Source organism: Pygocentrus nattereri, chromosome 9 (genome assembly GCF_015220715.1).
Source record: "Pygocentrus nattereri isolate fPygNat1 chromosome 9, fPygNat1.pri, whole genome shotgun sequence".
Lineage (NCBI taxonomy): Eukaryota > Metazoa > Chordata > Actinopteri > Characiformes > Serrasalmidae > Pygocentrus > Pygocentrus nattereri.
In genome coordinates this window covers 28,316,357-28,460,535 of record NC_051219.1, presented here as the reverse complement: position 1 = coordinate 28,460,535, position 144,179 = coordinate 28,316,357, and the positions used below count along the sequence as shown (strand labels likewise).

The window sequence follows — 144,179 nt, the reverse complement described above, 5'->3', positions numbered from 1 at the left end:
CCACGCGCCCCGCTTTACGGCCATCTCTAACCCTGGAGCTGAAGTGGAAGATGGGCGCCGAAGTTTCTGCTCCTGCCCGCACAGCCGAACTGACTGCACCATGCGTTGTTATTTTTCTTTCCCACCCGTTTTCTACACCGGGCACGCCCACCGCGCTAGGATTGGCTGGCCAAGTCCCGCCCTCGTGAGCTAGAAATGCGTAAGGGCTCATCCTCTACGTTTTTACCGATGAATTAGCAGCCAATCTCAGCGCAGGAGGAGGGGAAATACGAGCCAATCCCGGTCAACGGGGGCGTGGTTTTCCTTAAAACAGGTGGGAAAGAGCAAAGAACGCCTGCGGCACCAACACTAACCTTCAGTTTCAGGATTGTGACACTGTGGAGGCTTTGAAGCCTTTGAGGAGGCATTAGAGACACGCGCGAGCGCACGAGCCAAATGTGCAGGAGGTTCCAATGTATCATTTTCTTTTATTATGGTCAATATATTTAACGTTGCAATATGCAATATTAATGCAATAATAACTGCTGATTTATTGACTGAATTACTGTTTTGTGAATTCGGAGCTCTGTTTGCGTTCATTAGCATAAAAAATATGGTCCTTTAAGGGTTCTTTAGTAAAGGCAAAGGTTATTTTTAGAACCATGAATTCTATATATATATATATATATATATATATATATATATATCCATTTGCATACTTAAACGGTTCTTTGCATACTAGCACCAAAAAGGGATCTTCTACTGTTAGGACGTCAAGCTTGCAATAATAGCAGAACCTTTTTTTCAAAAGCTTCGATGCAGAACCATGTACAACCCGATCTGTAGAACCATTTCACCATTTAGGCAAGAAATGTTTAGACCTTCTAAACAGAACGTGTCCTTCAGTGAAGAGCCATATTTAAGAATGTAGACAGAAATAAACAATAAGAACAAATGAGTGCAAATGAATGTGAATAAGTGTTCAATTAAAACAAATATCTGATAAATCAATAAACACATTTTGCTGAGTCATGGAGCCTTAACACTGACCTCTCCAGAGTTTACCCACCCTGACCGCCAAGACTGGAGACTGCACTGTGCTATTCAAGCTGATTACAGTGCATCCCTGCAGACAGCAGAAGAGAGCAACAGGAACAGCAAGGCAGGGGACACTAGAAGTGCTCTCCATCCTTCATCATTATAGACTGTTTAAAAGTCATTTGTCTTAATTCAGTTGTGAATGATCAACTTTTTTTCTCAAGAGAAACCAGAGAAACAGCATATGTCCCCCCTGCTGGTGGCTTTCAAGCATGACAGCTTCAAAATGCCACCTCATTTTTACAGCTGGTGGTCCACACACAACTGGGACACATCGCCAAGATGTCATATATATTTGGTTCCTCATTTCCACTTGTGAGTGTTCATTTTTCCACTTTTCCACTGCCCAAGACAGAGACCACCCTTCGTTTACTCTACTTCCAGGAAAATAGGTCACTGAGTACAAACAGAAAACACAGAAAATTATGCAGAATCCTCAACAATCACCTCTTCCATTCTTTTCAGTGGAAGCTCCAAAGTTCAGTCTTATACGTCGGTTGATTAGTTTCTGAAGTAATCAAACACATTCAGTGGTGTTGAGTCTGGACCCTGGGGTGGTCAGTCCGTTGTTCAGCTTCTTTATTTGATGTGTCCGTCTCCTTTTCTCAGCGAGGTTCTTCTTGACAGCTACACGTCCTTTCAGACCCATAGCACTGCGTTTCACTGAGTCTCACAGTGGAAGGATAGACAGAAACACCTGTGGATGTTTTCAGATCTGAAGCAGCTTGATGTTTCTCCTCTCTCTCAAAGATGAAAGCTGTTTATCTGGTGGGGACAGTTTAGGTGGTTTACCAGGTTTGCCTTTCCCCTTACAAGTGAGTTATATCTCTGTATTTCTTCACATTTCTCATACTTGCTAAAAATGGTAAAGCATACTTGTCAATGTGTTGACTGAGATGTTATCAAAGAAGGGCAAGAAACTCAAAATGTAAAAATGCTATCTTAGCAACATGAGAGCATCTTAAATGTGAACAATATAGCTAATATTTCTCACTGTTTGTTAACAATTTTACTTCTAGACTTCCTTCAGCATCCTCTCTTAAAACAGAGATCATTTAGCTAGAAAATGGGCTCACATGACTAGAAATATTAAGAATTCTTCGTCTCTTAATGAGAAATGTCTCGATATTTTTCATCATTTATAAAGATCTAGGTGTGGGTGTGGCAAAGGGGTGTGAAAAGTGAATCTGATCCACACTTCACATTTCACTTCCCTGTGCCATGTTTTTCCTTTTTTAGTGAAAGCAACTAAAAAATAAATAACTCCAGTAAAGTGGAGTGATTAGCTTCACTGGCCAGTTTTGTAACTACAGGTTCACAGTACCGGGCCTCACAGGCAGACAGATGCCAGAGCTGGCTGTGGTGAAAGACGGGCCTGTGGTCAGGCCTTAATCGCAGCTCTATTCTCTGAAGCTCCACCTGAGACGACCACCGTCCAAGTGTTGCACGGCACTGTGCCAGGTCAGGCCGGCAAAATTTATAGAGCGGAACGATTCCTGAAACGTGGCAGACACTTTCAGTCCAGCTCAACAAAACATTTGCTGAGTGTAGAACATTCGTACCTGCAACTCTGTGACAGAAGAATGGAGAGTGCGTGTTAAAAAAATAAATGAATAAATCATTTATAAAAAAAAAAAAAAAGAAATATCAAACCAGTTGCAAAATTTCACAATAATGCATATTTCAAAATCTCATACTCATGTCTCACGTTAGGAAATGGCCTGACGGACACACACTTATATATGCATCTTCACCTTTCCTTTTGTAGATTTATATTTATGCATTTGGCAGATGCTCCAAGGACTTTATCGGTATCACATGGTGTGCTTGACCAGGTGAGGAATCAGTGCAGTTTATCACGTGGATGATAAATACATTAAAAATAGAAAAGTGAAAAATGGGAATTTCATAGAGCAAGTGATGATGAGTGTTGTAGAGGTCACCAGTGATGAGCTTAATGATGGACTGAATCTAAAGCTTATATATAAACACGCATATCTGTAAATCACAACATTGTTATCAAGAGCAGATAATAATGTTGCTTCAACCAACCTTTTCCAAATGTGCATCGGTAAACAATTTAATATGTAAACTGCTTAAGTAGTAATAATCAATAGTAATATGTACAATTAAAAAAAAACAATGTAATTAATGTAACTACAAGGGACAATGAGGGAACCCCCCCTCCCTTTAAACAATGTCCATTTACAAGAAATTCGTATCTGTATATGTGTGGTTTTTGTAGCACGTGTGACATTTGTCTGTAATTTTACTGCATAATTTGTTTAGCTGTTGAAGTCAACATACTGGATAAAATGAAAGCATCAAATGTAAAAGTGCCATAACTTTTGCACAGGCCAGAATGTGTTCCATTCTTTCCCCAATATGTCAAATTCAGCAAATAAATGGTAATTGTGGATTACAACGTGCAGAAGTGTGTTCTCTGTAGAGGTGTACCCAAACCTTTGCATTTGGCTGTATGTAAATAAAATTAAAAACTACACAAATTAGCAAATATATGGTGAGCTACAAAACTGGAAGAACATCAAAATGCCCTTCTCAGACTGCCTAAATCCAAAATTCACAAAAGCATCACTCCCCGAAATTATGGATGATTCTAGAAACCCAGAACCTCCAGTTCAACAAAGGGATGCGTCTTGAAATAAATCTGAGGAGGAAAGTTCTGTCAGGCTCCACTTCACGCTATGAGAAAATAGCCCTTTTCACATCAGCGTTATTGTGCCATGTTGACTGTGTAAAGCCTATTTTACAATCACTCTTCACTCCATGGCTCAATGAAACCTGTCATTTGCTCCACCTAGACTCCGAGGTCAAGCTGCCACCCAGAAAAATGGGGTCTTAAAGGACGCATTGCCCCCTCACAGCTCATTTTAAATTATATTGAACAAATGGACGCCATGGAAACAACCCAGGGATTCTCTCGAATATTTCATCTTTAACTTTCAGTGAAAAGCCTCAAGGCAATCCAAGTGTAATTTATATCCACTGTCTGGTTTTGCCCCCTTTATCAGCAATACTGAAATTCAATTTTTCAAAGACAACGCCTCTAAAGCAGATTAGAAATCGTCCCCTTGTTTTGAAAGAAGGATATTTCAATTTAAAGTAGCCAACCAAGTATTCAACCAACAGTTAAAAAAAATTCTCTGGCTATGACCTCCTGAAAGCCAGTAAGTAAAAGTTATTCCTTTTTCAGGAGATTTTCCTGAGGATATTAGATAGAACACAATCAACCAGCATGCAAAAGGTCATAGTGAAATAATTTAAAGGAGAGTTTCTAAAACTGGAGTTCAAAAAATGATTAAAAGCTGCAGAGAAAACGTGACTCCTAACAACCACCTGGAAGACCTAGTAGGCGGCAGCACTTAGGGTTTTTTCACAGTCTCATTTCTTCACTATATTGCTGATAGTGTATAGTATGATAATTCTAATTTCTAATAGTACTTTTATGGGAATTTCATTGCTTTGTGAGCACCATGCTAGCAGCAATGTTCACATCCAACCTAGGGAATCTTACTTAAGCTAGGTCTGCTTAAAGAGGGACATGAATTCAAAGTAGACAGACATTCAAGTGGTATTTTAAGGAGTTTTATGGTGTAGAGCAGCCTGTTAGCTGCCTGGTGAGCTGTTCAACCTAATCCTAGTGAAACAAAACCTACTTCCTCTAAACAATTTGTCTCTACAAGCATACATTCATTTGTGAGACCCTGCTGGTGTGGGTTTCCTCTTTCAGTATCTTTCAATAGCTCCCCACTGTGGAGAATCTTTAGCCTGTTAAACAGGCTATATTATTACTCTGTTTAGCATTCAAACTGTTGATAAATCACTAAGCAGATTCATAGAAAATGAATATTTTAATAGATTCATTCTCTTAACTGGTTTCAGTTTTTGATTGGCCAATTCATACAGGATAAAGGTCTTCATAATTTCCTCAAATTACCCTAAATAGCATGAATCAAAACAAAATGGTGCAGATATTACCTCAGCATAATGTGACAGGAGGCACACTTCAGAACAATAACACGTTATATGGCAGCACAAAAAGAAACTAAGACACTGGATGAGGGAGGAGACCTCACATCTCATTACAGTGTGGCGTGTCAACTGTAATTCCAAATGCACAATCACAGCAGGAGGGAATATACACTACACTTTTGTGGATTTCAGTAGTTTTGTCAGGAACTTGAGGATTCAGGAATTGGGTCAAATCAAGCTCAATTTCGTTGAGTTCAGGTCACAAAAAAAAAGAAAAAAAAAAGAGAAAAATCTATTGCCCTGTTTTATTACTACAATACTGTGATGTCTGTTTGAACAGGACTGCTCAGGACTGCTATTACTGAGGAATGTCAAAGTTTTTTGTATTATAGAAAATATTTCACTTTGCAAACACTACTTGGCAGTAGTGAGTTGTTAAAACCACAGACTTGGCATACTGGATTAAAAACTTTAGATCTCATTGGTAATCACCCGGAATGCAGCACCTCACAAGGCAAAAGTAATTCAGTTCGAATGGGGCTTAGGTTAAAGACTCAAATATCAGTAGTGATGTAAAAAGGACGTTTATTTAGCAAAGATTAGCCAAACAAGTATTACAAAAAAAGCGTTCTATAATATATATATAGACGTATAGATTTAAGGGCAGGCAGGCTTGTAATCTGATATATACACTAACTTCAAACTCTTTCAGAAGATGAGAAAGACGATGAGCAAAATTCTTTACAACATAAAACTGACATTTGGAAAAAAATGAGCAATACACAAAAGGAAATGGTTCATTGGGAACAAAAAATTAAAGCAAAATTAAACACAAAAATTGATTCCTCATTTTATACGATGCTGCAGTCTTATGGGCCACAAAGTTACTTCATGGCTCCTGATCCCTGCCCACTGAGGCACGCAGGGGAAAAATCAAATGCAAATGATTCACAATTTACAATGACAACACTTTGTTCGTTCACTTAAATAGTATGAGTTTTACGCCCAGGGAGCTCCTTCAGAACTGCTATTGTAATCTTGTATTCAGTCAGAACCTACAGGAGAAACTGACTGTAAAAAATATTTTAACACAAAATAAAAACTCAAGTTTTCAGCAGTTCGTTTAAGGAATTCACATGTTTCACATCAGTCAAGGTGAGAAGCTGCACGATACTGGTTCAGAAAATGTACCTTAAGGCATTTCTGATCCCCTAAATAAACAGTAGAAACTATATCACAGATCGAACAGACTGGCCGATATAATTCTGCATTAAGAAAAGGTTTTTTTTGGACGGATTCAGTGGTCATACTATTCACAATATGATATGCTACACTGTGTGTATCAGATTAGCAGTGTTTCCACTGGAAGGTTTGTCCTGAGTTTCAAATCATTCACATGTACAGTCCAATATAATAAAAATATAAGTGGCAAAAGTATAAAACGTGAACAGAAAAAAAAAGGTTATAAATAATGTCAATTCATTTTCCACAACAAAACAAAAAGTAAATCAAACTTAACATAAGGAAAAAAAAATGCAACTGGTAATAACTGGTAATACCACACAAGTATACTAAAACACAACACACACCTTTTGCAAGAACATTAACAGTTCAGATTTTCAATGCAGCAACAAATTCTTATTCAACGCAAACTCAAGCTGCAATTCAGAAAGCGATTATGCACACAAGCGAATACCTTAGAATCTTTTCATCAAAGAAGGCACTTCTGAAAGATGGATTATGTCATGTCTCACTTTCACCGCGAGTTGTAGTCTGGCGAAAACAGACGCAACTTCGGGCTACTCTTCATGTTTGAGGCCACTGTGTGGTTGTAGGGGCTCGCAGCCGGCGTGGCTAGATCAGAAAACAGCAATAAGGTTAGGAAGTCACTGCAGGATAGGCTCAAATTTAAAATTGGGCAAATCAAGCAATGCTGTGAACTCTTTTCTTGGCCCACACTGTTATACTAATGGCAAGAAAATCACATGACCCTGATGAATACATATTCAAAGTAAGAAAAGCATTACAGCAGTGGCAGCATTTACAAATGAGAATTTAAAGGACATTTTACATCCTTATCAAGGTATCTGCATGATTTAGCCTAAGAACAGAGGCTGTTATGGCTGCAAAGGGAGGGGTGAAGGAGTGCTCAACTATAGATTATTCAGATGTCCAACATGCCTTTTGAAGTGTGGTGTGTGTCCCCACATACTTTTGGCCATACAGTGTAAGTGAGTCCTCTACATTATAATTCATGAGTGCTGCCACTACTATGATGGCTTCTGCTGCACAGAATATGGTGTGTGAAAATGATCCATTAACATAAAAACACAAATTTTTGCATCACATACCATTATGTAAACAGGCAAATGACATTTAAGGCAAAAGTCAACAAGAACAAGCCTCCTTATTACCTGGTGAAGGCGGTGACCTCTGGATGAAGGCAGGGTGAACGGGTTGGTCTCGTGGGGAGAAAAGTGCATGGCAGACTGCAAGAGAAGACTAGACCATCAGCACTGCCATCTCTAGTTATTAAATGGTTTACTAGGCTACACCTTAAAATAAGTGACAAGAAGGTGTGTATTACAGTGGTTTTACCACAGTTAAAAGAACAGCTTGTGAAAAAATCTAAATTTTCCACGTAGTTGATCAACCAAGACATGTTTGATATCCAAATTTTGCTTCAGTTTTTTAACTGGAGCTAAGAGGCTGATGTTACAAACACAGATCAATAGTCACCTAAATCTTTTCTTGGTAAATAGATCCAAGAAACTTCTTAGTTGGCTCAAACAGCATCCAGGTCTTCATTAAAGTTCCATAAAGTTATGGGGTTTAAGTCAGAGTGAATTTACTATAAACTATAAACTTGCAGCATTCACTTACACACTGGCATATTAGGTCATGATGTTTTCTAAACCACATCACCAAGTACTACCAACCTTAATGAAAACCTGAATGTGGTCTGAGTGGGTTGAGGGAAGTTTTATGGATGTAATTATGGAAGAGACTTGGGTGACTATTGACATCGTGTTTATTAGCACAGTTAGCCTCACTGCTGAAGTGCAAAAAGCATATGTGGACACCAAACGAGTCTTGGTCAAATTCTTCTGAGGTAAGAGGAAAATTGTGCAAATTAGATTTTTTTACCAAACCATTTATTCAAGGGATACCAGAGTGTTGTTAGACACAACACACAGGCCCTTAATCGAGGTAAAATGACGATGAGAAAAAGACTATGGCTGCCAAGTAACATGATAAAATGATTCCATGAACAGTATAATGTTTAGCATAATCTGTAAAATAACTTTTTTTATAACTTGCATTAATACAGAATTCAGCTGATGTATGGATTTCCCTGTGTGTATATTGAGTTTTATAATGGCTGTGAAAGAATCAGATTTTAAACTATTCATCATAAATTATACTGTAAATACTGCTGCATGACAACAATGAGAACATGCATACAGTTGCATCAGTGGCACTTACCAATCACAATTACAGCTGTACCAGCCAGAAGAGCAAAGAGGGTGAAGAACATTACTTGGTATGAGTCCACAAACTGCTGGAGAATCCCAGCTCCTTCGCTTCCAACGGCACTGACTGCAGGAGAGAGTTTTTAAGTACTTACTAGGTCCATTAAATACTGTAATCTTCGTTCTAAATGATAAGTATATATTAAATCTTCATAAAACATTTGACCTTGTAAAAGTATACAAAAACGATGATGCACAATAATTTAATTTTAATAATAAAAAAAAAGACTGGAATCTATGGCCAGCAACTGTACTGTTGATATGAAGTCCAAATGTTTCTTCAATAACTTTGAAGAAACAATCATGGAGAATTTTAGTTTTTCAATAACAGAGTGTAATATGCTTATTAACAGAACAAAATGGTTTGACTACATTGTATGCATCAATAATGTAGCACAACCTCATATTGTTAATAAACAATAGTATCAGTAATCATAGTGTTGTGCTGTTTTTTGGCAAATTGGCTTAATTTACTTTAAAAAATAAAACAAAATGAACTTTTGGTCTGTGTACCAGAAGTTATGCAAGTTGCTATAAAATATTCCACATACTGTAGTTAACATATGTGTAATAATCACTTGTGTTCATGCTTGATCTCATTAGTTAAGTTTCTGTTAGTGTTAGTTGTTAGTGTCTTGAGCACTATATTACCAGATTTGTTTTATTTCTTTAACTACAACCTTAACTCTAAAGGAGTGAGATGTAACAAACCTTTCATTGAGGTGCTCATATCCGCTACGTTTACTACTGTGATGGGAACAACCAGCATCTGGCCGCTGGAGGCACTTGATATAGACACAGTGGCAGATGATGTTCCTGGTGGGCTTACTAGGCTGACTGTGTATTTGATGAAGCTTGGATAACTGTAGGAAACCTCCTTTTCCTGAACCACAATGGAGGACGAGCTCGATTTCACCTAAACATAACATATAAATATATGACAAACAACAGCAAGGCTCATTTGTTCCAGGATAATATAAACTAATGTAAAACTTCAGCACACTTTGCAAACATTTTTCTAAATACACTGAAATTAAAATATAAACAATTTTTTATCCAGAATTTTTTCATGTTAAAACCATTTTACTATTTTATGAGCAGTTTATGTTACATTGTTCTAAAACACCAGGAGGACGCTGTATGTGCACATACTTCTAGAGGATGCTGTATGTGCACATACTTCTAGAGGATGTTGTATGGGCACATACTTCTTAGACAATGTTGTATGTGCACATACGTCTTAGACAACTGTTCTAAACCACACTTAATAAGGATGCAGTGAACACTTTTTTAACTCTCTATGAGGGACGATTTGGAGCTCTGCTCATGTTCAACATCAAGAGGGACTACAGCACCAAATGTCTCTACTTCAGATTTGACACCGCCTGAAAACATGACTTCTGGCTTAGCACACAGTAAAACAACAGAAGCAGAAAACCAAGTCTCTGTGAGCATGCCACAGTATCTGTAGCTTTAGTACTTGATAATAAATTAAAAAAATTAAAAATCACAAACGAGAGAGCCAAACAGCAAAGCGTAAACAATTCAGTGCCTTGACTGACCAACCATTCTCTGTTGCCAAGAACATTAAATTTCACGCCACATACTGTAACAATTTCAAGGTAAACAGTCAGATTTTTGGGGTTTTGTTTTTTGGCTAAGCGTGCTCTCAATTTCGGTTTCAGACGAAGATTTTCTATTTCAGTGCATCATTAACACTTAATGATGCAGAAGATGAACAGGTGGAAAAGTTACCTCCAGGTGCTGAAGAGCTGCTGAGGCTCCGTAAACAGTCAGGTCAGCAGCGCTGTGCTGGCTGCTCAGGATGATGTCTGTCTGGTCAGCGTAGAAGCCTGGGTTTATGGGCAGCTGAGCAGCGACCTGCTCACCGGAGAAATGGCTGCCCTCCACGGCTGCACGCACCACCACATTTGACATGGACATGGACAGCACCTTGATCTGCTGATCTGTCATGGGCCGATAGGTCAGCACACAACTGTAGAAGCCTGGAGTAGGTAGATTAAAGACAAAGCTCAGCAACCGTACGCAAATAATTTACATGATATAGCCACAGAATTATTAGAGGAAATGAAATTCATACAGGGAAAATAACAATCAAGCAACAGAACAACTGAGTGTCCTGATTTAAAATTGAGTGCCTATCACACGGCATACTAATCAGTCTGTATAGTTCTGGCTCAGCAAGAGCGCTTTCCACACAGAGCATTTAGGACTTTAAATAGGCTGCAGTCGAGTGGTTAGGCCCCTGTGTGATTTGCCACTTAGATAAGCAAATGCAGCACAAAAGCGCTCCCTAACACAATTAGCTCACTTGCAATCAGGCGGCTAAGCCACTGAGGGCATTATTTGACTGCAGCACTTCAGATGAGGTCCAATGGCAGTAATTCACGAGCTTTTTTTAAACAAAGACCACTCCTACATAAAACCATATTCTATATACACACACAGTTGCTACTATATTAGGTACTTGTACCTCATATACTATACTGTTGCTGTACAATTTATTAACACTTCCCCCCAGAAAGTGACCACCACAGGACCACTGCTGACCAGACAGCTACAATCAGTCAGCAGTAGTCTTGTGGTCAGGGATGGAACAGTGATGAAGTGGAAGCTGGAAAAGCTAAAAGAACCTAACAAAAGCAAGCTATCACTACCATCTTTCTCTCTCAGCACCTTTAGTGGATGGCACTATGCAGTGACAAGTGAGGCACCAGGAGATGCATCATGTGATGTCTGGACCAATCACAGTCATGGGGAGGTCTCAGAACAAATGGTGATTAGGACCAATTGCTACTGAGGGTGGAGGATTTAGAACAAAAAATGTGGTGAATGGGATTAATCGATACTGGGGGGAGGCCTCAAAACAAATGATGCAGTGAACAGGACCAATAGCAGCTGGGGGAGGTCTAAGAACAAAATCTGTGGGAAGTCAGACTTAAGCGACCACATTGTTTAGGTCAAAATAAGTATAACGCTAGCTTAACAAAAATTATTAAAATAAGCTATAATAACTGAGGGAATGCCTATAAGGAGTATCAACAACCAAGCATGTCTAATCAAGTGGCCCTAAAGTGGTAAACATCTCAGGAGTACCTGATATAGTGGCCAGTAAGTGTACATACAAAGCAGGTGTACCTAATAACCAGCAACTCAGTATACCAAACACATTAACATGCTTATATGGGTATTTTCAAATTAAATTCACAGACCTGTGGTGGTGTCAAAAGAGGTTTTTATTTGGTAGACATCGTGAGCTGAGAAGTGGACTGCATCGCTGGTGAACTGGAGATGGCAGCTGATGGAGGATTCTGGATGCAATGAGCTGATGCTGTCAGTTTGAGCAGAAGAGCAGGTTCCTACACAGAGAAGGAAATGGAAACACTCACAAAAAACACACAGCCATTGTGAGAAGTCGCTGTTAAAATGTGCCAGCTACCCGTCACATTTTGAACATTTCATGATGTGTGGACCAATAGAAATGGTCAAATTCCAGTAAACTTGCTATTTCGGACATGTTTAATTTTATTATGACAGTGCCAATATGTGGTGTTTTTTTTTGGGAAGTTTCATACCAATGAGGTTAGTTCCTTGTTCTCTGGTGGTCATCAGCACCATGGTCTCTTTATCCGTTCTCATTGCACCTGAAGGAACCATGACAGCTGTCCTTGAGACACTTTTCACAACAACCTGCAAGAACATGCGATTAAGATTCAAGTCTTAAAAAGTCATTATGGTCATCAGGTAGCGTTCACCAGGGAAGTATATCAGGTCATTCTGCAGAAATGTTCATTTTTTTAATTTATCCATAGGAGTCACTGATGTTACTGATCATCACTGGTAATACACAGAAGAAAGGTAACACCAGAGACAGGAACACAGGTAACATTTTAATGAAAAATGCACAAAATGGCTATTACAGAGCATCAAACCACACGTCAATCATGGAATATCCACTAAAATATTTTATATATATATATATATATATATATATATATATATATATATATATATATATATATATATATAGTAAGAGTAAGGGAAGTTTCCATAGAATACTTCATGTGCAAAGAACTAACACCTGAGAACTCGAGCTGCTACAGTTTACACCCCTCTTTTCTTATTTGTAGTAAAAAGTGTTTTTCGGCTTTTTAAAGATTCACACATAAAAGAAAAAGAACTGTTGATCACTGGTGATATATTAGATAGATTGGCAACGTGTCCAGGGTGTTTCCTGCTTTCCACCAAATGTGGGCTGGGATAGGCTCCAGCATCCTCTGCGACCCAGGAGGATAATATGGTTTAGATGATGAATGAATGGTGATATAGCAATGTGCAAAAGATCAAAAAGAAAATATGTGCATAAATGTGTAGATGAAGTACAAAAATCTCAAGGATTGCAACTCTTGATGAATAAAAACAGCACTGTGTACTGTAAGCCTGTGAGCTGTTAAAATACTGTTCTTTAATCTGGTAGTAAGGGCCACACTGGAAGTTCTTTGGCAAGCAAGCCAAAAAAAAGCATCAAGTTACATGCACATAAGTACATGTAAGCTGCACAACTGCTCCACAGCATTGATAAAAATCATTGTTCGAGTGCTCCATTTTAAGCTGCAAAGCAAATTAATCCTATCTATATAATGTTCCTCTGGAAAACGGCAAATTCTGGGAAGTGGACAGATTACACAGCAGTGATAAAATCTATCCACATGATGCACTGTAGCGCACTGCTAGAGCTCAACAATTTCAGATTTATTTCTGCACACCATTTCCCAACATTATGCTCTACAGACACATCTACTGCAGCCTACAGATCCTCAGATATTACTGTATTTTGGGTTGCTGCACAATTTTATATTAAAATTCAATGCTTTTAAAACTAAGTTTGTGTAAATAATCGTGATTAATTGCATTTATTGTATCTGCTCAATTTTTTCCCCTAAAGAAATATTTTTCCCTATTACAAAGTAGTGTATTTTCTTCTAAACATGTATATGTGTGGACAAAATAATCAGAATGTAGTCATACGTCCAGCAATTAAAAATGATTATTTCCATCATGTGAACGCAGTGTTTATATGAACCAAACATGCTATTAAATGGAACTGAAGCTTTCCATTTAGCTCATTGGTTTATCCATAGTTCTCCCACTAGCATTGTCCAGTGAGGTCTGCCAAAGGTGTCCTGTGGCACTAAAGTAATGTTACTGATACTGTATCATCAGCAGTGCCTTTTGTGATACGTCTGACTTGATGAACCAATTCACTGTCAGAGTAGCTGAAAATAATCATGGTTATATCAAGAATGCCATCAATGGAACCTGCCGTTTAAAATAAGTATTTTTAACAAGGGCACTACAGTCACTGAGACAGTAATAGCAATAGTGCATGAGCAGCTGGGCTTCAAGCTGGAACTATGGGTGGTTTAAATGGTCAAACTAGAAAAATACATTAATGGCATAAAATATTCACTGCCATTATTACTTTGTCTTAATACATTATTAACACAACTTCGACACCATTAACACCCAGGACTTGTTAAAGAGACTGGAGATGTAAATAGAGTCAGAGTAGTCTGATGTACATCATTATAGAGTAACATCTTGAGTGGTGGTGATAGGAACCAGGAGGTCACACCGTCTACAACACAAATACAGCCATTTTATTTACTATCCAAAACCACCAGTGAACCTACATGTGCCTTCTGAATTTTTCTATGTAGTATAGGTAGTTGTAAAGCAGTATGTCTGGAAAAAAGAAACTTTCACTGGGGACTATTTTGCCTGTGTGTGTGCCTCTTAACCATGAATACACTAAAAACAAAACAACAAGAAAAATAAAAATACCCCAAAAGCATCTCTCAAAACTCTTAAAACAACGTCTCAGGCATCAAGCAGCGTTTTCATAACCAGTTTAGTTTAAAACTTTCAGTAAGGTTACTTTTAGAGGCACTAAACTCTTCTGATGTCTGGCTCCTAATCACCACAACTGTGAACAGTTCTGATTCAGCAAACCACTCTAAATTTGACTTTTTTAGTCAATTTATGACCTTACATTATTTCTATAAGAAATCTTAAGGATCCGTGGGATGCCTATGGAAGTAAGGAGTTGCTCTTTCCTGTAAATTTACCAAATGCAGTGTTAGAGACAGGCCAGGTGTTAAAATAAATGTCCCTACACTGGAAATTTTGTCTTACAATTTTCAGCCAACTCAAAACAATCCCTCATATTGTGAAGAAGATTAAAATGAGGCAATGGTCATGTCAGAGTTGTTCTTAACCCTGTTTAAAAGCAGGCCTTACCTCTCTATAAGTGCGCAGCTGGCCCGGTATCTCATAGTAAATTGTCACTGTGCCCACGTCTCTGGCTATGGCTGCACCAGTTTTGGGATGGATCTCCAAAGTGGCACTGGATGAAGAGCTCCACATGCCAGAGAGTCCTGCAGAGTATGCAGTTATTACTTACAAATGTATAATGCACAGAGGTAGGAGTTTATCTTTAGTAGTGATAGACATGAATAACTGGATATATACACATCCGACAAGTGTTCATTTGACATTTGATTCAGCTCACTTGTCCTTTTTCAGAAATGGGACTGCAAAAAGAACTCGGTGAATCAACCCAGCTGAGGAGTTTAAAGAGAGTCAGTGTGAAGCCCTCACCATCTTGGCTGATGAGCTGGGCTGAAAAGCAGACAACATCTCCGACAATGAGGCTTTGGGCCTCTGCTGGGTGGATGGCGTGCTGCACAGGCAAAGCGATGTAATCAGCTAGACCGGCCTGCTCTGTGTCCATCACACCCAGCAGTGTCAGACCCACATTCACAGTCCGAACCATCAGGGTGCTGTTACTAGGGCCTTTTCCCACCTGCACTAGGTCATCTCTGTAGAGAGAGAAAGGAAAAAGATATATATAAAAAGATAAATATAAACAAGAAACAATGGAAATGAAAATTGTAAAATGAACGTTAGGACCCAGGGCTATACATTCTCCATATGTATTATATAGTGTATACTACTAATTTTCTATTTCTAATTTTCTCACACCATTAAAAAAAAAAAAATCCAAAAAAACAAAAAAAACAACAAAAAAAAAAAACCCCAAAATTTCTCAGCGGAGATGGATGTCCAGACCAATTAGAGTCTGAAAGCTATCCCGTCAACCCCTGGAATCCTCCTGGGGGTCATCAACAGCCCCTCTCTCAACCCATGCTGCTGCCTTCTCATTCCTATTTGTCCATTCTGCTTTTCCGAAAGGCAGCCCAGAGGCTTCAGAGCAAAGTAATAGAATCCATTTAATGCACGGTCGTTTTAGGGACTCCCCAAGCCTCCAGTGTCATAATGCCTCTATCTCCTCATTCCTTACTTTCCCATTAATTTAGCTTGGTCAGGTGGAAACTGCTCCATCTGGAATGGAATGGAGCAGCTCTACAAATTACTCTCATGAATCTCAGCAAGTGTGTTTGTCCTTCATAGCCCTGAACAGCTTTTTTACTGCTATTAAACAAGTACTGAGGAGAGCTGAAATAGGCAGAATTTTCTATTTAAAAAAAAAAAAAAAAGATAAATGGAAAAAATCCTCCTCTGTATTGAACTGCTAGTATACAGTTAGAGACTCTAGTTCATCTGTTGATGCACCATTTGCATTGGCCATCTTCTACCCGTTCAGGAATAGTCAGTTTCTGAACACAGAACTTAACATGGCCCACCCAAATAATATGGTCAACATAAGAGCTTACACTAAAACAGTACTTAGTACATTTTTAACAGAACTATTGTAGACAAGATGAAACTGAAATACTAAATTTAAGATCAGAGGAGTTGTACCTGTTGGTGGAGAAGGTGAGATGGGAGTTATGGCTGTGTAAAGCTTCTCCAGTGCTATCGTGGAAGTGAACAGTGAAAGTCAGGACTGCGCCCAGTGGGATAGCAGACAATGTTTCCCTGTTAGCCGTGTGCAGTACTGGACTGGTGCTCAATCTCAGGTAAGACACTGTGACCACCTACAAAAACAAAGCACTACTTAACATGCCTAAAGATACTTAAAGGTAACACTGTTTTGGTCAGAGAAATATGCAGGTTCACTTATGTCTAAAAAATCCAAAAGACCAGAAGGAGACTCATTCAATTTGAAATGTTTACTTTAAACCAAAAACAAAGCTTGCTAATAGGTAAGTCACAATTACTTGATTAAACGTGATTAATCGTGAAAACAATGTTTTAAATGTAGTACATCACTGATTAAACGTGACAATATAGGTGAACCAACAAGTAGTTAACAAGATTGCATTATGACAGTTATGGACACCCCCCGTTAAAAGCATTTTTGCCATACAGGACCATTTTCCAAAACCCAGATTAAACCTCGTCCCAGCAATTATAAAATGCCTGTGCATATTTATCGTTTAGTCACGCTGCTTTACTTTGCCTTTTTTTTTTTTTAAACTCTTTATGCAGAATTAAATCAACCAAAATGCATTTTTAAAATATAATGCATAGTGGTGTAGGTTACCAAGTACTATTTCAGTAATTATGCTTCCATATTTAAGGCACTATACCACTATAACGGCAATTCTTAACAAGACAACACTGCATCCACTTTTGTCCAGGTGCTTTATGTTAAGGAAGAGGAATCATTACCTTCACAGCAAGAATGATTGTTTGGTTGACTCCGAAAGTCTCCTGAGAGGTGATCTGTAAAGAAGCCGTGCCAGTCAGAGAGCCTGAAGATAAATAGCCTTTGTCATCCACTTGGATGAGTGCACCTTTATCTGGACAGTCGAGGACCCGATATGACACTGTACCCTGGCCATCCCTGTTCGTGAAGCAAAAAATAATAAAAATATATTTAAAAAAAACAAACCATGTAATAATAGTATTAATTCCACTGATGAAACAGTCACACACATGGACATAATGGTGTAGACAATGCAAAAAAATGGACTCATTGTCAATTACTTGTTTTCTAAGGAACTGCTCGGAGATTACTTTAAAAAGACATTAGCACTTCAAAAAGACATTAGGCCTGAAACAACTGGTCGACAGAAATCAAATTAGCTCCATAAAGATGTATATATGTTGCACAGGATCATTCTGGCAGACTGTAATAAGCTATAATAAGAAAATTACAGGGTAATATGGCTTCTAATGTTTCGCTGCCCCATAAACAGAGGAATCAAAATGAGAGGAAACAGCAGAAGGCATAATTGTTCAATTAGCCTTTTAAGCTATTTCAATTATGGATTAATTGGATATCTAACTAATATAAATCTAGGTTATTGAAATCCAGGGCTACAGGGAAAAAATTGTTTCTTAGATGCATCGCAATGCGGATGCAACAGATTCTGAATCTATTCACAAACGTCAAAAACACGATCTTCTAAATTTTACTTTATAACGTAATGTTGACGGAACACAAAGGGTGGAACTTGGAAGTGGGTAAGTGCAGCGTCCGGACACTCTGTGGCGGGACATAACAGAAACAACTGGGTGAGCGAGAAATCCAACTGGCTCCCTCCGCATTAAAGCCAGGTTAGGTCAGGAGTCACAACTCAAATGTTCAGAAGAGCCATTTTGTCCTTTCAACAAAATTCAGACCACATTGGGAGGCACAACATTTAATGCCCAGTATGTCTAGTGTGTGCTGATGTCCTAGTATAGCTCCACCTTAAATTCTGACTGAGGCGCTGAATGTAAATGTGGCACCATTTAAGGTGGAACGGGAAATTCGAAAGAGAAGCAACTTCTGCTTCACACCTTTTTAGTGATTAACAGTCTCTCGTTGCAGATCTGACATTCCAGGAAACCAACTAAGGTGATTATAAATGCAAATAAGTCTCCAAATGTTCGTCTTAGCTAAATCTCTCTCTGCCTTTTCGTAGCTACTAGCCAGGAGAGACTGTGTTGCTAAGTAACCTGCAGTCTTGTTGAGAAACGGGGGTTTCGTGCTGTGTTGCTCACGTTCTCGCAGATATTTTACTGACACAGTGACCCCTGATTCTCTACAATGAGACCAACCCCGTAGTTATAAAATCGCTAAAGAAATTGGGCAGGATGGCTGTAACGTGCTGCGTGGACATCCACCGCCACTGGATCTTATTTCTCCATAACTGCGCATTTTATTGCAGATGAGTGGCAGCAGCATCTAATGTGCTCCAAACAAAAGCAGTGAATGAAAGTCTTCCTGTTCACTTACCACATCACTTCCATTTGATTTATTAATAAAAGATATTGGAAGTAAATTCATTATAGATCATTACAAATACTTTGCATTAAAAGTACCAAGTCGTCAGACAGTGAGGAAAAAAAGAGATCCTGTATAGAGAAAAACGATGCATCAAGATGCAGCGATAATCACATTGCAGCCCTCTGAACCGTAATTGAATCGTGAGGTGCCTAGAGATTCCCACCCCTACTAAAATCATTAGACAAGCTCTTACAACAGCACTGTGATTCATAAAGTTTGGTGGCTATACAGACTAAAATTTACACAGACCATGACAGGAACAAACTAAAAAGCTTTATACTCCACTCAGATAACAAAAGCCTTCCTCTCTTTAGCCTTGGCCTCTGCAGAAGCTCATAGTTACCTGTTGGTTTGAAGTTTTAATAAGGAGTTTGGGGACATCAGAATCTCCTCAGCTTGCACCTCTGGGTTCAACAGTTGCAATTTCTCATAAACCTTATGAAAAATATAAAAGAGAATCAAACATTTACTGCAAGTCAGGAAAAATCTATGTTACTTGTTCATTCACTGGAACCTTGGTACAGAATATCAGTCTGCAATGACTAATACTCAAATATGCTCTGCTATTACAGTTATTTCCCTCTACTTAAGTGACTGAACTCTTTGGTACTGCGTTATCAGTACTGAAGACCAATGGCATTTCATGAGAAGGCCACAGTGTCTTTTATATTTGTACATAGCAGAGAGAGAGTTCTTCTACATCAGTCCATCCTGTCTCTCTATTTTGTGTATATTTAATATTTCAGTTTGCTGTAGAGTGATTACCTGTACGTTACCACAAGCATACAACAATGCATGAATGTCCTGACATTTTGTGTAAATGACAAATAAACTTAGACTTGAACTTGAGCCAATATCCTTCATGAACGAGACTATGGCTGTCCCCAGCTAAGGATTTTCTTGGTAATAACTGAGTATAAGAAAACGCTGGACTATAGACTTCATATACTTTATATACTTCAGTCAGTTTGCACCTTAAATGTTGGCTCTCATTTCTCTATATAAGTTACAAAGAACAACTGACACATTTTGCACGCGAATAAAAATGAAGCACAAGTTTTGCAGCTAATATCCAAATGGTGCATGGGAAGAGCGTATCCAATAAACAACACTTTAAAATATTTTTTTTCCTCAAAGTTATATGGCAACTCACTAGCTACATTCCCCAAACTTACTGTTACAGAAATATCTACAGTTTTAACAATAATTCACTTGAAAAATTAAATAAATACATGAATAAAAATTGCTAATTCATAACTGACTGATCCAAGGCTGGTCATCCCCATTCACTGTTCTACACTGGTCATCCCCATTCACACTGTTCTGGATTGGTCAACCCGTTCACACAGTTTTAGACTGCTTGCATACTATTTACACGGTTCTAGAACGCTATTACCCATTGATACTGTTCTATTCTCAACACGCCCATTTATAATGTTCTAGAATGCTCTCACCCATTTATACTGTTCTATTCTCATCTCCCCCATTTATAATGTTCTAGAAAGCTATCCCCACTTATATTTCATATTCTCATTATCCCTATTCACACTGCTCTAGCATGGTCTTCCCCATTTATACAGGTCTCTACTTGTCACCTCACAATGTTCTATCACCTAAATTCACACTGTTCTACATTGTTCTCCACCATTCAGTGCTCTATACCCGTCGTCTCAAGTCAAACTGTTCTAGAATGCTCTCCTCCATTTAGACCGTATTATACTCACCAGCCCCATTCATAACATTGTAGAATGCTCTCATCTTTTACGCTGTTCTAGAATGTTCTCCCATATTTAGACTATTCTAGAATGTTCACTCACCTCTTATATGCTCTTCCTCATTTATACTGCACTTGAATGCCCTCTCCCCATTTTAACTGTCCTAGATTGCTCTTCTGCATTTACACTGTCCTAGAATGTCCTGCCGCATTTACACTGTTCTAGAATGCTCTTCCCCATTACCACTGCTCTAGTGTGCTCTACCCTACTAAATGCTAACGCCCATTCACACTTGTTCATTTGGCTTGCTAAGTTCTTACTGTGGGGCTGTATTACAGAAACATCCTAACTCTGAAATCTTTTCTACTTAGTCAACTTCAGTTAGGACTGAATTAAAGACAGCAGCTATTACAGAATAGAAGATCCTATGAACATAACCTTATCCTAACTCCAGATAAGAAAGGTCTCCAACGTGCCCTTATTATCTTCTGTGTTAATGTTGAAGGAAACTCATTAAATAACATTTTGCAGCGATAGCAGCGAATAATGAAGAGACAGAGCTGAATGTTTGGCTGTTTATCAGGAGGAATAATGTTACCATGGCTCATGCACCAGCTAAAGCTCTGAAATGGAAACCGAAACTGTGGAGCAGAGACTCCCTGATCAACAGCACTGTCACAACATTCCTAACTTCCAATTTACTACAATTTAGTTTTAATATTTGTCCACAATTTCATATTATACATACACACACACACACACACACACACACACACACACACACACACATACATACATACATACAGATATTTTTTTTTTTACATCAGAAACAGTTGATGATAACTAACATATTTTTAGCATTAGTACCATTCAGCTATGTATACACTGTCGGTTGCTTGGTAATAGACATAACTGATTATCAACCTTGACTGAGCAGTTTAGAATTTTCTAACTTGAGATAAGATGCTGTGAAATATATAATTCCTAAATTAAGATTTGCTTCTGAAAAACAAATTTGTGAAAAACTTCATCATGACCTTGTCTTAACCTCAAATTAGGACCAAAGATAGGACGTTTTCATAATACTGTCAACATCAGAAGTGTGGTGTTTGCTGGGGAACATCTGGTCAGTGTGCAGTGCAATGGAATGGAAAGAGTACCTGTATCTGAATCTCATCAGACAGCTCCACAGCATTGCCCTCCAGATGTCCGTCCTCAGGGGCTATAGCCTTCACCACCACCTTTAGGCCTGTGCGACCTTTGTTTCGGCCAACTACATTCATGGCAAAGTTATGCTCAGCAGAGAGCTGGACAGAGGCCTGGAGGAGAAAAGGAAAGGTTCAACACTATGTCTGCACTCAATCAGGATCAGGCTAAAGTTCATTGGGTTTCTTGATGACAGAAAAGCCTATGGATTATCTAGTGACATAACGAGTTTCGTACTGCTTTGAAAGTCTGTTCAACTGTTGAGCTCAGTAGGGCAAAAATAATCCAAACGTTCCATCATGCACAAATTTGTAGATAGTTTATAGTTTGTACCACCATGGCAAAACAAAGAAGTTCTGTGGGGAAACCTTGGTAGATGCAATTAAGCATGAGAGAAAATTGAAAACAATGATTTTCTCAGAACTGCTCATATTGGAGTCAAGCTATCCAAACATCTTAATCTGAAATACAGCCAAATCAGCCATAATGTCTAGTCAGAAAATCAACAGCTACATATTACACAAACACAGCTAGCCGGAAAAAAAAGAAAAGAGTCTCTGAAGTTAAACTGAAGTTAGACTTTCTCCTAGGATGCGATATGTTAACAAACAGCCTTACAGTATGCAATTTAAACAGAGGAATCCAACATGTACAGAAGTTCACAGATAAGAGTTAGCATGAGATGTGCATGAAGTGTTACTTCTTACCACACTGATCACAGTTTTGTGGACATATTAAAAGTGATATAGTGCAACATCGACAAATCATACATTTTATAGCCCTACATACAGAAGTAATAGTATTTACACTGTACTTGTCTTCAACTGTCCTGAAAGAGCCTATTAATCACCTCAGGTTAACTCACCTCTGAGTGGCGTGTCTGCACCTCCAGAATGTCTCTCTTAGTTACGGACCAGTGGAAGGTAAGCCCTGGCAGAGCATTACCAAAAGAGAAGGGTGTCTGACTGCTGGTTAGACCCATCACATGCACTGGCATCTAAAGCAGGAGAAAGAAAACAGCAGCTCACAGCTTAGGTGCTTTATTTTGTTCTCTATGGGATCAAAGTCTCAAAAGTCTCTATCAATATATTCACAAAGAACTGAATGTGTTTTGTTACCATGGTGCCAGACTTCATTCTTGTGATAGGGGCTCGGATGCGAATGGTTTTCAGCTGGATGACCTCTACCTCCACTTGATCCTGTGAACATCAAAGAGTAGATGCTAAACATTAAAGAATAATACAATTAAGTAGGGACGTACCGATTCATCGATTTAACTCAAATCTCATATCTATTTCACAGGAAATAATACTGCTTTCTTAAAATTTCAGACGTAAAAATTGAATTACTTGTTTACACCTTAACCATTTCATCACTGTTCTAAGAAAACATTTGAAAACCCTTGAAAAAAGCAGCGATTGATTATTTGCATGACTATTTTACAATTCTCTTACTGTTGTCACGTACAGTAACAAAACATTATGATCATTATATATGCATTCTTTGGTACAATGTGTCTTACATGAATTAAATCCATTCATTTATACCAAGCTCTGAAATTGAAGACTAGCACGCTTCCACCAAATCACTGCATCTTTTCAAACTGCCACTGAATGCAAAGTCATGCACGCCTGCAACGTGTTCCAAAGAAGTTGGGACAGGGGCATGTTTACCACTGTATTACATCACCTGTCCTTTAAACAACACTCAATAAGCGTTTGGGAACTGAGGACACTAATTGTTGAAGCTTTGTAGGTGGAATTCTTTCCCATTCTTGCTTGATGTACAACTTCAGTTGCTCAACAGTCCGGGGTCTCCGTTGTCGTATTTTGCGCTTCATAATGCGCCACACATTTTCAATGGGAGACAGGTCTGGATTGCAGGCAGGCCAGTCTAGTACCTGCTCTCTTTTACTACGAAGCCATGCTGTTGTAACACATGCAGAATGTGGCTTGGCACTGTCTTGCCGAAATAAGCAGGGACGTCCCTGAAAAAGACATTGCTTGGATGGTAGCATATGTTGCTCCAATGGGCAGTCATGGGCTGGGGGTTAGGGAACCAGCCTCGTGACCGGAAGGTTGCCAGTTTGATCCCCAGAGCCGACAGCACATAAGCAAGACACCTAACCCCCAACTGCTCCCTAGGAGCTGCGGATTGGGCTGCCCGCCGCTCCGGGCAAGTGTGCTCACTGCCCCCTAGTGTGTGTGCTCACTAGAGTGTATGTGGTGTTCCACGGATGGGTTAAATGCGGAGGTGAAACTTCCCCTTTGTGGGACTAATAAGGGTCAATTAATCTTAATCCAAAACCTGTATGTACCTTGCAGCATTAATGGCACCTTCACAGATGTGCAAGTTACCCCATGCCATGGGTACTAACACACCCCCACACCATCAGAGATGCTGGCTTTTGAACTTTGCGCTGATAACAATCCAGACAGTCCGTTTCCTCTTTGACCCGGAGGACACGACGTCCATGATTTCCAAAAACAACTGAAATGTGGACTCGTCAGACCACAGGACACTTTTCCACTTTGCGTCAGTCCATCTCAGATGAGCTCAGGCCCAGAGAAGCCGGCGGCGTTTCTGGGTGTTGTTGATATACGGCTTTCGCTTTGCATGGCAGAGCTTTAACTTGCACTTGTAGATGGAGCGACGAACTGTGTTCACTGACAATGGTTTTCTGAAGTGTTCCTGAGCCCATGTGGTAATATCCGTTACAGAATGATGTTGGTTTTTAATGCAGTGCTGCCTGAGGGATCGAAGGTCACGGGCATTCAATGTTGGTTTTCTGCCTTGCGGCTTATTTGCAGAGATTTCTCCAGATTCTCTGAACCTTTTGATGATATTATGGACTGTAGGTGATGAAATCCCTAAATTCCTTGCAATTGCAATTGTTGAGAAATGTTGTTCTTAAACTGTTGGACTATTCACTCACGCAGTTATTCACAAAGTGGTGAACCTCGCCCCATCCTTGCTTGTGAACGACTGAGCCTTTCAGGGATGCTCCCTTTATACCCAATCATGACCTGTTTCCAATTAACCTGTTCACCTGTGGAATGTTCCAAATAGGTGTTTTTTGAGCATTCCTAAACTTCCCAGCCTTTTATTACCCCTGTCCCGACTTCTTTGGAACGTTGCAGGCATCAAATTCAAAATGAGTGAATATTTGCAAAAAAAGTTTATCTGTTTGAACATTAAATATCTTGTCTTTGTAGTGTACTCAATTGAATATAGGTTGAAAAGGATTTGCAAATCATCGTATTCTGTTTTTATTCATGTTTTACACAACATCCCAACTTGGATGTTTCCCCCCATTGGAATTGGGGTTGTATAATAAGCAGTCACAGCCCAACAAAAGGCAGGCATATTTGGATGAGGAAACCTGTCTAGTTACCTGGGAAACCACCACAAGTTTGCCAGATTCTGTGTCAACTGCTTGAACAACTCCAGTAACAGTCATGTTACCAACAGCGATGCCACGAACAAGACCCATACTGTTGACAGATGCTATGTCGGCATTGCTTAGAGAGAAGAGAATGTTAGACTGGGGCTGTGGTCCTCCTTCTGAAGTGATCTACAAATATAAAAGCATGTATGATTTATTAGTTTCTGAGACATATGCCTGCAATCAGAATGATACAATAAAAAAGGCAAAAACAAAATTTATCTAAAGGTTTTTGATTAAAGAAACAATTTTGTTACTTCTGCCAGTCCAAACTGTCGATTCACAGATTAGATACATAGTTTAAGGAACTCCTAAAAACACTCATATGTCTGCAGAAAAGTTTTGTTCTGCACATAAAGGAGAAAAGTAATTACCTGCATGACTGCACCTATAATCAGCGTGACTTTTCTTGGAAGAAGCCTGAAAGGTGGGAAAACCTAGATGATAAAGACAAAACACTTATTAACCATTTTACATTCTGGTCATTTAAGCACATATTTTTAACTTTCAAGATATGGAAAATAATATAAATGTTTGTGGACAATGTTCTGTAATAGCAAAAGTGTAATATAAAAGCATATATGGCTTAAAAAGGAATTCTACCCATTTTTCAAAATTCCTGCATAATTTAAATAATTTACATAATATTCATCATTCACCTGCAGAATCAGAATAGTCAATGGTGGTTGTGATAGGAACCAGACATCGGAAGAGTTTAATGCCTTAAAATCTCTCTGGCAGAAAGCCAATAAATAAAAGAAATAAAAGTGTCCTTTGAGATACTGTTTTCCAATAGTTCTGTGATCAGAATTTGCACTAAAATACAATTTTCAAAGTGATTTATGGTTGAACTCTATATGCAGGGTGTTGTAAAGTAGTATAAGATTTTTATCATTATCAACATTCCACAAAATCTCAGAAGACTCGTGCATGTTCACTGTGGTTTTAGACAGTTATAGCCACAAAATGGCTCTCTTTGTGTTGCAGGCATCCTGAACCCTAGTTCCAATCACAACCACTGTGAGGGAAAAAAAATCTCTACAATGTAAAATTTCACATTAAACCATTCTGAATGGCTGTGTTTACGCTCTCAATTGATTGAACTGTACAGAAATTGTCAAATCTAAGGGGAATAACCTTTCAGACAGAGACAGCTCTTTGTTAAAGCAGTGAGAAGAGACTCACTTCGATTTGCTGTGGTGCAGATGTAATTTTCCTTCCATTCTTGTCCATCACCACAGCAGACACACTTGTCTGGCCAATTGCCAGGCCTTTGACCAGGAAAGTAGCAGTGTCCTTCTCAGAGTACTCTGTCAGAGGTCTAACAAAAGAATCACAAATGACCAATAAAAACATTATTTGTTAAGCCCCTTAAAAAGTCTGTAAATCTCTCTGCAAATTTTTTTCACTCACTGCAAAGAAACAATTGATGATGCAGCCTTCAGTTTCAGATTCATGTGTGAGAAATATTTGGCGAGGAAGGGCTTCTTGTTGTCATCCAAAACTCGGACGTATGCTTTGACGGACTTCCCAATCTCCACCTGAAATACAGCAATACATCACAATGTTCTCTCTCAAAGGACACCACTAAGAGACTTTAATGACGATCACTGAATGATTCATGACTTGCTTCCATGACTTGCTTGTTTTAATCAATACTACAAGTATAGCTTCTGAATGGTGGAGACAACAATATATGCACATATGGACAGCTTGCTGCACATACTGCACTTTTTGCACACCTTATTGCACATCTTGCACATCTGGACACTCCAAACTAGATACCTTATTTTGGTACCAATATTTGCACATATTTATTTATCAGTATTGTCATTATATGCCGTTACCCCTGCCTCCTTGTACAGTCATTATTGCACTGTGTCTTTCATCTCAGGTTATAGATATTATTCCAGATTGTTGTATTTTTCTAATTATATATATGCTTGTAGATGAGATCTTTTTATATTTATTCTTCCTGTTATAGTGTTTACACCCTTATTACTATTGCTGTCCTGTGTGTGTCCTATCTATCTGTAAATGTGCACTATTTCCCATTATCAGAGCAAACAGACTGATGTCAGAAGTTTCTGATGGGCATCCTGAGCAAATCTCAGGCACGGTCACTACATGCAAGTCTGCCTGTACTTCAATCCAGGGATTCCCAACCTTTTTAGCAATGTGAAAGGAACTGCAGCCACAGTGTTTTTGATGGACTAGCTGAGAAATTTGGTGCACATGATTGTCCGATGCTTTGCTGTTGTCTGAGGCTGTTTTGTCTCCAAGTGGTAAAGTAATTGGAAAAAGGAAAACTGTGAATGTCTCCAGATGTCTGAGGCCACCTAGCTCAACCCTTTGGCTTGTTCTCTGAAGCTGTTTTGCCTGAGAACAACCGAAAAAACCCACTTGTCTCGCGGAACAACAGCTGGGACATGTTTTATTTGTGTTTTTCCTGAGAACTGTCATTTTGTGCTGTGGTGTGAGAATGTTCTAAAGTGTTTATCCTACCACAGATGCAGCTTTTTGGACATGTGTAATCAATGTTTAATGGACTTCCTGCAGCACCAAGTGCAGCTTAAAAGCACAATGTAATGCAGGTTATGTACAAATGAATGCACCTAACATATTTTAAATCGGATCAATTGTATAAGGGAATATTAGAGTCTTCCTATTGTTTGCACGAAATAAGTCAATTAGCGAACAACAGGTTTTTACTGTCCTTATAACTTCAACATGAAAGGGTGGGGCTATATGGGGTTTGCTGTAGGCTGTATAGGCAGATATATGAAAATGTGTTTTTGTTGACAATTTATTCAAAACAGTTGTTGATCTTCTAAGTGAAAAAAATTAACACATCCTCCAGAGAGAACACACTTTTGTATATTTTAATGCACAATTACTGTTAATTTGATTAATGTAATATATTGGGTACAAAAAAACAACAACATGGCCAGTAGAGGATGGTTTAACTTCTTTTCACTTACAAAATCAAACTTAATCTGGGTTGTTAACATTTTTACATATGGACTGGGGAGTAAACAGTATGTTTTGAAACCATGTTTACATGCGGCATCATTTTTATTAAAAGGGTGCTAATTTTGTTTTCTATGATATAGAATGTTTAATGGTAAAGAGCTTTAATAAAGCCTTAAATAAAAAACTATTATAGCATTCAGTTAATTAAGTAATTAATAAATAATAATAAAATAGCTATTAGGCTACTAATTCTCCTCTCAGTACTAAAACCTACAGCCCAAAAGTGGTCTCAAGCCTGGTGGTTTGGAACGTCTGCTTTAAACCAAGTCATAATGTTGTCTCGAGTTTCGGCAAAGTACAAAAACTTCTAACTGAAGAACTTCTCTTATAAAAACATTAGATCTGAAGAACTGCACACAACCATAAGAGAGTGTATGCAGGAATCTGTAACAAACAGAAGATGCAGCTTCTTTGGCATTGTCTAATCTTCAATTCTGCTCAAGATAAAACAGTCAGCAAGATGACAGCTTAGTCAGGCAGTTTTGAAATGTGAGGTAAAGAAAGGGATCTCTTGAGTGACAGTACAAACTAGGGCTGCCAAACATGGACAAAACAATAGCATTACAATTGCACTGTTACATACTGCGATTGCTATGTGGCTTAAAATATATTAAAAACACACAGATGAATCACATGTGGCATGAGTAAGGACTGGTTGCCATTATTTTGACAAAAGACTATACACTACTGTTGGATTAAATTAATATATTGATCAAAGCACCCATCCTCTGAAACTGTGATTGGTCAGGACGCTCTCCCAGCACACAGAACTGTAAGAGGGCTCATTTGCAAATTCCATGATATAAATTTTGCAGTAGCTGATATTGTGCTGACAATTAAGTATCCATATATTGCCCACCCATCGCACAAACCTTGTCAACCACACGGACGTAAACTTCCAGAATGTCCGAGATGTGAACCGTAGCTGTGGCAGGGGCAGGGAAGGTCAAGCACAGGTCATGAACCATCACCTGCAAAACCCCTGGCCGCATTGGCACCACCTGGAAGTACAAAGGAAGCATTAAAAGAACTGCTGCATTTCACATCATGCAACCATGAAGAAAAGTAAGGCTTTTAAGCAGCTCATATGTGAACGCCTGTTTGAAGCTAAGAGACAGAAACGGTTAAAATAATTAAAAAATCTAAATAATAATAATAAAGAAATATATAATAATTAGCAGTCATTATTATTATTATTATTACTTTTTTACATATGAACCACCGTTTTAACTGACAGTGTTAACATGTATTTCACAGGAAAATAACTAATTGCACCAAAATAAACAGAAGAGAAAATAATAAATAAACAAGAAACAGTTCAGAACCATGGAACAGGTCAGCCACTTAATTTCAAAAGCTGCCAAGTGTTCCTTGAACTGCCTAACCCAAGACATAACTCTTGTTTTGATGTTCTTTGCTTAAACAGAACAGTATTAGCAGCAACATGGCCTTTGGCACCAATAAAACTCACCTCAGCAGTTCCATGCGACTCCTGGAACACAACTTCAGCTATTCCCGCAACACTTGTGTTGACAAAGAAATACCCAGAGCCCTCCTGTAAAGTGAGGTCAGCCTACAAAAAGAAATGAACGAATGAAAGAATGAACAAATGAATGAATGAATGAATGAATGAAGGGCAACACAATACACAAAAAACTAGTACTGTGATTTAACTGCTGAATACTGCAATAACTTTACACCCCACAACATATTAAAATTGCACAGATGTATTTAGTATTGTGACATAGTTAAAGATTGGCCTGTATTATTATTGACAATATAAACCCAAATTTATATCACAGTACTTTCTACTATTTGAACAATAAGAATATAATCACAATTTTTTAATCACTTTTTTTTAATCACTCCTCCTCAATTCAATTTTGTACTTTGTAGGTGGTCTGCAGAATATTTTACTGAATGCTGTAATGGCTTGCTTCCTGTTAACTGTGCCTGTTTAATATTTTCACAAAGTTAAATATCCTTCCTCATTTTGTGCATGGTAAATCTATTTCATCCAACAAGAGTAGAATGTCTTCGTAATGCTGGTGGCAACCAGTAAACAATAAACAAACAACTCCCTTCACCTGCATCCTCACTACCATGCTGCTGCCATGCGGGTGTATAAAAGGCTACATGGATTGATGTTCAAGCATCTGCAACCATCCTCAGTGGTATGGTTAAATGTGCTTTTTGTTGAGATTCTAATATTTAAGTTCAGGTTTAATTTGCCTTAGAGATGCTTTTAAAAGACACCCTTACGAAGATACTGATTTTGGCTGTAGGAGGTATACCTGTATAAAAGGTATACCTATATAAAAGTGAATACTGGTATGACAATATCTCATGATATATATACCAAATATATATAATAATATATACATGATAGATATACCAAAGCTAGCGCCAAATGAGAGTGAATTAACTGCACAGAAACAAATCAATACAGTATTAAAGCAAACACTGCTTCGTGTTCAGTGTAGCAGGCAGACTTCCTCTTACAAGTGGCTGCATATGTTGACTGGGGGGAGATGGCGGAACTTCGCAGAGACAAGAGCTTACCCGCACACCAGGGTGGTTATATATGGTGACAGATTCTGGGCTCACTCGCACGTCCTCCACCAGCAGGAGATCCAGTGTAGCAAACACAGGTGTCAGAAGCTCAAACTGCCAAAGAGTTGGTGTGAATTAGAGTATAAAAATACAGGGTGTTTAATCTAGAGCTGTTATGAGCACTTGAAGTTATTTGATAAAAAATAAAAATAAATAAATAAATAAATTTCCTCTAGTTGGCAATCTCTACCAAAGAGGATATTATGACTTGGCAAGTAAAATGATCTAAGACCTATAAATCTAATACTTCTGATTACACATACATGAATGTTTGTAGCTAAGATTTCATGTTGTTAAACATTACAAGATGTCTTGTCTCATTCCACTTGATTATTTCAAACATTAAACAAGCAAAACTATCTGTAGATGGAATTACCTGACAATGGAAGATCATTTCACCAGACAAGAAATAATATTACAACAATCACATTAATATAAAATTCTATACAGAGTACATTAGATATACTCAATACATTAACATGTAAAATACAGTTGTATGGCAAAGTTTGAACATCCCAGGTCAAATGACATTTTCTTGATTAAGTGAAAATAAGGTACACTTTCTCTACAGAGAAAACATGAACATGGCACTTTTGTGCAATTTTAGTGCATAATTTCTATTTATTAGTTGAGCTGAACAAATAAAAAAAATTAATAAATAAAACATTCACTGGGGTGCCTAAACTTTTGCATGCAACTGTAAATCACCATATAATGTTTATTTTTTTTATCCTCTTAAACTTTTCCTGTTTGCCCAGTTAAATAATCTGTAATCTTTAAAATTCTATGTGCTCCTGAGTGGCGCAACAGTCTAACCGTTGGCCGTGTCATCAACAGTCTAACCGTTGGCCGTGTCATCAACAGTCTAACCGTTGGCCGTGTCATCAACAGTCTAACCGTTGGCCGTGTCATCAACAGTCTAACCGTTGGCCGTGTCATCAGCAGTCTAACCGTTGGCCGTGTCATCAGCAGTCTAACCGTTGGCCAATGCCATCCGTGGCCGGGGGTCCAAGAGAGCACAATTGGCCTCGCTCTCTCTGGGTGGGTAAGATGGCCCCCTTCTTACCCCATCACTCAACGCGATGCTAGTCAGCGCAAGCACGTGTTAGCTGACGTAACAGATCTGGCGGTTGGCGCTTTCCTCCGAGCACGTTCGGCTGTCCCGTGACGTTGCTTCGAGTGGCAGTTCGAAAAGAAGCAGTGATTGGTTTCACAGGTCTCAGAGGAAGCCTGTGCTAGCCTCACCCTCCTAGCATTGTGTGACTGGGGGAGTCCTAACTAGCGGGTGGAATCGGAAACAACTAAATTGGGGAGAAAATTGGGTTTAAAAAAAAAAAAAAATTCTATGCATAGTTAATTTTATTACTGGCCTTTTTTAAAATAACTTGATTAATCATCAAATCATGCTGATTAATTGATTACTAAAATAACAGTTACAATATAGTAGTTACAGCCCTAGTTTCATTATTTTAGTATTAGACCTGGGCCAAATCACTGAAGCACCTGATTAACTAGCTTTGCTCCAGAACTTACGTTCTCACCTTTCTTTGTTATGTGGCTTTTTGATAAACCTGAGTTCTTGATTTTTTGTTTTGTTGTTTTCATCCGTTGGCATTAGCAACCAACGGGATGATGAGGTAAGAACAGCGGCCTGTGGTCACACAGCGCTGCCCTACTGTTTCCTCCTCAGCTATGGCGGAAATGAAACTGAGCTTCTAAGCTAACGTCTTAGCAGCAAATGGTGTCTGAATCTGAAATGGCTGACAGATTATGAGTCACAGGAAAGTACTTGCATACCCCAGGGAGAACTGCTGCTGCCTCCAGGTGAGATAACTGGTAGCCAACTGCAGTAACAGTGATGGCTGCAACTCCAGATTGGTGATGGACAAGAACGGTTTGACGACCTGAAGATAAAGAAAGAGAAAATTCTTCAGTACGAATTCAAGCAACATTCACTGAGCATTTGTGCAAACTTGGAATGGAAATGACATGTACAATGGAAAAGGGCACAGAAAGAAATATGTAAAGGCATTTATCTTAACAGTGATTTATTTCTTCAAAAAACACTAGAATAACAAAAACAAACAAACAAAAAAAATTCAATATGACAATGAATGAGCGTATTAGTATAACCATTTCCAAGCCTCTCCTCAAGGAAGCCCAGTATTTAGTTACCATCCAATACCGCGTTTATTTAAATCAACCCTTCATTAAATTAAACATAAACAAACAAATCCATGCAATGGCTGGAGTGCAGTGATAAGTCAACAACCCATGTTCTTCTAACTGTATTCTGCAAAATAAACAATTCTCAACTGAAAACAACGCACTTATGTTTTACTGTATTTATTTTCATTCGTATTTATTCTAATGCTACAGTGTTTTACTGGGGATAAAAACAGATAAACAGTTTTAAATCAATAAATCTCTAACGTAAAATCTGAAAGAAAAAAAAAATCGAAGATTTAATACATGATGAAACCTCACATTTCTCAACAGTTGGGTTTTATTATTTTTCAAATGATAAAGAACTATTATTACAAATATGCTAAATTCACAAAAATGGCTGGAAAAACTATTTACACCATAATGGAATAACAATATAAGACTAACATAAAACTACACGTATAACAAAATAAATCAGATTAATTTTGAACAAGTGCATAATTTTAACATTCAATCTCCACCATCAGTAAGATGAGAATGATATGATACAGTAAAATCACTGTAAGGCACTTTTGAGTGGCTACAGGTATTTAAAGTGCTTAAAAAATGAAGTTATTATTTTTAGAAGTATTAAATAGTCTTTGATAACAGGTGTATATGGATTAGGGCAAAGGTTCCCAACCTAGTCCTCAAGGACCCAGCTTCATAGCAAGACCAAAAGGTTTATACAATTCCAACATCAACACTGCTGAGTCAGTTAGTAAGCTCTGGTGCATCTGGAGATAAAAAAAATGAATTTGTTTGTGAACCTGTTGTGAATCAGTGTATAATATGAATGAGTGTGAAGTGAGCTCAGGTACCATGAAGCTTCTTCTGCTTGTTGCTATCCTCGAGCAAGTACAGCTCCATGGGCTTTGTGGACTCAATGCTGGCCAGAGCCACTTTGGAGGACTCCCAGAACATGTTCAGAGAGCTGAAGTTGTCATATTTCCTCCCTTGCTGGTCAAATGCTGCCAGGTCCAGTTCCGGATTACGATAATTAGATACAGGCACCTATGAGAGATTATGAAGCACTGTAATCATCGGTTTCTTGCATAAAATGAACACTAACAACAACTTATATACTGCTATTACACTTTGAGGATGAAAACAAAGCTAGCAACAAAGAGCTTTAGTAATATGAAGTCACATTTATCTATATAGCACATTAAAAATCACCAAATGTTGTCCAATTAACTAATAACTGATTAACAATTAGTGCCTACCACTTGTTTGTTCTGCTGAAGTAGGGGGCAGGACAGGTCTAACTGAGGGTTTGTATAGACAGGTACAAGGGTCAGGCGTGAAGGAGGAGCACAGATGAACTTCACCACTGCTGGCTCCACAGCTGGAAATGGGTTGGTCACAGTGGGCAGATTCCCCACAGTCACTGCCAAGACCTGGAAATTCATGGTTTTGCAAACAAGCAGTAAATCAGCCCACAGCTACAGCACGTTCAAGTAAATAACTGCAGAAGACAAGCATAAGCAAGTAATTTGGTGCAGCTAGTCATACCTGCAGAATCTGGTCAAATGTTGTAATATTATTTTTATTACATTATTTAAACAAATCATTATAGATATTTAAAATCACAGCACTACAGCATTATAGCAGAAGTTTGAGGCTGTGCTTATTTTGAGGTCTAGAATTCTCCCACCTGTTCACCCAGGGCTTTACAAGTAGCTTGCACTGTGTGTCTGAAGTAGCTCCTTGATGCTGGGCCAGTGAGGGTCAGTGTCACACTATTCAGGTCCTCTGCTGTGAGGTTTCTGAAGAACTTGGAAGGTTCCAGGACCCAGGGCTTTGGGCCGCCCTCAAAGAGCATGTCTTTAGAGGAGCCGAGAGTAACCAGAGCGACTGATACAGGGTCCACAGCCTGTTACACAGTGAGGGGGAAACCAACTAAGGACTAGCTTTACATAATTAATTCATTTCAAAACAAAATGTTCAGTAAACTTTGTAAACGTTAACAAAAAAGTTCATTCAATTTTAAAATAAAATGTTTGTGATGCATTCCAAAATGACTCACTCTGAGCGGAGGGTAGGCAGCGATGGTGATCTTTGCATTTAGGTGAACGTTGCCATGTGTGTAGCTGACCAGCAGGTTAGTGTAGCCTGGAGCCAAAGCCTGGACTCGCACGCCACTGCAGCGATCCTGTCCAGGAGGTAATCTCCCTAAAACAAAACAAAACAAACAAACAAAAAAAGTAAATAAATAACAGCTTAAAATCAGGATATTACAGCACTTTCTCTCAGATGGTATTTCAGAATCACAATTAATACATTAATGTGCATTAGGAATTTGTCCTAGTGTGACTGGATTGTCAGTAGCGCACTGATTTTCAAAATTTACAAATGTGGTCTTCCCATAACTGTTGAGGACTTGATGAGCAAGTGAGTTAAAGTTTCTGCCAGAATCAAGTCAGCAGAGTCGGAGGAAGACCAGCTGAATTAGAGGCTCCTTGGAACAGAGTGGTGCTTGAGGGGCACAGCTCCTGGAAACTGACTGTGTGATTTATGTCCATCAAAATCAAGAAGCGATGCTTCTTACTGCTCCACAGAATGTGAGCCACATTTGCATGGGCTCTCTTCAGTAACAAACAGCTACAAAGCTTAAGCCGATGGTCGATAGCTGTTTCCATCTATCTCAACTGTCAATCAAGCTGGATGGTTTAAACGTCTGGAAACATGCCGCTTTAAGTTGCACAAAAGCAATTCAATTTGTCTTGCAAACAGTTGTCTTTTAACATATTGTCTTTTAATGATTAATGTTAGCCTACATCCTGTAATCAGCCCTGATATGACATTTGGATTTAAAACATGCTGTAGGCAGACTTTTTCTTCACCACCCATCGTTATGTTTGTTAAACTAATAAAGACATGAAGCAGCTCTTTATACATGGAATGACTTCATTTACAAAACATGACCGGGGGGCTAAAAATATTTTTATGCTATGACTACAACAGTAATTAAAAATAAAAAAGACAATGCAAAGCTACAGTAACAGTAGCCTTTAGGCTACTCCACAGGATTAAGCTTTTCCTGTTTATTATTTTAATAAGACACGATAAACACACAACTTATTAAACCATCAGCAAAACTACTGAGCCATAACAAGAATAAAGTTAGTTTCTGACTAAGAATAAAGGTTCGGAGCAGAAACAGGTTTATTTTCTTTGGTTTAAGCATGCGCAGCAAGTGGTGAGGTGTTACCACATAACCTTCTGTGCTGAAACAAGGTACTGGAGAAATTGATTTAAAGGATCCCAAGTCCGACAGCATAAGAAGCAGTTTGCTGTCCTTATGAGAGCATCAAACAAGAGCATTGTCAATAGATAGGGGGTGCTTTCAGATCATAGTATAATGCACATGATATCACGAGCCTAATTCCTACACTTCATTATTATTCATTAGCAACCTGAATTTCCTAAAAACCTAATAGAACTGAATACATTCAAACATTTTAAATTATTTATGACTCACCCTCCAGCAGCTGAAAGATGCCACTGTTCTCCATCTCGACCTGCAGGTCAAAGTGGGAGCAGTCACTGAGAGTGACTCTCTCTCCATCCTCCCAGCTCAGCTGACCGAAGATACGCAATGGAAGCTCCAGCCCCAGGCCCACACGCGCCTCTACTGCACATGGACTGAACTCCATCCCAACTGGCTCGATCACATAAACCTACATGAGCAGAGAAAAATAGTCTTGCTGAAGAAAAAAAAAAACAGCTTAGACCAGCATGGAATTTATGGGATTGTGCTGGTCTAGTGCTGGTCACCAAGCATATCAACATCCATGTTTTGTTTTTTTAACTTCTTTGAAAGACCACATGCAAAGCTGGCCTTCTGAGAGCCTTAGAGAACATGTAACATATACACTACATATGACTTATTAAATTAATCTTTTCTTTAAATCATATTTTTGAAGCATGTTAGTTATAGAAAACATTTAAAACTGGACCCATCTCCTTTATTTGCATACTGCTTTGTCTTCTCTCTGACCAACCAAACATTGCACTTTGACCCCTCCGAGACCAAAAGATGTGCACCCCTGCTTTATCCATTGAACCTCACCTTCATCTCTCCGTAATGGAGTGGGTTGCGCAGGTCATGTGCATAGATGGTGCTAACACCAACGTCCCTCACAGTAGTCATGACTCCTTTCACTGTGATTGTGGCGACAGCAGTGTTGGATGAAGACCAGCTGAAGTTTCCACTGCCTCCAGTTGCCTGCAATACAAAGGTCAACAGAATAACTAAATTAAGAGCCACATTTTATGTTGCTAGTTCCCTCTAGATTATAAACAATCTATCTGGGGAAACGAATGATTTTTTACAACATTACGGTTAAGATTTTGAATTGATGTTAAGTTTAGATAATATTCAACCTACAGTTCAGCTGCACTTAATAGAAGGCCGTTAAAGACAAGGTCAGCATCTACTGTGGACTCAAAATATTAACAAACTCATTTTATGGTTCAGGGATATATTTATATACATATATGTATCAAGGCAATATAACATAATAAGAGGTGATTATTTAAATGTTCAAATAATAATATAAATAAAATATTCAGCAATATATTTTATAAGGGGTTTGCAGCATCAGTGTTCAGAACTTGATATTAAACCCTACACAGAGGGCAAACATTAATTTGAATTGATTTGCATCTCTACACTTGACTAAACTAAGGACAGGACATGGTTTACATTTGTAACAGGGCCTATTTTTTAACTGCATAACAGAATGGTTAGGATGTAAACTCAATCATTCAGAGTCATTGATGTAAAGTGGTAAAACAAAATTAAACTGCATAATGATTTTTGGGATGAATGCAAATATACCTAAAGGTTCTGATAAGGTTTTAGTCTAAAACTTTAGGAAAAATCCATTTTAGTAGACTCCGTTTCAGTTTTACCATTCTTCCTCACCTGCATCAATATTGCATATAAAACATTCCTATCAACACTACTGCAAAGAAATCAGACAAGTCTTTTCATAGTTATACACAATCTTACACTTCTAAGCTGAACAACAATGATGTTATGGACTAACTAGAAGTAACTAGTGTGTCAATACTTTGTCACAATTTACCTTGATGGTGTACTGGTAGGCTCCTTCTTTAGGTTGCCATGGAAACGTAAGGATAGAAGGGGTGAGGACTATGGGGTTGTAAATTTCAACATCCTGCTCATTCCGCACCGGAACAGAAAGCATATGCACGGTTCCCCTCTGGGAAAAGAAATCTGATTAGAACAGTTAAATCTTAACATGGATGGGCAGAAAACAGCATCACTCAACCTACCCGATCAACGACAGACTTCAGGGTGCCGTCAATGATGGTCTGGCCATGCTTCAAAGCTTTCACACGGTGGTACGAGCCGTTCAGGGACGATTCCAAAACCTCAAAGAACTCCTTGGGGAAGGTGGTTTCTATCCGTATGTTCTGTTAGAAAACCATAACGTATTGCAGCTTAAATTGCTGTAAATGCATACAGCAAGTTTTTGAAGTTAGCTTCATTTGAATAAACTATGCAGCTTTCAAGCTAGTGACAGTACCAGATGTGATGGAGGATTAAACAGGCTTTAAAGGGTTTTGTACTGGCCCTCTTGTTTCTCAGTGTCTCAATCAATGTGCTGCAGCTAATCACAGCTACAAAGAGACCCTTCTCATTCCAGAGTCAATTATCATTTAACACAATGAAAGAATAAGATAAGACAGAATTCAACTCAATTGTCTAGTCAGCAATTGAACAGCATGACAATTCTTCTAAAAGCCAAACAAACAGTTACTGTTTCAACTTACATCAGAGAGATGAATCTTGTTACTTGACTTGTCAAACACTTCAATGAAGATTTCATAGATTCTCTTGGTCTCCAGAATCCAGTGGTCTCCAGGATTAATCTTAAATACTTAATAAACAAAAAAGGCACACATTCAGCAATAGAGATGTATGTGACAATAAATATACAAGGTCAAAAATGATTCTGAAATACCCCCTAAAAGCTTTAATAAACAATTGAGGATCAATAATGGCCCCAGAACACTTGCCATGATTTGAGATATGCCAACTCTTGCGATATAAGAGTGTTACAAGGCACACTATTTCTTTTGACTGCATATTACAAACAACAAAAGAAAACTATTTATTTAAAATAAGGTTCATATTATTCAATCAAAAAGGGGAAAAAAGTACCGCTTGTCTTTTTGTGAACTAACAAAACAAAGAATTTTGGTGTCCTACTAGTCTACCAATGTGTTTAATACATGGTGAAAAAGAGGGATGCATGATGGCAATGGGCCAAGTTGGGAATTGGGCAGATCTTCTGCTTCAAGCACACTTGCCAATTTAGTATTTTTATTTTTGCTGATTTGTGCTGTAGTTTTATGAAGAACATATGCCAGATAAGTGCACTCATGCTGTATTTGAATGCTGCTACACCTGAACCAAAATAGCATAATTATACATGACTGACTGTGTTAAATAGCCTATCATTTCTGACGTTCAATGTAGCACTTTATTTGAATCATTATTTATTGATGTTACCTAAATAAATATTTTGTTTAATTATTGAAAATGCCAGTTGGACCAACCAAAAGTCTGGCTGATTTGGCTGAAATTTGCTATGAAAAGTCATGATCAGTGCATCCCTAATTAAATATATTAATAATGAACCAATTAATAATGAATCAATAGCTGGGCATCTATCAATCAATATTATTTATTATTATCAAAATTATGTTCTCCATTCAAAATATCACAATGCTCTATTTCACTGAATTTTTTTTACATCCACCCCTACTGAATAGATTCTGCTAAAGCAAAGGTGATAATACAAACCTAAATATCCAGGTTCCACCACATATATTGTGCTGTTTGGTAGTCGAGAAGCACCCTTCATACCAAGACCTGAACAGTAACAATTAAGGAAAGTTAAGTTTGTTTCATTAACTTCTAAACAAAGACTTCCCTAAAAGAAATCTAATTCTGCTATTCATTCTGGTCAAACACAAAATATGAAAAAAAGCAGCTGTTGCATCTTTTCCACTGTCTGTTCATCAAAAATCTCTCTCAACTTTTTTACTCTCTTAACTGACTGGATGAAATATTAAAATACTTAAATGTTATATTAGTCCCGAATCCTATGAACTGCTTTTTTCTTTGGCACTTTGGTCTAAGTTATTCAAACGGTGTTTAATGAAGAGAAATCCACTTAAAAGCACTGCCAAACACTTCAGAGTGAATAGCAGGTGAACAGAACCTCAGTGTGTTGAGAAAAAGGTGAAGATCTGAACAGGGCATAGTACAGTTACCCTGGCATTGGCGCGCAACTAATTTATATTGACACTAACAGTTTCAAGAGCTAATATAACAATAAGCAACAAGAGGCTGTACATTATAGTAATTTACCATGGTTAGAGGGAGGTGTTATGCCCTATATCAAGAGCACGCAAAAAAAAACCCCAAAAAACCTTAACCCTTAAAAAAAAAAAAAAAAAAAAAATATATATATATATATATATATATATATATATATATATATATATATTTATCACTATAATACAGCCTCTTGTAGACAGGCTAAGGTTACCACTGATTAAAGGATACTCTTGTGATCCAGCACGATGTTGGTGTGGCCGTGCTGAAGGGCGAGAACGGTGGAGGTGCTCTGGTCCAGCTCTGCTACAGCTGAATAAGGGTCTCCTCCAGGTGCTACCACACTGTTCTTCAGATGAAGTTCGTATTGATCACAGGGCATGGCCAGCTCTGAAAAAGGCAGACATGTTTTCCATCAGTTACAACCAGGACAACTTAACATAAATCATTTTGCATTTTTAGCTTTGCAATCTATTGAAATAGATGAAAGCACATTCAACTATTTTCATAGTACTGTGTCAGAAGCATGTGACTCTATCTGTGACTACTTAACAGCTCAGTTTGAAGTGTGATTGAGGCATGATGTTTGCACGAAATAAAATGGTGGCTATAACCTTCCATAACTTTTTAGCTACATTATATCATATCAAATATCCACTGCAAAACTAAAGAAGCAAATTTCAGACACCAAACGGGATGTGGCCGATTGATTACAAGAAAAACTGTAGTCATTTCAGAACAGCTTTGATTAATCGATCAGTCAGGAAAAGAAAAGGCACAGCTAGCAATCTGTCAATTACTATACATTTCACACCATGTATGTTTCCCTCAATAAATTAAAAATATAAGGATTATTCCTCCTTTTACACAAAAGCTACTCAATCTTCTACACCATATTTACATTTTACTCTTATTAAAATCAACAGATCCATGTGAAATGTGCCACAACAATAAAGGAAAAAAATGTATGAACAAATCTACAGAAACTGCATATAGAGGAAATTACTATTATGGAGTTAACTTTACACTGCAATTAAAATGATTCCTCCTTTAAATAATATTGCAATAACAGCACACAAGCAGCAGTTCAATTTAGAGGAAAATGCAGCTGTTTCCTTCAACTAGCAGTGTTTATTTCACTAAAGCAAATCAAAGCTAGCTGAAAAGCAGACAACACGCCGTTTCTAACTTTTGACTATTTTAATGCCGTTTGCTCACCATTTTCAACTTTCGGTATTTTCTAGATTGAATGTGTTCTCTAGTTGCTCCTAAAGGACAGTCATGCTTGGTTTTATGTCTTTTTAGAATTTGTTAGTAAAGCGTTAGCATATTTTTACTTTTTTGCCTGTACTGCAGTGACCAGCATCTGTATTTTCCCACTTTCAATGAGGTGATGTAAAGGAAGAGCACAAGCATCACCAGGACAACCAATCAATAAGAAGATTCTGTGCCAACAGATTTTATTATTGACTTTACTGATGATGTCGATTAGCTGTTTCAGCCCTAGAAATTGTGCAAATTGAATGTTTGACCAACTAATCATTTTATTTGAAACTTAAATCTAGGGTTAAAACGTACCTGTGATCTTTCCTTGGCGAATTTTCTGAACCTTGTATTTGATGGAGGTGCCAGCGAGCAGGTAAATGTCATAAGCAGGGCTCAGGAGGATGTTCTCGAGAATCAGCAGTCTTACTTCAGCAGCTCCAACATTCTTTAAAAACACAGGAGAATGCAATCAGTTAAAAATTGCACATACTCTTATCTACCAAGCTAAAAAAGTCTTTAGTCTAGACTTCTAGTCTAGACTTCTATCTAAAGTAAACAAATGTTTCACAAGATGTGAAAGGTCTGTTTTTTAAACTTCTACAAATTTCTGATCACAATATACAACTCTGCCATGCTTAATTTAGACTTACAACAGAGACAGATTAGGGAAGGTGCAAAGGTGATAATAATAATAATAATAATAATAAGTTACATTTATATAGCGCCTTTCACAAACTCAAGGTCGCTTCACATAGCATAGGGGAAGAAAAGAGAAAAAAAAAAACTACACAGTGGAGGAGGAAGAAAAATGTGCATTAAACAGAAAAGTCTTTAAGTCCACTTTAAAAGAGGAAAGAGAAGAGCAGTCCCTGAGGGATTGAGGAAGAGAATTCCAGAGTTTGGGGGCCATGGCACTGAAGGACCTCCCTCCCAAAGTGGAAAGTCTGGTGAGTGGAACAGCAAGTAAGTTACTGCAAGAAGACCTGAGGGAGTGTAAGAGGTCAGCAGTTCTCTGAGGTAGGGGGGAGCAAGGTTAGGCAAAGCTCTGAAAGTGAGTAGTAAAATTTTAAACTTTATACGGGACGGGATCGGTAGCCAGTGTAGCTGGAAGAGAATGGGGGTGATATGAGCTGAATGCTTAGTATGGGTGAGAACTCTAGCCGCAGAGTTCTGAATGTACTGTAGCTTTTGGATAGACTTACAGTTACAGTAGTGAATACAGGACATAATGAAGGCATGAACCAGAGTTTTGGCATCTTTATCGGTCAGGAACAGTCGGAGACGAGCAATGTTACGTAAGTGGAAGAATGCAGTCTTAGTGAGGAACTTGATATGCAGATCAAAATTAAGTGATGAGTCGAGCAAGACACCAAGATTTCTAACAACAGGTGCAGGCTTAACGAGCAGGCCATTAATATTAACAGAAAAATTGGACGATTTTGATAGTAAATGTTTAGGGCCAACCAGTAAGACAAGTTCAGTTTTATCAGTGTTTAGCATGAGAAAGTTATTATGCATCCAGAGCTTTAAATCAGAAATACAATCAATTAGTGTACCAGGAGGGGAATCTGAGGGTGTGTGTGTACTGAGATATAACTGAATATCATCAGCATAACAATGGAAGTTTAGGCCATGGCTATGAATGACCTGCCTAAGGGGTGAAATGTAAACTAAGAAAAATAGGGGTCCAAGAACTGAGCCCTGTGGGACACCACATTTGACAGGAGAGGAGGAGGACTGGTGTCTGTCTGTAAGATATGTCCTGAACCACTGTAAGGCTGTGTCAGTGATGCCAATAGAGAAAAGACGAGAAATGAGAACATCATAATTAAAAGTATAAAGATAACTCTTTTGAAATTGTATAATTGTATAAAATTCTTTAAATTAGATTATATAACAGTATAACAATTACAGCATTTCATACCAGGATTAAAGCTTTTTAGATAATAATTTTGATGCTCATTACCTATAATTATCCCAAAAGTAAATGAGTAGTATACATTTTATACCCTGAGTATAGTAAGACTAATAGGGTTAAGGATTTTGCCTATACAGTGCAGCTAGTCTAGCTCTACTCTCTAAAATCACTGAAGCGAGTGAAAAACCAATATTAAGCAAGACTGGCTATTTATAGTAACTCAGTCTATTGGGAGAAGAGCCCAGAGCTGAGATTTTAAAGAAAAAAGAGTCTTATTTTATGTCTCTCTGCCTCACTTTTTTTCAATCGTCAGAAAATTCAAAAAGAAAGGAGCATCAAAAATTCAGGAGGAACTCCAGCAGAACTGGAATCACAACAGCAATGACACACAGCGGAGGAGAGAACGAGACTCACCATATAAAGAGCCTCTTGGATTTTGGCTTTCAGTTTTGCGTGGCCAGTTCTGATGCCCGACACCAAGATGATATCTCCTTGCTTTCCGACTCTCTCCATCTCAGAGATGTAACTTGGCGGAGTATAGGTTGACTCTGAGAATTTGAGGACTCTAAAAAGAAGTACACTTAAATTAGAACATTTTAGCAACCTCTCATATAGTAAACCACACCATGATAGAGCTGCAATAATCTTCACAACACATCCACTGCACACATTTATATTTAACTTCAGAAATGTACAATACAACAATTGTACATCTGTACAGCTGCTGTGATATCTATAACGTAACTCTTACATAACACTTTGCCCATTCTACCTTATTAATATTCTGTATTGTTTACCTTATGGGCATTTTAATATATGCTGAGCACTTTCTCAAACAATTAAGTACACTCCCAGGACTGCATCTGGGCTTGTTTGTGGGAGGGGCTCATTGCTACAGGTTTGTTGTCAAAACAACAACAAATGCACAATTCTCTCACAAGTGAGAGATTTTTTTTTTCCCTTGTAAAATTAAGATCCAGTTTTTCTTGTAAAATTAAGATCAAGAGCTGTTGTTTTGGCCAAGAAGACCAGCATATCCACCTGAGGCCTGAACACTGGATGTACTGCACCAGACTGCCAATTAGTTGTAGTTGTCATGTACAGGTGAGCTAGACCAATTAAAAGCTGTCAAACACCCATGTCAACACCTAGCTCACCTATTCTAGTTCTGTATTATTAGGTTAAAATCTTCTACTTAAAGCTTCTGTTAACAATATAGTCTTTTATTTAAACCATAGCTCTTGTGATTTGAAACTGACTCTTTCAAATTGCAATTTTGATATAAAAACAATCTTTTTTAATCTTTTTATAACAATCTCAGTGCAAGCACTCATAGTACTTTGTCTCCTTCCTTGCCACTACAAAACTTGAAACAGAGAAACATAAGAAAATTAAACTGCGGCTTATTACTAGACAGTGCCACAAGCGGACAGCCCTTGGATGCATCCTGAGATCACTGGTTTCAGGAGAACCAGGGACAGGTTCTCTGGCTCCCTTTTTGCAATTGCACCAATAAACGTTCCTCATACATCTTGTGTTTCATGAATGAAAGATACTGATTAAAATGTAAAGGGTGAAAATCAACTCTTCATCTTTTACCTTAGCGAGTTGTAGGAATCAGGGTAAGTAGCCATTTCTGTCCCCTTCACGAGGCTCCAGTCAAATACGAGTCCAGCTAAAGTACTGAATGTGTTTCCTGTACAAACACAGTGAACATTCAATGAAACACTGCACTGAAGTTAAAACAAATGTTTTAGGGCCTTATAATTAATATATAACAGTGTTCTAATCATATTAAATAAAATGTGCACACATTTATTGGCCAAAAGAGTATTCATATGCTAAGGCTAACAAAATTTATTTTGAAACATAGAAAAATAGCTTGGTATATTGTTTGTTGTGTGTATTTAACTATAGTACAGGGATGCACAAATATGGGAATTCTGGACCAGTGTTGATATCTGGCAGCATAAAGATATTTCATTGTACTCGTGATACACTATAATGCATTTCTGAGCACACTGCTGTCTGAATTTAAAGTGCACTGACCAACTGCATGTTTAATTGTAAAGAACGCAAAATTAGTCCTGTTTAACTTGCTTCAGTGCAGCACAGTATGAACATTTTTCTGTGTCAAAAAATTGTTATGCATATCATTCTATCAAGAATCATGATACACTATTTTTTCCATATGACCTACCCCTTCCATTCATGAATCTGTGGGTGGGCGATATGATTAAATTTATTGTTATCCTTTTAAATTATTTCACAATGCAGTTTGCTGGGTATTTCATGGGTATCATTACTGACCAACTGCATTCCATTTCATAACAAAGAAAGCACAATTAGTTCTGTTAAACTGGATTCAGTTCTGTTTTACTGGGGCATTTTCTCACTTCCAACTTATGACAACTAATATTGCAATACAGATTGTGTATTATGAGAATGTCTTTAGACCAATGCTGGCACTGATGCATAAACATTTTATCAAATGTAGAAATTAACATTAGCATTAGAGAAATGTACACGTATTAGTAGAAGGCTGGAAGCTCACCAAAATAATAATGATATTTTAATATTTTAAAATTCAGACATTTGTCCAACCCCAAATAATTCAAAAAGATCTACCAATATTAATTTGATTCATTGTACATCCATTCTGCTGTGGGATCTTTCGATCACATTGGTGTATGTAGTGTACTTATTGTAGAACTACACTGTTGTAAAATTTGTGATGAAATTTCATGACCATTACCAGTTTCTTTACTGGAATGGCTTTATTACATGCATGAAGCCCTGAATGCACAAATGAAGTGAATCTGCTCTTACTGACTTCATGTGTAATAGCCAGGCAGAGCTGTTCAGAAGTCACTGCACCATTTTTAAAAAATGGTTCCATATTAAACTGATAGAGAATCATGCAAGAGCTTGACTTGAAAAGAACACTTGGCTTGACAAGTCGACATGCCAGTCAGACTAGTTAAGTAAGTGTCTTCACTACAGAATAAGTAAACTCATCAGTTTCCTTGAAAGAAAAACAGAAAGCCATGAGGATTACTTCAAACAATACCACGATATGCTGTCTTAAGCCTGTCGCTGTAGAGTGTTAAAGCTACAGCTCTGAACACTGTAAGGCCACAAAGGCAGAGCAAACACAACTTAATGCCTCAACCGGAGTGCTTTGCCAAATGAAAAAGGTTTGGCTTCAGATCATCCTCTTAAAAACCTAAATAGGGAGTCCTAACTAGTGGATGGAATTGGACACACAGTAAATGTCATCGATCAATACAAACGGGTCAAAAATAAATTTATCACATTAACGTAAATTCAAAAGCAAGCATGTTTTCTTCTATAATATTACAGATAATTAGATACACAATTTTGAATGGACAATGGATGATGTGATGAGAGTCCAAAAGTTGGATATATATATATATCTCAAAAGTATCAACAATCTCTTATCTCAAATGTTTATTCATTCACAAAATGCATCAAGTGCCCAGTGGCTTCTATTAGAAATGTGTTTGGAGTCAGTGGGTTTTCAGTTCTTTTCTAAGCACAGGAAAACACATTAAAACTGTTATCCATAGTAACACACCATACAACACAGAAACAGAAACAGATTAGGTTGAAAATACTGGACTTGTCATTTAACTTTTTTTCGCTGAGCTGTTGCACTCACCTTCCGAATCCAGTGCGTGGATCTTCAGCTCCAGAGGAGAGTCCTCCAAGTGGAGCTCCCGCGTGGTGGACACAATCTGGATCTCACTGATAATGTCCACGATGGCATCACAGCGCAGTACCTGGCCCGTCACTACAACAGTTTACAATACAATAGCTTACAATACAATAGTTTGCCAAAAAATCAAATGTACACCATTGTTCCTTTACCCCAAATGTAGTGCATGAGCCAAGACATGCTTGGCGTCCAAGATTTGCTTCTTTAGTTTTGTACTGGAGCTTTGCAATACATGATGTAATGTAGTCCATAAAACTGGACTAATCTCAGTCTCCAGAGCAGCTGCTACTACTGTTTTTCAGCTAACATATTTTGCCCACTTTTAATGTATGTTTTAGTGTCAGAAACGACATAAGCAAGACTATTTGAGATTAACAGAGTTTCTGAAAAGTATATGATGATTTAGGCCTGCAGTTAGCATGATACTAACTCATATGACATACAGTACTACGTGATAGCTAAATTAGTCTTGTAGCTCCAGTGGCAAAACTAAAGAAAGACTCTAAAGAGTAGGTTTTACTCACCGATGTCCTCAGCTAGGATAATACTGGTCAGTCTAGAGGGCTGCGTGGAGCGGGCCTGAAGCACAGCTCTGTGAGAACACTGACGCTCATCCACATCCACAGCCTCAATACTGGCCACTTCTGGTCTGTTCGATGACCTGTGGACCAACAACCGGAGATTTCTATCAACCTTGATGATGACACGGCAAACTCAAAGACTATTTTTACAATGTTTCTGTTTTGCTGGACCCTGACATAACAGAGTGAATGGACTGCTTCTTAACGCTGATGCTCCTTAGACATTTCATGAATCATCTTTGTAGTAGGATAACTAACGAGGAGTGGGCAATAAGATGGATTTTTTCTGCTAATTTACAGAATGTGTCACAGTGCAATACTGAGGCAAATGTATAAATGGATATGTATATACTGCATGGACTTTCCCTCTTTGTACTTCAATTCGTGCGTGTTTTAGCGAGAACACCAAAGCCGACAATAGTTTTTGAGCTCACTAATGAAAATACTTTCACTTAAACAATCCAGGCCACGGTAGATTTTGAAAATATAAAAATAAAATCTCTACTCTAGCACATGCACATGAGTCCTTAATTATCCTTAAATTATTATAAAGTTTAGAACATTTTATTAGTAATATATTTAACCGTTGTAATGTTTTAATCAGCTCCCTTAGCAGTGCCACATTCCATGTCCCTGATGATATTTATAGTTATTTATACATCACACTATGCTCTTCTGACCATATTGTAGATAATAGCACTGATCAGCTGTATGCTTCTTTACAAAAACAGAATATTCAGTCTTAACAGTATTTACGAGCGCTGTATGCGAAACAATAAAATCAAGTTTTTTAACAGTATTTCTTAAATGTGGCACTGCTCAGGCTTTTCTTCCCACCTTTTCAAACATGAGAAAGCCTAAATATTGTGATGTATATTTTGTACTGTGAAAATGATGCATCGAGTAAAGCTAAAGTAAAGTATGGTATAGTATAGTATTTAAAAGTATAGTATAGTACAGTATGGTATAGCATAGCATCTAAAAATTATTTTAAAAGTTTACATGAATGCCTAGCACATTATATGAATTCTGACATTTTTATTTTTATGATGGCACCAGGTATGAATATGTGTAATAAGAATTTCATTGTACAGTGCAACCTGTTTCTCTGCACATGACAATAAGGATGTGACTCTGTAGCCCATCATGTCTGTAGCGGGCTACACCTACATTTGAAAATGCCACAGGAAATGAGGCATCACATCCAGAAGACTGACAGAGACACATGCCTGGCCTTGTTTCAGCGGTGACAGTAAGCCAATACTGCACAACAAACTGACCAAGAAAAGAATATGCAGGCTTGTTACTTACCAAAGATCCATCCTCAATGAGAGCACAATGACCTTTCTGAAGTCAAAGTAAACATCCTACTCAGCCATTGAAATGAGGAATGAATGAATCAGAAGTACTTCAACTTGAAAAGTGAAGAAAAGTATCAGACACGATCCACTCCATTACAGTTTCCCAAAGAACTGCAGAACATCCAGCATCTATCTGACTTGGAGCTGAAGTTTAAACACTAACAGAATGAAATTTAACTCAGACAAAGGAATTAAAGAGGAGATACAATCCGCCTAATCCAGTCACTGAAAAGCAGGCACCTTTTTCCTGTGAATGCTTATGATAAAACATACATTCCAGGCCAAAACTTTAGCAAAACTATCATATTCGTCAGGCAGCATATTCATAACTTATGGAGGCTTTCTGAGGCACCCAGCTCTTCAGACGTCTGGTTCCTATCACCACCACTGTGAACCTGTCTGACCTGGCACAAATAGATCATTTCACATCACAGTGCATGACTTTGTTTACAACCTATTATTGGAATTGTGCAGAAAATCCTATATAAGAACTCAATGTGAAGGACTGTGATGAAGCCGAGGGAAAGTAAACCTTTCCTCACACATACACCTGAGGAGTAGTAGTAGATGTGAAAGTATCATTTGAAAATACTCAGAATACTCAAAACGACCACTTAAACTGGTTACGGCCCACCTTTTTTTCTACGGAGGCGGTCTCATATCTCCCACTTACCATCTGTAGCAGCCTTCAGTGGCCTCCAGTGTAAAGTTGATTTTCGTACTTCTGGCAAGAGGTAGCAGGACTTTGGGGATATTCAGCTTAGCAGCTTTAGAGCAGTAGCAGTGGCAGGAGAGCACCAAGAGGAACACGAGAGCTTCACAGTTCGCCATTATCGCTCCTTATTACCGCTTCAAATTCACTCTAACGCAACCGCACAGAGGTCAAAACGCAGACTTATCTCAAATGTGAGAGAAACGTGGGCGCCTGCAGCCTGTCATACACTGTCCACTGCACATGGTCAGCATGTCCACGTCGAAATGAGAATGAAAGGTTTGAATGAGAGCCCGACTGCGGCGCTTTGAGGTAAAATAAGTAGCTCATACAAACTTCCAGTCTTGTCAGTAGCCGCGACCGTTAATTCACTACTAGAATAGCAATTTCTTCATATATTCTCCGGCTCAAAAAGCAAAACAAATGTAGAAAACGCGTCAATGTCCGTGCAAATAGCCTGACCGTGTCTAAAGGTCAGTTTATATTCAGTGAATTTTCTACTACAATTATTTTATTGCCGCACGAGTCGCGTGGAAATACCCGCCATTGAGTTACATGGTATCAAAGCGGTCGTGGTGCATGCTGGGAAACGTAGGCCGGAGGTCAGGTATCAGATGACGAGTTTCTTTAAAGTGACACACACCGGCCCCTGAAGCTGCGTCCAGCAGTGCTGCCCCAGGGCGCATGTTTCCCCACACTTCTCTGAATGAAACAGCTGCTCTGGGATCAGCTTCTGACTTCTAGATGTAACACCGCCTTTTCTTTTAAGACGTCGCGTAATTTGAGCTCCGCTTACATCAAGAACCCTCTTCTGCAATGTAGACATTAAAGGGGAACTCCACCAACTGCTCAGAATTTCTGCATAATTAAATGGTTCAGATGTCAATGAAGTCTTTCAGAGTGGTTCGGTGTGAAATGCTCTGTTTTAGAGAAACGACTGAATCAGAATGGTTCACCATAGTGGTGATAGGAACCAGACGTCTGAAGAGTTCCATGGCCACCTCAGAAAAAGTCACCACACTTAGTGGTTATGAATACGCTGCCTGGTGCCTGAGACATCTGTGATACTGACTTTTAAATGCAGCACTGCGTATTCTTTTAAAACATCATTATATATAACTTTGGGTTAAACTGAGAGGAATCCTCAGGTGTAATGTAGATAGGGGAGAAATAAAGGGGAACTCCACCAATTGTTCAAAGTTTACAGCATAATTAAATCATTAAGATGTAAACATTCTCAGTCATTCTGAGCGATTTGATGTGAAATGCTCTGTTCTAGAGAAACTTCTAGACTCACAGGGGTGGTGATCGGAACCAGACGTACGAAAAGTTTCATGCCTACCTCGCAGAAAGCAATTACATGTAATGATTATTGATGTACTGTACTGTAACACACTTATACTACTTCCGGCGCTGCTGTGAGTGGCAGCCTTTCCAGTAGCTCTGTGTTTTGTGTATTGTTTTTGCATGTTTTTTTCTTACTTTTCCTCTTTTGCAAAATTTCCTTTGGGATCAATAAAGTATCTATCTATCTATCTATCTATCTATCTATCTATCTATCTATCTATCTATCTATCTATCTATCTATCTATCTATCTATCTATCTATCTATCTATCTATCTATCTATCTATCTATCTATCTATCTATCACTTTTACAATAGTTTTGTCCCCAAACGACTCATGGCAGAGAAGTTGGAAGACAGCCTTGCCATTATTTTACTATCAACAGCATTACATAAAAAAATTTGAAGTCACATGCAGGTTCACAACATACTGGTTATATATAGTAAATAAAATGGCTGTATTTGACAATGAAAGCAAATAATAATACTTATAACACCACCACTACTACTACTACTTACAATAATAATAATAATAATAATAATAATAAAATAAAAAGTGCATAACGAAGGACACATGAACACATCACACCCATCCTCTGTTCTCTTCACTGGCTTCCCATCTCTGCCAGGATCGAATACAAGGTTTCCCTCCTCACCCACCAGTGCATTTATGGCAATGCTCCTACGTATCTGAAGCAACTCATACAATTCACCCCACTGACTTCATCACGATGCCTTCGTTCTATGAACACAAATCGCCTCTGCCTTCCCAGAACTAAACTCCGCACCATGGGGGACCGGGCCTTCTGTTCTGCTGCCCCTCGCTTATGGAATGCTCTCCCTGACCATCTGAGGGCACCACAGTCGAGTGAGAGTTTTAAAAAAGGACTTAAAACCTTTCTTTTCAGCAAAACTTATAACCCATGATCTTCCTATGGAGTGTAAAGATGTTTTATAGTAGTTCTTTGATTTCATTGAAATGCTTCTACTGTTTGGCACTTTGAGATTTGCTTAAAATGTAAAGTCCATTACAAATAAAATTCATTATTATTATTATTATTATTATTAATAATAATGACAGGCTTTGAAATAACACAGCCACACAAAAAATCAAAGGAAAATTCCACTAATTAACAATATTTGAGTGCTTTAATGTGACATGCTACTCTTTTGGTGCTTCCAATAGAACTTAGTGATTGCACTGTCGAGAGAGGAGAGCCAGCCTGATGGTGATGGGGTCATAAAGAACAGATCATTGATTTTTGGAAGACTATTCATGTTAGCTACTGAGATTTGGCCAATTAAAGATAGTGGTAGTTTGTTCCATTATTCTAGATTATCCTTTATTTCTTGCATTAAAGGTATATGCTTACTTTCATACAATGTTTAAAAAACCTAAATACCAAGATATTTTATATTTAAAATGTGTGATAGATGGCATATCTTGGCCCCCGCCATCCCAGTTGAAGTTACTTAGAGGCATAAACTCAGATTTAGACCAATTAATGGAGCTGCCAGACACCCTGCTATATTTGTTAATTAGATCATGGACTGATGGGAGGGACAATGAAGGATTAGTGATATGTAGTAAAACATTGTCTGCATAGAGGCTTGTTTTATGGTGGTATGCCTTTGTATACCTTGAGATTTTATCGCACTGTCTGATGGAAGAAGCCAAGGGTTCAATAAAAAGACAAAACCATAAGGGTGATAAAACACATCCTCATCGACTTCCTCTTTGTAGCTGAAAGGGTTTGGACATATGTCTATCTGTTGTGAAAGAGGCAGAAGGTGAGTTGTGTAATGCTTTTATCCAGGTAATGAAATGTGGGTCGAATCTTTGTGAAAGTGTTTAAAAGAGGCAAAGAGAAAGGAGCACTCTACCCTATCAAACACCTTTTCACCATTCAGGGATGCTATTATACAGGGTGATACATTAGGAGAGTTTTCACTGTTATATTTCTGAATCAGGTTAAATAATCTATATGCATTCTCTGAGGTCTGTCTTTGTTTGATGAACCCAGTTTGATCTGTGCTTATGAGAGTGGATATCACTGATTCCAATGTAATTCATATACCTTTACTTATGACTTTTATCTCTGAGTTGATTAGTGAAATGGGACAGTCGGTAGAGAAATCATTGGATTTTGTTTTTATTTAGTTTTAAGATAAGTGTGATACTGCTACAGTTAACTATAAGAGCTAATGCTTTTGTTGTTATTTATATGTTGTCAGAATATTTCTTTATATTTCTGTTATAAGAAGAAAACCTTATATCTCCGAAATGACTACAGGAAATGGATCAAATCTACTTTACTTTTAATGTATTTTTAATGTAATTTTAAAGTCAATGGAACCAGACTAATGTATGTCAGTGGAACCAGACTAATGTAAGTCAATGAAACCAGACTAATGTATGTCAGTGGAACCAGACTAATGTAAGTCAACGGAACCAGACTAATGTAAGTCAATGGAACCAGACTAATGTAAGTCAATGGAACCAAACTAATGTAAGTCAATGGAACCAGACTAATGTAAGTCAATGGAACCAGTCATTTTGGGCCATTTCTTTCAGTCCATTCATCATGAAATTTACAAGCAATATAAAAAGCAATAGGCTTTTTCAAATTATATCAAAACTGAAAATGCAACAAAAATGGAGATACAAGGTTTTGTTCTAACAGCAGTGATATACATGTCTAATTGTGCCTATATAACTATATAATAATGCAACAATATATTTTAAGATATGAAAAAACAAAAACACAAAAAGCACAAATCAATTAAACTGAATTAAATCTAATTACATAAACTAATCTGATATTTAGATGTGAGATTCTTGGTCTCATGCTATTTTCCTGACAAATGTGAGCTTTATGAAACGTTTGTGCACATTCAGCTGTTGGGCAAAATGGATGCTCACAGTATGTCAGCAGTTGTTTGTCTGCTGTATATGAAAAGCTCTTAAAAGGTGTTTGAGCATTTGGTTTATGAAATGCTTCATTTACTTTAAAGCGGATGTAGATTTTGGCGATTCACTGTTAATACATTGCCCACAAGCTGTGATCAAAAGTCTTAGAACAAAATTGTAGTGCTGTAATTTTGACATGCTGAAACTGAAAACATACCCTTTATTAACATCTGTAACGCTTTTTACACACAGGACAAGCTTGGCAGCAATTGTTTTGGTTTAGTGGTCACATATCTATAGTCAAATGTGTATATTCAGATTCTTGGTCAGCTTATCTCTGGTTGGTCTATGAGAAGGTAAATCAGTGCCATTTATTACAGTCAGTCTCTGTATTCTTTCTTGCAGATTCATCCGCAGACATTATTTTATCCTGTTCATTGGTGATGCATGAGCTTAATTACAGAATCATTCAAATAAGCAACTTAGACAGCACATAAGCTGTTTAAATAATAATATTTCAATAGATAAGAGATTAGATGCTGCCTGTAAAGGACAACATACTAATCAGAAATTTTCAGAAACATTTATTCTAACTGCCCCTAGAGGTCACTGACAGCCATCATACTGTTACCATGTCCGTTTCCACACTCTGAGAGGAGAACAGGCACATTTGTCTAACATTTCTGGAAAACAGCCATTTTTATGAAAACTGTGTACTTTAAAAAATTATGATTTTACTGAAAGAATGTAAAGAGCCCATAAGTTCCATTTGCTTATGTTTTTTTTTTGACAATCTTTGTGTTGTTTTATGTACCAAAAACACTCATTATTCATTTTACATAGAGATTTTACAACCTTTCTGCATCCTTCAGGATTAAACAGGCTGTTTTTATTACTGTGCCTTTAACACTGTTATGTGTAAATGAACTCTTTTCTGATTGGCTGTACTATATTGTCTCATTCAATGGCAATCTGGGCCGAAATACTTGGCATGAACGAGCGGAGCTAAACTGCAGGCTGAACAGGTGGACATTATGTAAATATGTTGGTTTTTGTGACATCACAAAAAACATTGAATTCAAAACTGCAGTAGTTCCCACTGTGGAATAAAGTTTTTAGATTTTAACCAAGTTTACATACTACATCAAACTCTTTTATTTAAAAAGGGAATCGAAATTGAGCTTTCTATATGGGCCCTTTAAGTTCTCTGAAAAGAAATGTAACTAACGTTCAATAAATGAGCCAATATTACTTAGAAACTTTAGAAACTATGTATCGTTTTACTTCAAAACTAAGCAATTACCTGGGTCAAAGTCAGTTTATGGACATTCCTTGAAATGAAACTGTTTATTGTCTTTAACAAGTGGGGTGAAGTGAGGCACTTCTAAATCTCTTTTAAGCACGTGTTACAGTTTACAGTGTCCAATACAATCAATTTCCAGTCTGATCAGAAAAGAGCCGCACTAGTCATGGGAAAAGACAGGGGGGCCCAATAGTAGTCATATTTTCCACTCTCACAGGGACGTGGAATACGGTTTATCACTCACATCTCAGATGATCTTGAAAAACAAGAAGAATGTTTTTATTTCTAGCATTTAGAATAATAGCTTACAGCCTTGCTTTACAACTCTTGGAAAAACTGTGGGCTCATTGATATTAACAGTTGTGTTACTGTTTATAACACAATGTTCACTCGCCAGTCCATACAGTTAAACTATAGAAACTCAGCTACAAAAACAGACCCTTGTTTTTGTGATGAGGCAGCCAATCAGAACAGAGGTTATTTACATATATCAGTTTTAAAGGCACAGTAACAAAACCAGCCTGTTTAATTCTGAAGGATACAGAGAGGTTAGAAAACCTCTATGTAAAAATTAATTGTGATTGTTTTTGGTACATAAAATTACACAAATGTTATCAGAAAAAGAATATAAAATCCACCATTCACTTCTCACTACATACAACAAAGCTGCCAATTTGAATTAGTTGTTTTTGTGATGTCAAAAAAAACAACAATTGTACGTGTATCTGCCTATTCAGCCTAAAGCAGTTTAGCCCCTCCTACTAATACTAGAGGGTTTCAGCTTCTACTGCATTTTGAATAAGGCAGAGGGCCAATCAGAAGAAAAGACATCCTTCACATACAGTCGTATGCAAAAGTTTGGCCGCACCTGGACAAATGACATGTTTTATACATTTTCTAAATGGAAATAAGTTAATGGAGTTTCATGATTCTTTTGTGTATTGCTGTTTTTTCGGTGTGTTTGAGTGGGGCTGAGTGAGTGGGTGTCTGCAACATGTCCAGCAATGATGTAAAATGTTGCAAAAGGCTCCAATGACAAATGACGCTCATGAAGCTCATGAAGTTTGGTGACCCTCTCATGACTCAGATGGAACCCATGACCTCAATACAAAGGGACCTGATGCAGAACTGACCTCATCCACAGGGAGTCCAGGGAGCCGCCGTTTTCCAGAGATGTGTGTAAGAGATTTTCATGCCAGTTCCAGCAGTGGAGTCAAGCTGATTCAACAAGATTCAAAAAAAAGGATTAAATAGAGGTCAGGAGTGATAAGACATGCTGCCCTTTAAATCACACACGCTTCCAGGTGTGGATTCAACGTTTGCTGATGGTTTGGAACTTTCTTTTCTATGCAGGGCATTAAAGAGGATTTTCCCGGAATTGTTTCACCCTGCTCAACCACTTAGATGTAGACAAAGTCATTCAGAGTGGTTTAATGTGAAATAGTTCATTATAGAGAAAGGGACAGATTTCAGTGGTGGTGATAGGAACCAGGGGTCCACAACACAACCAGTTTATTTACTATCCAAAACAACCAGTGAACCAAATGTGTCTTCTATTTTTTAATATGTTATGTTGATTGTAATAAAACTGTGATAAATTTGAAATTAAATTAAAAAAAGTAAAAATAATTGGATCATTTTGTCTTACAATGCTCTCACCCCTCCGTCATGAACATTGTTTAAAAAAATACATAGCCCAAAAGCATGTGTCAAAACTGCCAGAAAACGATGTCTCAAGCATCACTTATTCAGAACCATTTGGTGTAATATCTCTTTGTGAGGGAGCTTTCAGAGGCATTAAACTCTACTGACGTCTGGTTCCTATCGCCACCACTGTGAACAATTCTGACTCAATAAGTTTCTCTAAAATGGAGAGCTTCATATCAAACCACTCTGAATGACTTTGCTTGCATACTAATGGATGAACTAATGGAAACTTTTAAGGGCATTTTTTTAACTATACCAGTGCCTACCTGCCCTGCAAATAGTGCTTTTCCTGCTTTAAGTAAAAGGCAGTTCATGAACTCATCAGTTGGATTAGATAAGTTGGGAGAAAGAAAACCACAAAAAATGTGCAGAACAGCAGGCCTCCGGGACCCGGGTTGGGAAAGACTGAACGACGCATTGGAAAAGACTGTGCTGGTGGTTTTAGAACAAAGTTGCACTGAGAGTAGGAATCATGGGAAATGTAATGTATTCATTATTACTCTTGGTTGAGATGAGCAAAAATGTTTTCTTTCAAAACAAGCTTGTACCTTGTCGCATACCCGCTGGAAGTGTAAGTGGCCCAGCCACTCTATGGTCTGAAATGCTAGGGTGTGTGTGGGGGGGGGGGGGGGGGGGGGTGGGGGGGTCTGCAGTGAATGGGGCAGCTAACATCTTATTTGGACCTATTATACCACTGCTTATGCAATTTTACACTGACTCAAAGGCAGCAATAATTTAATAAGGTACATCAGCTTAATCGTGGTTAAGACATACACTATGTAGCCAAAAGTATGTGGATGCACCCTCCTAATTACTGAGTTCAGTTGTTTCAGCCACACTCATACACCAGCACATGTAAAAAATAAAGCACAGCCTCAGACAAAAACTCACAGAACTCACAGTTTTTAAAATATCTGCCCCACTACACCTGCCTTGGTCAACTGTAGGCCACACAAACTCACAGAGCGAGGATGATGAGTGCTGAGATCTGTGTCTTATTAAAATCACCTATACTCTGTTGTATCATTCACTACACAGTTCCAAAATGCCTCTGGAAGTATCATCAGTGGAAGAACTGTGCGTTGGTAGCTTCATGAATTAGGTTTCCAAGGTTAAGCAGCAACACGCTATCACTATGTGCAATGCTAAGTGTCAGCTGGAGTGGTGTTAATCACCCCACCACTCGACTCAGTGCAGTGTAAATGTGACCTCTGAAGTGATGAATCACGCTTTGCAATCAGGCAGTTGGATGAATAAATTTAGGTTTGGCAGAAGTCAGGGGAACGTTACCTATTGGAATGCATAGTGCCATCAATACACTTTGGTTGAGGGGGAATAATGGTCTAGGGCTATTATTCAGTTTTTGGGCTCGGCCCCTTGAAGTGAAGGGTAATGTAAATGCTGCGGCATACAAAGATGTTTTAGACAATTATAGTTTAGAACTATAAAATCGTCTCCAAAGAAAACTTTTTTTTTTTCAGATTTTTCAGATTTATTTTATCATTGTCAACATTGCATGTAAAAACTCAGAAGATGTGTGTAGGTTCACTTGTGGCTTTAGATAGTAAATAAAATACATTTGCATTGATCACCATCACTGTAAAGAAATATAAGTCAGTAAGTTTCTCAGTAAACCCTTTCAAATCACACCATTCTGAATGACTTTGAGTGCATTTCACCTACTGAATTATGGAAGCTTTTCTGTGGAATTCCCCTTTCATTAATGTTTTTTTAGTGCGTAATCAGAATGACCTTGCTAAGTAACATCAAGTGGTTTTGTCGAGACTCTTCTTGCAAAGAAATATGCTGTGCCAGCTCTTTTGCCTGTGGCCTGCAGCAAGACTACACTAGTTCTTTATAGGCCTGTGTTACTTCCTCTGCTTTTCTTCCATTATAGGCCTACTGCACTGATAGTTAACAGACTTAACCTTTGTAAAACACTCATTTCACTGGCCAGAGAATTTAAAAGGCCATGTGCTACAAGGGTACTTGTCACAAATTAAACATATACTGAAGAGAATGTGTTCTTTTCAGGGAAGAAAAAATGAAAAGTGCTGCACACTCACAACCACAAAGAACACAGACTAAAAAAACACTAGTTAACAGTGATGTGGGCACTGAAATTATATTACCATTAGTTTGTACTTTTTTCCAGACTAGACTCAACCTTCGACCCTCGGGCTGTTGTCCTTCTTATCAGCTTTTATCTTCAGGACCGAGCCCAACAAAGCACATCTTCAGTGGTCACTGTTGCAGGAACACGTCCATTCATTAGTGATATCAGTAAGGTTGACCACTGCTCTTCAGTTCCTGTGGTTGGTCATACGATGGGCCTTGTAAATACCTCCATTTGAATGGTAGCACGTTGTTTATTGCTTCCACCATGTTCCTGCACTAAATGATGCCTTGGCTGACTAATGGAACTTCCAGCAAACAGTGAATAGTAAATATTTGAAATGCTATCCCAACATAATAGGTATATGGAAATAAATAAAAATAGCAATCTTCAATGTTGGGATCTTTAAACTCACTTGTGCTGATGATGTAGTCAACAGAAAGACTTTGTGTGAGAGAAAGTCTGAAGATTCTATTTGGCTCTGCTCTTTCTTGAGAGTTTTATGCTGATAACCTTCCTGTCCTTGCCATATTTTGACATTCACAAACCGCATGTTGTCCTAGAAGCTCCTCGGAGACATAACAGAGCATAAAATGATCAGAATTACTGGCATCCGTCAAGAAACTAGGCAAAAACAATTAGGGGAGCATGGGGAGGAACCTCACACAGGGCACAAATTAACGCAGACTTTTCACATTGTTAAAGAAGGTTTGAGCTTCTGACCCCATCACTGCATTTCTCAGCCACAGTATCCCACCGAAATTCCGAATGATTCGTCAGCGTTGTAAAGAGATCTGTGCCAAAGACAGCTCTCAGGGCACTGATGCAAATGTACAGTTTTTTTTCTGGTTACTGAGCTGTTTGTGTAAATCGCCAAATCCAACCTTACAATACCTTAATCACCATCTTGTTGCCTACAATGTAGCTCTGTTTTTAAGCATGTGACAAGATCACAGCAAGTGCTAGTTAGGCTTAAGTACAGCCTTCATACTGGGGGCTTAGTTGTAACACAGTGATGCTAAGCCACCTTTAGGAAACAAAGACAAAAGGAAATCTTATCTTACTATCTACACAGATTTTAAGGTGAAAAAGAAAAGTTCTGAAAACATGTATCCTTCTGCTTTATTAACGTCTTTCAGATGTTAGTATTTTGGTTTTAATTAAGTATATTAATCAAATTAACACTGTCAGTTGGTTCTATATTGTACTGGTGTGTGATGTTTTTTCGGTGGAATTGTACGTACAACACAAAGTTCAAGTACATACAAAGAGATTTGTATGTTAATTGTATAAAATATGATTATTCCAACTTAATTGTATTTAAAGATATTCAACAAAAACCAAAATGTGTTAGGTTGTGCCCCACTTTCCCTATAAGATTATCAGTACATATAATAATTAAAAAGTTACAGAAAAATGTTTGGGGAAATTGCTTACCACTTATCTAATAGAAATCATTCCTACAACAGTGATGTTTTAGTTTCAGAATAATATATTCTTTCAAAACCATATGGGCATAATTGTTAGCACCACTGTAAGATTTTAAATAAAACCAAAGAAATTTCCTTTTGTAGTTTCCAGGAACTCCATTGTCATCTATGATTATTTCCTTTTTCCTTGCAGTTACACACATACATTTCTCTGTCATCCATCAATATGGCTAAACCCGAACAGCTGTCGACCCATATTAGATAGAAGTTTGTGGACCTGCACAGTGTTTTAGTAATCCCAATCAGGGTGATGACAAACTAAATTCTGAAAGATCTGGAACAACTAAACCCTTGCCATGAACAGAATTCTGTGCCCACATACAGTGAAGAGGAGGAACCTGAAGATCAAAACTGCACAGTTTAGCTGAATCTTAGTGTGTCAGATGCCACATCCATCACCAGAAGTGCCTGAACTTCACGCAATGTTATTGGAATTAAAAAGGTAATCCTTTGATGCAGTCAAGTGAGACAAGAACTGAACTTTTGACCTTGTGTTCCATCATCACAAAAAAAGGACTGCATACAAGGAAAAGCACCTGAATCCCACCGTTATATATGATAGCAGATCATCAGCAAAACCTTTAGGAAAGATAATGACCCCAAACACATGATCAAAATCCACACAGAAAATGGTTGTAGACACACAAAAGTTTTTTGCTGATTTTAACCTAGTTGAAAAGCTAGGATGTGAAGAGCCCACAGAGTGAACACCAAGAATATTTTGGAACTGGAAATGTTCTTCATGGAAAGAGGCTCAGTGTTGCCATCGTTGTCCAGGCAGGTTTAACCAAAAAGCAATACAGCTAACACAAATAGCTTATATTAGCAAGCTGGTGGAACTTGTAAATCGGAATCATAAATAACCTCTTGTGGGCAACATGCTTAGGGGTCCCTGTTGCCCCTTTTTTGAGAGGTTTCCTTGCCCTGAGGGTATACGCTGCCTTCTAATTTCACTTTAAAAGAACATTTTATGCGTTTCAAAGCTAATTTCTTTTTCTCATTCTAATAAGCAAATTATTTTTAAAAATTCACTCTTTTTCAAATGTAAACAAAGTCATACAGAACAGTTTGATGTGAAATGCTTCATTATAGGAAAAAAAACTCTTTGAATTTCTTTACAGTGGTGATGATAGGGACCAGAGGCTAATACACATTTTATTTTATTTTATTTACTGTCCAATATAACCAGTGATGGTAAAATAGTGGTATATAATATACTAATATAATAATATACTGCCCTGCATGTACATCTGTGCAATTAATTGATTTAAAAATTTAGACCAAAAGTGCATTTTAAACTATACTAACATGCTAATGTAAAAAGAGATTTTTGTCCAGTCTAAATAACATAATGATGATTGGATGTTGAGGTTGCATTTTTGAGCACAGTCCATCCTTGAAATAGAGCATGAAAAAGTCACAAAACAGAATTAGCAGTTAATACAGTTACACATAGGTTGCAGTAATATAACACTAGTGTAGATAGTAAGAAACAGTGAAATGCAAGCATATTTTAAGAAAAAGCCTTAGGATACAGCTGCATCCCCTACTCACCTGTTCAAACAGAGGGATGGTCAGCGGTGTGGGAGCTGGCTTGAATGCAGGTGATAACATTCTTGTTTGAATGCAGGCCACCTTCTCAATACAGTGAAGTCACGTCCACAGGACAGACGGCTTTTGTCAAATGACACATCAAAGCCACCACCCTTATAAAAATCAATCAAGTTATACACTGTCAGTATATTACTAAACCAGCTACCACTTCAGAATGAGATACCCTAAAGTTTATAATTTATTTAAAATTAGTTCTGTGATGGTTCTTAATTAGGTCATAAACACCTTACAAATGAATGAAGAGTTATTTCACATTAACAAAAAGGGCCAAAGTGAGCTGGTCTATCTGATGAACGTGAATATGATATGAAGCTTCTCACAGTGAAAGGATGAACAAAAACATCTGTGAATGTTTTCAGATCTGAAGCAACTTGATGTTCTCCTCTCTCTCAAAAATGGAAGCTTTAAGTGCGGTTTATCTGATGGGGACAGTTTTGGCGGTCTCCCCTGTCTTAGAAGAACCATTTTGTCTTTTATTTCACACGTGAATTATTACATCTGATATCCTCAGAAATATCATCATAAAAATGAATAAATTGTACATAAATAAGTGAACAGAAGTCTCTGACTTTTGCGCAGTGCTGCATATTGCTATGTATTTTTATTATTTGAATTTTGAACAGGTGAAGCCATGGAGCGGTGGCACTCACAAGGCTGTTAAGTGCGTTAATCTTGAGAAATGCAAGAGGTCAGTGAGACGTCAGTGCCCTGCGGGCCCATTAGGTGGATTATTAGGAGACAGAGAGTGAGGTGCAGGGTCGCAGCAGTATTATTGGCAGAAGTCACTATTAGGGCACGCATGAATGGGAAATAACAACAGAGTTGAGGGCAATTACCTTCTCCGAGGCAGAGCGCGTCAGATTGAATTACCTGCGCTCAGACGTTTTGCCACAAGGAAAGACTAAACGACCGTGTAGACCCAGCGGATGCATGAGTCATCTAATATCCCCACTCAGATACTATCTGTGCTTTTGTAGCACACTGTGGTCTTTGGATGCTATATGCATGGTTCCGACATTTCCCCTTTGTTTGAAAGCATTTATAACCGGTAGAGGAAGTTTGTTAATCAACTAAACCCGATTAGGCCTTTTCTTTGTTTACATATTCAGTGCTCATTCAGTCAGAAACAACTAAAATCCTCAAAATACACTTGTGACACAGTAATCAGTGCAGGCTTGGCTCTCGAAGTTAATTCAAGTGTGAAAGCTCTTGGCCTAATATTTTAATTACCACCATCTATGAGCCATCTGAAAGAGTTTTTATACCTGTTATGTATGAATGTAAGTCTATTTTATACATACATAATGTTTGCCTGCAATCTGCTCATTTGAAACGTCTAATAAAGTCTGTTTTTCCACTGCACATTCAACAATAAGGACTCAAGTAAGAGCCAATGGGTTGCGGTTCTTGCTCATTTTCCACCTGCTTGGGTCACAACTGGACCTGTCATGATGTAGATATTTACATTTTTCTGTAGTATGAAAAGATGAGCAAAAACACTTGCTCTGTTGAGGCTTTCAGAAATGCTAATTACGTTAACGGATGGTCAGATTCTGGCCTACCTCCAGCATGCTGGAACTTTTCAGTGTCAACAGGAATGATGGTTCTGGTATATCTCAGCCATGATTGCAACTCTAAGCCAACACTTACCCTGCTGGTAACTGGAACAACCACAATTTGGCCAAGAACAGGCTATTTCTGACCCACAGCAAATTTATGGAAGGATGGCATACCACTTAGGTTTTACATATACAAATGCTGTATATATAAAAGACAAGATGGGCATCAGACATCAGACAGTGCATACTTAACAAGTACACCAGTCAACAAGTAGACATAGGTAAAGAAATGGCTGGCAATAAGAAATGAGGAAGATAATAATAATTATATTGTGAATATACAGTGTAGCAACACTATTCTGGTGCACTTGCTGATCATGTAAAAGTGCTTAGTGACTTCATATTCACCTGGCAATAATTCACTAAGTTGTTTGTGGCCAGGGCTGGCAACGAAAAGCAGCCTAGGACTGATGTTAAGCAACCCAAATTTGATATCCCAAATTCGAACTGACACAACATGTTTGTCAACTAACTAATTACAACCCCTTTTTCCAAAATTTGGGATACCATGCAGAATATAAATAAAAATAGGATGCAATGATATGCAAACCATATTTTTAGAGGAAAATACTACAAACACAACCAATGTTTAAGCTGTGAAATTTTATTTGTTTTTTGAAAAATATACACACGTTTTAAATTTTGATGGCAACAACACGTTCCAAAAAAGTCAGGCATGTTTACCATTGTGCTGCATCACCTCTTCTTTTATCAACACTCTATAAGCATTTGGGAACTGAGGAGAGACTGCTGTAGTTTTGAAAGTGAAATGTTTTCAATTCTTGTTTGATACAGGATTTTAGCTGCTCACCAGGGCTAGAATATGGGCAGATGTATGTGCATTTTAGGGGCATGAATATTAATGACTCAACACTGTTGCGTAACAGCTCATGATTTTGGAATTGGCCTGATTTACCCACCTCTTTTGCATATGCAGGATATATATTTGAAGGAGGGGACAAAAGTGTTTGAGGATCATAGAACATTCGCTCCATGTACTGTCCTGAACTGTCCTTATTCATCAGTGCCAGTGTAAATACAGTTTTCCATTCTATGACACCTTTAAATAAAGTAGGAAACTTTGCAGGAGAAGAAAGACCACTACGCACTAGTGTCAAACACAAATCCCGCAGGCCAGATCAGGCCCACCACACAATCCTTTCCAGCCTGCAAAAGTATTTTAATTTTCCATTAATTTTAGCCTGTTTCACAATGTGCTGCATGACAGTCCCCAGCATGCACTGCAATGTAATGTGCCGTGACTCTCCTGCCCCAACAACAGTTTATGGGACAGCAGTTCCTGTGCAGTTCCACACTGGTCATATCACCACAATGCCTTTCAGCTTCAGTTCAATGTCAGCTCAGCAGCTCAGAAACTGAGCCCAAGTCTTAATGAACTTGCAGCAAAGAAAGGATGCCAGGTATCTAGTTCAAGCAAATAGGCAGGTTTAAAAGATTAAATTTTGAAAATTTCAAGTGTCCATGTAATACACTACATTGCCAAAAGCATTTGCTCATCTGCCTCAACACTCATTTGAACTTCAGTTACATCCCATTCTTAATCCATAGGGTTTAATATGATGTTGGCCCACCCTTTGCTGCTAAAACAGCTTCAACTCTTCTTGGAAGGCTTTCCACAAGGTTTAGGAGTGTGTTTATGGGAATTTTTGACCATTCTTCCAAAAGTGCCTTTGTGGGGTCAGACACTGATGTTGGACAAGCAGGCCTGGCTTGCAGTCTCTGGGCTAATTCATCCGAAGTGTTCAGGTTGAGGTCAGGACTCTGTGCAGGCCAGTGAAGTTCTTCCACACCAAACTTGCTCATCCATGTCTTTATGGACTTTGCTTTGTGCACTGATGCACAGTCATGTTAGAACAGGAAGGGGCCATCCCCGAACGGTTCCCACAAAGTTGGGAGTATGAAATTGTCCAAAATCTCTTGGTGCCGAAGCATTAAGAGTTCCTTTCACTGGAACTAAGGGGCGGAGCCCAAGTCCTGAAAAACAACCTGACACCATAATCCCCCCTCCACCAAACTGTACACTTGGCATAATGCAGTCAGACAGTTACCGTTCTCCTGCCAACCGCCAAACCCAAACTTATCCATCAGATTGCCAGACGGGGAAGGTTGATTCTTCACTCCAGAGAACACGTCTCCACTGCTCTAGAGTCCAGTGGTGGCGCTTTACACCGCTGCAAACAACGCTTTGCATTGCGCTTGGTGATGTAAGGCTTGGATGCAGCTGCTCAGCCATGGAAAGCCATTCCATGAAGCTCTGCACTGTTAATCTGAAGCCACATGAAGTTTGGAGGGCTGTAGAGATTGACTATGCAGAAAGTTGGTGACCTCTGCGCACTATGCACCTCAGCATTCTCTGACCATTTTACGTGGCCTACCACTTCGTGGCTGAGTTGCTGTCGTTCCCAATCGCTTCCACTTTGTTATAATACCGCTGACAGTTGACTGTGGAATATTCAGTAGCGAGGAAATTTCATAACTGGACTTGTTGCACAGGTGCCGTCCAATCACGGTACCACGCTGGAATTCGCTGAGCTCCCGAGAACGACACATTCTTTCACAAATGTTTGTAGAAGCAGTCTGCAGGCCTAGGGGCTTGATTTTATACACCTGTGGCCATGGAAGTAATTGAAACACCTGAATTCAATGATTTGGATGGGAGAGTGAATACAAGTATGGCCAGTTCGGCTTATAGCACAACATCAATTAACAATAAAATAAAAATATTTTTCTCTATTTTTCTGCTTGAGTTTGACACCCTTGACATAACACACCCCCTGGTTGAGGAACAGTGAGTGAAACATGTGTCCCTCCCATTGAGAGACCGCTTGTATTCAGGGATTGGCTAATATTATCCTTTCTCTCCAATCCCGTATAAGGATTGGCTAGGAGCGTCCCTCTTCCTGCGCTACAATTGGCTAAAAATTTGTACTCTCCAGCGGTCCGCCTATTGGCCACCTACTAGCCAATCAAAGCGCAAAGGCGTGGCTCTGAAAACGGGTGGGAAAAGCAAAAACATCGTCAGTAGAAGGAGAAGTGCAGCTCTACGCTCAGCGGGCGGAGGCGCATAACGGAGCTCTGCACTTCAGGTAAGTCTGTAGAGTTCATATGCAGGAAAAAGTCACAGTTTAGCGCAGCAACAGAACATCTGACTATACTGCGATGGTATGACGGTTCTCGGAAAAAGCAGAAGTGAACGCTGTGATAAACACGAGCTGTTCATCGGCTTCAGTTAGAGGAGCGGTGAACGATGCGTCTCAGTGAAGTTGGTGGATTATAGTGATGTTTTAAGCGTTACGGCTGTGCGACGTGTTTGTTGTTCTACAGTTTGTTCAGTAAATCTGCATCTCTCTTTTCCTCTCTTTACTTTATTCCCACTCACTCCCCGCTGTTCTGTCTCTCTCAGCACTGGAGCAGCAATTAACACAGACACAAAAAGAAAAGCAAAATGTGGAAACTGTAGGAAAAGTGTAAGATTTTTAATTACCGAGAGAGAAAGAAAGAAAGAGAGAAAGAAAGAAAGAAAGAAAGAAAGAAAGAGTGAAAGAAACAAGTTCATGTCTTGCCTTGGTTGTCCCTTTGGTTGTGACAAGATGCAACAGATCTCTCTCTCTCTCTCTCTCTCTCTCTCTCTCTCTCTCTCTCTCTCTCTGTCTGTCTTTCTTTCACTCTCTCTCTCTCTCTCTCTCTTTCGCTCTCTCTTTCTCTCTTTCGCTCTCACTCATTCCCTCACCCTCTCATGTTTTTTCTCTTTTTTCTTACTCCGTCTCTGTCACTCTCTGTTACTTTCTCCCCCTCTCTCTTCTCTTTCTCTCTATATTTCTTACACTTTTCTTTCTGTGTAACTGTCTTTATTTTATGTCTCTCACAAGACCTCTCTTTCTCTATTTCTCTCTCTCATGTTCTGTCTCATTTTTTCTCCCTCTCTGTCTGCCTCTCTCTCTCTCTCTCTCTCTCTCTCACTCTCTCTCTCGCTTTCTCTCTCTTTCCCACTCTCTCACATGATCTCCCTTTCTCTCTATCTGTGGGCCTGCTGTCTCTTTCACTTGCTCTCTTCCTTTCTCCCTCTTTTTCTCTTCCCTCCTCCCTATCGCTGTTGTTGGATGAAAACCTTGTATCTTCATTTTTATTGTTTTTCAGTTTTTGAAATGTTTTGACATAATTTGAAAATGCTGGTTGCTCTTTGCATTGTGTGTAAATTCCTTGATGAATGGACCAAAAGAAACAGCACAAAATGACATGGGAAAAAAAGTCTGGTTCCATTTACCTGCATTAAAGTAGTAAAGTATGTTTTTTCCTTCTCCTGTAAAGTGTATGTATGTGTGTGTGTGTGTGTGTGTGTGTGTGTGTGTGTGTATATATATATATATATATATATATATATATATATACACACTGCTCAAGAAAATAAAGGGAACACTCTAATAACACATCCTAGATCTGAATGAATGAAATATTTTCATTGAATACTTTGTTCTGTACAAAGTTGAATGTGCTGACAACAAAATCACAAAATCATCAATGGAAATCAAATTTATTAACCAATGGAGGCCTGGATTTGGAGTCCCACACAAAATTAAAGTGGAAAAACACACGACAGGCTGATCCAACTCAGTATTGTGTGTGGCCTCCACGTGCCTGTATGACCTCCCTACAACGCCTGGGCATGCTCCTGATGAGGTGGCGGATGGTCTCCTGAGGGATCTCCTCCCAGACCTAGACTCCGACTGCCGAGCCCTCCTGCTACCCACTTGGGCACTACCAGCTGCCCATGCCCCAGCTGCCACCACCTGCCATGGACTAGCTGCCCACCCTACACTGATGTTCTCATAGACTCCTAGTTATTCCTAATACCAATATTACTGCTATTAATATTAGTAGTATAATCACTTGTAGGTAGTTTGACCAGAGGAGGATGGGTCCCCCCTGGTGAGCCTGGTTCCTCCCAGGGTTTCTTCCTCAGTTCTGAGGGAGTTTTTCCTTGCCACTGTTGCCCTTGGCTTGCCCACCGGGGGGGTTTCTGTACATTCTTACAGTCCTGTTGAAACTTTGTCTTTTCCGAAATTCTCTAAAGCTGCTTTGTGACAACATCCGTTGTAAAAAGCGCAATACAAATACATTTGAATTGATGATTTGACAAAAGCATCCACCAACTCCTGGACAGTCTGTGGTGCAACGTGGCATTGGTGGATGGAGCAAGACATGATGTCCCAGATGTGCTCAATCAGATTCAGGTCTGGGGAACGGGCGGGCCAGTTCATAGCTTCAATGCCTTCATCTTGCAGGAACTGCTGACACACTCAAGCCACATGAGGTCTAGCATTGTCCTGCATTAGGAGGAACTCAGGGCCAACCGCACCAGCATATGGTCTCACAAGGGGTCTGAGGATCTCATCTCGGTACCTAATGGCAGTCAGGCTACCTCTGGCGAGCACATGGAGGGCTGTGCGGCCCTCCAAAGAAATGCCACCCCACACCATTACTGACCCACTGCCAAACAGGTCATGCTGAAGGATGTTGCAGGCAGCAGATCGCTCTCCATGGCATCTCCAGACTCTGTCACGTCTGTCTCATGTGCTTATTGTGAACCTGCTTTCACATGTGAAGAGCACACGGCGCCAGTGGCGAATTTGCCAACCCTGGTGTTCTCTGGCAAATGCCAAGTGTCCTGCACAGTGTTGGGCTGTGAGCACAACCCCCATCTGTGGACGTCGGGCCCTCATACCATCCTCATGGAGTCGGTTTCTAACCGTTTGTGCAGACACATGCACATTTGTGGCCTGCTGGAGATCATTTTACAGGGCTCTGGCAGTGCTCCTCCTGTTCCTCCTTGCACAAAGGCGGAGGTAGCGGTCCTGCTGCTGGGTTGTTGCCCTCCTACGGCCTCCTCCACATCTCCTGGTGTACTGGCCTGTCTCCTGGTAGCGCCTCCAGGCTGTGGACACTACACTGACAGACACAGCAAACCTTCTTGCCACAGCTCGCATTGATGTGCCATCCTGGATAAGCTGCACTATCTCAGCCACTTGTATGGGTTGTAGAGTCCGTCTCATGCTACCACGAGTGTGAAAGCACCACCAACATTCAAAAGTGACCAAAACATCAGCCAGAAAGCAGAAAGGTACTGAGAAGTGGTCTGTGGTCCCCACCTGCAGAACCACTCCTTTATTGAGTGTGTCTTGCTAATTGCCAATAATTTCCACCTGTTGTCTATTCCATTTGCACAACAGCTGTGAAATTGATTGTCAATCAGTGTTGCTTCCTAAGTGGACAGTTTGATTTCACAGATTGATTTACTTGGAGTTATATTGTGTTGTTTAAGTTGGAGTTATATTGTGTTGTTCCCTTTATTTTTTTGAGCAGTGTATATATATATATATATATCCAGAGACCCACAATGAAGAAGTCTGATGTTTGCTCTATCGTTAATGGATGGGTGTTGTTTGTGAGATATCTAAAGTCAATGCCTTACCAAATTGACATCAAAGGCTCACAGATAAACTGCTAATCTTAACTGTTAGAACACTGATAGCTCTGATTGCTCCTCTCCAGTATACATCCAGGATTGAAAGCGGTTGATTGGTTAAAGGTGTTTGGCTAAAATGATGGAACGTCTGCACTGTCTTGCTGTATTAAGCATTTCAGTGAACAACTGATTTAAATTTAGTAACCTACTGTGAATATATACACCTGATAAGTTTATGGCAGAAGGGCTGCTGGGAAACTGCCAGCTTAAACAATAAATCCCACTTTTTTGATCTGCTTTTTGTATCAGGGCCATGCTTTTGTTTGGCCCTGTCTGTTCTATTCTTCTGACTTCTGATCTATTAACAGCATGGGAGGTTTTTTCTGAGGTTTAGTGCATTGTAAGTCTTCTCCATGTGCTTACAGTGGCAGTTTGTGGTGGAAACCTCATGCACTTGAAAGCATAACATCTGAAAGAGCTTGTGTTGGACTTTCTCAGCTGCACAGTGAACAGTGTCTTCACATAATATACATACATTTACCAGCCACTTTATTAGAAAGCCCTGTCTTGTAGCTCCATCTTGCTGGTGTATAGTGTGGCTCATCTGTTGATGCACACTTTGTGTTAGCCATCCTTTATCAGAGGTCAGTTTCTGACCACAGAGCTGCTATTGCCAGAATATTTCTGTGTTGAGGACCACTCTCAACTGGTTGAACAGTGGTCCTGCGGTGAGAAACTGACCATTGATAATTGGTAGAGGTTAGCTGACAAATGCACAACAACAGATGGGCCACATTAACTGTACACCTATATAGTTGGCCTATGAGGTAGTTGGATAAAGTGACAAGTGATTCGAAGTACAGGTGGTGTATTTCTATTAAAGTGACCAGTAAGTGGAAAGACAAGGTAGGTGTTTCTAACAAAGTAACCAGTGTTTCAAGTGCAAAGGAGTTGTTTTTTATAAAGTGGTCAGTGAGTGCAAGTACAAGGTAGATGTTTACAATATAGTGGCCAGTGAGTGGAAACATAAGGTATGTGTTTCCAATAAAGTGGCCAGTAAGTGGAAGTACAACATATGTGTTTCAGTTAGCAGAAGCACAAGGTGGGTGTTTCTAATAAAGTGGCCAGTGAGTGGAAGTACAAGGTGGGTGTTTCTAATAAAGTGGCCAGTGAGTGGAAGTACAAGGTGGGTGTTTCTAATAAAGTGGCCAGTGAGTGGAAGTACAAGGTAGGTGTTTCAAATAAAGTGGCCAGTGAGTGGAAGTACAAGGTATGTGTTTCTAATAAGGTGGCCAGGAAGTGGAAGTTCAACATATGTGTTTCAGTCAGTGGAAGTACATATTTCTAATATAGTGGCCAGTTCATAGAAGTACAAGGTCAATGTGTGTAAGAAAGTTTAACAGAAATAAATGTTTAACACTTGTACAGATTGTTTATCCACTTGAAAATCAAGCATGAATAATTGACCTAATAACTCTAAATTTATTCTCTGCTTTTCCTATTATTTATATGAAGTCATGAGAGAAACATTAGCCTTCTTTTAACAGAGCCTTATTAAGAAGGTTTAAAAACCGTCTCACTTTCCTGTTTGGCAATGGTGTCCTCCCAGAGGCAATAAATACTGACTGTACACTCCAATGTGGAAGTAGAGGACATGTTCCAGCATGTCTCACTGTATACAAATCAACACAAGAGCAAAGAAGGTGTCTACTGATGAACTTATAACATGTCAGGAGAATTGAGTTTTGCCCTTTGTAACAACTTCACTACAAGCTGTCATCTGTACACTGACATGCTATTACATGGTGAACCTGTGGGGCACCTGAACAGTGCATTTTTGATTTACATCCATTCTTAAGCTTATGCTTGACACAGATTGAAGAAAAGTAGTGTGAGAAATTCAGTCAAAGTACAGTACTGTGAAAATGTTAGAGACCACCCTTGACTTAGTTCATTTTCAGTCACCTCCAAATTTCCACACTGCCAAAGTTCAGTCTTTGAAGTTAGTTGCAGTTTCTGCATTTTCTTACAATTCAAATAATCCCAATTACAAATCATCAGTTAATAAACCCTTATGTCACACCTCAGATGTCTAGTTTTAAAAAAGGGTGTACAAGCACAAGGTATGTGTTTCTCTCTTTCTCTCTTTCACTCTCTCTCTCTTTCTCTCTTTCGCTCTCTCTCTCTCTCTTTCTCTCTTTCGCTCTCTTTCTCTCTCTCTCTCTTTCTCTCTTTTGTTCTCTCATTCATTCACTCACCCTCTCATGTTGTTTTTTCTAACTCTGTCTCTAAGACGGTTTTTTCACTTTTCACTTTTCACTTTTCACTTTTCACTCAAACATCAAAGAGATTTTACACCACTTAAGATAAAAGGGTGTTTAAGTGAAAACACAAGGCCAAAATTCACTACATATGTTAAATGCAAGCAACCATCGAACTGCAACAAAGTGCAGTGTGAATGTATACACTGAAGTCTAACGGAAGTCCGCTGGCAGATCTTTATGGCTGCAGGTACGTGTGGTGTTTATTATTGTAAATGGGGGCTGTTTTCCATTACTAGACTCATTGGGGTCTCCTTGGTGCCTGTTTCTCATTAACCTTGGCCTTGAAGCCTCTGAAAAAGTGCTGTTTATGAGAGATGGTGTCTTAAGTTCCAGGGATGTGTGAGTGGAGTACGATTCCACTGCAGAGATCAATGGAGGGAATCCCTGATTGGTGGTGTCCAACATTATAGCAGAATCAAAGGCCTAATGTTTGAAGAACACAGACAGCTTTAAAAAGTGTTAGGGTTTAATTTATTCTGGTGGTAAGCTTGGTCCAGGATGAAGATTTTGCATGGTAATCAATGCTATGGATCACACCTAGTTGCAGTATAGCGAATTATATCATATAGCATAAATGAATATTCTAAACAGCACTTTGTAAAATTAGCAACCACGCTTAGTTTATTTCATTTTCAGTCAAAACAGCAATTAAGTTTCCAAATCTGGAGTTTAAAAAATGAATAAAAGCTGCAGAGAAAATGTGACTCCTAACAACCACCTGGAAAACCCGGTACACACCAAAACTGTCCCCATCAGATAAACAGCAATTAAAGCTTTCATCTTTGAGAGAGAGGAGAAAATCAAGCTGCTTCAGATCTGAAAACATCCATCTGTCCATCCCTACGCTCAATGTTGTGGGCCTGAAAAGATGTACACTCCATGCAAATAGACTATCCACCTCATGTGAGTGGACTAACTACTAAAACGGAAGCTTAGAGATGTGGAAAAAAATATTACTGCAGATTTTTTTCTGTAAAACTGAAGGCAAAATGTGGACACATTAAATACTGAAATAACTGTCATATTTTAATATATTTTTTTCAATTATCTGTTTAAATGTTTCATGCTTTTTCCTTAAATAAGTAACTAGTACTTACCTCCTCAAATGGCCAGAACTCACCAGTGGGTCCAATGTTTTACTACACACTTCTATAACCTCAGAATAACTCTGCCAGTTTACATTGTAGGTGTGGTTATTATAATTAGCACTAGTAAGTAAGTAAGTAAGTGATACTTTTTTGATCCCACAACCGGGGAAATTCCACCCCACATTTAACCCATCCGTGAAGTGAAACACCACATACACACCAGTGAACACACACACTAGGGGGCAGTGAGCACACTTACCCGGAGCGGTGGGCAGCCCTATCCACGGCGCCCGGGGAGCAGTTGGGGGTTAGGTGTCTTGCTCAATGACTGTCGGCCCTGGGGATTGAACCGGCAATCTTCCGGTCACAGGGCCAGATCCCTAACCTCCAGCCCACGACTGCCCCAAATGTATGTAATAAGCATGTAATAAGTATGTAATAAGCTTGTGGTTTTAAAGGGTTAATGGCCTTTTTGACTGCAAGTTAAATTTAAAGGTGGTCTCTGACTTTTACACAGTAGCATATATATGTGGAGTATATTTCACAGCTATAAGTGCAGTTTTTGTACATATGTCTTGTGTTTTACATCTCTCTTTAGCAAAAGAGGCTTTAAATGCCATATGATGGCACTTTGTGCTTTGTCTCACTTTCCCCTCATTGCATATTTTATATTACATGAAAGTTATAATTTCTAGACTTCTTATAGCTGAATTGCAAACTCAGCTAAATTATAAAAGCTTATAATTGTTTCAGCCTCATATGTTTTTATGGTCGGCGACTCCATATGTAAACTACCATCACACTAAAAGAACACTGTTTCAGTTATATGTCCAGCTTAAGTTATGATGTGTTGGAATTAGCATGTGCAAGCAAGGTTTCATGTTAAACATATGGTTCTGTGTTATCTTTTTAACTATTTTACAATGTAAGCCTGCTAGTTTTGAAATGTTGATGTTATGTCAGGCTTCTGTGACACCCATATGGCTGTAAATGCCAGACTCAGTTGACTTTTACTAATGTCCCCCACACAAGCTGTTGATTTAGGTTAGATGAAACAGCATGACAGGAAACGTGCTGGTAGCAATAACATGTCTCTCTCTTTCTATATTGTAGGTCAGCAGTGGTCAGAGCACAAGGGAGGCCCTGTATGGTTTTAAATGTGGGTGGACTTCTAAGGATTCAGTTAATCAAGAGTCCAGTGCAAGAATGAATAAGCAAATTCGTGTTCAGTTGACAGGCATCAGTTGCATTTTACTGCTGTTTTGCCTCCAAATGTGCATTGGTGAAAAGGACTGCACTGGAGTAGACTGTCCAGTTTTGGAGAACTGCATTGAGGAGATGTTGGAAGAGGGAGAGTGCTGTGCTACTTGTTTCCGGCGAGGATGCACTTGCAAAGGTTATCAGTATTACGACTGCATCAGTGCGGGATTCAAAAACGGGAAGGTTCCTGAAGGAGAGTTTTACTTAGTAGACTCTGGCAGCACAGAATGCTCTTGCCCTGAGGGTGGAGGGAAGATAGGATGCCACTTCATTCCTTGCCCTGAAATCCCAGCTAACTGTATTGACTTTTCTGAATCTACTGAGAGTTGTCCCCATTGCTTGCGGGTCGGGTGCATCTACAAAAACCAGACGTACGAAGCTGGCCACTCCTTCCGCATGGATCCATGTCAGGTGTGCCACTGCCCGAATGATGGAGGTGACCTGATGTGTTCCCCAATTCCCAACTGTGACTCAGAAATGGTCAAGGGACCAAAGCAGCCTGCAGAACATGAAGCGAAGGAAGAGGACCGTAATGAGCTTCTTATCACCGAACGTGAAGGTCCTGTCGACATCCCCACCAAACATCATCCTGGATTCCCCAGTAATTTCTTACCCGTCTACTACAACAACCCATCAGAGTTTGACAAGACTGCAGACTATGACTACTTCCCAGAAACCACCTCAACATCAAAGCCAGAGGGTTCCACTCAATCTTCTTCACCTGTCAGTCCTGAAGCTCAGTCTTACCATGATGGTCTACACAAAGACAGCAGAAAAGAGCTTAGAGAAATACTAGGTGCATATGACACGGAAGAAGCCATGAATTCTCCCTCACCACTGGTTCCCACCACTACAGCACATCAAGAAGGCCAGACGGTAAGTTTCAAAAAGGAGACCCCTCCTTCTGAGCCAGAAACTGCTGGTGCACAGACAACACAACGCATCCAAACAGAGAGACTGATCCCATCAAGGGCTGCCACACATCGTTTCTTGGATGAAGAAGAAGCAGGGGATACTATTCATCACATCCACAGGGAGAGCCATGGCACACATCACAGAGGCACTGGGAAGCATGTGAAACACTCTGACACAAAGTTTCACTCCACAAGCCCAGAATACACCAGCCCTAAAACACAGAGCAGCCCTACTAACTCACCAGTCATGAGTTTGAAGGAACATGAGACTCCCAGGCTTTCACAAACAGAGGTCCAAGAGGAGAAGGAGGAGGACGAAAATGAACTATATGCAGAGCACAAGAACCAAGGAGGTGAGAGGAGCTGTCTTGTTAGGGATGCATGATCATAATTGATTTTTGCTCCAAACACATGATTATCAATCACTAATTTATGAATATTTTTATTTTGGCTGATCAGTCACAACCTGATGTGGTTTTTGGAAAGTGAGATGGCTTAGGCATACAGTTAGCAGCATGCTAATTAGTGACATATGACTTATCATTACATTACATTACATTACATTTAGCAGACGCTTTTATCCAAAGCGACTTACAAATAATGAGGTACATAGAACAAACATAGTCAGGCCTTAAAGGAGGCCAAAGGGTAATAGCGGGGTAGAGAAGGGAAGGAGGGCAAGAAGGAGATGAGGTAGTGTTTAGATTGCAAGAGGCGATTAGAGTAAGTGCTCCCTGAAGATCTCTGTCTTCAGGAGTTTCTTAAAAATAGCGAGGGACGCCCCTGCTCTGACAGTGGAAGGTAGCTTGTTCCACCATTGGGGAATCAAGTATGAGTACAGTCTCGATTGCTTTGTGTGAATGTTTGGCAAAGCTAAGTGACGTTCATTGGAGGATCGCAGCGGCCGGGCGGTGCTGTAAGCCTTTAGGAGCGAGTGCAGGTAGGAAGGAGCCTGCTCTGTTAACACCTTGTAGGCAATCATAAGAGTTTTAAATTTGATATGAGCAGCAACCGGTAACCAGTGGAGCTCAATGAGCCCGTTTTGGTTGGTTAAAGACCAGACGCGCTGCAGCGTTCTGAACCATCTTCAGTGGTTTTACAACACAGGCCGGGAGGGCCGTTAGTATGGCATTGCAGTAGTCGAGCCGTGAGATGACCACTGCTTGTACCAAGAGTTGGGTGGCTTGTTGTGTTAGAAACGGCCGTATCTGTCTGATGTTGTACAGCGCAAAGCGGCAGGACCGAGCCACCGAGGCAACATGGTGCATAAAGGAGAGTTGGTCATCTACCATAACCCCCAGGTTCCTAGCAACCTTTGTCGGGGAGAGTGAGAGTGAGTCGATGGTTATGGTGAAGTTGTGTTGAATGGATTGTTTAGCTGGTATAACCAGAAGTTCAGACTTGGACAGGTTTAGTTGAAGGTGGTGTTCCTTCATCCATGCGGATATGTCCGAGAGGCACTGCGATATCCGCACAGAGATCGACGGGTCATCAGGCGGGAATGACAGATAGAGCTGGGTGTTGTCAGCATAGCAATGGTACAAGAAGCCATGTGAGCGGATAACCCGGCCTAGAGAGGTGGTGTAAATAGAAAAGAGAAGGGGTCTCAATACCGATCCCTGGGGAACCCCAGTGGATAGCAAGTGGGCTGAGGAGAGCTCTCCATGCCACGACACCTTGAATGAGCGCCCAGTGAGGTACGATCTGAACCATAGTAGCGCATTGTCTGAGATACCCATGTTTGATAGAGTAGATAGGAGAAATTCATGATTGACTGTGTCAAAAGCGGCTGAGACGTCCAGCAGAATGAGTACTGAGGACTGTACTGCACCTTTGGCAGTTTTTAGTGCCTCAATCACAGATAAAAGAGCCGTTTCAGATTCAATGGATGTTGTAATGAATCAGCCCGACATTGCTAAACCTAACAACTACAGGTAATTGGTGTAGGTATGGGTCAGTCTTTGAGGTTTAACATTAACTGGACTGACTATTATGAGAATTCAAATATAGGCCTACGTTGATAACCTTTCTCTTGTTCCGCAGTCAATGCAACTGTCAGAAGAGCACTTGACATTCTGACAGACATGATTTATCTATAAAAGGCCTTTCATCACTAACATTGCAGCAGATAGCACACTAAGCTGTGTTCTTCATGTTCCAGGAACTGTGTTATCCACCCCTCCTCTACAAAATAATGCTGAAAATAACACAATTTCGTTCAGCAAGAAACTCATGTCCTAGAATTGTGTATAGAGGAAGTCAAGATTCATGATTCATTCTTTTTCAGAGTAATAGCATAATCTCCTCCCCGTCATTGCAACAACAAGAGCTGTTTCATCCAACCCTGAAGACTTGTCAAACTTGTCATTCCACCATACACTGTGTCTCATATGCACATCAAAGGAATTTTTGATTGCAGTAGGCTGAAATTTTCTGATACAAACAGGAACAGACAGATCCACCACATTAATTATATTAGCTAGGAATTATGTGTAAATAGAACACCTACCAAGTCCAAAATGAAGTGTGTCATGTGGGTCTTTCAGCCTAGTAAACAGGAACATTAGGGCAGAGAGGTGATGGTTCTTCAAGGGTTCTTTAGTAAAGAAAAAGGTTCTTTACAGAACCATGAACACTCAAAGAACCCTTTGCATGATCTTTGTGAAAATGTTCTTCAGAATGATGAAGAATTTGCTGTAGAAGATTCTGTATAGAACCTTTTTGAAAAAGCACCAATGTTCTTCCATTTCTACAATGTCAGGCTTGTTACAATCGAAGAACCCTTTTTGTGCTATATAGAACTGTTTTTAGGAAGTTTATTATGTAGAACTATCTACTATCTAGCACTCTCCATCATTCTGAAGTACCATTTCATAATGCAAAGAATGCTTTAATCCTGCAAATGGTTCTTTGAGTGTTCATGGTTCTATGTTGAACCATTTTCTTTAAAAACCCTTGAAGAACCATCATTTTTAAGTGTGTACAGGTGGGCAAAATGGTGATACTTATAGTTTTCGTGATGAACTATGTCACATTATGTCACCATATGCTTTTCTCAGTATAGTGTGAATACCTTCAGTACTTAACTCCTTACATTTCCAGGCTTGTGAGATACTAAGGCTTATTATTCAGCAACATGGACTACAGAGGTAATTAGCTGAGGCTCTGGCCATTCAAGGAGTTAACACTGATCAACTGTGCATTTCATTACAAAGACAACAGTTAGGCCTGTTTAGCTCTGTGGAATTGAGCATCCTGCTGACAAGACATTCTTAGAATTTGCAGATGGTCCTCATTTAAATCTTCCGCCAAGGGAGTTATGCCCAGTCTGCAGATTTTTCATGGCTCACTTGTGGGCCACATCCTTGGTTTGTTCTGGCCTAGTACAGGGCTAGGTCCTTGGCCCAGATCTGGCCCACCCACTGTAAAGTGAGTAAGACATAAGGATATGGATCAAATCTGGTGCCAATGTGGCCCAACTACATTGTTGGTGTACAATATTCACGCCACAGTTGACCCATAGATGTAGACTCAAGGCAAAAGGGTATGAAGGTCTCCAGGATCTGGTCCTATTCTGACCTAACATCTACCTGATAGTCAACCAGCACGCACATAGGAAAGCCAGAATCGGACCAAACCTGTCTGTTGTCTTTGGGATGCATGTTGGCCACAGTGAGACATACCAGTGTGTGAAATCTATACTTTCTCTGTGCTGTTGTGCTTTCTATCACTGTGTAAAAGATGCACATGTTTCCAGCTGTGTGCAGTTTGTTCCCCCTTCTTTCCCAGGTGGTTTCCATTCTTGTCTTTGGTACAAGTAACTTTCATATTTTAGTTTACCTTCTGTTTGGAGTGCTTGTTTTTGCCTGAAGTTTAATAAAACCGACCAGCTCATGCATACATCCTCAACGGTGGTCTGGTCTGTCACAAATAGAGGTATCATGGCAGGGTGGACAGGAGTGTATACTGAGGTTGTTAGTGGATTACTATGCCTTATTCCCCGGTAAGAGGTTTGTAAATGGACATAGAGATTTCAGTAAACTGATTTATTTCACTTTTATTTATGAGATGCAAAAATGTTACAGATCGTTTACATATAATTTATACATCATTTGTAAAACATGAGCAAGAAAATCACTGCTGTTTAATAAGCTTAATATTTTGGAAGCCTAAAGTTTTTAGCATTCTTTTCATCAGGCTTTATGAAAGACACATTACTTTAGCAGCCAAGATGATTATTATTTTATTTATTTGATAAAATACTCATTTAATATATTCACTAATCATGGATAACATCTAATCAATTGGTCATATATTAACATTTTTGAGTTTAGACAATGCCTTCAACATGGTGATGGTAGTATGAGGGATGACTGATTAGGGGGTGGGACTCTAAGAACTAAGACCGGAGTTCTAGGTAGGTTCTGCATGTAGCTAGAAGACCAGACCCCCTCATAGCTGTAGTAGATGCCGGGCTGAGGAACAGGGAGGAGATGGGGTAGCAGTGGGGACTGTGAAAACAGAGGGTGTTAGATTGGAAGAAAGAGGGGTTTTAGGCATGTTCCTCCCCCCAAACTTCAGTTATAACTACATTATGTAAATTGTTACTTTATTAACTAATAACTCTAAAGACTTGATTAGTTTATGATTTGTTAATTATTATGTAAGAGCAAGTTTTTGTACAAATCCTTTTTGAAGAAAAAAATGTGTCTTTCTATATAATTATGCATTAAAAGTAACTGTTCCATTCAGTTCAGTTCACTTAAAGCATCCTAAAAAGAGGAAACAGGAGCCAAGACTTGAAAGAGGAACTGATCCTCCTCTGGGCCACACCAGATAGTGGAGCTATGATGCAAATAAGAAAAATATGTTTAAAAGTCAGAAGTTCCTGAAATGGTGTTGATTACATCCCAGAAACCATCCTAAACAGAAACAGTTGCCATAATTATACATATTCCATTTTGCAAGCCTTGAGCAAAACCACAATGATGAAGTTCTCCTTATCTTCTCTTTGCTGACCTAGACTCCCCAGTCCTGTTGAAAGATGGAGTTCCTCATAAAAATGCTTCTTAGAACATGAAATATGAGTACTTCTAGATGAATATTGTTTGATGAGTTTTAGCACCCAGAGGATGGGCCAGAGAAACAGCATGGGGTTTCACTCTGGCATGAAAACGTAGCATCTTTATACAAGCTAGTTAGAGTGTTATTTTTCTCCATATTACATACTCATAATATTTTGATATCAGAATCCCCAGAGTGCGATTGCAGATAGCCACATTAGAAAGAGGTCATTTCATTTCAAAATATTTATGATTCTGTTATTGCTGAGGTCAGTTCTGGTACATCCAGTCCATTTCTTTATGTACAGCACTAGGCAAAAGTCACAGATCACCACTGATTTGTTTAATTTTCAGTCAAAACAGGCATAAAGTACACATTATTCATTTTTCAGGAGAAATTTCTGAGGATATTAGATATACACTATATGGACAAAAGTATTGGGATACCTACACCTTATACCTACAGGACCTTTTAGGACATCCCATCCTAAATTGATTACATTAATATGGAGTTGGTCCCATTTTTGCACCTATAACAGCTTCCACTCTTCTGGGAAGCTTTGTACACAAATTTGGAGTGTGTTTATGGGAATTTTTGCCCATTCATCCAGAAAAGCTTTTTTGAGGTCAGACACTGATGTTGGGCAAGAGGGCATGGCTCCTAATCTCTGTTCTAGTCACAAAGGTGTTTCATGGTGTTCTACACCAAACTCACCCAGCCAGGCCTTTATGGACTTTGTGCACAGGGGCTCAGTCAAGCTGGAACGGAAAAGGGTCTTCCCCAAACTGTTCCCACAAATTTAGAAGTGTATAGTTATCTAAAATGCCTTGATATGCTGAAGCACTAAGATTTCCCTTCACTGGAAATGAGGCTTTTAGGCCAACCCTGGAAAAACAGTTTGGGGAAGGCCCTTTTCTATTTCAGCATGACTGAGCTCCAGTGCACAAAGTAAGGTCCGTAAAGGCATGGCAGAGTGAATTTGGCGTGGAAGAACTTGAGCCCTGACCTCAGCCCCATCCTCTGCCAAGCCCTCTTGTCCAATATCATGTCTGACCTTACAAAAGCTCTTCTGGATGAATGGACAAAGAATTCCCACAGACACAGACACTGGAAGCTGTTATAGCTGCAAAGGGGGTCAAACTCTTTATTAATGCTTATGGATGTTTAATGGGATGCCCTAAAAGGCCCTGTAGTTGTAATGTGTAGGTGTGTAACTGAAGTACAGCAAGGGAGAAAACACACTAAAGACGTATAGTGACATAAACCGAATTAGTCATTTAGCGTGTCATCATTCAGCTAGCATCCTTAAAGTTAGGCCCAGAAATTCTGTATGTGTGCATCCTTAGTGTTACTTTGATTTGTCTGGTGTTTACTGTGGCTATAACATATTACATAGCACTCACATGTCTGTCTGAAGTCAGTGGACAGCCATATGCTACCACAGAGAGGGTGTTCAGACCTGTTCCAGCACCTGGTCTTTGTAGGAATGCATGACATTTCTTCCACACAATTCATACTTTACAGCCAGCGCTGATTGTCATGTGCATGTTGCGACTTTAAAGTGCGAGACATACCTCCAGGGCTTCTTTACTTTAGACTCATGCTCTTCCTGGAATTAAAGGATCAAATAGAACTGCTTTGCTCAGTGTCATGCTTATTTATGGTTTCCTGATGGGGTTATTAGCCAGAACGACTGCGGAAAACCAGACCTCAATGCACTGTAACATGCTAGGTTCAGTAAAGGCTTGTTTTAAATGGTACTACTTACAAGATCATGCTTGTTTTCCACTGCTTGATGTTAGATTCCACATTGACTGCTACAGTAGACAGTACAGGAGGCCCAGTTTGGCGCTAAAACTTCTGCTAGAAAAGAGGAAGTGGCGTGAGGAGCTCTGGCTACGTCCCAAGGTTTTCGGATGGATTGGCACAGCGAGAGCTCAGTTGTCAAGGTCAGTGGGTGAACGGAAGAGCTCCAAGATGATGACATCCTGTGGAGCAGGAAAAAGGTGTTAGCGATAATCTCCATGAGTAATGCTTCATATCAGCTCCACGAGGAGGGCCGACAGGGTCGTTGGCAGACACGCTCGCCTAAGGGCAACTTTTCAAGTGAATCTGCAAGAATTTTATGAAGAAAAGTCTCTGAAGATGTGCCATCGCCTCCACATGCAGCATCGGGTTTAGTTTGGTTTCCCAAATGAGACGTTAATAAAAGGGAGATGATCTGGTGCCTGTTTTTGAAGACGTGGTTCAACGGATGAGTCTGAATAATATACTGTGGCTTAGAATGAATGACAGCTAATTGTGCCAGCTAACATGGTACTGCTAGTGTTCTTTAATTCGGTTTTTATTTAGCTAGCATCATCTAGCATTCTTTCATTTTAAACATTCAATCTCATTTACAAATATGTTCGTGTTTCTTCTTAAGAATGGTGAATCAAGCCCACTGCTTGTGTCAGTGAGTATCATGGTTCTACTATCACCAGCCTGCTGATCACCAGCATACCCAGCTATGTTGTGTTTTGGATGCTGTTATGCTAAAGCAGCATAAACCAGCTTAGGCCAGCATGGAGCACAGTTACTCACAATTACTAGCAAAACCTTCACAGTTGTATATAAAAGGCATTTAAAGTGATTTAAAATGAGCTTTCTTACTCTGATTAGCTTGATGAATGTGAGCAGAAATGGAGGAAACAGGTCACTGGTTGGAAAATGAATGGAAAAGCTCGTAATGTCATCATCATTGCATCTGTTTATGGGGAAAGTCCTGCCCTTTAATAAAAACAGCTAGTTGACCTGCTGTGAACGGAAAAGCCCCCTTAGTTGTAGAGATCTTCACAAGCGCAGTAGCCAGAGCAAACTGGAAATGTGTGATTCACGTGTGTTATTTGAGCCAAACAGTATAAACTATAACATTTTTGTCAGATTTTACTAGTAACTTCAAATGACTGGAAATAACTGCCTGGCGGTGTGGCCAAATGGCTGCTGATTGGACAGACTTTCCTATAAGGACTTTGATGGGCCATTGTTAGCATTGTTTATGCTAGATATAGTCAGGGTAAAATGATGCATAAGCATACTGGCATCACCTCACAGCATTCTTGACTTTATCTCCAGGGGATTACCATCTAATCGCACCTCATCTCTCCTCTTTCCAAAGCCCTCTGGCTTATTTAATTGCTGTTACGCTAAAGCATGACAGATTATGACCTAATGCTCCACTCCCTTATACTCTCCACCTCCGCAAAGGTCAGCATGGGTGGATTTAAACTCTGCAGGAGAGCAAATACTCATATTTAAACACCCTCTTTTAACATTACACTCATTAGGCTGGGTGAGCTAATGTAAACGAAAGTGGACCCGGCTTTTTTCTGTAAAACAGAGATGATATCATTGAGGATATTTCCCAAGAAACGTACATTTCAAGCAAAGAGAAGGTTAAGTAAGTTCTTGCTGAGCTGTATTCTGGAAAAAAAGCCACTTTGCACTTCTAATTAATATGCTTGTGATGTCATTTGGATAATGCGCCTTAAGCATCGCTTTTGAGACATAATACAATGTATAATATCTTATGTACATGATTTCTGTACTATATTTCTGATAAATCTGGACCAAAATGTAAATGTTTTGAATTTATATAGATGGATATGGCCTCATTCTTTACTGTAGCAGGCTTAGCTGTACCAACTCCACCATGTGGAGACACGAATATCAAAGAAAAAAACAAACACTATGTTCAAAAGTTTGTGGACACCCCTTCTTATTAATGATTTCAGCTGCATTAAGGTCACTCACTGCTGACACAGGAGTACAAATGCACATTTTTTATAATATCTATAGAAAAGCACTGACTAATAAAACAGGACACTCTAGAGCAGCTGCATATAAGCCATGCTTAATGCCCAGCATGGGCTGGAGGTGTATAAAGCCCCCAGGCATTGGGCTGTGGAGCAGAGGAACTGATCTCTGGAGTGATTGAGCTCCCTCCAATACCTTTGGGATGAGTCGGGGTGATCCAGAACTGACCATCCAACATCAGTACCTGGCCTCACTAATGCTCTTGTAGCTGCAGTCAAATCCTCACAGCAATGTTCCAGCATCTAGTGCCTTTTCGGTAGAGTAGATGCTGTTACTGCAGCAAAGCAGGACAAACCAATTTGGGACGAGCAGATGTCCACAAAGTTTTGGTCATATTGTGTATGAAGAAAAAAACATACTTTAATGGTACACAACGATTGTTGTGAACATTCACCGATGAGCATGCTTTGAGAATTTGAGAAGGTGACCAAAAGCGCATTGTACTTCAACTTTTTTAGCTACATTAAATGTTTATGTTACTTTTTACCCCCTGCTAGTTTGTGTGCCGCTTTCCTGTACAGTCTTTAGCTCTAGGTACACACAGAACTGTAGTCCAGCAGAGACAGTGAGTTTGATTATCCTGACAGCTTTATGTTTGGTATATAGGGAGACTGTAAAACCTTATCAGTGTGTCCAGAAGAGTAAACATGTGGTCACTTTCCCTTCCTTCCTTTGTTCTAGACTCAACAGGAGCCCAACGTGGCACAATATATTTGTGGCTTAATGTGAAATCAGGCCTTAAATGAAAGTGCCCAAATCACAATGAGATTATTTGTAGCCATTTCGCCACATAAGCCTGCTCTGAAGCCTTTAACAGGGAATTCTGCCGTTTTTTCAAAATTTCTGCATAAGTAGTTTGTCAAAATGTAAACTCATTCAGAGCGGTTTGATGTAAAATGCTTCAGTGGTGACAGGAAACAGGATTCACCCTTTCTACAACATAAATCTAGCCATTTTATGTACTATCCAAAACCTCCAGTCAACTAACACTTGTCTTCTGAGCTTTTATATGTAATGTGGATGATAGTGAAAAGTTGACAAATCTGAAAGAAAAAAAACTCTTTGGGCATTATTTCTTCCTTAAAACACCCTGCTAATTTTGCGCCATGCATGTATTAAAAAAATCGATGTTTTAGGCCAAAATCTTTTCTGAAAAGTATCGTGAAACAATGTCATACAACATATTTGTCACCATTTTCTGTAATAATGTTCTGTAACTTAAACTCTGACATCTGGAGCCTAATACTACCACTGTGAACTGTGATACTTTACTGAAAGGAAAAGTTAGGAAAATGTATCTAGAATGGGAATGGAGCGTTTCACACCAAACCACACTGAATGACTGCTTACGTCTTAAGTACTTTATTAGGAATAAAAATGGGTGGAATTTATCTTTAAAAATAAAAATGATCTTTTGAGGAGTCGGGGAAGTCAGAAAAGTCAGTAAATTGAATTATAGATGCATTTTCTCTCTCTCTCTCTCTCTCTCTCTCTCTCTCATTCCCTCTCTCTCTCTCTCTCTCTCTCTCTCTCTCTCTCATTCCCTCTCTCTCTGACACTTTTCGGAAATAGCTGTTGTTCTGCCAGTGCAGCAGGGGCCAATAGCAGGAGGAAAAATGAACATTCCAGTCCACACATGGCGTTGTCACGTCTACATTTTTGGTCTTAAGAAAGCAACCATTATTACACATTTATTTACATTCTGTAATCTGCTTTTCACTTTATTGAGGCACTGAACAGCACTGTTTGGGTTTTCCTGTCAATTAAACAGAGCAATTCCATAGATTTTTCAAATTTCCAGCACAATTAAGTGGTTCAGATTCATTCAGAATGGTTTGGAGCAAAATGCTCTCTTCTAAAGTCAGAATTGTTCACAGTGGTGGTGACAGAAACCGGATGTCTGAAGAGTTTAATGCTATTAAAGGCTCCCTCACAAAAGGTTACCAGATAAAGGTTTCTGGATACACTGCCTAATGCCTGAGACATTACTTTAGACGTATTTTGAGAGAAAGTTTTGTATTTTTAAAATCTGTTGGAGATTTACATGCAGGGACACTTTTTAAGGCAAAGAAAACTATATGGATTTTTTTCAGATTTCAGAAAATCTGACCTGGCAAGTGTCTCTTCAACAAAGCATTTTATACCACACCACTCTGAATGACTTTGTTTACATGATTGAATTATGGAGACACTTTGAAAAAATGGTGGACTTCTCCTTTTAATGAAAGGATTCCTTAGAAACTAGAGGTTCACCATACACAACCAATTTACCATGCATACAAATGTCAGTTTCTGATGGAGGTTTTATTGTGAGATGTGGACATGAACACAATGGAAATTAAAGAGCTTAAAGAAATTTGTAAAGAAATATTTTGTTTACATCAGTTCTGAGGCAAATCACAAGTATTTTACAAAGGTACGGTAAAGTAAGTAGATGTTTACCGCTTTTTTACAAATGATGGAAGCATAAACAGACTCTTTAGATCTTTAAAATCATCATGTTCCCAGTCTTTCTTTTAGTTTACAGAACGCTGTGATGGAGCTACAACTTTTGAAATACCTTCTAATTATAGCTTCATTGAGTCGTACTTAAAGCTCTCACAAGATGGCCAACAGATGATTACAAAAAATAAATAAATAAAACCAGACACCTAAGAATTTACAGACCAGCACACACTGGTTCTAGAAAGTTTGTGAACCGTTTATAATTTCTCGAGTTTCTGCATAAATCTGACTACTGCTTCAGTCAGTCTTTGGTGCACTGACTGCTGTGTTTAGCATAATTGTCTTGTTGCAAGACCCACCTTTTGTTGAGCTTCATCATATTTACAGACGTCCTGACATTCCCCTGTAGAATTTGCTGATACAATCAAGAAGTCATAGCACAATCAAATGATGGCATGCCGTCCTGGTCCAATGGTAGCAAAACAGCCTCAAGACGTGATACTACCACCATCTTGTTTCACAGTTGAAATGAGGTTGTTATGCTGGACTGCAGTGAATGGCTTTCATCAAACATAACATAATCCCAGAGCAAAGCTATATCAGCCCACATAACAATCTTTCAGCAGTCTTCTGACTAATCTGGGTGGTCTTTAGGAAACTTTAACTTGGACTGCATGCCACTTCAAAGTGCTGCTGAACATACTGTAACACAAGGCCACTGCAGCCATATACCTGCTGCTGCGCTCCACTTGCCTGTCAGCCCTTTCATTTCAAAGAGTCATGAATTACTGCAGTCAGTCCTGCAGACTAGTCTGCTGAAAACGATTAGTGCTGGCATGAAAAGGCTTGCCGAAGAGAAACAGGCAGTTAAAGTATGCTGAAAATGCTGTACGGCTTTTTGCACAGACTGTATGGGATGGTGACGGGGTTTTATGATCACTTAATTTGTTTTTTAGATAGATTTTTAGATTGATTACACCAAGGTTCATTATAAACTGTGATTACACAGATCATTTTAAGTATCTAATGTATTTTTATTCAAGCTCTATCTCTTTGTCTGTCTATTTATATGTGTGTCCATCCATCCGTCTCTCTGACTGTTGTAGGCCTGTTACACTCGGGCCTTCTGTTTCTGTTATGAATGGCAAAACTTGGTCAAAAATGAGAAAATAAGATAGTATGATAAGTATGATAATACTAATTGCTGCCTGCTTCTCTATTTCAGTAGTGTATTAGGATTTTCAGTAGTGTACTATGCTAACACTGACATACATTAACATTTTTCATCTGTTGTAGACCAAACATGGAAATTAAAAACTGTAAAAGCCTGGGACTGACATTACCATTATCATTATATTTAATCTTGTAAGCAGCAGTTTTACAGTGACTCTTTCATTAAAGATTCCTGGCACAGATCGGCCACTGCTGTTTTCCACTCCTAACAACTGACTGAAACCTGGTGGGTCTACAGCTTGTATTCATGTGCCATTTCTTCTTATAAAATTGGTCCCACATATCAGACTAATGCTCTTGTAGCTGCAATCATATCCTCACAGCAGTTGAGTGGCTAATCTGACAAGGCCTTCACGTTAGCTCCTGAAGGCCTAACCAATGGGACAGCCAGCTTAGCTGTATCTACATAGATACCACAGGGGGAAATTGATTTAGATTGGGCAAATTTCTGATGGGTGGTTCAAGATTATAACCTTTTTGTTTATAATCAAAACTTAACAATGAAATAAGAATATTACCATTTCCACTACCAAAAACTAGTGCTAATATTTTTAGAGTTTAAATAGAGCAAGCATGTTTATTCTATTATATTAAAAATAACCAGATATTACAGTCATGTATGTTTTAGCTGCTAGAAACATTAGGCCTTCTTTGAACAGTTACTGTTTATTTGCTGAATTTAATATATTTCCAGTAGCATATTAGCAGCATGCTAACAGTAGTGTACTTTAACATTTTATGACTGTTCTTGATTAAACACAGGACTTTGCATTTCAGCTACAGTTCAACTAACATACACACCTAACGTCAGCTCAGCAGCTCAGAAAAACAGCCCAGGAATTAATTAAATTACAGCAAAGAAAGAACTCTACTACCAGCACATGTTTTTTTTCTGCTTAAGTTTTTGCACATTTTGAATAAACAGTGGCCAGTTCGGGTTATAGCAAAACTTTCATCAAAAATGAAATAAAAAAAAAAACATTTCTCTGGCCCACAGATTTGGAGAGATTTTTTGATATGGCCCCTTTAACGGTCTATATCTTATATCTATAAAGTATCTAGAACTTTCACAAGGCCTAGAGTGGACAGGCCAATAAAGCAAACCATTATACAAAAGCCATGGCATATTTTTGTTATTTTTCTCATATCTTAATTCAACAAATAAATTGAAATGTGCACTAAAATGTGTAGAAAATGGTCATATTTACGTTTGTTCTCTGTAGAGGATGCATTTAATGACTTTCACTTAAAAAATCAACAAAACATGTCATTTCATCGGGAGTGTTCAAACTTTGTCATATGACTGTATCCCATAAAAGCTTCATATAGACCTGATGCAACAATAATGAGGATCTACATGCCTTTTCCCTCTAAAACAACTGTTACATTTTTAAATAAGACATCATTTTACAAGAATAACACATTTGTAATCATATGTAATTGCTAGGAACTGCTTGTCTGGGTTGAAGGCTTAGTTTATGGTTTGTCTGTGAAATTAGCCAGGCCAGTGTTACATTTTCCAACATGTCTTGTGCTCATAGACTTACACATTTGTTTTTTATTTGTACATTGGCTTTGGTTACAGCTCATTTCAAAGTAGCGTTTGTTTTTTTTTTTTTTACCACATTGAATAGAAATCATCTGTTCAGCTGTCATGCAACCACATGAATTTGTTTATGCATAGTTGTGAATGTGAGTGGATGTAAACAGACATCTGTGATCATTCAGAGGCAATAATTAATGTTTTTGTTTAATTAGTGAGATTTAACACTTCAACCATGTGACATATTCAGATAAAAATGTACAGTATTTGGTATTATACTATATATAGTGTGTAGTAATTTGTTCCTGTCAGAACGAAACCTCATTGTTTTGCAGTTTTTGACATTTTTACATTTAATGTTGAATGAACCAAAAGTAACAGCCCAATTACTTGGAAAGAAGTCTGGTTCCATTGACTTACATTAAAAGTAGGATTTTTTCCTTCTCCTTTAAGGTTACTACTTTGGAGATATGAGGTTTTATTCTAACAACAGAGAATTATAGCTAGCTGGATTTTAAAAAAGTCATGCCTAAAAGGATGTGTGGTGATTACAGAGCAAAAGAAATAGCCAAAAAAAAGAAGCAAATTTGCAGTAGATCACCAAAACACTCAAAAAATTGTTTTATGGACTGGTGAGTATAAATTCATGAATGTGTTTACTTGGTTCATGAAAAACATAAATTATAACCTACTTCTAAGACTGAACTTTGGAGGTGTGAACAAATATCCCTGTAGATTTGTTTGAAAACCTGTCTCCTGAAAAGAAGTTAAGCTGTAATTTTCACACATCTACACTCCAGGACAAGTGGCAAACAGGCTGTTTAAAGGGCAGGGAGGCCAAAAGATTATGTTACATTATGTTATTAGGCTATGATTTGGGAGCCTAGTATTCAGGAGTATTCACTGTTCATTTTAAATGAAAGTTAATGGAAAAAGCAATTGGCTCCAAACTTTACAAGTCCTACACTTCATTGTGTGGGCATCTCTTGGGACACTGTCATGTAATAGTGGCATAGAGGACACATGATACCCTTTTCCACTTGAAGGGGATAGGGAATGTAAAGTTTAGATCATTTAAAGGGCACCACATCATGTTTTGTCCCCCCAGAATTAATTAAGACTATCATTAAGACATGCTATCATATCACTAAGGCACATCAACATAAGGCACCTCCTCTCACTTTTGCCTCTCTAGATTGCACTTTAGCTATGCTTTTTCAACCAAGGGGGCACCAGGGGGGTGGTCCCCCTGAGACCACACATCCTTATTTATCACATTAAAAAAAGCTGTCGTTCACGGCATAACTTGGTCTAATTTGCAACTCTGTCATCTGAAGAAATAGCAATGTACTACAAACTGAGCATGTTCAGAGATTTAAGGTTCAACAATGATTTTAGCAGTATTGCCTCATTTTTGTCAATTTTACTGCCTCTTCTTGTGATTTCATTCATTATTTTTGTGACGCATTTTGAGCTGCACTTCATGTAGGAAAAGATTGATATAAATAGAAATGTATTATTTGTATTAACATTATGCCAACTGACTGATCAACCTACTTATCTGTAAAGAGACCTGCTGTGGAAAAAAACAAGGGATGGAAATCACCTCTTGCACAAATGTATTAAAGGACACTTCCACCAATTTTTCAAATGCTCTGCATAATTCAATGGTTGATCATTCTAAGTCATTCAGAGTGGTTTATTGTATCAGGGAAACAATGCCTACAACATAAATATAGCAATTTTATTGACAACCCACAACCAGCCATTAATCTTTATGTCTTTTGAGTTTTTACATGTGATGTTCATGGTGGTAAAAGCGGTAAACCTGTAGAGGGTTTTCGTCTTGCCTTACAACACCCTGCTTGAGCCTTTCCACCATTATAGGCCAAATTTTAGACCAAAAACTTCTCATCAAAACTATCATAAACAATGTCTCAGGCAACAGGCAGTGTATTCATAACCATTTCATGTAATGACTTTCTGTGATGAAGCTTTTAGAGGCATTAAAAGTTCTTCAGACGTTTGGTTCCTATAACTACCACTGTGAACAATTCTGACTCTGGATATGTTTCTAGAATGAAGTGTTTCACATCAAACCACTCTGAATGACTTTGTTTATGTCTTAACCCTTTAAGTTTGTGGAAAGTTGTGGAATTCCCCTTCAACTAACCAAATGTAGAAAGAAGAGTACAGTGACTCATGAGAACAATCAGCAAATCATACATATTTGTCCCCCAAGCAGCTTTTGGAAATGAAAAGTCTAAGAACAACAGGTAATGAGACTGTCCTGTATAAGATTTTCAGGGGTAGTTTAACCTAAAAGACCTGCTGACAAAGACATGCTGGCAGAAATGTCTGACTCTGTAATTTGCACAGTATACAACAATCTACAGCATGCAGCACCCAGAAAATACAACCACTGTTTAGTCTGTAAATATGATAAATACGATTGTGTGTGTATGGGTGTGTGTGGGGGTGTGTGTGTGCAGTCTCTTCTAGGGAGATGATTAGTGTGTGTTGTGAAGCTGGTAAGAAATGGGCCTCCATGCGCCAGCACTGCACCAACATGGAACCCACCAGGATGGACCCCGTCTCTTTGTGCTGGTAATGCCTTTTACAGTTTACAGTCATTTTGTTATTTGTAGTAACCCAGACAAGACATTATTTATCACACATACGTCTAACTGAATCTCCTAAATGTGCTTGTTAAGATGTAAACAAAGTCATGCAGAGTGGTTTGAGGTGAAATGCTCTGTTCTAGAGTCAGAATTGTTCACAGTATTGGTGATAGGAACCAGATGTCTGTATGGCTCTAAATGCTCCCTCACAGAATGTTATTACAAAAATGGTTATGAATATGCTGCCTGATGCCTGAGGCATTGTTTTTTCAATAAGGTTTTGACCTAGAAAGAATTTTTTAAAACACTCATTCATAGTGGAGAGGTGCATGCAGGGTGTTGTATGGCTACTATATTTTCTTCCATTTTACCATCATCAACAAACTCAGAAGGCACATGTAGGTTCAATGGTCATTTTGGATGGAACATAAAATGGCTATATTTCAGTATATTTCAGGACATCAAAGCATCTGGTTCCCATCAGGAATACTGTAAAGCAATACGCAATAACTTTTCTCTACAATGCATCATTTCACATCAAACCACTGTGAATGACTTTCATTCTTAATGCAGGAACTATGCAGAAAATTTGAAAAATCAGTAGAATTACTGTTCAGGTAACAAGATTCTATTCTGTGTGATACAGTTAAGAGGATTTCTATTAGGCCAAATGTTCACATAATGTCACTTGTAGTGCTCAGCCTCTTTGACTATGATTTAATTGATTTTTTTCTATCTGTCTGTCTGTCTGGTCGTATCAGGACTGTGCAGAGTCGGTGCTGTTTGGGCTCTTTGCATGAGAGTAACTGCTTGGCTGGCCTCCGTTCAGCCCGAGCGGGCCATGCCTGTGGAGCTGATGGTGATGATGCCTGTGGGACAGACTCTTACAAGGCAAGTACTGTGACCTAGTTTCATCGTGCAGGTCATTACGTTCGAAAAATGAAAGATTTTGTGCAACGTCGTCCTCTAATCAAATTACCTTATTTGATTTAAATAGGGTCTTTTTGATGCTGGATGCCAGTCCAATTAGAGGGCTCTTTCTCCTGTGCTCTGGTGAAAGTTAAAATCACATGAAGTGCTGACATGATACTTTTAATAACAGTTTCAAACAGCCTGAAGTGAGGGTAAAAGTTTAAATGTAAAGTCTAAGGATCTGTATGCGACCTGCTCTTTAATTTCTCTCTCTCACAACTAGAGAACTCATACATTAGTTACTTTATAGTGTGTACCAAATCATCACTGATCAAAAAATATGTTTCTTCAAAATATGTTTCTTCTTTAGTCAGTTACAGTACAAAGCAAAAACATTCAAACTTTTAATGTAAATTAAAAAAAAAACCCAGAATGCAATGACTTGCAAATCTCATAGACTCATATTTTATTCACAGTAGAACATAGAACACATCTCAGATGTTGAAAGGGAGACATTTTACCATTTCATGAAAAATATTAACTCATTTATAACTTGATGGCAGCAACGTGTCTCAAAAAAGTTGGGACAGGGCTGAATCTACCATTGTTTAGCATCCCCTCTTATTTTAACAACAGTCTGTAAAGGTCAGGGAAGTGAAGAGACTGATTGGTGGAGTTTTGGAAGAGGAATGCTGTCCCCTTCTTGTCCAATGTAGGATTCTGACTGCTCAACAGTCCTGAATCTTCTTTGCCAGATTTTTCATTTCATGATGCGGCAAATGTTTTCTATTGGTGAAAGGTCTGGACTGCAGGCAGGTCAGTTCAGCACCCAGACTCTTCTGTGAGGCAGTGCTGTTGTGATGGATGTAGTATTGGTTTAGCATTGTCTTGCTGAAATACGCAAGGCCTTCCCTGATAGAGATGTTGTCTGGATGGGAGCCTTTCTTGTTCTAAAACCTCTATATACTGTCCAGCATTGATAGTGCCTTTCCAGATGTGTAAGAGAGATGCAGGCTTTTCAACTGTGTCCTGATAACAAGCTGGATGGTCCCTCTCCTCTTGAGGTCGCAGTACACAGTGTCCATGTTTTCCAAAAAGAATTAAAACTTTTGATTTATCTGACCACAGAACAATTTTTTCCTCAGTCCATTTTAAAAGAGCTTTGTCCCAGAGAAGATGACAATGTTTCTGGATCGTGTTGACATCTGGCTTCTTCTTTGCATGATACAGCTTTAACTTCCATTTGTGGATTGCAGGGCAAATTGAGTTCACAGACAGTGATGTCTGGAAGTGATCCTGAGCCCATGCAGTGATTTCCAGTACAGAATCAGGCCTGTTTTCAATGCAGTGCTGCCTGAGCACCCAAAGATCACAAGCATCCAATGTTAACCATTGGCCTTGTCCCTGTGTACAGGGATTTTTCCAGGTTCTCTGAATCTTCTGATGACATTATATACTGTAGATGGTGGGAAGTCTTCACGATTTTACATTGAGGAACATTTTTCTGAAATTGTTCCACAATTTTTAAACATAGTTTTTGTAGATTTGTGAATCTCTGCCCATCTTTGCTTCTGAGAGACTCTCCCTCTCTAAAATGCTCTTTTGATACCCAACCATGTGAATTAGTTGCACATTTCTTCTCCAGCTGTTTTTTTATTGTAACACTTATTTTTCCAGCCTTTTGTCGCCCCAGTCCCATCTATTTTGAGATGTGTTGCTGTCATCAAGTTCTAAATGAGTTAATATTTTCATTAAATGGTAAAATGTCTCACTTTCAACATCTGATATGTTCTATTTCTATTATGAGTAAAATGTGGGTCTATGAGATTTGCAAATCATTGCATTCTGTTTTTGTTTAAATTTGTATATGTTTTCCACAGCGTCTCAACTTTTTTGGAATTCGGGTTGTAATGTTGGACTGAAGGACAACTGCTGTATGCAAATGATGTAGAAAAATAAAAATCTGAAAGAAATGGGGATACATTTACTTCTGTTTACTTGCTCACGGTTATGGGATAGCATGCTTTAAAGAAATACTCCATTTGCTGCACCTGTAGCATACAGTAGATTACCATGGACCATATTTTAGCTGTAATTTAAACATGTTAAAACACACTTTAAATACATGACAATGGGCATCTGCTTCATTTTTAACCCTTAAAGCCAAAGCTTATTTTATAAGTCCAAACAGGGCATTCCAGCTGGAGTTAGTTATCATGTTATGCAGTATTATATAACTCAGCCCCATTGTTTTGACATAAGTCATGAATATAAATCTATTTGTTTTGTAGTTTTTATTATGTATTTGTTCTTTCACCACAGTACCCAGCATGTGTTGCACAAATCAGCATGTATGACAGCCATCAGGAATCTGTGTGGTGTAAACCAGTTCTGACTGCTAGCTTAGCAACTCATCTAAAGGCCAGTAAATCAACCATGATGGCATTAGTGTAACTCTAACTTCAGTTGTCAGACAACGTCAAGGAAAACATCAATTCTATAATTTTTTTTAGCATAACATTGATGCCAAAAACAAGTTTTTAGCTACAGAAAAGAAATCAAACTGAGGTAATAAATTTAGATACCCAGGTACACACTTAAAAAAGATGGTTTGTCAAGCAGTCTTTAGTAAAGCCAACGCTTCTATCGAGAAGTTTTATATTGAACTGTTTCATGCTTAATTGGTTCCTCCATGGTGAAATGGTTCTTCAGAGTGTTGTATATGGCTCTGTATATAACCTTCTTGAAAATAAAACTCTTTTTGAAGCCATATAGAACCATTTTCAAGCCATATACAGCACACTCTCCATCAGTCGGAAGAACTATGTTACCATGCAAAGGAACACTTCAGTGTGAAATGGTTTTATATAGAACTCATGGCTCTAAACAGAATGATTGCCTTTACTAAAGAACCCTTAAAGAACCATCTTTTGTAAGTGTGACTTTGCAAACTTTTCAGTACCTATCCTCCTTATCTGGCGAGTCATTTCGGTAGTTAAGTGATCTGATCTCTTCATTCTAATAATGATGTGAGGACAATTACCACAGTAGCGTGGCTGCAGTAAGATTCTTGGCATTAACTATGTGGTGTCCTTTTGCATTTGCCAGCTAGCAAAAAACAGCCTGCCCCCAAACATCCACCATTAAAATAGTTGACGTTTATCCCACCTTCAAAATACATCATCAGAAGGTAGCTTTTCTAGCCTTTAAACCAGAAAACCTCACTCTAGGTACTACTGTGGCACCACTGTTGGTGCCATGTAAGCATGTTTACATTAGATATAGCAATATAGCAAAACTATAAAACGTTCTAAAAGAAACATTATAAAAAAGTTTTGAAAGTGATGAACTGATGTGTGAATGCACATGTAGATTATGAGTGGAAAAACCCTTTCTCTCAGCAAAGATTGAGTAGAGGGTCATTCTAGCACCTTCCGCCAGGTTTCCTAGTCATTCGTTTACCTTCAGTGATGGATGTCGAGCGTCCAAAGCCACAGAGTGTTGTTGAATGATGTCATGCTCTAAGCTTCAGCTCAGTAGTGAACTAAATAGCTTTCAACACACCCATCATCTGGGCTCTGGCACAGGCCATAGCACGAGTAATGGAATCTGTCTGCCCTACATCGCAACAGCCACCCATTCATGTTTTAAAGGATCACAATCACCTTCATTTCCTCTGTCAGACAGGGCAATTGTGAGATGGACACTTGGCTGCAGTGTGAAATGGGAAACAATCAAAGCTGGTCAAATAGCTCCTTTTGTTGTTCCAGCGAATGGAGTGCCAATAGTTTTCCACTCACCCCCTCCTTGACTTCTACTCAGTGTTTGTAAAATGACTGCCATTTGAAGTGATCTTGTTTTAAGTGGCTCTGTTGTAAGTGGCAATTGGAGCCTGTTGCTGGGCTGTAATGTCTGTTTTTTGCAGTGTTAGCATGCGGTTGGGCTGCGAACAGGGATGTAAAAAGTCTTGTGTTGGGATAGCAGAAACAGTTCAAAAACAGCTGTTGTTTTGAGAGGCACCCCTTGCCAAATTTCTTATTTTATTGATTCTGCAGTGAAAAGAAGTAAACACTCTGCAGCAGATTATTGCATTTTCTTTATATTTGAAGTTTTTTATATTTGAATTGCAATTTTAAAATAGAAAACAATAAAAATAGTAATTGTGACAAGTGCAAAAAATACTGAACACTTTTCCAGCATCAGAACATAATTGAGTTTTTAGGCCTTATTTGACTCATTGGGAAAGGTTAGGCAGGACAAGATATGTCCTAAGAAGTGTTCAACTGACACCAGTTCCAGAGCATAATAAATTCTCTGACTCTTCCAACCTTGTGCTAATTTGAGCTAATTAATGGCTACAAAAAGAAGGAGGCTATAAAATATATCAAAGCACTTCCAGATCACAATTTCCACTGTTTGAAATGTCATTAAAAACGGCAGTTAAAGGGCACTGTGGAAGTCAAGACAAGATCAGGACGACCAATAAAACTCTCACATAGAACTGCTCATATACTGGCCAGAAAGGCAAAGCAAAACCCCCATATGACCCCAAGGACCTGCAAGAAGGCTTAGCTGATACAGGAATGCTGGTGCACCGTTTACTTGCACAAATGTGATCTGCATGGGCCTTTCCTGCAACTTCATAACTGAAGTCAGCAGCTGCAAAACAACATCTAGATAAGCCGAAAGCATTTTGGAAACAGGGACTGATGAAGTGGTCACAATTATCAAAGGTATGTTTGTAAAAAAAAAGGAGCAGCATTTGATAAAAAAGAACATCTTGCCAATTATTAAGTCCCTATGACTGATCTGTTATGTTTCGGGGTTGTGTGGCAGCCAGGAAACATCGCATACACAGATGGAAGAATAGATACCGGACAATGGCTACTCAGTACTGACTTATTTGGGTGCCCAAATTTTTATACACGCTACAACTTCTATTCTATTTCTTAAGCTAATCACATATAAAATAAAGGTGTATTAACTTGCAGAAAATGCTGTTTGAATAATTTGTGACAGAGGTTGTGTTTACTTCTTTTCGGTATAAAAAATCAACTAAATATGTAAAAAGTAATGCTCACGGACATACAGAAAATCTGTATAAAATAAATTCCTAATTAATATGTTTGGTTACAGACATATGAGTAGCACAAGTGATGTAAGTCAGTAAACCAAAATAACAAGTAACTGTGATTGCACTACTTTATCCTGAAAAAATCTATCACTTTACTTGATCATTTAATCAATAAAAATGATCAATCTGCTAGAGCTACATGGTAACGTTAGCCATGCCTAGCATACTTCTTAACACTGATCCTCTGACACATAGCCCATAGATTTTATTTTGGCCAAAAAAATGAGCACATATTTTATTGATTCCAGCAGTTTTATCCCTCTTGCTGTGTGTGATTGGTGTTTGTGATTATTATTATGTATTTGTTCTGTTCAGGAGTGCTGCAGTTGCTGTGCATTGGGTCTGCATTTAAGGTGGGATGGTGGGCACTGTGAAGCCCCTCATGGCCTGAGCCACTCCTGCACTCATGCGCTCAAAACCTGCTGCCTGGGGGCAGATGCATCCAACCAGAGTGTGATCAGAGAGAGGGCACAACCCCAGCCCACCACCCCACCAAGGAGAGGTATTTCAGGACACATCCATGCAACTTTAAGCTCCATTGATTGCAAATTACAGTCTAAATTGTTGACATCGTGTTAAAACATGAGTGGTGTGTTTAGCTTCTTTAGCATTGTGAAGCTAGTAGATAATAAGTAATGGAAAGTTATGGCTACGAGATTTAGCTTCCATAGTTGCAATTTGTGTAAATTATTACATGATTAAATCGCTTATGTAATAGACTTGATTATGTGGGTTCTTACATAATGTAACACACTGATGTCTATAAAAATGGTTTTATGGACAAATTTTAGAAAAAAAAATGTAATAAGGAAATAATATAAAATACAACTTATATCAATTGTTTTGCAGAGTGGAGCAACAATGTTCAGTATGACTTTAATATGCTAGCATTTTCTACTGTTTATGCTTCCTGTGTTACTGAGCTTCTTCATAATTGTGTCATAATTTGAGTAACTGTTACTCTATTTGTTCATTTATTTATTCCCAGTGAATGTTTGGCCATTAAATCAAAGTTGAAATCACGTAAATGATCGGCAGTTGCTGGTTGAGTTGAAAATACATCTGAATTTATCGGTTATATAGACGCCCGACAGAATCAAAGACTGAAAGGCTTAGCTTTAGTGGTTAAAAGACATTGAAACAATGTCCAAAATCAAGTTATTTCCTGGAGCAGTTCAGAGAATATACCAGATTTCTTCATCCGCCACATTTGTAGTGACTTGTCAATAATGGTAGATTTGATCAACACGCTTTTTTAACTTTTGTAGTCAACTGCAGCTTATGCTGTAGACACAGTTTAACTTTGCTTATAATTTGCACAGACATTAATGTTAAATATTGCATAATCCTGGCAGTAATTAACAGCATAATTATAAAATCATAACAGAAAAATGTGTGGTGATGTTCAGTGAAAAGAGCTTGTGGTCTGAGCGGTGCCCTGATATTTACAATGAACTGGTAAAGGTTATGGAATCTAGATCTATTCTGTATACTAGGAAAGGGCAAAATCTGCTGCTGACAGCTTTAAGAGAAGACTGCTCAGTTTGGCTCACTGATCTTTCCCTCTGAGCCAGTGTGGAGTCTACTGCCGGCTGTCGAAAATGTCGAAAACTCGCAGATATCCCGGTCTGAAACAGCAGACATACAGTATCCACGTGACGGTATTTCTTCTGTTATAAACCTGCCACTAGTCAGAGAAAGCAGAGAAAACTCTGATAGCCTGTGGAAAATGATACACTCATAGGCCATTCTTGGAATTCATTTGAGGCTTAAAAACTGGTATTCTTTGAAAGAGATGTTTGTGATACCCTGCAGATTCCTGCATCTGATACCATAAGAGCCACAAAGTCAGGCCTATTCCTATGCCAAGGAGATCATAACGCTATCTAAGCTGTCTCAGAAAGTTGCTGAAGCATGAGCAGGTCTATTTTGTTTTCTTTCACCAAAGCTTACAATGAATAGCTCCTGCAGGTAATCCCTGTGGAAACATTTAATCAGCCTGCCCATTTGGGTTGAGATTTGGACCTAGAAAGCAGGTCTTGCTTTAACCTCTTGCATATTTGAGAACATGTGTTGGAGCATCAGCCCTAGCATTTCCATTTGTTTTTAATTAGCACTTTGGATCAACCCCGTAATGCTCGGAATTATAGAGTTGGAGAAGGGCTGTGTAGGCAGAGGATGGACGACTCTACATCATGATAAAGATAGCTGGAGATTAGCAATTTAGGATTCTGACAGCTATAAATCCACAGTGCATTGACTCACATCTGCAAGTAATAGTGCATGTTGTTAGTCCTAATTTGGTGAATTCCAGTCATCCACAAATATTACACTTCATGACTTCAGAAGTTGACCATTCAGTCAAAAGAAGGCAGTTTCAAATTGTCCAGGTTGATTCATGTAAAGGTTCCGTTCTCTAGTAGGGATGTGTAGTGATATCAGAATCTAGAAGAAAATAATTACGTTGCACTGATGTTACAAACCTATATTTAACAATGCATTGCTGTGCTCTAGAAGGCTACAATGAGAGACTATACCAAATTGTCTGCATTGTATAAATTTTACTAACTAGTAACCTTTTTCAAATAAATAATACATTTCTCTGTAATGCTAATCAGTCAGTTTAGTCCCATACTCTGTATTTTTTTATATATTTTTACCAATTTCTTCCCAGTTTAGATGTGTCCAAATCCATCTGCAGTTAGGACCCCCCCAGTCACACAATACCACCAGTGCTAGGAGGGCGAAAGCTAATACAGGCTTCCTCTGAGACCTGTGAAGCAACACTACATCTTTTTGAACTGCAGCTAACGCGGTGTCATTAGATGGCTGAATGCATTCACAGGAAAGTGGCAACTGGCAGTTCTGTTACATCAGCTAACAGACGCCTGCACTGACTGGCATCACGCTGAGTGATGTGCTCTCTTGGACTCCTGGCCATAAACAGCTGTGGCATCACCAGGGATTGAACTTGTGATTTACTGCCATATTCTATATTTCATAAATTTTAATGTATTATCTACATTGGACAACTTGTGTATCTGCAAAAAGACACCCGTTATTTGCAGCAAACAACAGTAACATTAAAAATACATAAATACATGGACTCATGTGTCCACAGCTAGGCTAAGCTTGGTAGACTAAAACTTTCACCGTATCATGTTGGCAAACAAGTCAAAACATTTCTTTTTGCCCGACTTAATGTCTTCAAAAGTGGTTTCAGTGAAACATTTTGTGCATCGAGTACATCTGACAAAACTAAATCAAAGGGCATTTCTGAAACAGTCATTTTGAAGAAAGAATATGAGCTAACCCGAACATTTCACTAGCTAGCTTGCTTTTCTCATGTTTTTGGATTTACTCTGAAAGTTGAAAGAACCCAGACTAGATAGATTTGGAGGACAGATTTTAGAGGGACACACCCTTGTTTAGGCCACAGTCCAGCAGGAAAGGTTTAACAGGTTGTCTCCAGACATGTATTCCCGGTATGACATCACATCTGGCTCTGTGAGACTAATGGACCACATGCACAGAAAAACACAAAATGGGTTACTCCTTCTCATATAAAATAGGTAGAAACGTGCGTCATATTCCACTCGACTGACAAAGGTTTGTGTTGTTGAGAGACTTCCTTTAATGAAAGATACAGCAGTTAGACGGAGGCACAAGATGATACACATTTGTTATATAGGTTAAAAAAAAACCTTCATATTAAATCTAATGTGGTTTTTTTTTCCTTCAAACATTCTGAGAACATGGTGCTTGGCCGCCTACTTATAATGTATATTATTTCACATGAAAAACATGACCGAGCTGTAATCAAAAATGTCAAAGTCTAAACATTTTTGCAATTCAAACTTTGTGTACACTCTTAAAAACCCTTTTTTTACTCTTTGAACTTGGTGGGGAATCTATTGATTTTTAAGCTGTCTGTATGATTAAGACCATTATGATATAAACAAAGTCTCTCAGAGTGGTTTGATTTAGAAAAATTAAAGCGCTTCCACTTTAAAACTGTAATAAAATAATGCTGAAGTGTAAAATTGCCAATGGAGGGCAAGAATTCATAAATTAGGACTCACATAATGCATGTTTTCCTATAGGTATTATATAAGTTATTGCACCACTGATTTGTAGCTGACAGAATCCTGAATCAATATGTAATGGTAGTCTTTACGGAGGTCAACTATAGACACAGTGTTGTCCTCTCCAGTTTCCGCCAGTCCAGACAAACAGGCCATGTCCCTGGATGAGGTAGCAGAGGCAGAGAATGCGGTGGAGAAGGTGGAGGAGATTGAGGGTCTGCAGGATGTGAATGAGTGTGAAGTGTATGAAGGCCAGCTGTGCCAGCAGCAGTGCATCAACACACTGGGATCATACTTCTGCGCCTGCCTCCCCGAATACATACTGCAGCCGGATGGCAGCAGCTGCCTGAAAGGTAGGTGTTACAGCCCCCAGCAGGCCTGCACCATATAGACAAAACCATACTGTTATTATGTTGCTACATATTGCAATTGCATTGGGCCTTGCCCTGTTTCAAAGGTGCACTGTTGAATCAATAATGCAGTATGATTAAAGGGGAATTCTGTTGATTTTATGAATGATTCACTCAATGAGATGTAAACAAAGTCATACAGAGTGGTCTGATGTGAAATGCTACATTGTAGAGAAACTCAAATATTCTTTACAGTGGTGGTGATGAGAACTTGGGGCTGTGATGCCTTCAACACTATTATAACCAATATTTAAATGACCAGTGGTGACTATTTTGCCTATGAACACCCTGCATGTGTTTCGATGAATGGATTATAAATATGTTTTAGGCCAAGACCTTTTCAGAAGTGTCATAAAACAATGTTTCGCACATCAGGCAGTGTATTAATAACCATGTCATGTTATAACTTTAGGTGAGGGAGCTTTTTCTTTTGCTTTTTTTCCTACTGTGAACATTTCTGACTCTGTATGTTTCTCTACAGTGCAGCATTTCACACCAAACCACTCTGTTTGTTTGTATCGTAACCGTTTCATTATGGCAAAACTTGGAATCAGTGGATTTCCCCTTTAAGAACCATCCTGTATTATTTTGACCAAAATAGTTTGTTTCCTACTTTTCCTAATAGTGCTCTCATAGCACACAGTGAAAAACACACCGTTAGTTAGAAAGAGAAAGAGAGAGGGAGGGAAGATGGAAGTAAGTAAGTAAACAAATTTTATTTATAAAGCACATTTAAAACACAAAAGACACAAAGGGAAGAGGGAAGAGGTATATTTAGAGAGGGAGACCCCTGAGACCATAAGACACAAAGTGTGTATGTGTACGTGCGTTATTCTTATTTAAGTGTATTGGTCTTCATTGGAAAGCTTCTTATGCTGGTTATTGTGACTAGTTCCTTCCTCTAAAGTCTCTCAGATGGACTGATAATCATCATTTAAATAAGACTAGGAAACACTTCCTGTGTTGATAAGTCTGTGATTGTTTTTTTAAGGTCATGACCTGAATGACAAAAAGGCCAACAGGCTGACTTCGTACTCCAAAGGTCTAATTCTCACTTATTATACTATTATACTAATAATATATACTGCTCAAAAAATAATTACTATTTAATATAACTGCACAGATCTCTATTCTTAAATGAGAAGAAATTGGATCCACCAAGACTAAAATCTTTCTGGGGGGAATAAATCCCTGGAATATGGCCAAGATGAAATTTCGGAATTAATTTGACCATAGCTGTTCAGTAATAGTGTGGAGATTAGATTCTGTGACATTGTTTGCTCTGCAAGAATGTGGCCCCCTGTCTGATGACTCGTGCTGTAGAATTTGTGAAATAACTAGACTTATATGGCACTTGTGAACATCCTATGTCCTGAATGTTTTATTATCTGTAGTTTAAATAGTTTACATAGCAGGTAGTCATTCTCACGAAACTGCTTCAGAGCATGTCCATACATTTTTGAGTGTGGTCATGCAGGTAAACAATATTCATCAACTGGAGCTCTATATGGTAAAGTTTGAGAAGTTCATTTTTCTATTTTTAGGTTTTTTGGCCTTTTTTTACCTTTTATTCTAATTACCACAGTGTGTTCACCAAAATTTTTCTCATTGCCGATTTTTATCACATTTTTTGCCTTTTTTTATCAGCTGTTGAATCTCTGTTCTTTAATGTTTTCCTCATAAGCTGCAAGAAGATGAACCAAAACAGCATGTTATTTGACACAAGCAAAAAGAAAAACGTCAGTGTGAATGTGTTGCGGTATTGAGATAAAAATGCTAAATATTATATATTAAGTGTTTTGTTATGTTGTAATATATATATATATAGATATACTTTATTTATTGAAACTATTTTCATATAGTTATGTTTTAATTAATAGCTTCAAAATACTTGACCTGACAACAGCATACAAATTATGAAAAGAAAAGCTGTCATTTATCTTCAAACTTGACTGTGTTTCTGTAATGACAACTTGGTCACAAATTACAAAATGCTAAAAATGAATATCAGTTCAGGTTTATTTTGAATTATTCAACAAGGCACAATTGTTTGTATATCAAAAAAAAAAAGAACATGAAATTTTAGTCATTTACATTTTTCAGTCCAGTGGATCCCAGGATCTGTTATGTTCTGGAGAATAACCCAGGTGTCATGTTGAGTTATGTTTGTCATCTTGCAGCTCTTTTTAAACCTTGACAACTGATATGATTAACTGTTGGGCCACTACTTCCCTCAAACAAGCTTTCTGCCAAGAAATATGTATCCTTTTCTATTCAGGATCTTTATTTTCAGTAGGCCTGGAAGTGGCACCTTCTGAGCAGTCCTGAAAGACTTACTGCAGTAACCTCCATTCTGCTTGAATGAGGCCTTTAAATAGACAAGCCTGAACAGGAACGAAAGGCAGGCCACCTTTTACAGTAAATTATAGAGAGGCTTACATCCCGGAGTGATGCTGGAAAATGTCAGGAATGGAAAACCATGGATCTTCCTACAGGTTTACAGGCATTTCCCCTCGCAGACATCAAATGTTCCGCTGAAGCACGTTTAATCCGCCGCCTGTTCTTCTGTCTGTTGATTACATCTCAAACTTATGGCCCTGTTCCTCCCTCCCTACTACTCTAAATGAGATAACTGGAGGGATGTGTTACATAATTGCAGTCTTCCTTCTGTGTGCTTGGTTTGGGTTTGCGTATGTGTGTGTACAGTGACTTCAGAAAAAGAAAACAGTCTAAAAGAGCTCGACTCTCCCACCGCCAACCCGAGCCCAGAGAAGATGCCCACCACTCCACCCCCTGACCTGCTGGACCCTTGTGAAGGTAAATAATTCACACCGCACCTGAGAGAGCACAACACAGTTCATGTTATTTCTGGGTTAGCTATAGATGTATTTTTTTAAATGTTCTGAGGCTTCAGCTCCACCCTGAGAGGCCACTGAATGCTCAGCCACACCACAAAATGACACATTTCCCCGGAAACAAATTGTCCAACTGTAACTGTCTGGTCTTGTTATTCAGTTCTGATATGTAAACAATGGGTCAGATGTAGAAACCCAATTCTAAAAAAAAGTTGGGACAGTGAGTAAAATGCAAATAAAAACAGAAAGCACTGATCCTTTTTGGTCCTTTTGACCTGTACTCAGTTGAAAACAGCACAAAGACAATATATTTAGCTCTTGTGTGGCGTTCACGTCTGTGGGACCCAAGTTTGCAAAAAGAAAAAAATTGTGGTTTATTATTACTTTAATCTCAGATTCCTTGGCTTTTGCTGAAGAAAATATAAAATAACACATTTTCAGTGACCTCACTCTGCACACCCCTTATACATTTCTATTACACGTGGTGTTGGAGTGAACCCGCGGGGAATAAAAGTGTGGAGGTGCTGTGTCCCTTCATTCTGTTCTCCTCCTACTTGGCCTGCTGTTAGTGTGTGTCTGTGTGTAGGTGTTTGTATATGTGTGTGTGTGTACAAGTGTTATGGCTGTAGAACAATAATGTGTGCTTCCCCCAGACACACTTAATAATAAAAACATGAACAAGGGTTAATGTTTCAGCCTTTTAACTTTGACATTTTTTGTATATACATTAAAAGTTCAGACAGGGCCATGGTTACCACTGAGTTATATAACCTTTCCTTTTAACTGTGTTTAGTAGTCATTTGAGAACTGAGGACACCAACTGTTGTAGTTGGGAAAATGTTTGTTCTTTCAGTCTTGTCTGATATAAGCTGCTCAACAGTCCAGAGTCTTCACTGTCATAGATTGCACTACACGTTTTCAATGGGAGGCAGATCTGGACTTCAGACAGGCCAGCCTAGCACCGGCCCTCTCTTAGGTGTTGATACCTTCAGACATATGATGCATCTCTGTTTTGTTTCTGTGAGAGCCCGGCCCAGTGCCTTCCTGCTGCCCACCTCTACCCAGCTGTGGTGGGATGTCTATTATATGGGCGCTGCCCTTGTATTAACAGATACTGACGTCAGAAGGCCACTCTAAAAGGTTAAAGATCAAGGGGCAAAGGGAAACATTACAATGCCAACTAATAAATCGGTCAACTGTTATCTGACCTATGAAGCACTCTGGACTTTTCCTTTTTTAATATCATCACCATGCCAACTGTTGTGGTTCTCCACTAAACAGGAAATGGCCCTTGTGCGCAGCGCTGCTCTCCAGTGGCCGGGCAACCTCTCTGCTCTTGTTTCCCAGGATTCTCTCTGCTGGCTGATGGACACTCTTGTGAAGGTATAGCAAATTGCACCATAAATCAGCTGTTCATAAAAAGTACATTGTTTAGATTTGCCTGGATCAGAGGGTACTATTCTGCCAAAGGCACTGCCCCCTTTACGACACAATTGGATTAGTAAGGTCCTAACAGGTCCTGGAGGATTTGGTCCTGCACAGTTTGGTAGGGCTGTAAGATTAATCATTGTAAAAGTCCTATCTGTCTAAGTCTGTCTGTCTGTCTGTCTGTCTGTCTATCTATCTGTCTATCTATATTTGTTCTACATCAAACATGTGGCTCAAAACAGCATTAAAATGTCTTTACATTTTACATTAAAAATTACTTAAAAAGCTTTTAGTTGAATTTGCTGACACAGAGACCCTGAAAATGCAAAATTATTTTTTTTACTGGAAAGTATCCTGAAATCATTGAAGAACATTGAAGTTCAGTAAAGCCTATTTTTTGTTGTTTGTTGTCTAATTGAGGTCCACCCTGCATTTGGAAAAGTAAATGGCCTTTATTGTGCCTCATTCAAATTCAGTCCAGGCTAAAGCACTCCACATAACTTCAGTGTAAATGGGCAGTGCTAAACTGTAGGTGGAATAGGTAAGTATATGTAAATGAGTTTGGTGTCTGTGACACTCACAAAAACAATTCAAACCAGACTGTTTTGCTGATTAGTTTCCATCTGTGGACTGTATAGACTGGGGAGTGGACAGTACATTTTTTTCACAATAGTTTTACAATAACTCTGTTATTTAAAAAGTGGGGAGTTATTAAAAAAGAAATAGAGAAAAATTCCATGATACGGGCCCTGTAAGAGTGCATGAGCTGTAGTATCATCAGATGGAGCGGTGGCTTTATCTGCCTCTATAGAAGGACATTACCGTAACACTCCCAGATTGGTTAACGCCATATGAGGTGGAAATTTAGACAGGAGGTGAGAAATGATGATGAGGATGTTTAAAAAAGCATTTTTTGGATGCATGCAGGTGTGCACTGAACAATAATACAAACACACACAAACTCATACAATGCATCCAGTGTTTCCTCCACTGAAAGGGCAGTGCTCAGTCAGTCAGGGAGAGCAGTGGAATGTGCTCACAGGCTGCTGGAGAAGGTCTACTGCAGAGTCCCAGTGTCACGCCTGCCAAATAGATCCCTCACCACCCACTAATCCTTCCCCCTCGGTGACAGACCCAGCACTGCCCTCTGCACAGCAGCACACTCTCCACTTAACCCTTTTCTCTTTCTCTACTAAGTGCTTGGCCTCAAGGGAACGAGAAGAGCTACCCAAGCAGAGCTTGTCAAAGCCAGTAGGAATATACATTTACAGATTATGCCCATAAACTGCTGTTCTGCTAATGCCTGGGAGAAAAAATGCTGCACACGGCTAAGCTGGTGACTGTATAAATTCTCAGTATTGCTCACAAGTCATGTATTGTTTGAGGATTACGCTGCTGCGTTGCTCTCAATCCCTTTCTGCGATGGTGAGCCAGCCAGGAGGAAAGAGCAGGGGTTCACTCACTCTCTGATTCTGAGAGTCAAGCCTTACATTGGAGCTGTACACTTGGTAGAGCTGGTCTCTATCTATCTATCTATCTATCTATCTATCTATCTATCTATCTATCTATCTATCTATCTATCTATCTATCTATCTATCTATCTATCTATCTATCTATCTATCTATCTATCTATCTATCTATCTATCTCTATTTCTCTTCTCCTGCCTTTCTCTCTCTTTCTCCTACTTCTCTTATTTTGTTATTTTGTCTCTCTCTGTATTCTCTCTTTCTTCATTTCTCCAGTTCTCTCTTTGGTCTCTTTCTCCTATCTTCTGCCCTTTTCGCTCCCAATTCTTTCTTTACTCTCTCTCTCTCCCTTCTCTTTTATTTCTTTCTCTCCCCCTTCCATTTCTTGATCCCTTCATTTTTCTCGTTCTTTGTTCTCTCTCTTTGAGTTCGGTTTGTTTTTGTGAAAGTGATTACAGGTTGATGGTCTGACTCATAATTAAATAGGTATAACAACTAAATACTAAATACATACATATTTATAGATGTATACAGTACTGTGCAAAAGTCATGGGCACTTAATAAATAGTTTGACTGTACAAAACCATTCATTTTGGCAGTAAGTGTGTTTTTTGCCGGTAAAACACACTATGATATTAAAATAAATATAAACAATGCAGTAAATCAGTAAATTGCTTTTTAATACATTTCATTTATAGCAGTTTTTCATATACAGTACTGTGCGAAAAAAGCAATGCATTTAAATAATAAAACACTAATTAGCCAAACTAGGTATTGGATGAAAACTACAAATAATACTGGGCTGCTGTGAGGAAAAAATCTTTGGCGTGGTGCCATATGTTTAAAATCTTTCTTTGAATTCCATCTTTTGATGTGTTGAGTGTCCATGAAAATAAGAGGTGAATGCACATATATATGTATGTATGTATGTGTGTGTGTGTGTGTGTGTATAATATATATATATATGTATATATATTCAAGTTGAGGTAACGTTTGCACATTTAAATCATGTAAATTCCACAACTTTTTAAGTGTAGTCTCCAAGTTTCCTATTGCTGTCTAAAAGAGCTGCATGCTGCCTTTACTGTTGGATGCACTGTGATAGTTTCTGAACAAGTGTGCACACACATTTAGAGCACAATTAGCATTGCTATGGAAATGCTGATTACTTATTTCTTCCATTAACCCCTTAAATAGCCAGGGTCCATCAGCAGGCCCAAAGGTTTATCACATACCTCTGTAACATAAGAATAGCTCAGCCAGTTTACCACTAAAAGGGCCACATTAAAAAAATCTCAACAAATCTGTGGACCAGAGAAGATCTATATTTTTGTTTTCTCGCTAGTACCCAAGCAGACCATTGTTTATTAAAATATGCAAAAACTTCAACAGCAAAATAAATGCACTTGTAGTAGACCTTCAAATATTACATGAATGCTTGAAAAATGTAAAGTTTATATGTCCCCGTGAACACCTGGACTCTTTTCTTTGCTGCAAGTTCATTATGACTTAGGCTCATTTTCTGAGGTGCTGAGCAAACGTTAAGTGTATATTGTATATAAGGTATGTATGTATGAAATGTATATAATTTAGTAAGTATTTTGAACTGCAGCTGAAACAGCTAGTTTTGTTTGGTGAAATAAATGGTGTGGAATTCTATAGAATTGAGGTGCAACTGCTGTCCCATAGATTGTTGTTGGGGTAGGAGAGTCAGAGCACACATTACATTGTATGCTGGGGACTGTAGTGCAATGCACTGTGAAATAGACTAATACTAATAAAAAGTTAAATACTTTTGCAGGCCAGAAAGGCCAGATCATGTTTGACACATGTGCTATAGATACTGAATTAGAAGCCATAGTATGTAATAAGCCTGTTCCTGTTCTTTAGTTTTCTTTTTAAAATGCGTTTTCAACACAAACAAAGTAAAAATATTAATTTACGGTGTTGTTAGATGAAGTTCTTTACCTGACATATAATGTGACAACAGCATCATGTTCTTAAAAGATAAGAGCAGATTAAAGACACTTTCTTGTGTGAGTCTTGATTAAATGATTGATATTTATATTACTTTGTTATTTTAAATCAGATTTTTCTTTTTCCATGACATTTTTCCACATAATTCTCCCTCTCTCTCTCTCTCTCTCTCTCTCTCTCTCTCTCTCTCTCTCTCTCTCTCAGACATCAATGAGTGTCTGCTCTCAATGCACACTTGCCATCTATCTAACGAGAGATGTGTCAACACTCTCGGTCACTTCACGTGCGAGAAGTACGTCACTTGCCCCGCAGGGTATCAGCTGAGGAGCAATATGTGTGAAGGTACTCACTAAAAACCTCTTCACCGCTTCAGCCAGATGCCATTCAGGCAATTAACAGCTCTTACTGCACTACTCCAGCAGAGCTCACTGAGCACTTGGCTGTTGACAGGATTTCAGGATTTGTAATTCAACGTGCCTGAAAATTTGTGGCCATTCATAATCGCCTCAAAAAAGCCTTTCCACGGCTGACTGATTCAACAGCATTAATAGTAATTAAACGTCAGCCCACATTCGCTCTTAATAGGCCTACTGTTCACACACAGAGCACAGAATACTGTAATAGTGTTTCACAGAATAATAATAATAATAATAATAATAATAATAGGGTGATATAATAATAGTAGAATAAAAGTGTTGATTTCTAGAATAAAATCTGAAGTATATATTTTGTCTTGTTCAATTATGATGAGGTATATAAGTCTATAAAGTGCACAGCAGAGGGACACATTTATTCATCATTCCTCTCTAGAGGAACAAAGCTTCTTTATCTGCCTCTCTCCTTCTCTCTTTCTCACACTCTTTCTCTCTTCTTCTTTCTCTCTCTATCTCTCTCTCACTCCTTCTCTCACTCTCTCTTACTCACACTTTGTTTCTCTTGCCTTCTCTCTTTTTCTCACTAGCACTTTGTCTCTCTCTCTATTTTTCTCTTTCTTCTCTCACTCTTGTCTCTCTTTCTTTTTCTCTATTTCGATTCTGTCTGTCTACCTGTCTCTCCCTGTCCCTCTATCTCTCCTTTTCTCCTTCTCTCAGTTTCTCTCCTTCTCTGCCTTTCTCTCTGTCTCTTTCTCTCCCTTTCTCTCTAACCCAGTGTCTCTCTTTCATCATCTCTCTCCTTCTCTCTCACTTGCTCACTCTCTATCATTTGGATTTTGTCTCCCCCTCTTTCCCTTTCTTTCCACTTTGCTCTCTCTCTTTCTCTTACATTCTATCTGTTTCTTAACTTTTTCTTTGTCTGCTTCTCTTTCTTTATGTTTCTCTGTCTCTCTTTCTACTCTCTCTTTACCTTTCTGTTATACTGCCTCTCTCAATCGCACTGTCTCTCTGTTTATTTGTTTCTCGCTCTCTTTTTGGTCCCTCACTCTAGGTTCTCTCTTTCTTTCCGCTAGTTTCATTCTGTCTAACTGTCCCTCTTTCTCTCTCTCCTTGCCCTCTCTCTCCTTTTCTCAGTTTCCCTCCTTCTCTCTCAATCTCTGTCTCATTTTGTCCCTTTCTCCTTGTCCCAGTATCTCTCTCTCTCTCTCTCTCTCTCTCTCTCTCTCTCTCTCTCTCTCTCTCTCTCTCTCTCTCTCTCTCTCTCTCTCTGTCTCTCTCTCTCTCTCTCTCTCTCTCTCTGTCTCTCTCTTACTCACTCTCTATTTTAATTTTTTTCTCTTTTTCCTTTTCTCTTATTCTATATATTTTTTCTTTGTCATTTCCTCTCTCCCTTCCTTTTTTCCTCTTGCTATCTCTTTCTTTTCATTTTCTTTCTGTTTATCATATATTTTTCTTCTTCTCTTTCTTTGTCACTCTCTCTCTCTCCCTCCCTCTCTCTCTTTTACTACATATAACACTCTCATTCTCTCTTGCTGTCTTTCTTATCCTATTTTCTCTCTCTCTCACTCTCTGAGATAAGCTGCTGTACTGTAAATCTGCAGTGGGTGTTCAGTATGAGCTCAGTATAAGCCTGTTTTTGTTGTACAGCATAAACATCTCAGGGATTAAGACTTTCTGAACATATATCTGAAGTCTAGAATAGAATGCACAGAGAGGACTGATGTAGTTAGGAAAGGAAGAGAGCGTGACAGGTTTAATGTGGACAGTCTTTAATGTTTTATTCTTGAGCCACAGTGCCACCAAGTGGCTACACTGAGTCATATAGGTCATGATACAGAACAAGCATGACTTCAATCAAATGCGTCCACATAAATGAAATATATTATATTAATACATTTATTGTCAAAAGTGAGTAAACTGGAAGACACCACTGTGTAATACATTCTGAGTCAGAAAAATCCAGTGCACTTTTTAGAGTATACTTCACTGCTGTTAGTATACTGCTGTTTTATCACATAGCCTACTCTATTTCTCATATTTACACAGTTGCATATCGGCATTAACTTATGGGTCTTTTATATACATATATCTTGAATGTCTGGTTTATTCCTTATTACCTTATTATATTAATATGCCAAATTTCATTGTGTATATTGTATAATTGTATAATTGTATATAGTAAATAGTAGCTTTATATATAAGACAAAGCTGCATCGCTCAGCCTCATTCATGTGTATATATATATATATATATATATATATATACACACAGTATGTATGTATAAGTGTCTGTGTGTGTGTGTGTGTGTGTGTGTGTGTGTGTGTGTGTGTGTAGTTTTTCAGGAATTGGGCTCAGCCCCTTAGTTCCAGTGAAAGGAAGAGATCATATTAAACCCTATATTATTATACACTATATTGCCAAAAGTATTCGCTTCTCTGCCTTCACACACATCTGAACTTGAGTGACATCCCATTCTTAATCCATAGGGTTTAATATCTCTCGGTCTGCTGAAGCATTGAGTTCCTTTCACTGAAACTAAGGGGCTGAGCCTAATTCCTGAAAAACAACCCCACACCATAAACCCCCTCCACCAAACTTTACACTAGGCACAACGCAGTCAGACATGTACCGTTCTCTTGGCAACCGCCAAACCCAGAGTCATCCATTGGATTCCCAGACAGAGAAGCGTGATTCATAACTCCAAAGAACACGTCTCCATTGCTCTAGAATCCAGTGGCGGCGCCACTGCATCCATGGATGCAGCTGCTCGGCCATGGAAACCCAATCCTTGAAGCTCTCTACGCTGTTCTTGAGCTAATCTGAAGGCCACATGAAGTCCCATTCTTTCACAAATGTTTGTAGAAGCAGTCTGCATGCCTAGGTGCTTGGCTTTATACACCTGTGGTCAAGGAAGTTATTGGAACACCTGAATTCAAAGATTTGTATGGTTGAGTGAATATGTTTGGCTATATATATATATATATATATATATATATATATATATATGTGTGTGTGTGTGTGTGTGTGTGTGTGTGTGTGTGTGTGTGTGTGTGTATGTATTTATGTATAGACATACATTAAAAGTATTTTTTTCCCTTTCCTGTAAAGTCTTTTCATTTCATATTCTCTAAATCGACCATTAAAATGGAATATTTTTTGCCCTGCATCTAAGATCTAAGGTGATTTTTGATGATGTGACAGTGCAATATATATATATTTATATATATATATATATATATATATATATATATATATATATATATATATATATATATATATAAACATCATGCTTGACCTCCCACCACCACAGACTGTTCCAGCCTACCAGTACCTCATTTACATATCATTTACATGAAATACAGTCCAACTGCTTGATGTTTTGGTAGAGAGCAAACCTTTCAGCAGTGAGTCCACTGCTCCCCCTACTGACCAAACTTTACAGTGTTAAACTGACAGGAAAAAATAAAAGGTGAAATAAACAAAGCATCTCTTTTAAGACAGTAGAATGATGTAAACGCTGTACTACTGCAGATGCTCCTGCACTAACAGTGTTTTGTATTCTTTGTTATTCTGTATTGGGCAGAGTCAGATCTAAACCAAAAGCACAGTGTAATATGTCTTTAATTGAAACATGGAATAGTTGCAGAATTTGATTATTAATAATAATTTGTGCATGCACATATTTTGTATGCACATTGGTCAATATTGTTGTTTCAGCAATTTTTATTCTTATTATTGGTGTTGATATTGGTAATAGTTTTGTTTTTAACCACACAGCTAATATGTTTATATATAGGTTGTGTTTATATATAGGTTGTTAAACTTTTTATCTCTGATTTACTCAAAGTCTGACCTGACATGAGTTTGATCTTGTAGGTATGCCATAGGAGTGTTGAATAAAAAACTGACAGTGAAATTTACATTTTTTTTACTCATTTTACAATCAGATTTGACTGTATGCCACACTGATGAATAAGCACTGATATATTGGATTAACCCCTTAAAATCCCAGGGTTACTACATACTAATGCTTGCTATTCAGTATGTCCAGGGACTTCAGTGCAAACTGGATGAGCAATTCCTAAGTTATAGAAGACTTTTGGCCTGCTGGTGGTCCCTGGCCTTTTAAGGGATTAATATCATCCACATCATGGGTTCATGCTTTAATGCCTGCCTGGAAAACCTGCTGCTTTCTCTTTAATTCTGCATTAGTAACTGCTGCGATCTTTGTGGTTTCTTTTCAGATATTAATGAGTGCACCCTGGGGAATCATAACTGCGGAGCGGGTTTTGAATGCATTAACACGGTGGGCTCATTCAGCTGCAGGGCCAGACTGAGATGTCCTGGAGGCTTTACTCACGACACACGTGGCCAGTGTGTTGGTAAGAGTTTTAAAGTACAGTAGTGTAGACTAAAGCGAATGTCTGTGACTTCAGGAAATCCTTTTTAATCTCAGTTAGAATTCCCAATAAGGAATGTTAGAAAGTATTGCATATATACAGTAGTACTAGGTACAAGCTATTAATTTGTTTAGCTTTAGGGGGTGAAGTAGAAAACATACAACAGAAAAGTAAAAATATATTATAATGTAACATTTTTCAGTATTTAGTGTGTCCCTTTTTTTTTCAGTTGACTCACTTTCAGTTTCTTATACAAATCTGTAGACACACCTCCAAAGTTCAGTCTTACAAGTTAGCTAAGCATTTTCTGCTTCTCACCATTCAATTAATCCCCAAAACGTTTGATGTTGATGTCTGGACATCACTGGGTGGTCAGTCCATTGTTCTAAAAAACACCAACAGCTTCTTTGCTTGATTTGCAAATATTATTTGTTTTTTGTCCTTTTTCTTTTCTCAGTAAAGGTTTTACTGATAGCTACACATCCTTTCAGACCCACAGCACACTCAAGACTTTCTTGCTGTCTCTATGCAGTGAATCTGAGGGAAGATAATGAGTTAAACAATAGGCAGGCTGTTCAAAGAGCAGGCCGGGCCACCGTGGGGCTAAAAGAAAGAACACTCCCCTGTTCATGCTGATGGGATGGAATTAGCCCGCAGGGACAGGAACAGGGACATGCCGAGGCAGTACTGCCCAGATCAGCTCAACAAATTAAATGAAATAAACCTAAAACCTCAGCACTCGTACTGTAAAACATCACATTTTTCTCATTTACCTCATATATACTCATTTAGCCAAGACTTGTCTAACATCTGAAGTTTGCATCTGCAGTTTAGTGCTGGAGCTACAAGGCTAATGAATCTAACAAGTAATAAAGATTATATCTCACCAGCAGGCATAATGTAAAATGCCTAAATCTCAAAACACAAGTTGTTCACTAAAGACTGGGTCTTTCTCTGAATGTGGTGTCAAACATGTCCCCAGACTTTAGCAGCAACATTAATGTTACATTCCATCATTAAATATCCACATATAAATGACACATTAATATTAATTCATAATACATTATACTTATATATTGTAAAGGCATTTTTGTCATTATTAAAAGTGCTGCCTGAAAAAACAAAAATCCCCAAGGCTACTTGTTTCACTTCCAAATATAAACATTAAAAAAAATGTATCAATCAGTTTGCATGTCTTGCTTTGAAGATGAGTAAAACATTAATTAAATACATTGCTTAGAAAAAAAATTAAGAATCCTCAACTGCGATTCTTCAAGTGAGGTCGTTAGATGTGTCATTGGTGTTATTCCACACACGAGAAACATTTAAGTAAATGTTTAACAGACGTCAGTTGATGATGTCAATTGACAATGTGTAATTGATGAGATGAGGTTTGAAATACTGTTGAAAATCAATTGTTACTCATTGATGTAACAGGTTTTGCTAGTGACCCCAATGACCATCACTGACACCAATGACAATACATTTTTGAGGCATAATTAAAAGATTCAGAGTTAAAACTGTTAAGAATTAACTGCTTCCCTTGCACAGCGTAACAAGAAGTCGTTTTATATTTTAACTAAAAAGTGGATGTAGTTTATCTGAATGACCAACCAACATGTGTAGGTTTGGTTCATGTATTAATGGTTCGTAAAAGTACACATAATATCTAATAAAACATAATGTTTAGTTCTCTGTCACATAGCTTTTTGCATGCGCTGATAAAAAATATATTTTGACGCAATATTATGTTGCTTGTGTAACGTTGGGGAGCGAGGAGGCGGACGCACGTGCTGAGATAAGCGACTTTTATTATGGGCAAATCCAGGGTCATGGTCAAAACAGTCCAGGTTCATATAGCCAACACAGATCGAATGGGGGACAGACATGATGAAATAAAACCACGAAACCAAACACTTCCAACAGAACAATCAAACAACAATTCAAGCATCAATCAAACAAAGACCAGCACTACCAAGGAAAACACAGGGCTTAAATACAAGAGGGCTAACGAGGGTTCACAAGACACAGGTGGAAAACAGATGAACACAATCAAGGGCGGAGACAAGAAACAAGGGGCCAAACCGGGAGGAAACCAAACAAAGAAGCACATGGACGATAAAAAGTAAACAGAAAAGCACATGGAGGAGTGGGAGGAGCCAATCGTGACAGCTTGAGAGATTGTGTCAGTTTAAGCTCTACAGTGCATATATTATAAGTGTTTAATGCATCGAATATTTCATTTATTTAACAGCAAAAATTTTAAGAATGTGTGCAATCAGTGTTTATTCATTCTCAATTATTGTTATTTATACAGTTAATAAGACACATACAAAATATGTCAGCCTTGTAGCTCCAGTGCAAAATCAAAGGAGCAAACTTCAGACACTAAACATGCCTTCATTTTTCATAAACTGTAAAATGAGTTAATCACTAAGATAATGAAGGTGTGTGTTAATCTTCAGTGATAAATGATAACACTTTCCATTTGTACACAGAGAAGCTAAGCTGATTAGCGATGGTGTGCTTATGTGTAGATATTGACGAGTGCCGGACGGTGAGCCAGCCATGCAGCTCGGGGTTCAACTGTGTTAACACGATCGGATCATATACCTGCCAGCGCAAGATCATCTTGTGTGGCAGAGGCTACCACGCTAGCCCTGATGGCACCAGATGTATAGGTAAAAAAATCCTCTCACCAATCTCTGAGCTGCCCTTTCTTATATAGCCAAAGATTAGTTATGTCAAACTGGGTTCCTTCCGGGCCGCAGTGCTGCAGATATTAACGCTTTCCATCAGAGTGAAACCCCTGAACGTCTTGGTAGTTAGCAGATGTGTTGAATTAAGTATGTTCAATGAGAAGATAAGCTAAAGTCTGTGCTTTGACGTCAGATTTGACATGTTGTCAGCATTTTTCTTTCCGTCTTGGTTAGCCATGTTTGCTTATTTTGGTGGAATTGCCTTTATAGCCTCTATTAGGAAGGTGCAAGTGGACATGATGAATTATCAAGGTTATTGAGTCAATAAACAACAAATACAGTCAGTGAACACAATCCCAGTCCTACAGTCCCATGCTAACTGCTGGCTATAAAAATGTTGTGCCTGGGGTTCCCAGAGTTTAGTGGGAACCACTGAGTTAGCTCACTCAAAAGAAACATTCTACTAACAATGAAAGTGTGAATACCCAGTAAAAATGAAGTTGCTGTCATTTGTTATTAGCCATGTTAGCATAATTTGGAGGAACTTCACTTTTAGCCTCTGTTAGGATATTCAAAGTGACTCTTGTGGAAATGATGAATTATTAAGGCCTTAATCAAATCAGAAGATGAATTATGAATGTCATAGACATGCTGTCATGATAGAACTTCTTAGACTGTCTGGTGTCTCACCTAATTCCTTGACTGTCCTTCAGATATTGATGAGTGTCAGACAGGTGTCCACCGCTGTGGAGAAGGACAACTGTGCAACAACCTGCCGGGAACATACCGATGCGACTGTAAAGCTGGATACCAGTATGACATGTTCAGGAGAATGTGTGTAGGTAAGGGATACTAATAACAGTTTAATGTCTAAACATATGAGCTCACAGCCCTAATTATGAAGTTGATGAATGATAATATCACTCATTTGGGCAGTCTTATTTAGTGTAGTTTAAACATGTACTTCACTAACACCAAATGGAAAAAGATCGACAAATTTAAGTGTTACAATACAGTTTGTCTTGATGTTACATTATAGCATTATTTGACTGTAATACATCATCATAAGTAGTGTTGTAGTCAAGACCAAATATAGACAGAGACCAGATTAGGGCCAAAAATTTTTAATTTGTTTATAGCTCATTGTGCATTCATTTTGCATGCTAGACATACAATAATACTTCAACAAATAATACCTAAATTAGTATATACATTTGTTGTGTTACAATCCTGTTTCCAAAAAAGTTGGGATGCTGAAAAATGTAATGATGTGCAAATCATTTAAACTCTCTATTGAATCCTTCATAGAACAAAGACAATAAATTATATGTCAAAAGTGAGAAATTTTGTTGCCGTTTTGAAAAATATATGCACATTTTGAATTTGATGCCAGAAACACATCTCAAAAAAGTTGGAACAGGGGGATGTTTACCACTGTGTTGCATTGACTTCTTTTAACAACATTTTGTAAGCACTTGGGAACTGAGGAGACCAACTGCTAGAATTTTGAGCATGAAATATTTACCCATTCTTGCCTGATACAAGATTTCAGCTGCTTGACAGGTTAGGGTTTTGTCACATTTATTGCTTCGTAATGCATCGAATAAGCAGTGATTTGGCTTCAGCTGATTATCTGCAATGGACATCCTCCAATTTCCCAACATATATATATATATATATTTCAAATTCAGGTATATTTTTCATTAGTGAGCTTATAAAAGAACTTGTATTGAACAGCCAATTGTTGTGGAGTCTGGAGAAGAGCAGGAGGTGCACTGTGCCCCCTACTGGAGGGATCTTAAATAGCTCTGTATAGTGTTGAAATGACTGTGATTGAAAAGAATAAAAGGTAAAATGGACAAAATGTAGCTTTTTTCAGATGTTCTAGTTATGTATTGTGATTAATTTGGAAAACACTGCCTGCTTGAGTGATAGAACATTAGATGCTAGGTTTTTTTCAGTAAGCTGGTTTTGCTGGTGACCAGCTGTGCTGATCTGTGCTGGTTTTTCTAGCAGGGATTAGAGTGCATGTGAAGAAGAAGTACATCCATCTTAAGGATTTCTATATGAACAATTAATAGTATCAATATTATTTTCTATTTACATGGCTATAGCCGCTATTGTTAATGTTAATGATGATAACTGATTTTTTTAACCACAAATTAGGAATGTTCAAGCTGTTAAATACTATGCTGAAATGTCTGCCTAGCATGCAGATACAGTAAAGATGAAATTGGATAGCAATAATGCTGGTGAAATTTGTGTGTGCTCATTTCTTTAATCAGATTCGACCATACGCAGCTGCTGAATAAGGTTATTGAAATGATAAAACACACCCTGGCAGCTCTCAGCAATTTGACAAAGTTTCTGGCTCCAGGCAATTACCTTCCTGTGCAGAGCTAATGTCAGTTACTTTGTCTTCTGAGACACATGTGAAGCACATATAAAATCCCCTGCCTGGGGCTATCTGTTTACATTCTTATCAGAAGCAGAAATACAGGCCTTTATTCAGCCTTATCTCCCCCTATTCGGTTCCAATGGGCTGCAGAGGGTTTGGTGCTGATTCACACTGTTGTGGCCTCAGTCTACTGTTTAGACTAGTGCGGCTAACGTGTTTTCCACACCTCTTTCCATAGATGTGAATGAATGCTGGCGCTACCCCGGCCGGCTATGTGCCCAGACGTGTGAAAACACTCCGGGCTCGTATCACTGTTCCTGCACCTCTGGCTTCAGCTTATCCAGCGATGGCAAGAACTGTGAAGGTACATGCCGATAAGGAGACAATGTTTGTATCAGGTGAATTAGCAGTGTCACTCCTGCTGCCTTTTCTGACGTATCGCTCTGAGGTCATCATGTTTACTTCTGTTTGGCTTCTACATTATCAATGCATCAGCAGCACAAATGAAAAGAGAATGGACAATATGGATTTATATTTTTAGATTATTTTATATAATATATTATATTAATATTTTTTCACAGTGGTGGATGCAGGTGAATAAATTATGGTCTACTGAAATATGAAATTTACACATTTCCACTCCAAGTGTAGTTGATTGGTCAACCAGTTTTTAATCATTGCTGCATCGGCCTGTGCTTGAGATGGAAACGGCTTGATCAGAAATTGTTAATTGTGAAGTAATTTATTGATTTACCGATTTATTTGCACCGGTGGGGATTTTGGTAGAACCATTTTGGTGGAATTCCCTTTTAAATAAACTGCACAGTATGTCGATCTGACCAATAGTTTCAAATAAACACACTATTATCTATAAAAATGGACAAAAGCACACACAAAATTCAGGCAGCTGCTATTTTTAGCTATATGACATATATTGATCCATTTTTATAGTAGCATTATGTCATACGCTGTAAGAAACCACATATGCAAACTGGCACAGTTTGGTGATAGTTTGTAATGATTTAGACATGTAGCGTTGCACTGTACTAGTTGGGGTGTTTCCATTACATGTTGGCTACATTAGCCTTGTAGCTCCGGTGCAAATCTAAAGAGCCAAACCTCAGACACCTAACATGTCTTCACTGATTGCCTACATTTGAGAAAGGGCGAAATAGGGTACATTTAATTATTGAACTATTGCTTTATTGCTAACATTTTAATGCTGTGGTTACTAACACCTAATGAATGTATGGTTTCATGCAGATGTGAATGAATGCCTGAATAACCCTTGCAGTCAGGAGTGCGCCAACGTCTATGGCTCCTTCCAGTGCTATTGCAAACAGGGCTACTATCTGCGAGAGGATGGCCTCACCTGTGAAGGTAAACACAGACTCTCTATGATTAGACTGAGAGCCTAGACTTCATTAATTGTTTATAATTGGAGATTTTCATTTATATAGTGGCGTGCTGTCAGAGACTGTGGCTTATCTGTTAATGCAAAATTTGTGTTAGCCATTCCTTAATCACTGGTCAGTTACTGACCACAGAAACACTCTTGGCTAGATATTTTTGGATAGTGGATCAATAATGGGATAGAGAGGTGCTGATACGTTTTGTAGCAACAGATGAACTAGGGTATGTAATGGTACATCTATATAGTGAAGCTATAAGGTAATGTTTCTAATAAAGTGGGCAGAGGGTGGGATTATATAGGAGGTGTTTCAGTGAGTGGAAGTATAATGAAGCTGTTTCTAATAAAGTGGCCAGTGATTGGAAGTAGAAAAGAGGTGTTTCTACTGTGGTGGCCAGTGAATGGAAGCACAAGGGAAGTGTTTCTAAAAATTTGGCCAGTAAGTGGAAGTACAAGGTAGTTGTTTCTAATAAAGTGGCCAGTAAGTGGATATAAAAAGGAGGTGTTTCCAGCAAAGAGGCCACAGAGTTGAAGTACAAGTTAGGTGTTTCTAATAAAGTGGCCAGTGAGTGGAAGTACAAGATAGATGTTTCCAGTTATACAGCTAATATCATACCAACAGACACTATCCTATCAGTGTCACTACTACACTGAGAATGGTCCACCACCGAAATAATATCTGGATAACAGCTGTTGTGGTTAGAAAGTGACCAGTGTTGAATGGGGTAGATGGAATTTGTGCTGTCTAGGAATAATTTGCTGTGCTTATGTTGTCTTCTATACAGATATTGACGAGTGCTCTCAGAGTGTTGGCCACCTGTGTGCCTTCAAATGTGTGAATGTTCCAGGCAGCTACCAGTGTTCCTGCCCTGAACACGGCTACAGCATGTCCCCTAATGGACGCTCCTGCAAAGGTGAGTGATGATGCCTCTCTGTCAGTAGTTCAGAAAACACAACACTGAGGGACACAAGTGGACGTCACTGGTAATACATGTTAATAAAGTTAAATGTGCCTGTTTGTGGTGTTTCAGATATAGACGAGTGTGCGCTCGGAGCTCACAACTGCACCATTGAGGAAACCTGCTACAACATCCAGGGAGGATTCCGCTGTCTGTCTTTCAGCTGTCCACCAAACTACCGCCGACTTTCTGACACGTAGGACACATCTTTCACACCTCATCAACTTCCATAACAAAACACAATTTATTATTATACACCACCTTTATTTGTTTAATTTCCAGTCAAATGACCAATAAGTTCAAGTTTTTCATTATTCAGTGTCAGAAAAAAGCAGAAAACATGTAGCAGATCATTCCACTGAAGATATCACAGATGTTTAAGTGCATCTACTCTTTACCTTTATTACAGCTTTCACTTGGTTTTAGATGTTTAGGGAAATCTGCAGGGATGTTTTTACACACTTCCCAAGTTCAGTCTTTGAAGTTGGTTGCATTTTCTGCTTCTCAGTCCCAATAACAAATTTAGACTCGGGACAGTTTTGGTGGTTTACCAGTTTAGTCCCATTTTCTCTGTATACTTTAATTAAACTCCAGTTGTTAAACTTCTGTTTTTTTTCACATTTCTTCCTTGGATTGTTTTATGTCCAGTTGTCTCAGAAATATCTTTAGTCATTTTCGATTCATTTGAAAAAAGAAACGTGCAAGACAACTCAGGTGAGCTGTCACTGTAACTTGGCTTTCAGATGGATGGATGAGTGAAAGTGTCAGTATGGTGCACAAAAATAAAGGGTGGACAATTTCAGTACTGATAGATTTGATCTTATATTTAGTTTTTGAGGCTTATGTTAACCTGTTAAATAGATGTTGCCATTTTTTCATTAGACACTGAAAAAAAAAATAACAGTTACTAAATGGCTATTTTTTTACTGGAAACTGAGTAAACGTGAGAATATTATGATACAAGTATTCATATGTATTATATTATGTTGGAACAAGACCTTGTATGCCCAAATTTCAGGAGACAGAAAAAACAGTGTTAACTTATAATGGAAGTAAATGTAAAACAAAAAAATATATATTTATTTATTTCACATAATTTTTAAAGGCCTACTGCCCTTTACAAGATGTGAACATTTCATGATGAATGGACCAGTTTTCATCAAATAAGGAAAATGTTTTACATTAATGTCCATTGTAGGTTAAATGTTTTTCCCTCTCCTGAAAAAATGACCTGGTCCACCTTATGAGGTTTTGTTCTGGCAGTGACACAATGTGGATGTTAAAACTACCCGTAACCATTAATGAACCAAAATGAAACGTTTTTGCTCTTTTAGATGTAGCTTCTGTAAAAAGCACATTACAAAACCAGGAGTTTTTGTTGGTCCTGTAGTTCAGCTGTGCTTTTTCTGCTTTTACTACAAAGTTAGGACCTTCTTGTGCTGCAATTTTAAAAACAAAGAAGCAAGCACATGCAGGCAAATCCAGTTGCAGTGGTATTAAAACAGTAGCCAAAATCTCATGAAGTCTCTTAGCCATGGGCTTGAGCCAGTGCCGTAGGCATCAATTGATCATGCACTTTCATTCCCCTTCCAGACGCTGTGAGCGCATCAGTTGCGCCAACTTCGTAGAGTGCCAGAACACTCCGGTGAGGATCACCTACTACCAGCTCAGCTTCCAGACCAACATCATCATCCCTGCTCAAATCTTTCGCATAGGCCCCTCCCCCGCCTACTCCGGAGACAACATCATCATCAGCATCATCAGGGGCAACGAGGAGGGCTACTTCAGCACCAGAAAACTGAATGCATACACCGGCGCCATCTACTTGCACAGGCAGGTGCAGCAGTATCGGGACTTCCTTGTTGACGTGGAGATGAAGCTGTGGAGGCAGGGCACTTTCACCACTTTCCTGGCCAGGATCTATGTCTTTATCACACCTAACATCCTGTAGCATCCCCACCTGAACTTACAGTCAGCTCTTTACAATCACACCTTAAAACTGCGTCACTTAATCATAAATTAAATTGTATTTATTATTAAGCCTGCTAAGCCTCAAGGCACTGCTGACTGATCTGATGTAGATCGGTGGTGTCACTCCAATCTTAGAAGGCCACAGCACTGCAGAGTTTACAGTTTTTCCTGATTTAAGAAGTAAAAAGTTGAATGTACGCAGTTTTCCCTTTGCTCCAAATGCAGAAAGTCAGCCAAGACATATTTGGTAATGACTAGTGTTGCACAATCTAAATCATACACTTCATTATTGTTTTTAGCTATGCAACAAATCTTTGTCTGTACAGTTTGAGGTGTGTGATGATCAGGGTTATTATAGTTATTAATTTTTTACTACACTGTAGCAACCAGCTGGGATGCCACAGCAAAGGCCTAGAAATACCTTAACAACTGCGTGGGATTACATAACAACAATGTAGCAAGACCTTAGCAGCGACCTGGGATAAAATAGCAATGGCCTAGCAACATCTTAATAACCCCCTGAATACCATAGCAACAACCCAGCAGCACTATAGCAACTACCTGGGATATCACAGCAATAGCCCGGCAACACCTTAGTAACTACTTTGGATTCCATAGCAACTGCCTAGAAACACCTTAGCAACCCATTTGGATATCATAGCAATGGACTAACAACACCTTAGCAGCCACCTGGGATATTATATCAATGGCCTAGCAACACCATAGCAACCACCTGGGATATCATACCGATGACAAGCCAGATTGAGTTTCCCCTTTTTGATTAGCTTTGTTATTTTCACTTTAGTTTTAGTCCGTTTTAAAGGTGCAGTAATGGTTTTATTTTTAATTGTTAATTTTTTGGAATATTTTTATTTTCTAAAATGAAGCAAGTTTAAGTTTAGTTGTTTTTTTTTACACAAACGGCCCTTTTTATTTGAAGTACAGTCAATGAATACATTTTTCACTACTAGTTTTCATGTTTTCATACACAATAATAACCCTGGTGATGACTGAAATATGGATTTTGGACGAGTCTTTCTGCATAGAGTATTGGCCTTTATAATTAACTACATTAGCCTCATAGCTCCAGAAGCTAAAGAAGCTTGAGACACCAAACATATCTTGGATGATCAACTTTATTTTTGGGGTAAAAGGGAAATTAAATTTGATACATAACTGTTACTTTAATATTCTTGATTGAGCTCATCAGCTTTTTACCACACTTGATTTGAATTAGGTGTGTTAGAACACTAAATTATGCTTTGGCCTTCAAAGATCTCTGTGTTAGACCTCTGATTCAGATACACTGCAAGGAACTGTTTTGTCCTACATTATCAATATCAGTTTAATATCAGTAATGTTTTTCTAGTTGCTTTAAATTCCACAAAACTGGAAGTTTATACCATCAATGTACTGTCTACTATCAATGAAAACACAAACTATGTATAGTTACTCAATGTGCTTATGCATAAACAGCATATAAAATAGACGTTTGTGAGAAATTAAATCACAGCTTTGAATCGCATTTTCACATTTAATGGAGCAAGTTTTGAGTCAGTAGTGAGCTCTGCTTACACTGGTGCCATGACGTGGGTCAATAGCCTTGGGTATCCACCCAAGCGGCCTCTAAGGAGAAAGGCGAGGCCAAGGAAAATGAGTCTAATGGAGTAGCTCTGGCACAAAGGCTAGTAAAACAGAAAACGCACACTCTGAGATAACTGATAAACCTAAATCATGTTCTGCTCTTCTGCGTTTACACTGAAAAAGAGCTGCACTGAATTTACACTGATTCAACAGAGTTATTTCCCAAAGTCAGTGAACTAAAAGACAAAGACAGAATATGAAAATGATGCGCACATTTCAATCAAGTAAATATTTTGGTTGCATTGCAGCAAGTTCTCACTACGCTATTTCAGCTTATATACTGAATACATATCTCAAGAGCTTTAAACCTCAAGACTTTTAGGTGCTCATTATATCCTCCTTTTGTCCCATCTAAAAGCCTTACTGAACAAAGCCTCAAAATACTTACCAGCAATTTTACAAACACTACTCAATGCCGTTTAATGTATACAATAATTGCCTCTCTGTTTTCAGACAATGTTGACTGGATGTATAAAGTTTTAAGCAGTTGCAGTACAGTTTTATCATACTGCCTTTTATATTGAAACACAAATAAACATTTTAAAATAACGCAGTTTGTGTTAATGTCATGAATGTGAACCATACAGTACTGTGCAAAAGTCAGAGACCAGAGGTCCTTGTTGTTTCTGTATTTGGCAGAATTCACACGTCTCAGCCTCTCCAAACAGAGACTTTCCATCTTGATGTCCATATCGGAAAGGGTGTGAATTACTCCTTGACAACAGTTATAAATACACTTGCACATTTAAACAAAGCCACTTGCCAGTTGTCTGTGATGACTAGTTAGGCACATTGGACAGCAGGAGATTTGACGCCTGCATTTCTACATTCTGTTTAAATCTGATATTCAACCTGACCTCACATTGCTGGTTAATAATTAATAGAGAGGTATGATGAGCATGTAACATAAACCTCATAAATAGTGATTAAATATGAAGGGAATTCCTGAATGTAATGCTTGAAGAGGTCGGTGAAGGTAATAAGAAGATTTAGCCTGTGAGAGATGGCGTGTGACAGCCTTTTCCTGTTAATGCTTCATAGACTTTACCGTCCCATAAATCTTGAGGGATATATATATATATATATATATATATATATAATGATGGTGAATTATGTTGAAAACAATAAGTTATTTGCTTCCACTTATTGGCCACTGGGTTCTTCTAACTTCATACTTTGTACTTCCAATATCTGGCCACTTTATTAGAAACACCCACCTTGTTTCTTCACTAACTGGCCACTTTATTAGAAACACCCACCTTGTTTCTTCACTAACTGGCCACTTTATTAGAAACATCTACTTTGTGCTTCCAATTACTGGCCACTTTGTAAGAAAAACCTCTAACAACTATTATTAGCAATTAATCCACAAGTAGGCACTGTGGGCAGCAGTAGACTGGTGGAGAACAGAGCCTGAAATACAGCGTTGGTAAAAAACTCCAGTGAATACACTGTATTTAGTGTGGAAATACTGTGCAAAATGAAACAAATTCAATTGTAAGTTTAGTGAGAATCTTGCTTACTTTATACATACAGATTCAAATTCAGGAATAATGTTTTAAAATGGGGTATCACCAGTGTTTCCTAATTCCTCGCTCGGAAAGGCTTACTGGTGAGTAGAAATCTTAATGAGATAAGCTTCTCAATGAGAGATGAGAGGTAAGATTTTAGCTTGCAGTTTACATCAGACAGTCTGTATATTTCTGTAAATACACTGTGCATATATATAATATACTGTGCAGGTATGATTTTCATTCATCAAGGTACAAACAATGTAAATGTTCCCTCAATGGTACAACAATTAAGTTTTTCCCTGGTGAAAAATATGTATTTTCATCATGTAATATTTTAAAATACATAATTTCAATTGATTATGGTACAATTATTCTCCCTGACTAAAGGTACTAAAGGTATACAGTCACAAGACGGGGAATTGCCCCAGTGACAGTTTCAGGCCTTTTTTTGAGAGTGCAGAATTACTGAGGTTGAAATACAACAAAAACTCTTCTGTAATGCTCATCTCACACCGTAATCGCAGTATCTGCTGCACCAACAAAATACTTTTAATACACATCCAGGACACCCGCTGTTTTTTAAATATGGCAATGACAACTAGTCAACTATTTGACTAGTAAAAGACCAATTGACTAGTTTAGTCCAATAGGCTAAAAAAAGTAAATGAAAATGCAGACTTACTTTGCTCTGCGTTAAGCTTTAGCTCAGCTATGTGTTTTTCTTGCATCTCTGACAGGATACTTCTCCACAAAAGTAGAATAGTTTTTTATAAAATGTCTCTCAATGTGTCTTTTATAAAATGCCTCTCAGCTTTTTGCGAGGCAGAAGTCGGCTTCTCATTTGCCAGCTTCATGTTCAAATTTTCCTGCTTCATCTTAAATGGTGCCAACTTCTGCACCTTTTTAGATGGAACAGGAGAATTTGGTGAACAAGATGCTGACTACAGCTTTGCGACTTTTTTTTTTAAACTTCTCATTTTAGATTAAACATATCAGGAACCCAGCTTTTTGGTCAAAGAATGTTGGTGATGGAGCTGCCGGGTAGAAGGAGAAGAGGTAGACCTCAGAGAAGGTTTATGGATGTAGTGAAGGTGGACATGGAGATGGTTGGTGTGAAAGTAGAGGAGGCAATGGATAGGGCAAGATGGAGGCAGATGATCCGCTGTGGCGACCCCTAAAGGGAGCAGCCGAAAGAAGAAGAAGATATCAGGAACCCAGCTGAAGTGATTACAAACGCAAATAGTCTCCAAATTGTCAATGTTCATCTTAAATCTATCTCTTTGTCACTTCATTATCTACTAACTAGGCCAGATTGTTGTCTGCATTGCTCTGTCACCAGCAGTCTACGTGCCAACCTTCAGGTTTATATGATGGTTAATTGGCTTTTCTACATTAACTCCAACATTTAAGACCATTTATTGATAAAACTGTGTTAGAACAACCAGCTTTATTTTAATGCAAAGGAAGATTATCTTATTTTACCTTAAAATCTAATTCTGCTGTGGAGCCGCAACAGGAGCTGCATAAGACTCCAGGGCTGCACGTTTCCGATCCCTGCCCTAGTGTATATGTACCAATATATTACTGCCTCCCTCTTTGTGCTACTAGGGGCCACATAGGTATGACGAATTTCTGAATGGTGAATTGAAGTTGGCGAGGGCATGTTTAAAAAAAAGGTGTGTGGGCCTGATAGACACTCACTTCTCTTTGATAGTTGAGGTGATTATTCTCTCAGGGTAAACTACACTACCAGGCATTTTTCCGGCTTGCTACATGCTAAGACATGTGCTCAAGGCTGTAAATGAATATGATATGAAAGCATATCATCACCACACGAAACTGAACTGAATTACATACTTCAGCACCTCTTCTACTCAACAAAAGTCAGAGTCAAAGAAAGTAACCCTTACAACCTAGTTTCATGTTCTTAACCACAAACGTTTCCTCTGAGACAGTAGCTGTGCCTTTCAGGACAGGCCTCAAAGCAGGAATTTGCCCAAGAGGAGTGTGGAAGAAGGTAAAGGTGGCTGTGAAAAGAGACTTCATACATGTCTACCTGCTCAGGTCTACAAATCTTACCTGTGGACTCCAGAGCAGTCATGTTTATTGTCACATCACATTTACACAGGTGGAAAGTGAGTGAAAGTCTTCGGTGCGTAGCCCCCTTATAGAATTTAAATACAAAATATATAAAATATCTAAGAAGAAAAAGAAATATGTATACACAGACTCTGAATATACACATATGCACAATATACACAATTATTGCACTATTCCAATGTACAGTTAGTTATGAAATAAAACTATGAAATGTGCTGTTGCATACATTCTATATGTGCAGTTAGTCTGAGGTAGATAATAAATGAGATGCAGGTACACAGGGGACAGAATACTATTTAGAAATCTTCCGGATTGTACAGGATATGGATAGAGATGAATAAGATGTCAACCCATATGTGTAAGTATAGATTTGCTAGATTGAAGGTGCAGAGGATCAGAGTGAGTCTGATGAGATGTGGATGAGGTGGTGATAGCCCATGGAGATGATGACTCAGATGTGCAGTGACAGGCCTATAGGCCAATACCCCAGCACTAATGGCTGTTCAACAGCCTGATGGCCCGGGGGAAGAAACTGTCTCGGAACCGGCTAGTTCTGGACTTTATGCTTCTGTACCTCCACCCGCTCGGCAGCTGTGAGAACAGAGAGTAGCTTTGGTGGGTGGAGTCCTTTAGAATCCTCCTGGTCTTCCTCAGGCAGCGGCTGGTGCATAAATCCAAAAGGTTTGGGAGCTGGACCCTGGTGATGTGCTTGGCTGTCCACACCACCCTCTGCAGAGCTTTCTGCTCAATGGCAGTGCAGTTTCCATATCAGTTGGTGATGGAGCCTGTTAGAACACTCTCCACAATACATAGGTAGAATGTTCTGAGGATGCGTGGGTGCCAAACCCCTTCAGTCGCCTGAGGTGGAAAAGGCGCTGTTGTGCCTTTTTTACCACCTGTGTGGTGTGTTCACTCCATGTCAGTTCCTCTGAGATGTGAACACCAAGGTACTTGAAACTGCTGACCCTCTCTAATGTGGTTCCGTTGATGGTGACGGGGGTGTGTACTCTCTCTTGCTTCCTGAAGTCCACTATGAGCTATGAGCTCCTTGGTCAGTCAGTCTATTTATCGATCCGCTAGGCCTCAGACTGACACATTTAGTAAGGAATTTGATCAGATTTTGCCTTCTGAATGTCAGAACTTAAAGTAGAATTCCACCAATTTTTCAAAATTCAAAGGACATTCAGAGTGAATTGATGTGAAAAGGTGCAATATGCACAAATGAATCCGCTCTGATTTCTTCTCAACAGTGGCGATAGTAACCAAGGGTAATCAAACCTATTTTAATAACTGTCCAAAACCACCAGTGAAACTCTATGTGTCTTCTGAGTTTTTATTTATAATGTTGATTGTGATAAAACAGTGGTAAATCAGAAACAAACAAAAAAAAGTTAATGTAGCACCTGCCATATGCATCCATCATTCACATAAAAACTTTAGGCCAAAATCTTATCTGAAAACCATCACAAAGCAACGTAGTAGACATCAGGCAGTGAATACATGACTTGCTAGTGCTGTATCCTTTAGATGCATTAAACTCTTTGTATGTCTGGTTCCCATCACCATCACTTCACATCTCAACAATTTCATTATGCAGAAATTTTGAATAGTTGGTGTGGTTCTCTTTTCACAATTCAAATATTTTCTCTTTTGGAGAACATTTTTACATTTTTAGTAGCATACTTTTAAGCATTAATATTTGTAGTAGCATACTTTTAAGCATTAATATCAGAAGGCATTAACTCGTGCTTAGCGTTAAAGCGTTATAACATTCGCATGGCAGGGCAGGCGAAGAACAGACAGTATGTGACAAACATGCAGAGATGTACGCAACAACAGGAAACCGGCCAAGGCCACAAACTGAAGTAGGTCTGCGCTTAACCGTTAGAACATGAGGTTTTCGTTAGAACATGAGGTTTTCGCATCCATATATGGTAAACCATATGTCCATTGCACCCACTAAACAGGAACATGTACACATCTAGGTTTAGCTTATACGCACATACATATTCAGCTTCAGGGTATAAAAGGAGTCAGAACACATTGGGAGGTCAGAGCTTACTTGGGAGATACATGATGCATGTTCTCTGTTTGTAACCTCTCCAGAATTCTGTAATAAAACTTTGTTTGTTTCACTTCAGTCTGATCTACTCGTCTCATTTTTTTGCATCAACGAACACGCAGGACTGGTTTCGTCCATTTAAAAGTTGTGAAAATCTTCAAAATGCTCATCACCAGTGATAAAGTTTGTTTGCTTTGCTTTCTTTCATTTCTCTCCTCACATACAGATTTGAATCTTAGGTCCACTGCCAGTGCTGATTCAACATGTTCAATTAGCCAAAACAGCACTGATGAGAGCTAATTAGAGTAAACAGTGTGGGACGCACCGCACAAACTATGGGTATCCAGTGACATAGGTTCAGCATTCAAGGTCAGCCATGGGCATATTTCAATAATGTCACTGGTAGAAACCGTGGAGCGTGATGTCCATGAACATACTTACAAATATAGTACTTATTTAGTAGTTATTTACTGTCCAAAACCTTCAGTGAACCTACACATGTCTTGTGTGCATGTAAATGTAATGCTGATGATGGTAAAATAGTGTTAAATCTAAAAAAAAGTTCCTTTGGGGACTACTTTTCTTTCAAATGCCATACATGTACCCCTCTACCATGAATATTATTACATTACCTATTACAGGCATTATACTCTTCAGACATCTGGTTCCTATCACCAAAACTGTGAACAGTTCTAAGTTTCTCTAGAACTGCATATTTCATGTTAGACCACTCTGAATGACTTTGTTTACATCTCAACCATTTAACTATGCAGAAAAATGGTGGGATTCCTCTTTAACTCTTTACTTCTCCATGCTGAGCACCACACTGATCCCTATTGGCTGGGAGGGCTGACGTGCCATTCTTGAAAATGACTGATTTTAATGAATCCGTGTTCTCAACAAACTGTCACATAGTCGAAAGTAAAAGAGCAAATAAATGTGTAGAACTGCATAATAATATTTTTTTTAATAGTACTTACACTAAAAATAGATGCTCCATTATAAATTTCCAGCTGCGCCCTCATTGCTAGTTGGGCAGCAAATGAGCAGCACCTGAAATCTGCGAAACATTTTGAGGTGAAAGTCATATTTCAGAAAGTGAATTTGCAAGATGCAACAGGTAGGCCTTTCATGGCTGTCTGCATACCATGGTGACCGCAGTCTAACTATTACTTTCTTCTTTCCCCCATTTTCCCCCCCAGGGCTCCGCACGAACATCCTGTGTAGTCTTTCCAAAAAATCTCAACTTCTGTGGGATGCATAGGTTTGTTTGTGTTTACCCCTAAAGCGACATCTTAAAGAGTATCTCGCTTAAATCTTAAAGGAGGAAAAAAACATCTGCTCGAAGCAAGAGAAAAGTGCAGGAGAATGATTCTTTACAATGAATTACAAAATTATGTCAGCACTCTTGTTAAAGTTTCCCAAGTTATCTGTGTTTTAGCCATGAAGTGATGACTTGAGTGCATTGTTTTTTATCTCAGGGAATCAGTGATGGAGAGAGATGCAGTCAACATCTGCACTGACTCATCAGAACGAGGAGAACAAATGAAAAGCCAGATAAGAAAGAATAAAAACTGCCTGTAAATGAGAGTGAGTACGCAAGATGATACAATAAAAAGCAGAGATGAGCAGCGGTGGCCAATCCTATCTACAAAGGCCTGGTGCAGATTCATGTTTTTTTTTTTTTATCCCAACAAAGTAAAAGCACATGTTAGAGAATGGGTGAGTTGTTTCAAGACCAACTACTTAACTAATGGAGTCATAGAATGAGCGCCGAACTACCAAATTATTAGGTAGCTGATTACATAGTATAACACAGACTTAACTTGAGGACACTGGAGTTCACCCAACTCAAACTTCTAAGTGCTCTTAGCTCACATTTACTAGCTCTGCGTCTCAATTTTGGTTGGACAATATAGAAATTGTTTAATTTCACCACAAGCTACGGCTCTTTCCATCACACAGGCATACCAGGCACATTCTCTTTGACTTGCACTTACAGTTGGATGTGGCATTGCATAGGTTCCCGACTAACCTCCTGACCTTGGGGTGAATGCTTTGATAGCCGCACCATTCAGGAGCTCCTGAAGTTCCTCAGATTTTTATTTCCATAAATGTTTAATGTGCTGAAAATCATAACTGTGTCTTTAAACTGCAACATATTAAAACAGTGCAACCATTTAAGCATTCACTCCAACATCAGAAGATCGGGAATCTGCACCGTGGTGATGCCAAGAGGATAAAATGTCAGGAGTGTGTGACAGAAAGAACCTCAGCTAGCGGGAAAATTGAGTGAAAAAATTCATTTTACAGTGTTTACTTAAGATGCAGAACTTAAATGTGAGTTAGGACTTTTGACTAAACTAAGAAGTTTGAGTTGGGTGAACTCTAGAGTCCTCAAGTTACGTTCACTCTTGACAAACTGTATAATCAGTTACTTTATCATTTTAAATTGAGCTTTTTAATTTTTTACAGTGTGCTTAATTGGATCTTGCAGCCACACCAGGCCTCTGTGGACAAGGCTGTCCATGCCTGCTCTAGAATTATTCTAAATGAATCCAAATTTGTCCGTCTTTACTGTTAGATTTGTTACAGTTACAGTTTACTTACTTTCACTGGCAGGACAAAACCTACTCCTTTTTTTGATGTTTTCTATTTTACATGATTTGAAAATGTCTGCTGGCCTTTATACAGTGAACACATTATGATAAATGGACTAACAGAAATTATCTACAATTAGTAATTAGCAAGAAGTGGTTGGGTTTGATTCCCAGCCAGGCAACCACGGCCTTTCCTGTGTGGAGTTTGCATGTTCTTCCCATGTCTGTGTGGGTTTCCTCCCACAGTCCAAAGACATGCAGTCAGGTGAACTGGAGATGCTAAATTGCCCCTAGGTGTAAATGCGTGTATGATTGTCTGTGTGTCTGCCCTTTGATAGGTTGGTGACCTATCCCGGGTGTTTCCTGCCATTTGCCCAATGACCGCTTCCGCAACCCAGAAGGATGAGTGGCTTAGATGATAATACTAGTCAAAAACACCTTAACGATCATTGTTAAATAGTAATAATACATAAAATGATTTTTTGCTTCCCACATTGTTATACTTTTATACTTGCTAGCTACTTATTTTACTTTGTCTTCTCCATCAGTCGGCGTTAAACCTGTCAGCTTCATCACATATACATATTCATCAAATAGAACAGCTCTTTTGCCCTTTTATTTTTTATTTGTGTTTTATAACTGCTTATTAATAATTTCTGAGGTATTCAGGACCTAATTAATAAACATTAATTAACTAACTTTAAACCATTCATTAATCATTTAGAAGGGTAGCCTTACTGCAAAGTGGTATCAGAATATTTTCCCTCCTCCTGTTAATTTACCACTTTGGAAATGTATTAAATGTAGAGCTGTTAGGGCACTCTGTCTGTGTCCGATTACAGTGAAACACATTGTGTATCTTGAAAATGTCTTTAAAATATTGTGATATGATATTTTTGCTATATTGCCCACCCCAAATAGAAACAATTCTACATGAATTCACATCAAATGTATTTTAATGGTTCAGCTTACTCAGTTGATGGGTTAAAATATTTTTAAATAATAACCCTTTTACTTCTACCCAATTCTGTCATGTGGAAAATTATCTACTTTTTACTGAGTTGCATTTAAATCATAAACATTAAATCCCTAATTTCTTATTATGGGTATGTATATATATATATATATATATATATATATATATATATATAGTGTAACTTATATACACACACATATAACTTAGGTTTAACTTAGGAACTGGGAGCACACTTCTGCACATATTAGTGCCATATTTTAAGTGTGTTCTCTGTAAAGGATGTGCAGGCACATTTATTTTCACTTAGAAAGTCAACAAAACCTGTAATTAGTCCAGATGTTAAACATTTGACATACAAACTGCATTATGTAGTTCACTGCATATGTAATCTAGTAGTCTGCACTGCATGCTGTTTGCTCTGTCTGACAGCAGGTGGCACTGCACTTATGCACCACATCCAGTCAATTAGCCAGTCCTTCTGATTCCGTCCCTTCTTTCTTGTGCCAGAAAGTATATTTGGTCACCTTCACATTTAACTGGACCGCAGTTTCAGAAATAGGACATAGGCCGTGATATTGAGAGCACTTTGAAGTAATCTGTAGTGTGCAGCACTTTCTTAAAAGTAACTGCTGTTTGTTTTAACACCATTTAGTTCAAGCAATTTGGTTAAGTAACATCACTCTGGTTGTTGACCTGTGCATTACTCATCAGACCCATCAGACATTATCTGAAACTCCATTACCATCATAATTAAAACAGAGCAAGTACATAGTATACACACAGTCATGTTCAAAAGTGTGAACACCTCCAGTCAAACTGCATTATTTTATTTATCTATGTGAAAATGAGTAAATACAGCCACTACAGGAATCAAGCTTATATATGGCATTGTTCACCAAATTTTAGTGCACAATTTCCATTTGCTTTATGAGTTTAACATACTGCGAAAAAAATTTGCACAGGCCACATTTCATACTTTTTTACCCAGTTTGTTAAACTCAGCAAAAAAATGTGCAGAAGTGTGTTTTCTGTAGAGGATGTGTTCACTCATTTTCACTTATTTTCAAAATCAACAAACATCAGCCGAACAAGGGCGCCAAAGGTCATTGTGGGGGCCAAATGTCCTGGAGATGATAAAACCATAAATCACAAAACATTTTGCTATTTCAGAGTGAAGAGCTTAAAGATTATATTTTGGTACCTGAGGTCAAAGGGGAATTACGCAGATTTAATTCAGTCGCTGAGATGTCATTCAGAGAGGTATGGTTGAAACAGTTCATAGAGAGAGTTTTATATTCTCAGATACTGTATCTTTATAGTGGTGGTGATAGGAACCAAGGGTTGGACAATTCTGTGTTCTGAGTTTTTATGTGAATAATAATGGTAAAATAGAGGTACATCTGAAAAAGTATGTTTTCTTTAAGGATTATTTTCCTCTATGGGCCTCTCTGCCACTCAAGTCACAGCCGACAGCACATGACTGAGGTGTCCTTGAGCAAGACACCTAACCCCCAACTGCTCCCTGGGTGCTGTGGATTGGGCTGCCCACCGCTCCGGGCAAGTGTGCTCACTGCCCCCTAGTGTGTGTGTGTGCTCACAAGAGTGTACGTGGTGTTTCACTTCATGGATGGGGTAAATGCGGAGGTGAAATTTCTCCATTGTGGGACTAATAAGGGTCACTTAATCTAAAGAACGCTCTGTGATTAAAGAGTTTTTTACATTAATAAAGCATTCATCATATTGATGGAGATGTGTCATATTGATGGATGTGTTTTAGATGGTTCTGTACTTAACCTTTCTGAAAAGGGTTCTATATAGCACTAAAAAGGGTTCTTCTATTATTACATATTTGACATGGTAACAATAGAAGAACCCTTTTCAGTAAAGTTCTAACAGAACCATCTACAGTACATTCTTCATCAGTCTGAAGAATCTTTTGACGATGGAAAGAACCGTTTAATCGCACAAAGGGTTCTTTGAGTGTTCATGATTCTAGATTAATGGAGACTGTGGGTTCTTTCGTTGTTGCAAGCTTGACATCATAACAGTAGTTTAACCCTTTTTGGTGCTTAATAGAACCTTTTCCAAAAAAGTTCTAATAGAACCATCTAAAGCACTTTCTCCATCAATCTGAAAAAACATTTTAACAGTGCAAAGAAACCTTTAATGATGCAAAGGGTTCTTTGAGTGGTTCTACATAGAACCATGTTCTTTACTAAACAACCCTTGAAGAACTATCATTTTTAAGAGAGTACTAAGTACAAGGACATTATTGTCTGTATACCACAGATGCGACACAGAGAATATGTTGAAAAATACTGGATTGTTCCTTTAAGGATGGGGTGGGTTAAGTGTAGCATAGCAGCATTTATGTACCCTTGAAAACACCTGGTACACATGCTACTCTGATCAGCCGAAACAAAAACAGAACTCTTTTGCAATGACTCAGTTCTCATGTTTGGAAAAAGAAGGGTTGCGTATGATCCCAGGCTCACCTGGGACAAGGGTGGGAGCATCATGATATGGGGCTGCTTCTCTGCAGTCGGTACTGAGGCATCGCACATCACTGAAAGAAACATAGATGGAACAGTTATCCAGACCGTATTAGAGGTCAGCTTCATCTCATCGGCCATGAAAGGGGAGAGGACTGACATTTCAATAAGACAATGAGTGTGTTTACATGCACTCAGTAAAATTATAATCAGATTTCTGCTGTTCCCTGATTATTCAAATGGTCATGTGGTTTTTGAGATCTGAGTAAGGTCTAGAAATCTGATTGAGAAATCTGATACAAAAAGTTGGATTTTAGCTCAGTAATCAGATTTCTTACTGTATGTGAACTCTCACTCTGATTTCTTTCGCAAAAACAGGCAGCAGTACTAGAAATAAGCAAGGAGTGTTGCCTCGAGATGCAGCAAAACACTTTTGGAGTGATGTTGAAGCCAACTACATGCTTGCCAAAATGAAGGATTTAAGGATTCAAGATGATGTATTTTCATAGCCGCGCCATGAAGTTTCAGTTTTACATTACGCTTACGTCACGTTTTCTTCTGTGAGTTAATTAGCTGGTTGCAGAGCAGAAATCTGATTACTGCCTGACTCATGTAGACCTGGTTTCCCATTATCTGATTATTGTGCATGTAAGCGCATTGATCAGATTATTGACAAAATCTGATTTTCTGCAGTTATCAGACTATTAAGTGCATGTAAATGCTCTCAATGACCCCAAACATAGTCAAAATAATTAATGAATTCTTTTTGATAAAAATAAAGGTGAAGCTGTTGCATGGTCCAGCCTCCTGACTTGAATTCCACTGGAAATTTATGGAACATTGTGAAACTACAAGTTCAACAGAGGGACCCTTATAACCTTGGAGAATTGGAGATGGTTTTCCAAGAGAAACTGAACCATAATACTGCAAAAACCTAAATACTTCTTACTGCAGGTGATACTGCCAGCAACTGCTGTGCAACAAAGCACTACTGCTAAAAACCTGTGGTGTCTAAATACTTTTTCTCTATGAATTTTGTTTGTTTACGCTAATGAATACATATGATTCTGTGCATATTCCTTAGAACAAAGTCAAAAGACATTTGGTGTGTACACTGGCACTAAATTCCAAAAACAAAAGTTCCTAAGTACTTCTTTCCCCTCACTGTATATATTGTACCTGTGCAGTTTAACCACTCCGCCTCCACTTCTGCTAAAATGAGGTCAAGACTCAGGTGGTAACGCTTAACAAAGGGCTACTTCTGGCCGAGGTGCATGCAGTACCTTATGAGGGGAGGGGGGAGAAAAAAGCAAGATAAAAGAGAAGGAAAATGACATCTGATGAATGTGATCATTGTTTTCTGCCGCTTTGCTGTTTCACATCATGAACCTCTCGGAATGCAGCTACATCAGTGTTTGAGTTCCGTCTCCTCGCCCATTCACGGCCTTTTGTTGTGCACTCACCTAAATCGCGCTAGGCAGCGACTGCACGCCCTCTATCAGTCATCTACACATTGTTTGCACATGCACTGACCTCAGATCTGTCACTGAATTTACTTGGTCCAAAAGTGCATATCACTTTTACCTGACTAAAGGATATTACAGGGACCCTAAATTAATAAACTGAAAGACAGAATTGGACTGATGTTGTATATTTCACTCATATGGAAGTGATGCACACATTTGAATCAACTAAAGCCCACACATGACTGTTTCCCAGTGAAGGCTGCAGTATGAGCGCTGCAATCTGATCTCAGGTCAGCCTAAAAGGCCAATTTCTACCCAGATCAGTCTAGCTGGCCCGTTTGAACCACAAATCTCTGGATTCACACACTGATAAGAAGCCCTGCATTCACAGCTTTCACAGCCAGTGGCCATGCTTCAACAATATGAGCAGCCTCATTTTGTCACTCTTGCCTGTTATCTCATAAGGCAGAGATTTCTCAGATACTTGTCTTGAGAAAAAGAGATCCTACAATCTCTTGCACGATCCAACACCATGAGAACTATGATGGCACTTAGTGACAGAGACACAATCGTTCTGCCTCTGCTGTCAACCAAGATGTGGCCCTTGCACGCCTTACCCCATTCACCCCTTGTGTGAATTAAAGAGCCTGGGTTAAAGGAAATTCAACTTTCCTTGCTTTTTGGAACTAAAAGATTCTGATTCACTCTGATAAGACTCCCCATTCCTAAGCTGCAAAACCAGCTTGTTTATAATGTGTGGTTGTGATGTCATAAACTTACATATTTCCATATGTAATCACTGCTAAAGCTTAAAATGTACTATTCAGTCTCCAGCCCATATATGAAAATGTTTCCTACAAAGCAGCCAATTTTAAATTTGATTTTGTAATTTGCATATGTAATGGAAACTGAGCTACAAAAACAGCCTGCTTTAAATTTACTATTGTGATGTCACAGTCATGAAAACATTTGCATAATATAAAAAAATAAAGTTTGAAAATGTACAGCTTGATTTAGTTTTATCAGGGTTGAGATGTCTCAATTATGAAACTATTCACATAATGTAAACGCAGCTAAACTTTCAGTAGGTGCTATTCACTCCCTGTTCCAAATATGAAAAAAAAAATTACTTGCAAAACAATGTGTTTTAAATTTGGCTGATGACAATTATCAAAACATTGACATAATGTAAACACTGCTATCATTTCAAAAGATAATGTTGCCTCCCCAGTCCATGTATCGAAAATGAATCTGCAAAACAGCCGGTTTTAAGTTTACTGTGACTGTGATGTCACAACCATGAAAATATTTGCATAATTTAAACTTTGGTAAGTTTCAAAATTCACTGTTCACATCCCAGTCCATATAACGATGCTACCCTGCGAGAAGCACCTTTTTTAAGTTTATCAGGGTTGTGATGTCATAACCTTGATCATATTTCTATATGTAAGCACTGCTAAAGTACTAAATGTACTAGGTATTTATGTAATGTAATGTGATATTTACATAAGAAAAAACTGCCGAAGTGGCTGTGATGTCACAACCATGAAAAATGTTTATATAAATTATAAATTATTTTATATATATATATATATAAAAAATATAAATTTCGTAAAATTTTCAAAAGTCTCTTGACTCCCCAGTCCATTTATTAAAACTAACCTGCAAGGACCACCAGTTTAAATTCATGATGTCACAACCATGAGCAGCTTCACATGTGACCACCCACTCTGTGGCCTAAAGCAGTTTATCCCCACCCATTTATGTTAAAGTAATAAAGACCTTTGTTACTCCGGCCAGTCAGTAGCAAAGGTTTTGAAATGGAGCTGCTTTTTGAATGAGGGACAATACAAGACAGCCAATCGGAGCAGAGCAGATCTTTAAGGCACAGCTTGTTTAATTTAAAAATTATTAAAAATGGTAAGTAAACTGAGCAACTGTTTTAGCAGACTTAAAGGAAAAAAATGTAATGTAAGAAAAATGTAGAATATAGTGCCTTAAAATGGAGACACTGTAATATTTTAAACGTGTTTTTTTAAATGTCTGCAGTGTGTGCCAACGGGCAAAACAGAAATGCAGAAATCAAAATTATGATGATGAATCCTTCCTGGTATAAACTTAACAATCATTTAGAAACCATCCTGTGCTTGGTCCTGATCCTAGCAGGGAATTCCCGCTCTCTCTCATTGAGAAACCTCAGTTGCGCTACTTGATTTTTGTCAGCTCTTTCATCTGAGCTGTTTATGTTGCGGCGCACAGGTTCATTAATAGTGACATTTGATTTTAGGTGTTGTTCTAAGACAAAAAAGGCTTAAAGATGGGGATTTCCTTCGAGAGAGCAGGCGTGAAATGTCTTAGGTCATGAGCAACATTCTATTTTGATATTAATCATTTTCATGCAGTCCTGTTTCAGACGCCTTTGTGGTAGTTGAGAATCAGTGGTTAGTCATCTGAAGGCACAACTACAACCCCAATTCCAATGAAGTTGGGACGTTGTGTAAAACACAAATAAAAACATAATACGATGATTTGCAAATCCTTTTCAACCTATATTCAATCGAATACACTACAAAGACGAGATATTTAATGTTCAAACGGATAAACTTTATTGTTTTTTGCAAATATTCACTCATTTTGAATTTGATGCCCGCAACACATTCCAAAGAAGTTGGGACAGGGGCATGTTTACCACTGTGTTACATCACCTGTCCTTTTAACAACACTCAATAAGCGTTTGGGAACTGAGGACACTAATTGTTGAAGCTTTCCAGGTGGAATTCTTTCCCATTCTTGCTTGATGTACAACTTCAGTTGCTCAACAGTCTCCGTTGTCGTATTTTGCGCTTCATAATGCACCACACATTTTCAACGGGAGACAGGTTGGACTGCAGGCAGGCCAGTCTAATTAGTGCCCACACTCTTTTACTACGAAGCCACGCTGTTGTAACACGTACAGATTGTGGCTTGGCATTGTCTTGCTGAAATAAGCAGGACGTCCCTGAAAAAGACGTTGCTTGGATGGCAGCATATGTTGCTCCAAAACCTGTATGTACCTTTCAGCATTAATGGTGCCTTCACAGATGTGCAAGTTACCCCTACCATGGGTGGGTTGATGATATTATGGACTGTAGATGAAGAAATCCCTAAATTCCTTGCAACTGCACATTAAGAAACGTTGTTCTTAAACTGTTGTTCACAAAGTGGTGAACCTCGCCCCATCCTTGCTTGTGAACGACAGAGCCTTTCAGGGATGCTCCCTTTATACTCAATCATGACACTCACCTGTTTCCAATTAACCTGTTCATCTGTGGAATGTTCCAAACAGGTGTTTTTTTGAGCATTCCTCAACTTTCCCAGTCTTTTGTTGCCCCTGTCCCAACTTCTTTGGAACATGTTGCAGGCATCAAATACAAAATGAGTGAATATTTGCAAAAAACAATAAAGTTGATCTGTTTGAACATTAAATATCTTGTCTTTGTAGTGTATTCAACTGAATATATTTTGGAAAGGATTTGCAAATCATTGTATTCTGTTTTTATTTTTTTACACAACGTCCCAACTTCATTGGTATTGGGGTTGTAGATGAGAGTAGAACAGCAGGGTAGGAGCACAACAGCAGCCTCTATTAATGGATAATTTTGCAATATACTGTTTTTCACATTGATATGGTCACCACTATGACTATGGACACTAGTCAGTCGAGCAGTCTTTGTGACTGATGCCCCTGCCTCCTGCTCCTCAGTAATGAACCCTTAGACATGTTGCTCCTACAATCCTCCAAAATCGATGCTAACTGTTCGAGCTCAGCATTTTATATGTGCCGCGGAACATGACAAGGTGTTAAATGCTTGCGTTTGCATGTGCACTC

The 144,179-nt window shown here is 38.6% G+C and overlaps 3 protein-coding genes across 4 annotated transcripts in view; 1 reads left to right on the top strand and 2 right to left on the bottom strand.

Annotated features, from left to right (window-relative positions):
* Positions 1 to 93, bottom strand: part of LOC108427785 (IQ motif and SEC7 domain-containing protein 1-like) — a 192,281-nt gene extending 192,188 nt beyond the window's left edge. The window contains exon 1 of the mRNA XM_037541617.1: positions 1 to 93. This exon is cut by the window's left edge and continues 343 nt beyond it. The gene's annotated coding sequence lies outside the window, so the exon portion shown is untranslated.
* Positions 94 to 5,635: 5,542 nt separating this feature from the next.
* nup210 (nucleoporin 210) lies at positions 5,636 to 50,596 on the bottom strand. The gene is made up of 40 exons (XM_017698259.2): positions 50,004 to 50,596; positions 47,913 to 48,049; positions 47,332 to 47,463; positions 45,249 to 45,345; positions 44,064 to 44,214; positions 42,044 to 42,176; positions 40,697 to 40,855; positions 39,929 to 39,997; positions 38,893 to 38,999; positions 38,392 to 38,532; positions 38,181 to 38,318; positions 37,160 to 37,315; positions 36,569 to 36,767; positions 35,114 to 35,259; positions 34,742 to 34,960; positions 34,311 to 34,484; positions 33,906 to 34,098; positions 32,677 to 32,783; positions 30,829 to 30,933; positions 29,738 to 29,839; positions 29,139 to 29,267; positions 26,647 to 26,774; positions 26,419 to 26,554; positions 25,608 to 25,670; positions 25,183 to 25,362; positions 22,907 to 22,987; positions 22,654 to 22,785; positions 21,743 to 21,901; positions 19,211 to 19,302; positions 17,262 to 17,436; positions 16,449 to 16,624; positions 15,285 to 15,505; positions 14,925 to 15,061; positions 12,200 to 12,314; positions 11,837 to 11,983; positions 10,359 to 10,609; positions 9,315 to 9,519; positions 8,557 to 8,670; positions 7,485 to 7,559; positions 5,636 to 6,924 (listed from the first exon to the last, which is right to left on the bottom strand). The coding sequence occupies exons 1-40, from the start codon at positions 50,159 to 50,161 to the stop codon at positions 6,827 to 6,829; spliced, it is 5,637 nt and encodes a 1,878-aa protein (XP_017553748.2). The 5' UTR covers positions 50,162 to 50,596; the 3' UTR covers positions 5,636 to 6,826.
* A 16,586-nt stretch (positions 50,597 to 67,182) lies between these two features.
* Positions 67,183 to 126,031, top strand: LOC108427783 (fibulin-2-like). 2 transcript variants are annotated; one of them, XM_017698256.2, is made up of 17 exons: positions 67,183 to 67,253; positions 75,156 to 76,569; positions 92,849 to 92,963; positions 93,739 to 93,868; positions 99,339 to 99,525; positions 103,237 to 103,461; positions 106,225 to 106,335; positions 107,655 to 107,756; positions 111,450 to 111,587; positions 115,864 to 116,001; positions 118,557 to 118,700; positions 119,432 to 119,560; positions 121,355 to 121,480; positions 122,380 to 122,496; positions 123,313 to 123,441; positions 123,559 to 123,682; positions 125,080 to 126,031. In XM_017698256.2, the coding sequence occupies exons 2-17, from the start codon at positions 75,249 to 75,251 to the stop codon at positions 125,435 to 125,437; spliced, it is 3,594 nt and encodes a 1,197-aa protein (XP_017553745.1). In that variant the 5' UTR covers positions 67,183 to 67,253; positions 75,156 to 75,248; the 3' UTR covers positions 125,438 to 126,031. The 2 variants fall into 2 exon arrangements, with proteins under 2 accessions (XP_017553745.1, XP_017553747.1); XM_017698258.2 differs by lacking the exon at positions 111,450 to 111,587.
* Positions 126,032 to 144,179: the final 18,148 nt, after the last annotated feature.

What these genes read in the sequence shown, in the direction of transcription:
- LOC108427783 (XM_017698256.2), top strand. Translation starts at nt 75,249, where the DNA reads ATGAATAAGCAAATTCGTGTTCAGTTGACAGGCATCAGTTGCATTTTA. An exon ending in TGGCAGCAGCTGCCTGAAAG is followed by an intron (nt 103,462 to 106,224) that starts GTAGGTGTTACA and finishes GTGTGTGTACAG; the next exon opens with TGACTTCAGAAAAAGAAAAC. An exon ending in GTTCAGGAGAATGTGTGTAG is followed by an intron (nt 119,561 to 121,354) that starts GTAAGGGATACT and finishes CTCTTTCCATAG; the next exon opens with ATGTGAATGAATGCTGGCGC.
- nup210 (XM_017698259.2), bottom strand. Translation starts at nt 50,161, where the DNA reads ATGGCGAACTGTGAAGCTCTCGTGTTCCTCTTGGTGCTCTCCTGCCAC. An exon ending in CATCGTGCTGGATCACAAGA is followed by an intron (nt 39,998 to 40,696) that starts GTATCCTTTAAT and finishes GTTACTGTTCAG; the next exon opens with GTCTTGGTATGAAGGGTGCT. An exon ending in CAGCTCTTCAGCACCTGGAG is followed by an intron (nt 9,520 to 10,358) that starts GTAACTTTTCCA and finishes TGTTATGTTTAG; the next exon opens with GTGAAATCGAGCTCGTCCTC.